Below are 126,221 nucleotides of genomic sequence, written 5' to 3'. Positions count from 1 at the left end.
CTTCGATACTATTGTCATTCATTCTATTGGAAAAACTTAGAGCCTATGGTGTTGACGATTTCGCGCTAGCTTGGTTTCGATCTTATTTAACTGATCGAAAGCAAAAGTGCTTCGTCAACGGCAAATACTCGTCTAGATCTTCCGTATCCAAGGGGGTCCCCCAAGGCTCTATCATAGGGCCTCTCTTGTTCTTGTGTATATCAATGACCTACCAAATTGCTTGAACGAGGGTTTTTCCTAGAATGTGTGATGACACCATATAAGTTTCAAGAGTAATATATCTTTTGAGCTCGAAAACCTCATGAATTTTGATCTCTTAAACCTAAAACGGTGGTTAATAGCAAATAAGTTAAGTTTAAATATTGCTAAAACAGAATTCATGGTCATCGGTTCTCGACAACGGTTAGCAACCTTTGATGATCATGACTTTTGTATAACTGTGGATAATGAACCAATCGAACAAGTTAAGTCGGCAAAAACTTTAGGTTTGACCGTGGATGAACATCTTACATGGACTAACCATGTTGACGTGATTACTAAAAAAGTTTCGTCTGCAATTAGTGCACTCAAACGTACTAGAGGGCTAATGAATCAGGAAACCGCAATTAAGATCTACCAAGGTTTTATTGAACCTTATTTTTCCTATTGTGCCCCAATATGGGACGGACTCGGAGTTACTCTAAGTGATCGAGTTCAGAGACTACAAAATAGAGCAGCACGCGTCATAACATGTTCTTCATATGATGTATCATCCAATGTCCTTCTTCATAAGCTAAAGTGGAATAATTTATCACTCAACCGTCAAAAACAGAAGGCCATACTCATGTTCAAAATTCTTAATGGTCAAACACCTCAGTACCTACAAGAGATGTTCGTCTCTAGAAGGGGGCAGTATTCTCTTAGGAATTTCTATGGCAAGTTGCTTATTCCTAAACCTAACACTGATTACTTAAAGCGCTCCTTCTCTTATAGCGGAGCATTTCTTTGGAACAGCTTGCCTGAATCCTCTAGATTATCGCTATCACTACCCTCTCTTAAAAGTAGACTGGAATCATTATATTCTAGTTCAACCGACTCCCACACGGCAACCAGGTAGAACAGTACTCTCACGATACTTTTTATATATATATAAACTTTTTATATATATATATAAATTAGACTGTAAATATTTAATAATCAAATGTACTGATGGTTTTCCTTCCGTGTTTAAATAAAGTGTATGTATGTATGTATGTATGTATGTATGTAACTACCTCTAACCCAAACTGGCTATACCGAAATATGGGACGTATCTATAGTGTTTAACTACTTTCGCACCCTTCATCCTGAGGAAGCCTTAAGCCTAAAAGACACTCTGAAAACCGTTATGTTGCTTGCCCTACTATTGGGCCAACGCTGTCAAACACTTCATGCTTTAAGTATAACTAGCATGGAACGTAAAAAAAATAAATATACCTTCAATGCGGATCAACTTTAAAAACCTCTAAACCTGGCAAACACTGCGGACGTCAGGAGGTTCTGGCTTATCCCAGCGACCCAAACCTGTGTATTGTTAAATGCTTAAACCACCATTCTCCATAACTTCTGTTAAGTTACCAAAAGCCTCACCAATTAACCTGTTTCCTGTGATACTATTCAAGGATACTATGTCCTTACTCACTTTTCCCAGGTTATTTTTGTTGGGTTTGTTAAGTATGTTTTTATTTCTATATGCGCGAGGTAGGAGATCTTTACAAGCTTTTACTAAAGTTCACTAATGTTCTCTTCTTTCTCCGTTCTTCTCTTCTCTTCTGATTATTCGTCCTTTCGGACCTCGTTGTTTTCTGTTCTCGTCTTGGCTGTCTGTTCTGTCAGGTTGAGCTTCTCCAACGTTTCATATACTTTTTTACTCCGCTAGTCCACTGACTGTTCTGTTGCTGAGCGCCTCCTTTTATAATAAAATTTGAGGGGATCTTGAAGACGCCCTGTGCAAGGTGATGTGATTCACACAATCCAATCAGCGTTGTAGGTTGTAAGTGTGGGTTGGCGTTAGAAGCTCGGTCCAGCTCTCATACTTTGTTTACTTAAGGCCGGTGACGCACTAGTCAAGTTGGTCTTTTACTTAATCGATCACTGTTAAAACTTGTTCACAACTTAAAATATTTATCATCAACTTAAAGTATAATTATCAACTTATTACTCTGTGAACCGTATCTCAACTTATAAACTATTTTACTAATAATTTCATCGAATTAAGCTTTTAGTGACGTAAGGCTTCAAGTGCTTAACCGAGCAAAATATAACAAAGAAATGATTGACATAAACTAGTATCCGCCTAGAACTTATGTTGTACTTGTCGGAACACATACTATTGTTTCGGAGGAAATCCCATGGGCTGTCACCTCATGACAGGAAAAGTAATTTTGTGATTCCGAAGGGTCATAATAATATTTACTTTACACTTCATTTTATGTGACATGTTCCCCAAGTAATTTCCTCATCTATATTGACCTTCTATTTCTTAACAATACCAAATACATTATTTATGCGCATTTCGTAACAGGTTAATCAAACGGCACTGTGGGTGGTTAATGAAATTGTCCTTGTGATCTTTTAACGAAACAAATGTCTGTGTCTGGGCCATTAGTTCTAGTCGGTTGCTTATCTTCAATTCGTTGGCTATCTGTTTGAGTTGGTTGTTTATATCGTTGATGCATGGCATGATTGTGCGCTCATCTTCTAGATGTTTCTCGTCTTGTCAGCCGGGATAAAAACGTTGGGGAGTGTTTTATTTCTTCGCTTGTCGTTCTCCAGAGTTTCTATGAATTCTTCATTGTTGCCGCAGGACTTAGTGCTGCTAATCATCTTGATGACATCCGCTTCAAAGTGTTTCACCTCGGGCAGGGATGGTGGGCTGCGCTTTGATTTCAATCCGCATGTGTTGGTTTCGTTCACGTTCGTGTTGTCTCCATGTAGAAAGAAATGTGCTTTCCAGCACATGCGATGGATAACACTTTCCGGTTTGTCTATGATATTGCGCCTGTAATCATCTTGCGTAGGTAGTCCAATGTTTTTGAGAGAATGATTAAATCGGATCTGCTACATCTTCACTGCGTTGGTACCAAGCCAGTTAGAGCGCGCAACCAAGTTTAGGAGGGAATGTGTACAAAAAGACACATGTAACAATGTTACACAAATAGCAATTTACCACCATTTCTGATGACGACATAAAAACCATCAGACATTGAAAGAAGAACTCGGACAGCTCATTTGATGGGAAGTTTCAATGGCGCTGAGATATGAGAGCTGCTTGGGCTATTCTTCCTTAGTACGCTCGAAGATCGCTTTGGAAACCAGATTGGCCAATTATTTTTGAGTGAATTGCTTCAGCATAACGTTCTAGGTGATCTTGGCTTAATTGCATTTATGCATTTTTTTCTGCTTTTATACAGATGAATATACATGACGGCTATATTACATAATTATACATCAAGGCGATGAATTTTTATTGTCAATCTAGCGCGGTGCTTTTATGAATTTATCGCCTATATCAGTACATGGTTTTTATGACTTAATTCATAGTAAACAAATAAGTATATGGGAATGAATATATGCAAGCGAACGAATATTGTAGGTACTAGACAAATGGGATATGCAGCAGAGATATATTTTTTTCTGCTTTTAGCCTTTTATACAGATATACATATACATGAAGGCGATGCATAAACGTTCATTGTTCAATCTTAGAGGAGTCCTTCATTTGTTTATCGGCTACATGGTTCTCAAAGCAATATTCTCATCTCAATATAGAGCGGTGCTTTCATTAGTTTATCGGCTATAGCCTAATAGCTATATGGTTCTTATATGACAAATATTGAATATAAGCGAATGGATATTGTAATGTCCAGACACACAGAACGCGATTTGACAACGCGACGCGATTTTACGATTTTCGCTGACCGATAACTTTGATCCTGGTTTAAATTCTGCATATATTTAAACGTGCTATAACATTTTAAATTCATTTTAAATTATTTGCTTAAAATATTTTTTAAAATCTTCTCTCATTGAGTGTTTTATCAGCTTTTGAAAACTAAAAATTCGCGTCGCGTTGTCGATTCGCGTCCGGTGTGTCTCGCCTTTATTAATCACGTAATTATATACGCAGTAACGCAGGATCGGAACAGAAGATAGACATTTTCAGAACAAGGATATATTTTTGCCGCTCTTATATAGATACATATACATCAAGGCGATGAATTTCTAGCGCGGTGCTTTTATGAATTCATGCCCTATATAAGTATATGGTTCTTATAAAGTATGACCTAATTCATGTAAACAAATAAGTATATATGCCATATGGTTTTGAACATATGCAAGCGAACGAATATTGTAAATGTTATTGAATATTGGACACACAAAATGTTGATCTCGTTAGTCTATTATTGTTCAGCTCATCTGACTTTTACGGTAAACAAATAAAGTATGGACTGTGGGTATTCAATACTACAGGGTGTCCCAAAAGACGCAAACAATAGCCTTGACGATTGTTAGAATTTGAATACCAATTACGCAATTACATTTCAGTTCAAGAAATTAATGCAATTACATTTCAGTTCAAGAAATATCATTGCACGTAATGAATTCGCATCAGCAATAATCTAACACGTTCCCAATGGATGGAAAATAGCACAATATTCAATACGAATTTCTTAAGTTATTTTTAATTGCATGTAATGCTATCCTGTCCATGATCTTGGGGAACTGTCAACTAGTTCCATTTGCGACAAGCTTAATAAACTAAAATCGTTATCAGGAAATGAGATCACAACAGTTTAGTTAAAATACATTTCAAAATGTCGATCTTGTTAGTCGAAATGACAATTTTTTTGTATTTTTGAGCGTATATATAGCGCTTTTGAAGCATTAGAGCATTTCAAACATCCAGTTCTACAAATTAAATAACGATCTTTTAAAAATGAATACTGTAAGAAAATACAAGATAAGTTTAAACTAAAATCAATATCAGAAAATGAGATCATAATAGAAAAATGAGCTATAATAGTTTAGTCGAAATAGATTTCAAAATGTCGATCTCGCTAGTCGATTGTTGAGCTCATATGACTTTTGCCAAGCCATGACTCATCGAAATATTAAATATCTAATTTGTCAGGTATCTAATATTTCTATGCCGCCATTGTACGTCACTACATTTAACAATGAAGTATACCCACATTCCCAAACCCATGAGAACTCAGATTACTTTGCAATTTTACATGACGTTTTTGCGTCTTTCAGGGATCAATACATAAGAATAATCTTGAAAAAAAACTTGAAAAACTTGAAATTTTTTCGCGTACATACGCAAGGAAAATAGCCCATCTGTACTGGGCTTAAGAGTATATTCCGGGTGGTTTTTGAAAAAACGTTTATGAGAGTATGTTACTGAAATTGATGAGATCCATTCACACATTTTTTTAAATATTTGTCGTTTCAGAAACCTTGCATATCTATGACGGGTTTATCTATCCTGGAGCATCTATTCTCAGCAAATTTTTGCCATCTGGGTGGCAGACAAGTGTAACTAATAATAGAAGAGCTTTCTTCAAATATTTTTTGGAAAAATGGAGCAGTTTTAACTTAGAGTCTTTTACTACCACCTTTGAGCTATTGGAATTACTGGAGACACTTGAATGTCTGTATGAAGGAACTATTGCTACTTGGACATCTGATACGTCTCCATTAGCTCGTCGTCGTTCTGTTGATTATAACAAAATGAAAATTTGGAAGGTAAGCCTCGCCAAAATTCATCAAGTTTGAGGATGTATAAAACCCGTTAATCTGACACGATAACCTCCATATGATCTATTGGCTGTCATCCTAAAAACTTCATGCACCTTTTTGGTTTATATATTTCGAGAACTATAAAAGCTATACATAAATTATTGGGAGTATGTTAACCGAGAGGTTAAAGGCCCATTTTCACTATGCGATTTGTTCTATGGACCCTTTGCACATGACGTCACATTAGGCATCTCTAGAGGACAAATTAATGTAGCATAAATTTTGCAAAAACTTAACTTTTGGGCAAAATACAGAAATATTTTCTAGTGTGAGAAACGTTGCTTTGTTCACTGCTTTTGACCGCTATATAAACCTTCACCGCTCGCATAACGATTATTTTTAGTGAAGCAAGGAAACATCTGGAGGACAAATTTTAATGATTATGACGTCAGTGCATTGGGTCTATACCATTTTTACCCTGGCGTTAAGTGACGTTAAAAAACAAATACAAACGTGACATTTCTAATTCCGTCCGGACCAAAATGAGAAAGATTGCAACATTGCCCTCTTTTGCATTCTTCAGAATAATATAATTGCATAGAACTAATCATATAGCCTAAATAGGCCATAACAAGGATTTCATTTTGCAGTCGTCTTTTAAAACAAGACGCCTGTTCTGGCGTAAACTCCGGCGCACGTGCCAGTCTTCAATATAGACCTTCTGAACATAATTACATAAACAATACAGTTCATATTCGCATTTAGATGCCTTGCGAACCTAAATCTTCGATCGCGAAATTCAGAAGCACATCGTACTTTAAAAAGTATAGAAGTTCAATTGTTCAAAAATGTAAATAAACCGCATGATACATTCGCTTTGTCTTACACTTTGCCTTTGGAATTCGCGCTTATATATTTATATTAAATCTTCAATCCTGTGCAAACTAAGACGTGTCAACGCGCCCATACACGACCACATCATCTTGTTGAACGGCGAAATAACAGCGATATTATTAAAATAGGACCAGAATCTACATGTATTAGATATAATCTTACCTAAACTTAATCGAACAGCATGAAAAGAATGGTTTATTTGTTCCTCTTTATAATAGAGGAATTGCCGTATCATGCGAGCGAAATCGAATCGCGCATCGGAAAATTAGCCAAAGCTGTGCACCACAACTCTTTGGAGATAAGACTGGGACGTAGATAAATACGGTCACATACACATTTCTGATACAGTATATTTCGCGCCATTATAGACTTACGACGACGAAAAATAATAAAAAAAACAAAAACAAAACAATACGGGGCGAATTTTCAATTCCGTCGCTGGCGCCGGAGTAATTAAGTGACACTTCCTTGGAAGATTTTTAATTTCAGTGATTTTAAGCTTGTACACTCTTCCATTGCAAACTTGCTCTTAGATATGAAAAATACACTTAAAATTATTCCTAAGATAAATTCATAGGATAAAAATAAAATATAATGATTATAGAAACTCGATCCGTTATTTTAGTGAGAATGCAAACAATCAATTAAATTTGAATTTACGGATTTACGATTTTTAATCTGTATTCTAACGATCTTCCCCAGTCAATACCCTCCGCGTCTACCCTCACTTTATTTATATGGTATAACTCTTTGAGGTAACGCTTTAAATGAGCTGCTCCATCCGTTATTAAAGTTGCAAAAACGGGCAGCGCGTCTAATTTTAAATATAAATGTGTCCACGCCCTCTGTTGTTAATTTTCGTAAATTAAAATGGATTCCAATTCATAATCTCATAAAACTTCGTAAGATTCTACTTGTTGTTGAAAGTTTGCTTGGAGAATGACCTACTGAACTTCGTAATTTTTTTTAATTTGCACGGGAGTCACACCATGCAAACATTCTCGAACAGCTAGTACTGATTTAAGAATTCCAATAGTTGGTATGGAATTTGCAAAGACTAAACTGTCTTACAGCGGTGGTTTGCTTTTCAATTTCTTGCCAACCGAGCTAAAACTATTCAAAAATGATTCTTTAAACTGTTACAAAAAGAAATTGAAACAATTTTTCTTGATCTCAATAATGAGGTTGAGAAACTCGAACAATTCTCTTGTGATACATGTAAAAATAGATCTAGATTCTCACATTTCTCTATTTTCATTCCGTTCGGAAGCGAACGGCAACCGCGATCTTATATTTTTGCATACTTATTTAAAAGAGTATGTCGAGTTTTCCAAAATCTTTTCACAAATATATGAGGCTATGCTTCCTATAGTAATATTAATAATGTACCGATGTTTTGTTTAAACAGAGTGGAATGACTGGAGTTTTGGGTATGATTTGGTATAAAATATGGCAATTAAAAGTAATAATATCTGCCTTTTCTAATAGATTTTCGAGGAAGTTTTGATGCCGACAGTCCAAAAAAGCTTGAACATTTTGGAAAGTGAAACGAAAGATGCGAAAACCCAAGTTCATGCAGTGATGTCATCAGTAATATTAGTTTACGTGTTTACAGAGTATAACGTTTTTTTGAAGAAAGAACGAAATGAAGTTTTATTGAAATGTCTAAGACTACCACCAGATAAAGCAGTGTGTCGCGAATTTGTAAAAAGTATTAGTATTTTTGACGAGAATGTTTTAAGGTAAGTTTCATTATTGCATGTTTGTTATTTTTTGGCTCTTCATTAAATCTATCCACCCAACGTCTTGCGTGGACTACATCCACTACCCGGAACATTAAAAATGGCGGGACTTTGGTGATGAGGAGATGATTTATATTTTGAAAAATCAAATTTTCGGTGATTCCGTTAAGAAGGTTCGGGGGCTTCGCCCTAGGAAGATATGTAAAATTTTTCTTTTATCACACATATTTTGATTGCGATAGTTCATAAATTGACCTGTAAAACAGACGGAAGTGTTATTCAAAGCCTACCATTACCCTATAAAATCAAGTGTTAGTCATATGCTATTTCAAAGTAATTGAAGTCCATTTTGGTATATATCTTTAATTGTATTTTTTGTCAGTGGTTCTTAAAAAGTAATTACCATTGTGTTTAAGAAAATCAATTGTTATAATGAAAGTATTATGCAACTAAAATAATTATACAACTTCGAACGTAGTTCAAATTCTATTATTGATTTTCCAATAACAATTTTTATGCTGGGAATATTTAGCATCATGCAATGATCCCTTTCCTTTCTAATATAGTTTCTTTACTAAGACAATTCTCAAGTTTTACGAAAAACAATCTTCCTTTGGATTGAATTGGTTGTCTGCTTTGCCATTGTTGCATTTCGTTCGACAGCAAGCCAAGCCATACGAGAACGTAATTTGCTCCAAACCTGTTGAAGTCCAAAACTGGAAGTGGTGGGGATTAGATCAGTTACCCTACAGAGATATTCAAGGACTTGTGACTGAAAGGTGTGCTTATTTTTTGTAGTCAATTGTATTCTAAATAATAAAATTCATTTACGTATGAATTTTCGGCATTATGTAAATAAACCATTTTTATGCGAAAGTAAAATGGATTAGATTTCATCGAATCCCATTTGATTCAGCTTTCTAAACATTACCATTAAGGAAATGTTTTATTAATATTCATTATGGTACAGCACAATGAAACAAAAAAAATCTAAAAAAAATATATTGATAAGTGCCCTGAAAGCAGAAGAAGCACGAGAATGAAAAGGTGGACGAACTAAGAAATAGAAATGAGAAGTAGCATAAAAGAAGCTCAACCAAGTTCAGTTCCAAAACGTCAGGAACTATTGTTATAAATAATATTAATAGAAATTATTCAAATGTCAATCTTACTAAAACCGTCTTGTTACCATGTAATTTAGTCTCAATTCTCGAGTATATAAATCGAGATATCACAAACTCATCTTTGTCTTGTGTTAACCTATATTTTGGGTTTCAAGATGTTAATCTTCGGATTTTTCTTTGTCTTGTAAGTCAATATTTGCTGTGAAAATCGAACAAAAAACTCAGACAAATATATGCATGGTTTCTATTCGGTTAAAGCATTCGGAGCATTTTACTTGTTTACATTGATAGATGGATGCTATATAATGTATGTTGTTACTTTTGTATTACGCAGGAAAGCCATCGAAATGCTACCAGAACTAAAGGACTTTTTTGCTATGGATCATTTGCTGAGGCGAACTTTTCTTTTACTATGTCCTGTTGAAATCTATGGAGAGCTTTTAAAGACCGGATGGTTTTCTTGCTTGGAGTTGTGTGTCACATTGAGGAAAATACTTCCTGATATGAAAAAGAGCATCAATTACACGCAAAAGTTTGTGAGTAATTATATATTTTCAATTGGATGCTGATTAAAAAACTAAACGATTACGAGATTGCTATTACTATTACGAAGTTCCCAGAAAAACAATTTTATTCTAGCTTATTTAACCTCTACTGCAGGGTTCATAGGTCCAGAAGTTATATTATATAACTGAAATTGCTCTTCGGTCGTTAATCTACTTTGTTAAGTTTAACTAACTATAGTTCGCTAATAGTTTAAAAATGCTCAACTCTGTTCTCATTTTTTGTTCGTTCTCACCGGCGAACGTAACAACCTCAAATGAATGGAATTTTATCTCAAAAGAATGGAATCGCTTCTAGTTTCGGCGCTGAGCTCTTGCAAAATTATATTTGCTGGTTTTTGATAGACTTTATGGCAGTGATGACATGCGGTTTATTGTAAATGTGCATGTCAAAAAAAAGATTCTGTTCGATGTAGCTTATAATTTTCTTTGTATACCTTTATAGGTAGAATATCTGGAATTGTTATTCAAAGAGATCAACCAACTTCTATTTAACCAGAGGTATTATTCCTTTTTATGTCATCTAGGTTACTGAATGTTTTGTTTTTTGGAAACTGGTCCCCACAATTTGCTTATCTTCTTGTTGTTATTGTTATTGTTATTGTTGTCGTTGTTGTTGTTGTTGTTGTTGTTGTTGTTGTTGCTGTTGTTGTTGTTGTTGTTGTTGTTGTTGTTGTTGTTGTTGTTGTTGTTGTTGTTGTTGTTGTTGTTAGGCGGTGACGCTCTTTGAAAAAGCCCTCAGGCTTTGGCATTACTTGACCGATTGGAAGGTAACTTGAGACAGTGATTCCAAACAGTATTCCGCATCGATTGACGGTGTTTCTTTTGTCCGGTGACATTTGTTTCTTTTTAGAAACAGATTTACATTTTCTGAAGTTAAAACTTTGCAATGTTGTAATAGCTCTTCGTAATCGGTTATATCTTTGCAAAACGACTGATACATAATGATACATAAGTAAACTGTCTCTTTTAATGACAGCAAATAATGACAATAAAGCACTTGGAAGCTTATCGATTATATACCGTTCCGATTTCATCGCTTATCCGTATGTGTATACGCGTTGTTTATCGATTTGCTTGCCCATTTAACAAAACCACACAGGATAACTATTATCCCAAGTACAGGACCTGAAAAATGCACGCTTTGTGTTTGTCCTGGTCCAAAAGTACCGGCATCGTACATGTTTAGTCACTCGGCGAGTGTATCTTTAGGCAAACGAGCGTGCACGTTTAGCGATCCCTTACAAGTTGGAAATAAAATATTCATACAAACGAACTTATTTATTTCCTCGCTGAGGCTCAGCAGCAATAATTATTATTTGCTCGAATAATCAAAATTACATAAATATAATTTTTTGCTCTTTTAGCCCCCAGAAGTTTCCGAAAGAAAGACTACCCGAGACTTTGGTTTTACTTGATAACTTGGTATTACTTATCCGGTATCTGAAGCCGATTCTCTATCTTGATGGGGTGGTTGTCCTCTGTCGCTTGGTTGAATGTTCAATCACTGCTATTGTACTTCAAAAGAATGGAATTGATTTTCAAGACGAATCTGCTGCTGGAAATACCCAAAAGAACAATTCCACTTCTTTTGAACTGAAAGAGATTCCAAAAGAACTGTTATCTTCCTTAAATGATCAGCGTCGATATGTTAAAGAATTTTTAGTAAACAAAGTTGTTAGTAATGCCGAATACCTGAGGTCTTCCGAATGGGGTTATGAATTGCAGGTCAGTGATATCAAATTGTTTACCGCCTGTAAGCAGCTAAGATATAGTGGCGGCCAAGAGCACTTTGATCAAACGAACCAGATACTAACATTTCAGATACTAAGATAATATAAGAGCGTCTTAATATTTGATACGTAATTGTCTAGGAAAAATCCTTCTGCATGTATGTGATCCAGGGATCCTTGCGGGTAACATTACGAAAATAAACTATGTCTAACGTTCGACATACCGAATGATCGAAACCAAGTCAGTCCTCGTTTTTCCATCCAAAATTTTCTTTCTGGTGCTCGCACTAGTTTCTAGAGAATTTCTTTTCAAACTTTTCCCTTTTCATGTTTTTCGACAATGCCTTTGCTGTAAATAAAACTCTCAGTATCATCTAACAACTCGAGAACCGAGGTTGAAAACATTGCTTTGTTTTTCGTCTCGATTAGCCGAAAATTAATTAATGCCGGGTGTAAATGGCGATTACTTGGTTTGATCAATCAAAGCGCGCCCAGTGAACTCTATATATATGGAAGGCTCGCTCTAGTACATTGCGTAATCTAAAAGTGAAGCCAAACATGGCGGATCATGAAGGCTGCTTGGGTACCGAACCAGACCTCCGCGCACGAACGGTTAAACTGCAATATGGCGGCAACGTGTATGAGTGGAACTCGGTCAGTTTTGTAAACACAACAAATATACGGCATAAGTTACCTCTCTAGAAAGAATAATATTGCCAGGTAAGGTTGTAACAAATTGTATGTATTCAATTTTAAAAACTTTGTATCAAAGAATGCAATAAAAAATATATTGCATGGCTATATTTATAAATACATTATTTGAAGATCGATTAGTTATTAATTAAACTAAATCATTCGTTTCGAAACAAAGTATATTTGTTCAGTTGGTGCCTTTTACTTGGTTTCCCTGCTCTCAAAACATTTTCATTGTACCTTTTTGCATAGGTGAACAATCTCAATCTGAAAAATTTATCTGCAATGCATTTAACAAGCCCCGCCACACTGTGGTTGTCAAACAGTGCATGTTTCACTCAAGCAATATCCATGGCTTTCCTGTTCTATACCGTTTTCAGCAAACTTGTAGCTGACTTCTTGTAACATTTTTTCTTTCAGCTTCTTCGTATTGGAGATTTTGTTATGGTTACCTGATGACACATAACACTTGAATACTTGCTCTGCACTTGCCACAACTTTAAGAGTAAACGGTGAGGGAATGTGAAGACCACCTTTGTTGATAAAGGAAGCGAATGATGAGGTTTTGTTATACATGTCATCACATGGTTTGTAGGTTTGCACTTGATTGTGACTGGCTGAGGCTGTAATGTCACCAATACACTGTGGACAGTGTATTTTCTTGAGCAATTTTGAAACTATGAAACCAGAGATGTAGTGTAAGACATACATGGTGAACTCTGATAGAGGCTGCTGTAAGTGCGTAATCAATGATTCCATCTCCACGTTTTGATCTTCTTCAACAACATTGGTTGTAGGTTTCTCTTTCAGAGGAGATGCATGCTTCCTGCTATGTAGGACTGGGATGACGGAATGCTGATCTAGGATCTGGCAGTTGGCATGTGTTGAAGCTGTGATTGAATTCTTCAATACATATGTATTGTTGACTTTTTGTTGTTCCATCCTCCTCTGGAACGAATACAACTCAATATGATCTTGGGAATACTTGTAGGTCAAAAGATATTTGAATGGATTAGTTGGTTGAGTTAGCATCATTGTTGCCATTTCAATTGTGGACTTGATGGTTATAACGAGCCCCAGAATAAAGGTTTTCCTTTTATGTTTCACTAGCAACTTGCCATCAGCTGACTTCAATGAAAGCAGATAGTTTGCAATCATAAAAAGTTCTGCTTCCCAGTGATTCTTACTGATTAGCTTCAAAGGCTGCTTAGTGCCTTTCCCGAATGGACTTCTGCTATTAAGAATATCAAAGACTTTGTCCACATTGCGAATGAATTTCACCGTTGCTTCACTCCCTTGAAATCTTGCATCTTTTGTTACGATGTTGAGGAGGTTGGTGGCATCAGCAACACATGGCCAGAAAATTCGGACATAGTTAACATTCTACTTCCGCCTAAATTTGCATATGGTGTCAAAATAAAGCTTCGTGAGTTTATAGTAAACTGTAATGTGCACAGTACTAAACGCTAAAAATACACCTTTAGGTAGGTCGATTATAATTTGCCTTAATTGCTCGTTGCAGAGCAAGTTAATCTTAATATTTTTATATAGTATTTCAAAATGTTTTATCAATATTCGTTCTGCATTTTCAAAACAAAGTTTTGGTCATTTATCACGTTGAATACCATATAAAACGAAAACCGTAATAGCGTAGAAATAAAATAAAAATGCAGAGCCGACATAAACCTTTGCCAGCAAAATATTACATCAGGATCTTCAATATGACACGAGTTACAAGAAACAACCAGGGCAAATAGCAAAGATGCAATGATTTTCTTAAATTTTGCAAAATTTAAGAATGCGCAATATAATTTATAGTTCTGCAAACGAATAATATTTCAACAGATATGCAAATTTGCTACGGCAATCTGCATATTCCATGTCCGCAATTTCTGGCCATGGATGAACTCAAGGTCTGTGCAGCAAGGTTTACTTTCATCCTGTGGGTCTCATATTTGATGTGGTTATTTGTCAGCATATTTCCCAGCTTCAAGCCATGATCTTGCTGTATTTCATTCAAATTCTCCAAGAACTTCCAGTGAATGCTTTCTTTTTCCACAAATATTGATCCAAAGCATGCAAAAGAATTTTTTGCTAGCTTGAGCATACGACATGGATCCAGAATTACAAATACATCATAGCCAAGTGAAGAGTGTTTGAATTTAGTTACCATGGACATGTATGTAACTCCAAAAATGCAGCCAAGGTGTTTAAAGGTAGCAATGTTGGGTGATGTTCCATCAGATGTGATGCACCAAACTCGAAGACCAATATCTCCTGAATGGATTAAGGCTTTCTTCATAAGTTGCGCTTGAGTAATCGAGTTAAGTTTGTCCGTTAGAAAATATGCAATTGGACACTTCCAGTGGCTGCGTAACCCAACCACAATAAAGACCAAGGCTTCAGATGCAATATTATTGGAAGGAATTTTTATGTCAGTTGGGCCATAATTTACAAAACCAACATATTCGTCATTCTTGGGATCCCATATGGTTTGTTTTAGAATTGACATTGCGTCAAAGACTAAACAACAGTCCCTCTTTTCTGGATGGTCTTTTGTTTCGTTTCTTACAATGCTGAATGTCTCCTTGATGAAGCCAGGTTCACATTTCACAGAGCTTGCCCAAATCTTGATACGGGATGGAGAAGGCAAATTCTTTTACTTGCTCATTGTATCTTCTTCCACTTAAGGCTTTGGCCTTTCCATTCTTTAGCACATGTTGAACAGAGATAACTTGAGGCCATCAAAACGATTGTGCAGCAGTGGAGCTTCATCTTCTTTCACCAATAATTTTGTTTTCAGGGAGTTTATCAGCTGTTTCATATAATTAGCCTTTCTCTTCTGTCTTCTGAGCTTCTGCTGTAATACTTTGGTTCTTCTCCTTTGAATTTCTTTAGGTACTTTATATGCATGAGAGTTTTCTTTTCTTTTGGAGGCTCAACACATTGTACATATGGGACTTTTTTCTGATATTACATTGGTGATTTGGCATAGTTATGGTCAAGCATTACTTTTTGGATCAGAGACTTTTCTGGTTTTATGCACTTTCTCTTTAATTGCAGCCTATCTTCTTGGAATTCTGATATTTGGACCTGAGGTGTCAGGTACTGTGTTGGAAAACCATCTCTTTTCAACTGAGTTAAGCCATTTTTTGTTGCTATGTAGTCTGACTTTAGGAAATGATGACTGCAGATGCGGTTGCAAGATTTTGCATTCCATACGTTCTCTCCAGTTTTATCATTTGTAACTGCTCAGTAAAGCTTTATTTTTGAGTGGAAATCCCTAAATTTTTACCGAATACTATAAGTAAAAAAGTATTTGAAAATCAAAAGCTTGCAACAAAAATATTCCTACACATGTACTGTATGCCAAAATTTCTTAGACTTTGTTAACTTTTTCACTGATGTATATATGTCGTATTTTCCTGTGGCCACTGGCCGGTTGCACTAAATCTAGATCAGTTAACTCCATATATATAGAGCCTCTATATAGAGTTCACTGATCTAGATAGCCCTATCCACTGAATTTGGGTATTTTTAAGCACTCTCAAAATTGTTCCACTCAAAAACCTCAGTATTCGTAAATTATGGGTTCTCTTTAAAGATTGTTAGCTCAAAATTTGTATTTTTATCGCTTCAAGACATTTCACAATTTATATTTGAAAAAGCACTCTCTAGTGGATAGCATTGTCCGTAACCGGTCCCCTGAAATATATTTGTATGTCTTGTTTTGTACATCGTATAATAAATGAGTTTCCAATGACGTTTCGGAGTTTTGTAGATTATTTAATTTATTTTCTGAAGCAATTCCTGAGTTAAAAACATAATGTCAATGAAATAATACTTTGTTTGGGCGGTTAAACTAAATTTTTTGCCCTATTATTTACAAAACAAGGTATCAGCCGCCATTTTGCTTTCTTCCCTGTCAAAATTGGTGGTATTTTCAAATGATTTAATTAAAATTTAAAACCCATTTTTTTCAAAAATGTAAACAAATGCACGTGGTCACATAAGTTATATAAATTGCATTTGACATTGTAGTATTTGTAGTAAATTGTATTTAATTTGAGAAAGCTGATTTTGTCTTCACATACGTGAGCTATGTGCGTACAGCTTTTTATGGTTAACATTTTTTGTGCTTTAGAGTCAGTTTTAATAATTATTACCTGTGGAAAAAAGTGGGCCGGTTTTCCTTTTGTCCTTCTACATTCTTACAACCTCGAACCGCGCAACAACGCGGCATCCTTTTCCTTTATCTACATTTTTTTTTTATCTATCAGCCAAACTTGCAAACTTCCGAAATGTTAGCTTTTTTATTTTTCGTCATAGTTTTATAATTCGCACCTTTAATTCCCACGCGCGCTTCGCGCGTTTTACGCTTTGTGGAGGTCTGGTTCGGTACCCAAGCAGCCTTCATGATCCGCCATGTTTGGCTTCACCGAGCCTTCCATATATATATATATAGATTTCACTAAGCGCGCCAGGCTATATGGACATATGTGTTTGTAAAGCTGGATTGAGTGCAAAATGTCGCGTCAAATTTTTGTTCAAAGAAAATTTTTGCTTGATTAATTTGCTTTTTAATTCTGACCGATCAAGGGATTCTGCTTCAGTCCAAAAAGAAAATCAAGCCAGACGAAACATTTCGTTCGATCGAAAGAGTCCGCCCTGTGGAAAACTGCCTGAACGACGATTGTGGCTATTAGTTGCATATACTTAGTGGAAAAATTAATGTGATCATTCGCCAGTGTATGCATATCAGTGTATAGACGTCAGATTAAAATATATTTTAGCATGTTGCAATTTGCGTTTCGTTTTTTCAATTTAGTTGCGTTTGACCAGTCAACGTCTCGACAAGAAGATAATTGAAAGTATACATTAGGATACGATTTAATATAATTTTGTTTAGTTTAGTAATGAGCCAGAAAATCCTATGAGGAGGCGAAAAAAATACAATTTTTCTTTGTATATAGGCGTGGAACCAACTGCTATCATTATCTGCCCCAGAGATTTTCTACAAACAGTGGAAGGATGAATTTCTTGACAAATTCCAGAAAAGAATAAACAAGGTATGATTAGTATATATTTATTAAATAAAATTACTTCAATAATTATATATCTTCTTTAATCAATGGCAAATACTGTAATTTCATTGACTAAGAGGAGTGTGATTTGAGCATTAATTGCACCCTTTGAGAGTTGTAACAGCTGGCCAATTACCATTCAGGATGAATGATCACTATTACAACAGCCCCCTGTATTAGAACCCTCCACGGTCGGTAGCGGTAGGATGCCTGTTAAATGTAAATAATTTCTAAAAACCCTTTCAGGGAGAATTTATTAAATATCTACATCTACATCTACATGCCTAGCTCTTCAGCACTCCATGCCACTATTTTTAACATGGCTACCTCTACTGCCCCAAGACCGGATAATAAATCTTCTAGATTATATTTGCCAAGCCTATTGTTATCAAATGTTGGTTCCTTAGCTCTTAAAATTGATAAACTTGAAGAGGTTGGGAAACTGAATGAGGTTAACATTATTTGTATTACCGAAACGTGGTTGTCGTCTAATATAACCGATTCCGCTTTTTTATCGGCGATATTTGGTCCAACATGATGTGAAAATTGCGCGAGCCAAATATTATTCGAAATCAGTAGAACAAGTACGATCGTACTATAGTGGACCAGGAAATGCGTAACCGAGTTTAATTTCTGAACTGCATTGTATTTAGAACAATGGAGAGGACAGTGTATTTCTAATCGTTTCCGTTTACTTATACATAGGCTGAATATTAATGATATGTATACAGGGTGTATCAAAAAAAGTGTCCCAAATGTAAAATTTTTGTTTTTCAGGATATTTTGCAGAATTTGGCAAATTTTTTTGCTCCTAGGGATTAGTTAAGACTTATCTGGTATACCTAGGCTAAGTTTGGTTTTTCATTAACAAAATTATGTTACCGGGGGGGGTGTTCCTTTGCAGTGATATTGAGAGAGCTTGCGCGCGAAAATGTGAAGCTGAAATTGAGATATGATTTAGCTGTTTTAAAGTAGGAAAGCTTTTTAATAAACTGTCAAAGTTTCAGGAAAAATAATGCATACTGGGAGCAACGCGCGACCCCTAAAGTTGGCAAATATTTCATTGCGCGCAGTGGATTAAATGCATCGTTGATTTTAGCGTTGCAAGGCTGTATGAATAAATTAAAGCGAGAAACTGAACACAAAGACAAAGCGATTTATTCGTGATGTTAATCCTCAGCATGTCCACCATTTCATTCTAAGCAAACTGCGGCTCGCCGTTCAGTGTTTACCATGCTCAGACGAGCCGCAGTTTGCTTAGAAAGAAATGGTGGAAATATTGAGGATTAACATCACGAATAAAAATCTTGTTATTAAATCGCTTCGTCTTTTTGTTCAGTTTCTCGCTTTAATTTATTCATTTGCCCAACCTTGCATGAGATCGGTCACGCTAAAATCAACGACGCATTTAATCCACTGCGCGCAATGAAATATTTGTCAATTTAAGGGGTCGCGCGTTGCTCCCAGTATGCATTATTTTTCCTGAAACTTTGACAGTTTATTAAAAAGCTTTCCTACTTTAAAACAGCTAAATCATATCTCAATTTCAGCTTCACATTTTCGCGCGCAAGCTCTCTCAATGTCAGTGGAAAGGAACAACCCCCCCCCGGTAACATAATTTTGTTAATGAAAAACCAAACTTCGCCTAGGTAAACCAGATAAGTCTTAACTATCCCTAGGAACACAAAAATTGCCAAATTCTGCAAAATATCCTGAAGAACAAAAATTTTACATTTGGGACATTTTTTTGATACACCCTGTATATTATTTGCTGCAAATATATCAAGAATTGCTTGTAACTTGCTTCAAAGATCAAAAGTAAAAATTCGAACTCCGTCAATCGATGCAGAATATTGCTTAGAATAATTGTGCCAAGTTTCATTCCGATCAAGCAAGTAATGCTAGAGCCTTAGGGTTTTTTTAAAGAGCGTCGCCCCCTAACAACAACAACAGCAACAACAACAAAATGATTACCAGCGGTTAAGGACCAGTTCCTGGTCCAAAAACTCAAAGGACGGTAATCCATCCAAGTGGTGGGGAGAAGTAAAACCTTGGAAGGTTTGTGATCTACGAATACGTGGTACCATCGGTTACTAGATGATGACAACTCTTCTGTAACACATCTGGTCGAGTCATTTAATGATTTTTTTGTTAATCTTACCTCTCATTTTCCCCCACTTACACGTGATATCAATTCCACTCACCTTGACGTACCACACTTATTGCCTACGAAACTAAAACAATAGTCGATATGCTTATACGTACGTACGTTCCTTACTGTTGTATATAACTCAAGTAGACTAGTGATTATTTTTTTAAACTTATTTGATAATTAAGTATTTATAGTATATAATACTGTATGTTATGATAATTAATTGTGATATTCAGTTATACTGCGATTCGAGTTTAATGGCAGAGTCTGTAAAAATGAACAACTTCTACATTTCGCTGGCCAGGCTCTGCAAAGTGTCATTCATTATTCGTGATGCGTATTTCAATGCTTTAATTCTAGGTTTCCGAACTTCGTCAGATTGAGCTATATTGTCAGGCTGGTGACAAGAATTGTAATCCAGAGATCGTAAACTGTTTGAGCAAAACCGCTTTCGAAGCTGTAGAAAAAATAGTGGAAGTGAGTAGGCAAACGCAAATAAATAATAAAATTCCCCCTGAAGAGTGCTGAATGTTTGATTGTTTTTCTGCTGGTCAGCCTCTGTTCTTTATTTACCATTAATTCTGTATTTTGGCGAATATCAACCAATTAAAACCTAAATAAATAAGGTTTTAATTAAATTCGGCTTTTTTCGAAGTCGAAATGTTATAACTGCAATGCTTTTTTAGAATCGTAAAGGAGAACAGAACGCTTTTACTATATTAAGTAAGAAAGACTCAGCTAATGGTATAAAACTGCTAAGGTCAATGCTGGAAAAATCTTGGCCGCGTGAACTAAAGGGTAATTGTCATATGAATGAAAAAGAGAGGGGTGAAGTCTTGCTGAGACATCTTCTCACATGGTCAATATGGCCTGGATTTCTCAAATTTTTTGGTGAGAACTATATTCCTTTAACCTTTTTTTAAGTATGCATGCATATGAATTTCTGTTCCTGCAGGCTAGCTCTTGCAGAACAGATGCTTTTTCCTTTTTTTCTTTCTATCTCTTGTAAAATATTGAGCGAAGTGCATTCGATGTAAAGCATTTTGCGCACTAGTGACCTCAGACAAAGAAAATCCCAGATTCGTACGACAAGTCTGAACAAGGCTTTAAGCTCCGTATACAGACGAACTACAGGGTGTCCCAAAAAAAACGAAAACTATTGAAATCACTCATTGTTAAAATTTGAATGCCGTGTTCACGAGTTTCGGCCCGTGAGGATTTAGTGCAACTTACAAAATGCTAAATGCTTTGTGTTGCTAGAAAAAGGGGACATGTCGAAGGTCATGGTCCTTGAGATGCACATTTAAATATTGTTATCCATATTTGTAAATTCTAAATATTGTTAATAAATATCATTTTTGCGAACAAGCAAATTTTACTGCATTATATGCATGCATGAAAATGAGTATGGCGGTAAACATTTACACACCTGTGAGTGCTTAGGCATTCAAACTATAACAATTGCATTGTTATGGGTGATTTCAATAGTTTTCGTTTTTTTTGGGACACCCTGTAGTTTTATATGACAAGTATTGGCAATTTCAGTGTGTATGTACAACAAATTTTCTATGACAATTTTTTTCTTTGACAAGATTTATTTGCTCGTGTTAACGTGCCAACAAATTTACTTTGACAATTTATTTTACAGTTAGCGGTGTAATCGTACAGCAGAAAACGTAAGCCCGCTAACAGGCGCCATTTTAAAATTTCATTTCTGAATAATGTAATAGCGTAAGGATTGTAATGTAATAATAACGTAATTCAGTCTTTTTTCCTATTTCTATCTCTATATGATTCCGAGTTAATAATCTACTAGAAATACATTGCATGCAAAGTCCCCTCGCCTGAAGCAATAAATAGAGATTTCTTAATGGGAAGTGCTGACGTATGGTATTTTCGCACGCGTTAATTTGTTTTCACAAAGCGAACGAGCGAGTGAGCTTTGTGAAAACAAATTAACAAGTACGAAAATACCATACGTCAGCACTTCCCATTACTAAATTTGTTTATTTTATAGATATCGAGGTTTTTTATAAACACTACAAAATTTTTTTAATTTATTCTTGGTAATTGTAAATCGTTCAGTCTGAGTACATCTGAGTAGTCTGAGTAAAACTGCAACTTTTAGCAATTAATACAACAGCCTTATAATTCCAATCTTCCGTGAATTATAGGTATTAAATAACACGAATAACGAGCTCAAGATTGTTTCAAAAACGGAGGAAAATAATACATAAACATAAGCGTAATTTCAATCTAAATAAACAGGGGGACTGTCTTCATCTGACGAGTCTAAAAGTTTTATTCGCTTAAAAGAACGTTTCGTTGTCGATACTGTTGTGGGTGATTTGTTTACAGTATTTATGTTAATACTAAATTGTCCACCGTGAATTACTGCTCCAGCAAAGAGGCCTTTAGCCGCTGTCATTGGGTCATTAAGTGTGGATTCCGCGTGAGTACTGCTAAACGCCATTGTTTCACGTTGCCTTTGGGCCGTTAACATGCGTTGGTCATTTTGGTTCTGACTCACATGTTCAAAGGCATTTCTCTCCGAGCTCGAGCTCAAGATGTTGGACATAGTTTTCTGTTGTTGTTCTGAAATGTGACTGTAATTGTTGATACTTTGAATGTTTTTGTGACCAGAAAGCTGCATAATGTGAGTAGGAGGAACTTCGTTGTCGTTTAACTTTTGCACCATTCTCTTGCGGGCGCTGTGATTTGTCAATCGCTGGCAGTCGAACCCGGCTTTTGTTGCCATATTCTTCATCAAACTATTGAGTTTGTTAACCCCCATAGCATTTGTTTTGAACCAGCTTTTACCGGATGAAGGATTTTTAATATGATTAATTCCAAGGTAGAAAGGCGCTTCGGGTTTATTCATAGGGTCTGGTCTTTTATGGCAATACGTTTTGTAAATTTCCACTGGATCTCTGTCACGCGAACCGTTCGGAACTGCGAATGCTTTTGGTTTGACAGCTCTTATGTTACGAGGTTCTGCACCAGTTCTTGTTTTTGTCTGGCGCTCCGAGTATTCCAAATACTCAGTTCCATCGGCTGCTGTGATAAGCTTAACGTCTCCCCAACACATTTGTCGGTGCTCGTCGCAACCTCGAAGACCAAAATGCAGCGAGTTGAATAACCAAAGTGTATTTAGAAGCGCTTCGTTATTTGACAGTCCAAGAAGATTCTTTTCATAAAGAATGTTTATCTGGTCATCCGTCAAGGCTTCAGCTGCATTTGGCTTGTTGCCTTTGCCTTTTTTCTTGAGTTGTTTACTTCTAGCTTGAAGACATTTTCGTGTCTTCTCAAATGCAAGATCTTCGACAATATTCGCAGTATATTTATGCTCTTTCAAATAGCGATGAAAACTCGATAGGAAGCCCCGAAGGCTCGACGGTTCGTGTTCTTCACCGTCTTTTCTTTTGACACTCAAAATGAACTCAGAGAGATAGTCATTTAGTTCTTCGACTTGCAGTTCTTCGGGATTTCGCAGTTCGTCTTTCTGTCTCAAAAACTCAACAAGCAAATTTACGTCTTTTTTTGTTTTAGCACGAGTGTTTTTGTTTTCTTGATCAATAATATATTCATCAATTGTTTTTTCTAGTGTTGAGAATCATTACCAGAAATTTGCGACATGATAATTTGCATGTATACTAATTTGCATTTAACTTTCAGTATAATGGCCTTCAACTTTTACTATAAAATACATATAGTAAATATACAAAACTTAAAAATGCCCTTGCCCTAGACCTTGCCCACTGTTTGCCGACCTCTAGATCGGTAGAGCAGCTGTTTAGAAACGTTTTGGTGACAGGATTTTTTAGCTTGGGCATTTCTGCATTCGGCCAAATTTAAAAATATATTGCTCAAAGTTTTGTCCGTGTGCTGTCCACGAACTTATAAAATCGCTCACATTGATTCGAATATTTCGATTCAGGTAGTTGATGAATTGACGTATAATGTACCCAAAAAATTGTTTAAGATATTCTCTTTCGTATTTGTGTATAAACTTTTCTATACGGCTCGGATTTTTACTGCAATCACTTTAAAAAATATTATCAGTCTTGTCTGGAACTTGAACAATACGAAGGCTATATACACATTTGTTCACAATCATTTGGCCGAACGTAGAAATACCTAAGGAAAGTAATTCGATCATTAAAACGTTGGGAAACGGCTGTTCTATTGATCCAAAGGTCGGCAAACAGTGGGCAAGATCTAGGTCAACGGCATTTTTAGGTTTTGTATATTTACTATATGTATTTTATAGTGAAAGTTGAAGGCCATTATGCTGAAAGTTAAATGCAAATTAGTATACATGCAAATTATCATGTCGCAAATTTCTGGTAATGCTTTCCCCAGCTATAGACATTGTCAAACTTAACTTGCAATCTAAACTTAAGTAAACTTATAACGCCAAGAAAATTCAAAATAACAAACCGGCAAACTCCTTGCCGTTCTGAATTTGCTCGTACAAAAATATAGGGTCACTCTGATTGGTTGAAACGTTTTTCGCACGTGTGGAAAATTCGTTTCACGTTTCTGATTCGCTAGTGTTCGTTTAGAACAAATCTTGAAATAATTCTTCACTCCGGTAAATTTATTCGAAAATCTCGGCATCTATATAATAAACTTATATTTCTATCACTGAAATTCTATATTACTCGCAGTTTCTGCTGATTGATCGAAGCCGTGTAAGTAAAATCCTATATCTTGATACAATTATAAAGTTGACTCTCGAGCTATCACATTCAACTATAATCGTAATTCATTTTAAATTGTGCTACGAATAGTTTTAAATACTACAATTTTTAGCGAAATTTCAATTCCTTTTTAAAAAGATTGACCTTTAAAAATAAATGCTTTCCCAATCAAAATCATTTTAACGAAATTGACGAATAAATTCAAAGAGGTGTCGTACGTTTGTTGATAAATCTACAAGTTAAACTTACGAAATACTTGCATGCTCTAAAATACAAAATCTATTTGAATCAAAGTTTTTCTATCCGAAAGCATCATCTACTTTACATTTTAATCACTTTTACGAGTGAATTTTTCCGTATATTTTCAAAACCATCCAAATGAAAAATATTTTTTAAAAAGTATAATTCAAATTATCAGTTATGCTGACGCGAACCAAAATTTTAATTTAGCCAATCGCACGCTTGCAAGCGTTTGCTGGTTACCAGTTTTAACTCATCTTAAACTCATGCATGGGCATAACTTACAAAAACGCCCAACGTCCATGACATAATGGCGGACAACTTTAATTTCGCATTTGCATTCCCGGGCGTAATCAAAATCTCCGGGCGGAATTAGTACCCTCGCCCGGTGCTTCGCACCGGCTCGGGGATAATAATCTCGTTTTCGGAGCCTATGGTTCTATGACTGCGAAGTTTCAATTGATGGGTTGCTTAGTCCTACTTATCTTAATGCTAAATTGAAAATAACTAGGAAAAGTTAGCCAGTTAATATCTGACTTTTATTTCAATAATTTTTATCCCGACCGCGGGGTCCATGAATAAGACGGCATGCAAGAATAATTTTCAGTTGTCTCTACCATGCACAATGAATTGGCTAATCCTTTGTGTCCCCCTAGTATAATTATGTCGAACCTCGTGGGCTTTGAGTTTTAACAAAGGAGCAGATCAGTTATCTGTAGTTGTCATGATAAAACACAGCCGATATAGCGAGTTATATAATAACATTAGAATTTCAAGCAATTTTATTGGTCGAGAGCCATGATCTATAAGAACGTACGAACGGAATGACGTCACAGAAAATATTAACAAATTTGATCAGTAATGGCTTGTTTATTTTGTCACCTCGCCCCGGCGGCTCGTGGCCCCTTTTTTAGTTCTTATCACAAATAAAGTCACACTGTGTTAGATTATTGAACATAATTGCACTGGTATAGTCAAGAACTAAGTGTCCGTTCAGAGCTTTTACATACATACATACATTACATATATTAACATATTACTCACCTCCAGGTTTAGCAGTTCATCGTCCCGTTTAGTAAAAGCATGCAGTGAATTAAACCAATAAATTACTAATATAATCGCAAAATGTTCTTCGTTAAAAACCAAAACAGCGTAAACCAGGTTGTGTTCTAATGTCGAAAAAACTACAGGGTGTATCAAAAAAAATGTCCCAAATGTAAAATTTCCGTTTTTCAGGATATTTTGCAGAATTTGGCAAATTTTTGTGTTCCTAGAGATAGTTAAGACTTATCTGGTATACCTAGGCCAAGTTTGGATTTTCATTAACAAAATTACGTTACCGGGGGCGTGGTTCCTTTCCGCTGATATTGAGAGGGCTTGCGCGCGAAAATGTGAAGCTGAAATTGAGATATTACCTAGCTGTCTAAAAGTAAGAAAGCTTTTTAATAAACTGCCAAAGTTTCAGGAAAAATAATGCAAACTGGGAGCAACGCGCGACCCCTGAAAGTGACAAATATTTCATTGCGCGCAGTGGATTAAATGCATGGTTGATTTTAGCGTGACCGATCTCATGCAAGCCTGGGCAAATGAATAAATTAAAGCGAGAAACTGAACAAGAAGACGAAGCGATTTAATAACAAGATTTTTATTCTTGAGGTTAATCCTCAACATTTCCACCATTTCTTTCTAAGCAAACTGCGGCTCGTCTGAGCATGGTAAACACTGAACGGCGAACCACATTTGTCTGTCCTGCTTCCTATTATCCATTTCGTTCGAAATTCTTTCTTGCAAATCGCCTACTCTACCACCGGCAAATCTAGGCGAATGGACAGACAAATGGTTCGCTGTTCAGTGTTTAGTATGCTCAGACAAGCCGCAGTTTGCTTAGAATGAAATGGTGGACATGCTGAGGATTAACATCACGAATAAATCGCTTTGTTTTTGTGTTCAGTTTCTCACTTTAATTTATTCATTTGCCCAGCCTTACATGAGATCGGTCACGCTAAAATCAACGATGCATTTAATCCACTGCGCGCAATGAAATATTCGGCACCTTTAGGGGTCGCGCGTTGCTCCCAGTTTGCATTATTTTTCCTGAAACTTTGGCAGTTTATTAAAAAGCTTTCCTACTTTTAGACAGCTAAATAATATCTCAATTTCTAGGAACTATCTCTAGGAACACAAAAATTTGCCAAATTCTGCAAAATATCCTGAAAACGGAAATTTTACATTTGGGACATTTTTTTTGATACACCCTGTAGTGTCGTTCACTCCCCCTCGTTTGAAGAATATTCTAAAATGTGACGTCATGTCCCGGAAAATGATGTTATAACTAATCAAACACGCACAATATTAAGATGTTGACAAGATATAGCTCGCGTGAAAAGAATGGATCATGTTAAGTCTGAAGAAGTCGCCAGTCAAGTATAGTATTACGAGATAATTATAACAGTAATGATTGCTTTAGAAGGTTTAAAAACGAACTTTCTCTGAGCCTCATTTTTACAATTGATTTCTGCGTTATTTAATATAGACCAGAATAAGGCTTTAAAATTTTATTTACAAACGACGTTTCGGAGTTTACTCCATCATCAGGTTAAGATACTCAGATTATGTACAATTTTGAATAAATCGCGTGTAAAAACCGTTAAAGCTTGCGTCCGTTACATTTTCGTGCGCATGCGATTTTTTTTTTTTTTTTTTTTTTTTTTGTAAGCATAAAATGACGTGTCCGAGAAATTCTAATAAAATTAGAAATTAATTATAGTATTATTTATACTGCATGCTGTCTAAACTATAAAATCTAAAATGTTTAATTGTTCGTATTTCCCATTCAAGTCCGGCTTCAACTTTTGAATGAATAAAGCTTCGGTAATCTTGCGTTCTACGGATCCTTTCGTTTTTTTTAGAATCTTGATCGAAAGCTTAGATTTTTGTCCACGATGTAGTTCACTACAATGCTTTGCGAAAGCCATGTTCTTGTAGGATTTCGCCGTAGGATTTGCTGCAGATCGATAATGTTCTTGGAATCTGACGGCTAATGGTCTACTTGTTTCTCCTACATATGTTGCTCCGCACAGGTCACAGTTTATTTGGTAGACAACGTCTTTCTGCGAGCATCGAATGGGAAGCAATGACCTACTGCACACTGGGCATTTCGAGGGATTTGTGCATGTGTTGTCGTAGGGTCGCAACTCTGCCAGAATGTTCTTCAATGAGCTTTGAGATCGTTCAACTATTCGGACAATGAGGTCTGAACGTTGGACTGCTCTTCTGATGTCGTTGGTGAATTGGCTTGAGATAAATGGTATTGTAAATGTACTTGGCGCTTCGGTTTTTGATGCTCGTTTCTTGCTTTTTGTCGCTTTAACTTTGTTGACATACTTGCTGTCATAACCGTTTCGTCTCGCTCTTCTTTCAAATTTCCGTTCAGCTTCTTGTAGTAATGTATCGTTTGAACATATCGAAGTGTAGGTTTTGATCGTGTTACCAATGGCAGCTCGCTTGATGTGTTCTGGATGATGAGATTTTGCGTTCAACATCAATCCTTTGTTTGCTGATTTTGTATGCCACCCCGTCTCGATTGTTCCAGAGGTATTCACTTTGATTTTTGTATTGAGGAAAGGAAGGAATCCGTCTTCGCCAGGTAACTCGATTTCAAATTGAATTGATGGATCTTGCCCATTCAGCTGATTTTGAATCTTCACGGCTTCGTTTGGATTGTCAGCGGGTGTAGAACATTATCGATCTGCAGCAAATCCTACGGCGAAATCCTACAAGAACATGGCTTTCGCAAAGCATTATAGTGAACTACATCGTGGACAAAAACCTAAGCTTTCGATCAAGATTCTAAAAAAAACGAAAGGATCCGTAGAACGCAAGATTACCGAAGCTTTATTCATTCAAAAGTTGAAACCGGACTTGAATGGGAAATACGAACAATTAAACATTTTAGATTTTATAGTTTAGACAGCATGCAGTATAAATAATACTATAATTAATTTCTAATTTTATTAGAATTTCTCGGACACGTCATTTTATGCTTACAAAAAAAAAATAAATAAATAAAAAAAAAAAAAGAAAATCGCATGCGCACGAAAATGTAACGGACGCAAGCTTTAACGGTTTTTATACGCGATTTATTCAAAATTGTACATAATCTGAGTATCTTAACCTGATGATGGAGTAAACTCCGAAACGTCGTTTGTAAATAAAATTTTAAAGCCTTATTCTGGTCTATATTAAATAACGCAGAAATCAATAGTAATGATTGCATGCGCCGAACATGTGAACAGTCTATTTTTGAGTAGTGACGAAGAGACGATATAGTGTTGGGAAAAGTACGGACAAAAAGGAGAATCTGCTTTTGAGGCTACGAAGAAATGTGATTGACGTATTGACGAATAGAGTATTTAAACGAACATTTATGATAATAAACAGATCAAAGCCAGAACGTGTGACAGTGTAATTTAATATCGTGAAATAGGCAGTAACCATAGCTGAGTCCCACTTTAAGCCCTAATTCCACGGGCTAAATTTTCAAGCGAAATGCGAAATATATCGCCTGCTTTTTTTTAATTGTTAGCAATGAGGCAGAGTCACTTTATTCAAGTGGTCGAAATTCTAAAGAAACAGGCGAAATATTTCGCATTTCGCCGAGAGAAAGTGCCCGTACGTGGCATTAGGCCTTTATATATTTTACTACTAAAGCGCCTGGGTACGAGGCTGCTATAATTATGATCTACGCCGACCTCTTTAATTCTACTTTTAAACTAAACCTTCGGAATAAAACGGATAGCAAAAACTATTCATTGGTAAAATAATTATCGTTTTACAGGAAATAGCACCTGGGGTGAAACAGAAGTGACAGAGAGTGACAGCGGAACAATTTTGGTGAGTGCTGTGTCGTGCGTCGAAAATGTTGTAAACTCGGTCAACGATGGGACAGTTACAGCTGCAACATTGAAGGTTTTACGAGAACATTCCAAACAATTTTTGGAACTGTGTGAGGTGCATCAGACAAATCAGAGTGGCTCTCAACACGTTCCAATGAGGACCACTTTTGAGACACGACTTTCCGAACTCAGGGAGTTTCATAATTTGAATGGCCAGCTGAAATGTTTTCTTGATCTCTGCAGCTTCAAACGAGGTATACTTTAAATTTCACTATTTTCGTCGCAACGAAAACTGCATTATGCAGAGTGTCCCAAAAAAACTCCAAAACCATTGAAATCACCCATAATGTAATAGCTAGAATTTGAATGCCTCAGCACCCTGTTGGGACCCACAAGTGCAGGTTGTCCCAAAAAAAACTATTGAAATTACCTATTGTTAAGATTTGAATGACTTGTTCGCGAATTTTTGCTCGTGGGGATTCAACGCAACTTATAAAATGCTAAATAGGCCTACAAAAAGTTAAAATTTGCTAGAGAATTAAGGACATGTCGAAGGTCATGGTGCTTAAGTTGTAAATTTAAATATTGTTATCCATATTTGTAAAGCGTACAGGGTGAGTAAAAAAACTGACACCTTTGAAAGTCAAATTAGCCGCGAACTTATATGGCTGGAATTTGACCATTTCCATCTGTACAGTCAACAGGACGTGATTTATTAATGCGAAAGTGTTTAAACCAATTGAACTAATTCAATGTGGTGCGTGTGCTAGAAAAACAATTTGATAAAACTGTTATTTTTTATTTACAGAGCTTAGAATGCATATTTTAACTCCTAAAGGGAACAAACTTTATGTTTTAGGTTCACTTATTTAATATGCTTCGTATACCCATGAGATAATTTAGGCAACTTCTACCACATTACAGCCGCTATGCGGCTAATTACTCCGGCGTCAGCGACGGAGTTAAAAATTCGCCTCGGTTTTGTTTTGTTTTGTTTTGTTTTTTTAATTTTTTTTTATCGTCGTCACAAGTCTGTAATGGCGTGAAATATACTATTATTTAAAACGTGTATATGACCGTATTTATCTACGTCCCAGGCTTGTCTCCTAAGAGTTGAGGTGCACAGCTTTGGCTAATTTTCCGATGCGCGATTCGATTTCGCTCGCATGATACGGCAATTCCTCCAAGAGAAACAAATAAACCGTTCTTTTCATGATTGAATTGGGGTAAAAATATACTTAATACATGTAGATTCTGGTCCTATTTTAATAATATCGCTGCTATTTCGCCGTTTAACAAGATGATGTGGTCGTGTATTGGCGCGTTGACACGTCGTAGTTTGCACAGGATTGAAGATTTAATATAACTATATAAGCACGAATTCCAAAGGCAAAGTGTAAGACAAAGCGAATATATCATGCGGTTTATTTACATTTTTGAACAATTGAACTTCTATACTTTTTAAAGTACTGTCACGAGCGCGGTCCTATAAACTTTGATAATACACTACAGTGTGAATCAATTAGATTTATATAGTTATTTATTCCTTAACTTTCCAGTAACAATAATTAACGTCTCTATAAGATTATGACTTTAAGAAGATAATATATCTTTAAACTTTTGACTTATTTCTGTCTAAGCACAACTCCACAAAGCCTTGTTTTCAACTTTAACTCCTTTTAATTGTTTTCTACTTTTGCTTTTACAATATAATATTTAGGCACTGAGGCCTTACGAAGAATGCTGTACGCATTTCTCTCTCCGTGGTTGGTTGTGCTCAGACTTTATACGCTTGGCTACCCTAAAACTATAAGTCATTTCCCGTACGCAATACAGTGCATTGTAGCACATGCATGCTACCGTGGTTTGTGGTCGACATCTTGTTACGTGTTTGTGGGATAAGGTGTGGATAGCTATTAGCTTACTCATGCATGTAAGTCTGACTGAAGCGAATGCTATATGGTTATATGATTATATTATTATATAAATTGTTATAAGATGATATATAGTGATTATACGTAATAGTACGATGTGCTTCTGAATTTCGCGATCGAACATTTAGGTTCGCAAGGCATCTAAATGCGAATATGAACTGTATTGTTTATGTTCAGAAGCTCTATATTGAAGACTGGCACGTGTACCGGAGTTAACGCCAGAACAGGCGTCTTGTTTGAATTTAAAGGTGTCAGTTTTTTTTACTCACCCTGTGTAATAACAGTCAATTTTGGATATACAAACAAATTTTACTGTCATGCATCATGCATAAAATGATTATGTCAAACATTTATTTATACACTTGTGCATGGTGCATTAATTCTCTAGCTATTACATTGTTATGGCGATTTCAATGGTTTTTGTGTTTTTGGGACACCCTGTAGATTCTTTTGCTTGCCTCGTTTTTGGGCCATTTTTGTCCTCCCTCAATGCAGCAAGATATGAAACGTGTCTATTCATATAATTTGAGCAAAAAGACCTTCAACAAGAATCTGGGTGTTAGAGATGTACGGGAAGAATTATCCCTTGCCTGCCATTATTTTGGCCAGCACCTTTCTCGTATGCACCGTTTGCGCAGTGAATATTAATTTCTGCAGTCCTTCACAGCAGCGGCATTACGTATTCACCGCTAGCGCGAGAGAGGTAAATATTAATCATGGAAGCTGCCACGCAACTCGTGAGATTTGTGGGTAAAGAGAAGAGGGGAATTTTTTTACCGTACGTTTTACGTGTTCCCAGTCGAGAAATTTTCGGTATAATATATAATTTACAGTCCCTCTTCTCGGGGGATTCGTCGAAATATTTTCCTCATTAAGAGGAGATTTTTTACAAACTCGCGTATTGAGCGCTCAAAACCAATCAGATTGCTGGAAGTTGATAGAAGCAATTCCATGTAAACATGGCGGCCGGATTTCAAATAGTATGAGTGTTTCAGTGCCGTTTTCACAACCATAACTCTCGGAAAGTTATGCAATTTAACAGAAAATGAAAAGCATGTGATCATCTAAAGATATGAAACTCCTAGACAAAATGGATTCACTGTTTGCCAAATAATTAAGGACGGTGGAATGTTATACAAGAGTTCGCTATGATTGCAGTTCATAGAAGTTAGGATTGTATGATGATCATTTTACTGTTTTTTTAGCTAGGTAACTGCCTGTGATCACAATGAATAAAATATAATGTAATCCTTTGACATATCAGTGTTCCAAAATTGCAGTTTCGTGGAACTTTTAGTGCCTGATCTTATTAATATACCATCTTATTTTACAAACAATTCAATATTGGAATTGCTATCGGGAAAATGTATTACAATCAGCACTTTTGACCGTATATCTTAAATATTAGACGGAAATACTGTATTGTACGTGATTTTCTTTTGCAATAGATGTATTTTATGTAAAAGCATGCATTAGTTTTAAAATCCAAACATTAGATGTACCTAAAATAATTGCTGAGGTTTTGCTTGATTTGACATGAACTTAAAACATTAGTCTATTGCTAAAACCTATGTTCAACACTGGTAAATTACACCAAAACTGTTTCCGATCAAACTAATTCATATTTTGCAATACACCCTGGGTATTGTAGTTTACAAAAAGTATAATTTGATTTAAATTTGGGTGGTAGGTCCATGGTCGTTTTTTGACATTTTCAAAATCAAGTAATTTTCCAATTATCACAGCACATATTTACTGACATCTCAGAATAGCTATCTACTTCTTGAGTAGAATTTGAATAGAGATACTTTGAGCCATATAGACACCTTCCTTAGTTCATATTACAAAATCCATAGCAATTAATTTACTGAATAAACAATTTTCATCTAAAAAATCCATAGGTTTTTATTTAGGTCATTTTTGTCAAAAAGGGACTTTATGCGAACCTTAAGTTTAGCCATTAAAATTCAGTGCAGAATTGTTTCCGATCAAACTAATTTATATTTTATGATAAGCCCCAGTTATTGTAGTGTGCAAAAAATACAATTTTGCTCAAATTTGGGTGGTAGGTCCGTGGTCGTTTTTTGGCATTTTTAAAATCAACCATATGTTGTATATTTACTTTAGGCATTAGTATACCAAATGAAGTGGCACCTGTATTAACAATATTATTGATACAATGGAAATACCTAGGCAAATTTATAAGGGGTTGCTTTGAAAACAATAACTAGTGGCACAATAACTTTGGTAATTGCCAATGTAGTTAAGGTGGCTTTGTTAGGTTTTTTTCACTTGAAAGAAATGTGCTAGAATTATGTATTACATCACATTTCTTTGTGTTTAACCATAAAAAAACAATGCAAATGTTTCCAATCAAATTTTCTCTGTATTCACAAAGATGAATATCATAATTTGAAAGCACTTGTAAGTATTTGACTTCCTCCTAATTATTACAGTATAAGTGTAGACTGAGTGTAGTACACTATTTATTGAAATTATTTATATGATATTTTAACAACAAAGTCACATTATAATGTTCAGCTATATGTACACATATATCACACTATATGAACAGCTGCATAATTTGGAATGAATGTCCCATGATTGTCCCACCAATTGTCCTACATGTCCCATATTATGTACCCACCACACAAGGAATTCATTGTTAAAATAGAGAGGGCAGTTGTTTTTGAAATAGATTATTTAGAGGGCAGTTGTTTTCTTTCTTGTGTTGTTTCTTCAAATAGATTATTTAGGGTCTTTTTTATTATTGTATCTTCGAGCTACTACACATAAGTGACATAACCATCCACTATGCGAGTTTAGTAGTTTACTGGTATCTGAAACTATTGTTCATATTTTCCAATATGTGTTGGAGACCTAGGAATAAATACGTTAACATTTGAGAATTTTATTCTATCACAAGGTTAATTCTAAATCACTAAAATCAAACTTAATCAGTATATTTCAATATGTTTATACTTTAGTGTGTGACTGTGTGTCACTCCTTCGCACGAATAAAAATGTACGCATGGAAAATTATATCATTCAAAATACTAAAAAAATTGAACGAACACTCACCTGTTGTTCTTCTTTATTTCAAGAAGCTTTTCGCCTTTTGAAATTCTCCAAAAGTTAGTAAAACAGCTGTCTCTCGACACGAAAACGTTACCAAACTTGTAAATTCAAAATGGCTGCGAAGCATATTTTAGCGAAGGCCTGGTTGCTAAGTTTTGAGCGATTTTGGGCAAAAATACGCGACTTTCTAAAAAATCTCCTCTTAATGATATTAACATAATCACTTGGGAAATATTTCGCCGAATCCCTTTTATTTGGGTCTTTAAATGATGTTATTATACACCACTTATCAAACTTTGGTGTTCGTAGCGTTTCATTGGTCGAGAGCGACTCACGCGGGAGTGAGGATTTTGACGTTGCCCACACAACCCCCTGCAGAGTGAGATAACGTGTTATTCCATGGGAAATAACAAAACGTGCGGCGCACCTGGACGTGCGACCTTTAGACTGTTTATTCATTTGAAATTATGTCTTTTATGAATAGATACTTCGTTGTTTACCTTGTAGTTTGGCTTTTCTTTGACAAGTGGTATATAACTAATAAAAAACGTATTTACCGAGAACTCAGAAAACATTATGTTTTGAGGACCCCCGACCATCGATATTTTACTCGCTTCCTCCTACAAACCTCCTCGCCTCGTACACATATGAAGAGTCATCGAAGATGGTCACAACTGTATTTTAGACTTTTTAAACTTAAACTTAAAGGTCGTCTTGAAATTTACCGTGTGGTATGTAACTAAAATTAATCCCGAGGATTTTTCTAGCTCGGTTGATTCTTGGTAATTTTAATTTTTTAGTCGATGAAGTGCTTCGTGCCTTGAGCGAAAAAATTGTGCAAGACTTTAGTGAGTTATCAATACGGGATATATGCGTTCAAAGATCTGGTAGATTTGACGTAATATTCTTTAACCTCGATGACAAGTATCTTGATATGGTGTCTAGGATTAATGAGATAGAAAGCAGTCGAATTTTCGTTAAGCTATGGCGTAAATACAGCGAGAAATTACAAAATGAACAAGTCACAATGGAAAATATTTTGCAAATTTGGATCAAAGTATGTGAACAACTCGAAGAAATAAGTGAACAGTTTGGAAACGGCGAAATGCTACTCAAGGACATTGATAAATATTTAGATTTGTTTCAGACGAATTACACCGATTTAGAAGGCGAATTCAAACTGCTTTTCTCGTTTTTGAGTCATCCAAAGAAACATTTGGATGAAACAGAGAGAAACCTCGCTGCCAGAATCACGCAAGTAAAGAGATATAAGAAGATTTCTGATGCTCGTCAAGCTGGGAAGGCAATTCTCCAATTAAAAGAAACGTTGCGTCTCACTGGCGATTTCTCAGTGGTTGAAAAGATAGAAGAGGTCAGATAGTATGGTTAATCTTCTACAAACGTAGATGTTTAGGACCCATTACTACTGCAAACATATTTATGCACGTAAACTGCATGGGGCCTTTTACAAAGTATTAGCAGGAAGGAAAACGTTCCTTTACACATACAGTAAAGGATGCAAAAATACAGGGACGCGGGGATTTTAACTTATCTTGATTAGATAGCTAAGATTTAAACGTTTTCATGAGAAAATTCGTATTTGATTCTTTTGCGTAAAAAATCATACTTGATTAATCCATATTAAAGACTAGTACAGTTCAAGTATATATACTGTTAACTAGCTCGCTTGGTGTGTTTTTTCTTTTACCAACCTTCGCACAAACAGTCTCTCGAAAATGGTGGTAAAATAGAGTGATTCATTGTGTATCTTCAAAGCTATATTTCTAGCATTATTAACATTGCATTCCAAAATCTGAGAATGAAAACGGCTAGTAACTTCAACAATTAAGAACTACAAGAACTTGAGCCACCCGTTAAAACTAGAAAGTTCACACGAATTCCATTTCGTTCCAAACTTTCCAATACTAGAGAGCTTTTAACGATTTTTTGATATATCGGTTTCGCATATTTTAATAAATGAACATATTTTGTTTCAAAAGTTGATCGATAGTTTTCCCGCCAAAGTTTCATAATTTGGCGCGTGCACAGTCGTTTTTCCGCAGTGTTAGTCAAAACTAGGAAATTGTGAATGGAAAACTAAATGTCAATCCAATCGGAACTTTTGAAAGTTGATTCGCGTAAACGCTGTCTTCCACAATTGACACGAATTTTGCCCGCCTAACAGAATTTTCGCCAATTAGAAAACAGGAAGTTCCTCAGTAAGTTTGTTGTAGTTTTTTCCCTATAGCTAAATTAACGACCAGGTTTTGATGCCTCCTCGTATAATTGCAGTACATTATTGTATTACAATATGATATAATTAAATGCAATAACATTTATATTCAATAATGCAGATTATTAGTGGGAACCTAAAAGATGTAGCCATCAAAGACGTGGATGGCAATCTACTTAAAGCTGGAGAACTGTTAGATGAAATAGACGAGAAAAGAAGAGGATGTTTAACGACTTTTACGGAATGTTTTGATTTAGTTGCCTGGCTAAAAAAGAGTATAAATGGTAAGGACATTTCTATATTTTCGTCGTCCTGAGATAGATATCTGACTATAAATTCCCGAGAAAAATTTCTTAATTTATGTTACCACGGGCTATAGTGAAAATTTGTTTTTATAGGCAAAGTAAAGTATGGCTATTCTTGCCTCTTCAACGAAGTTCACTCATTTTGATGCTTCTAATTTTGTAAAAACTCTATCATTTTCAAGTTTATGTTCTCAAAAAACTAATTTATTACTTTTTGAAATTCAGATGAACAAGAGCTCAAAGTATTTGTTGATTTGGCGTTGATTTCAGCCGGGGAAGATGACATGGAAATTGACCGGATTTCGTGTATGCATACAAGTTGTCTTGGGTTTGGATCGTTAATTTTCGGTTACAAAACAAGTCATGGATTTGATGAACTAATGCGACTTTGTCAACCTGTGTGGCACGCTGTTGACGCTAATCCAGGCATTGGAGAAAAATTGGTGAGTTAAAATAGCATGTAGATATATCACCTTCACAAACATCGCCTTCAACATATATATTTAAAGTGCCTATATCACTTGTGGGATCTTTACGGATTTGAATAGAGCTTGAAAAATTAGTTTATAAGTTCTACAACCCTTTTTGATATAATTATATAGTTTCGAAAATACGTCGGTTGGCGGGACTGGGACTCAGGAATGATTTGCAAACACGCCGTCTTTTATAATGTAAACATGAAGATTTTCACTGGCGATATAGTTTGCGCTTTTCAAAAAAAAATGCGGGAACGGTGCGTTGTGTATGGCTATAGGAACTGGGCGAGTTTTTCTCAAAATATTTTACGTCGTTGGAAGATCGAAGTAAAATTACAATTGATGAAATTATGTTTGACGAGAACTCGGTTCCTGAGTCCCAGGCCCCCGAGCACGACGGAAATTTAGGCAAATCGTCATGTTTAGATGTAAATATTTCCGAAACTACTTAATTATTTCAAAAAAGGGTTGTATAACTAATTTTTCAAGCTCTATCTAAGCAAAATCCGTAAAGATCCCACAAGTGATATAGGCACTTTAAAGTTTAACTATTATTACGTTGCTGTTATCATATATCATATTTATTTCTATCGAATTTAGGTATCCACTAAGAAAAGCCTGTCATGGTTGAAGCAAATAAAAGAGTCTCATGGTTCAGTTGCACTTACAACTATGGTTCAAGTTGAAGCTATCAATTCCTGTGGTACTTATTACATTGCAGACACCGAGATGGCTAAAGAAGTTAAGTACGCGAACGCTGCAGGTGGATTAAATTTTGAAAATTTAGTGTGTCTCAATGTTCCTGAAGATCCTCAAAAAAATCGAGAAAGAAAAGTTTATAGTCTGGAAGAAATAAAGGACGTACAGAGTAAACTTATGTTGATTGCCGGTAAAGCAGAAAGTGGAAAGGAGGAAGTTGACAAATTTAATGAGGTTGGTACCGTATTATTCTTTCATTTATTATATATCCCAGCATTTTAATTTCCAAGAATTTGCCTACACAACTACCAAGTACACTAAAAATAGGCAACCTTTTATTCTACAAGAACCCGCATTGTGAATTTAAAAAACGTCTAATAATATTCCTCGGAATAATGCAAACAATATTGTTAATCTTATTTCAATGTGCATAATTTACATTCAATTTCGCTTTATACACCCGACAGCGTTGCGTAATTGCTATTATTCCAATTAAAAATGTCTGCGTCAAACGTGAGCGGGGAAAAATCTCGAAGAATACAAAAGGGTATTGTTTAAATTTAGCAAATGTGGTATAAGAAAGGTAGTAAGACAGTGTATATTAGGCTTGGAAAAAGATTAAAACAGCTTGTTCCCCCAACGAGCGTGAAACATAAGATTGAGCGAGTAAAGCATGATGGGTAATTTCCAATCTATATGTATTCCCATCATCCTTCATGCTTGCCTTTTTTATTCGAACTACTAGGACCACTGATAGGCCAGAAATGGGCTGTTTTCAACTTTAATCTTATACATGTGAAGAATGCCGTAGTTTTGAAATGATTTGATGGTTGGACTATCAGCTGTGGTTATAGACATAGTTGTTATATGTCTAAATCTCGCTCATTTCAATAATTCAAAAAGTTTTAATTTTAATGGGGCAACTGTGGTGGCTCCCCTGGTCATTTGATGGGATTTTTCCACGTTATTTCGAGTTCTTCCAAACTCCAAGAAGTGTTTCTATAACTATATATAAACACAGGGAAAAATTGTTTTCTATTTGCTTCATAATTTTATATTTTTGTTTGATTTTCCTGCATTCTGATTGGTCAACATTCACTGTCTCTGAAGCGATAGTCGGTCTGGTCGGTGACTATAGCTTTTTGTTGTGGTTTTTCAAGTAAGAAATTTGAAGTAATTATAAATTTTTATGAAATTATGTTGATTAGCTACTATTTGTAAACACCTCGAAATTTATATTAAAACAAGTAGTCGCCTCAGCGACTAATTGTTAAATAGAAACACGCCTCTCGACCAATTAGCACGCGCGTACTTTATCAAATTTTATATATTATAATGTTGATATAATTTTTTTTTTAGATTTTTGATGGAATACTCAGAATAAGCCATTTGTACTTGCAACTTTGTGAGGTTGGTCAGATCAACTACTTAACATGGAAAAGTAAATACCAATGCAGTAAAGCGGACGACGAGAGGAATAGGCTTTTAGAGAACATTGAAGAAACCTGTGAAACAATGGAACGTGATTTAAAGAAATGGAAGGAATATTTTCATGATGCAAGAAACAGCTGTTATTCTTTGAATCATTTTACTATGAAACAGATTTTACACCTAAGGCTAGAGTTAGCAAAAGTTTGTGTTGGGCATGTGGCCATCGATGAACTGCGATTGCAGACTTTTATGCTCCTCGAGTCTGTTAACAAGAATGTAGAGCCTTTGCTTCTTGCAAATGTCTTAAAAACAATGGTTCCTGAAAACGTGGTGTTCTTTACAGAAAAAAATTCTAAAGACGGAGAAAAATATTTTGAGAGTGATATGGAATGTGAAGGCATTTCGTCAGAAAATATCGAAGAAGATGTGACTTTTCCAAGCCAACAGAGACGAAAGATCTCGCTTGAAACTTTTATGAGTGCAAAAGAGAAACTCGAGGGAATGGGAGAGCGTTTTAAAGAAAAATATCTTGTTGCTGCTTTACAAATTTGCGGTCGTTATGCAACTGAAGAAGATCTTATAGCACATGTTGTTTTTGGAGAAGAAGATAAAGAAACTGTTATGAAGTATTATGAAGATGCGAAGCGAAATCCACAACTGTCAGATCTAATTGCAGATCTATTAAATTCAGAGTGCCAGTCCGGAGATGCTGAAGAAAGCAAAAGGTATGTGCGCATTCAGGGGCGTCGGAACGCCGCCAGAAGTGAGGGGGCCCACAAAGTGCCTGCCAATTGCCAAATGTGGGCAACTTTCTAAGAGGTTACACTGTTACAGGGGCATGCCTTCCCTCTGGGAAATTTTTAAAACCAGAGTCTGAACACTGAAACGCCATATCCGGCACTTTGGGAGAAGATTTACCAGAATTCTAACAATTTACCAATTAACAACTTACCTTTGTCAAAAAGTGGGGGGGCCCAATGATACTTAGGCCCCCCCAAATAAAAAAGTGAGGGGGCCTGAGCCCCCCCGGCCCCCCCGCTTCCGACGCCCCTGTGCGCATTTTTAAAACAACGTTTCTGTTCTGTTGCAACGTTGTGCTGAGCGGCATAAATTGACATCAGTCAGTCAGACACTAATATATATTCATATTATTCAACCTTCAGCCACGATGTGTTTATTTTGTATTGTTTTTGATAGGGAAATTATAGGGCAAAAAATTGACCGAAAGCCTGTCACACCATACGTAAAAAACAAGGAGGATACTTACCTCAGTTTGGAAATTCTAACTGACATTTTAGACGAACTTTCAGAATCAGGTAAGTTAGCGAAAGTTGGCCCACTGATTGCTGATGTGGCATTAAATTATTAGACGATTTAAAGGTATTTAAGCGTGAAATGTCTAAACAGTCAACCATTGTCATCAACTATTGTCGGTATCAGTATCGGAGGGGCGTGTTTTAAAATTAATAAAAGGCCTGTTTTAACGTTTAATCCTACTTTTATACAAAGAGTATACTGTTTTATGAAACACCCTTCATCTATATAATCCGAGTTGTAACACTGCTAATTCGATTCCATAGCCATAGGTGCTGAATCCCAACGTATGCGGAGAAAGATGCCGTCAGGCCTAATGGAGGGTGAACCCAACTTACTACTTGTTCCAAAAGGTATGCGCAGTCTGCACGGTAGCAGAATATATTTTATTTAGTCAACCGGAGTAAAATCAAAATACAATTGTGCTCGTTTTAAAACTTTGAGGGAGGGATGAAAAAATGACCGAGATACTTTCTTGCAAATAATTTCATAAAAGTTCAACCTTGACGCTACATAATCTATTAGAAATGATTCATCATCGAGTAAAGTGCCATATTGTAATTGATTTATCCCTTCAGTATTCCCTATGCGTTCCATATTATTTCGCATAAGTATTCAAAGTTTCCTCATGGTTACTCGAAAAGTATTATAGAGTAAAATAGGAAGTTCCTTAATTCCTGCAAGCAGGCCGGCAGAGAAATATACGAAATTAAATTCTAATACTAGAAATTACAATATGGCACTTTACTCGATGATGAATCATTTCTAATAGATTATGTATATGGAATCTAAGTCTTCCAAAAAATATTTGAACGCTTAATTTCCCTGTTAAAAATATGCGTTCAACTATCTCTAGAAACTGTTGGAGCTACCTTGATTCGTGGAATGAATGCCAAAATCTCCTGTTAAGCAGTCGGCTGATTTTGTAACCACTCCAATGATTTTGGCATTACTTGCAATCCTATTCATTCTATTATTTTTTGGAGGAAGTTGCTTTTTACAGACCATTGTAATGAACTTTGTCCTCCGCATATTGATGGTTATTTAGCATAGATGACAAATAACTCCCGGGTAGTTTTCAGAGTCCATTCCTAAATCGAAATTTTTCAAATCACAAGAATCAATATTATAAATGGATACGTTTGTTTACTCCATCCAGTCAAATGAGTCAATGCAAATGAAAATTATTCATTTTAAGCGGAAGTGTTCGGTTGTCTCCTGTCGCTCTTCATGGGAAATGAAGCCCGTCAACCCTTACCAACTGATGAAGAAGTGATTGTCTGCAATGAAAATACAACAGCTGAAGAGGTACTCAATAGATTGTTGTTGGTTGAAACTCTTCCCTACTGTTTTCTTCAGTAACACCCGGAGCTCTTACTTATGCAAAGAGCCGCTATACAATTTTCAGTAATACACCCATGACCAGTCTGCATACTGTTTGAGGTGCACTGCACTCAGTGCTGTAAGCAACTTTGCTAGAAATAACTAGTTACAAATAATCGTTATAATTTTCAGCAATTGTAACGGTAACTCGTTTTTATTTATAAACATGTAACGGTAACAGTAAAGGTAACTAGTTAAAAAAACACATTCAAAACTAAAACGATTACAAGTTACAATACGTTCGGTACAAGTTACATTTTTTAATAAAAAAATAAGAAATCATTATGTAATGATATGTTCATCATACAAGCTTGCGGCCTTGAATCAAGCAAGCATGCTATTTTTTCGAAGCACGACCGGAATCAGCATGCCGCGCTTGATCATCTCAGGAAGCGTGACTTCCGCTTTTATGTTTCTGTTGGTAGCCTGCGCATACGCGGCTAACGTCTATGTTATCGAAAAACTATCCGGATGTGGCCGTGTGGCACATCTTCGGCAATCGTCGGATATACGAAAGATGACGAATGGTGTGTTCGACACTACTTCCGGGAGGCTGTTTTGCCAAGATAAATATACAGAAATTCGAAGGCCGAAGCATAAGGATCGAGGTAAGTACTTTAAAGTTTGTGTATTTTTGGTGACATTTGTTATTTCAATCACTCGTTTTTCTTCACAGTCACCTCGAATATCAACCTGGTACTCTTGGTCGAATATTTTACAGCTATTGTGTTGTACAGACGTCACAACAGGCTGTGCAGTCTTAACTGGCAAGCTTAGGAATCAAATACTATTAAGGTTTTCCTTCAATGTACTCTAATGCCTTTTGACAAGTCAATTAAATAAAAGTCCAGAGAACAGTGCCTCGTATTGTGGTATGTTCAAATGATGTGACGATTGTGTCGTAATGTGTATGTGCGATTGCTGACTAAGACCGTCAAATAACATGGAGGACTATATAGGCACTAGGTCTATAAATGATACAGTTGATTCGGCCTGTACAGTACAGGCTAATTTTTATCAGGGTAATGATTTAATATTTTATATAAATGCTGGTAAACACTGTGTAGCTATGTCATTGTATTCAATTTTTTACGAAGAAATTAAATCAGTTAATATTTGGAATCAGTCTATTCTAAACACAATTTTAATAAGTAGAAACCGTTTGTATGGTATTTTTGCAAAAGTTTAAATAAAAGTGATTTATTGTTAACTGATGCCCTCAAGTTTGTGAGTAGATTGGTTACACTGATCTCAGATCAGTGCTTGGTTTCAAAGGCTCAAGGGGCCCGAATGAAAACATCTACGTGGCTCATCCATTGGCGTATCTCTCTGAAATGTTCGCTATAAAGTCAATAAGCAATATTATTATATGGCACGCGGTCTCGCAACTAAAATAGCGTGCGCTGATTGGTTCTTGGCTGGTCTGGAATCCCCAGTATTGGACCGTTGCCGTAGTAACGGTCCAACTCTCATATGTTTGAACAAAAACAAGCTTGCGCTTTTTTTTGAAAAATATCGATGCAGAATGGAGCAATGTAGCGAAATAGCGAATAGTACGACCAACAGTCAAGAAAAAATTGAAGTCTTCATTGCTAATCAGAGAAGTGCAAACACCAGAAACAAGATTGTTTCGGATATGAATACTTTGGACCGATACTTGAAAAGCATTGGCAAGGAAGACGTTAAAATCGAGAATTTGCCTGCAGAGCAGTTGGACCATATCTTGTCAAAGTTCTTTATGAATGCTACGAAAAAAGATGGCAAACCAGAGACACCTGAACGAGAACAATTCTACATATAACCTATTTAAAGATGAAGCATTTAAAAAGTAGAGGGAAACTCTTGCTGCTAAACGCCGGTTGCTTGTTAAAAGTGGAAAAGGGAATTAGCCGAACGCCTCAAGAGTACCAACTGACGAAGAAGAAAACGCTTTATTCCAATCAAGCGAGTTTGGCGATTCATCACCGAAAGCTCTTCAAAGAACTGTATGGTGGTTATTGTCGATGCATTTCGGTTTCAGGGCCAAAGACGAATCCAGAAGACTTCAATGGGGAGAGATTAAACTTCAAAAAGATCCAACAAGCGAAGACAAAGTACTTGTGTTTCTGACTGAAAGAGGAACAAAAACCCGAACAGGCAAAGAACGTGGCCATGAACGAGCATTTCAACCCAAAGCATTCGCTACAAACACCGACAGGTGTCCTGTCAGATACTATAATTGTTCAAAAACCATCGTCCGGCAGAAATGAACTCTCCAGACTCGCCGTTTTATTTGGCTGTGAGAAACCTTCGGCAGACGAGTGATCCCGTTTGGTACATGAGAGCACCCTTGGGAAAAAATGAAATAGGGAAATTCCTCTCCCTTGCCGCTTCAAAAACCAGACTACATCAAATAGGAAAGAAACTGACAAATCACTCGGTAAGAAAAACATGCATCTCAAAGGTTCTAGATGCGAACGTACCAAAAACATTTGTGGCCCAATTAAGCGGTCACATGCAAAAGCATTAACAGTTTGCAGTGCTACAAAACCGCCAGTACGAGTCAACAACAACAAATGTCATCAACTCTTAGCAGACAAGCTACTTCCTTCGAAGCCGATCGAAGCGCTAACTAAACAACAAAAGTCCAGCAGTCTTTCACTTCTAATTTGACATTCACAATCACCAGACCTAACTCAGATCCACTGCTATCTTTTACGAATGCCACGACCAAGGAAATGTTCTCTGGTGCAAACATACGAAACTGTTCTTTTCAAATCTACAATGGCCCTGTGATGATGGATCGCGATTGAAAGCGACGAGGACGAAGATTGACTGTATGTTGACAGTTTATTTGATATTTGTTAGAACTTTAAGGCGTTAGACTGATTATTAAACCCGTTAGTTGTTGATTCGATTTGTGCTAGCGAATTGTTATTTGTTTATGCTAGATTGTTGCTTCATTTACATTGCGAATTTTCGTTAAAAATCGTTCCGTGTAACATCAGCTTTATGTTCTTATACAACTGTGGACATAATATTTTGTTATTTGGTACACAGTTGATATTATATTTTATATTCATCTTTGATTTTTGTTTATATTACTGTATCATTCTTATTTAACGTGTAAAAGCAAAGTTTTGGAAGCCGCTTCAGTGCTTGCTTGGCGACTGGCTGGCGAAAGAGCCGGCAAGAATGCTGCAGCGCATTGTATAAATAAATAAACTAGCTACTGTCTGTATGCCATATAATAAATCCCTTATTAACCGAATACGTTCGGTCCGTACTGGAAAAATATCAGACCTCGGTCTTTTATGTACGAACCTCGCTGTCGCTCGGTCCGTACTGTCAAGACCTCGGTCTGATATTTTTCTAGTACGTACCTCAAATTCGGTTAATAAGTGGTATATAATGCAAAACTAATTTGCTTACTCTGTGCTCCAAGGCTCTGTGACTCTTTGTCCTCGTTGTCGAATGGATTGATCCAGAAACTCTGGAGAGTTTCCTTGCTAACCAGTTGGAAGATATTCCTAACGAATTTTGATCCAATTTTGTGAAGGACTTCTCTGTTTTTGTTGTCACCCTCGGAGATGTGTTGAACATTTCCTTCGCGAAATGTTCAGCACCCTGGAATTAATAAGACCTTCCGCACTGTATAAGTTTCGGAAATGGTTAAAGAAATGTGTGGATCAAATTTATCTGATCAACGAAACGCGACGCAATGGAATTTTTATGGCTGTCCAACGCCTCAACAGGATCATCAATGAAAAAGGAGAAATGTCATTCATAGTATCTGCACCCTGGCAGATTCACCTAAGTATATACATCTTCTAATATTGAATAGAAGAATAAGAATATGCTACTGTAATTATCAGTACAAAACAAATGGATTACAAATGATGGATTACAAATACCTATACCTGCAGAAATTGTACTCCTTAAAGATTATGCTCAAGTGATGAAACCGGTCGCCCAAGCCTTTAACATTCTACAGGGAGAAACAAACTACTCCAATGCTTACATGGTTAAGTATACTGAGAGATAAGCTTACCAAGAAGTTAGATATACCGGCCATGAAACCAGTCAAACTACTGGTCAAAGAACTGTTAAATGGGATTGATAATCGATTTGAATCAATGCTGAGCGATGAAAAGATCATTGCTGCTGCTATTCTTCACCCCAAATTTATAGAAACATGGACAACTGATCGTAACCTTAATGAGAAGGGTTAGAATATCTTCGATTTGCGATACATATTCTCATTATAATGGGCATACGTGTTTATTTATACTTTTTATGAATTTTAGGCATTTCTTTCATTAATGAGAGGTTTGAGAGTTTGGTACAGCTATTGGTTGATGAACCTAGCTGGCCAGTCCTCTGCAGAGGATAAAGATGAGACAGACTTTTTTCAAACTAAAAACAGGAAATTAAGATCATTTCTTGATAGCCCTGCTGATAGCCTTTGTGATTATACAAGATGGCCACTCCTTCGAAAACTGTTCATTGAGCTCAACACGCCCTGTGAGAGGCTTTTTATTGCCGGTGAACTTATTTTTCGGCCGCATCGCTCACGTATGACAAATACAAATTTTGAGAATTGCCTTGAGAAAAGATATTCAAGACTGTATGTACGTTATAATAGGTAATTAGTTGTCCGTAAATATTGTGTTTAGTTTTAATAGAACAAAATTGTGTTTCTTTGTTGTTTTTCGTTACCATTCAATACTCAAAAGTCAAAAGTAACTTGTAACTAAGTTACAACACAGTTATTAGAATATACATGGTTTGGAGACTTGATGGAAGTACAATACAACTCATTATCAATGTTATTGTCCAGGTTTATGCAAAAAATGGTTCCTTATCCGTCACATGTCTATTGTATTTTTGCCCAACTAACCAATAGCAATGGCTTGGCCGTGACTTGAACAAAATGTTAATTCAGAGCTTACTATTGGTTTATTTGTTCAAAATACAATAGACACGTGACGAATAAGGAACAATTTTTTGCATAAATGTTCCCCGACATAGTTAATGAGTTCTATTGTACTTCTATGTAGTCTCTAAACCATGTATATTCTATTAACTGTGGTTACAAAAAATACATTGTAACTTTCTAACTAAAACTAGTTAGAATTTCGAACTTGTAACTTGTTCTGGTAACTTGCTATGATTCTAGCAGAGTTACTGTAGCTAACTTTAATTCGTTTTAACCAAATAGATGCACTAAGTATAAGGTATGCGAATTATATCATATTTGAATGGATTTGCATCACCCAGTTAACGCGAGGCAACGATTTTATTCCAAATAATCATTAATTTTAATATGTAGATTGAGTTACTCTGGCGACGCGCAGTCGTTGACGACAAAGGACAGTTGTTTTGTCTTGCTAATGCGGATCTTTTGGATTATGATGTCAGCCAACAGGTTGTTCGTTCTTTGGAATTGTTAACACAAGGACAATCCAGTAAGTATATTATGTGTATCGGACATAACTTCCATTGCAAGAGGCAGTTGTTGCTGAATTTTTCTCAACTGATTCCAGTTAGGCCTCGCAAGTATATATATTAAGACTTATTATATAATAATAAATGTTGAATCATATATTATCCATCACCATGAACCCTCGGATACGCAGAGTGTATGAAACCCAAACCTTTTCAAATTAAAATTAACCTTAACGTTCTTTGAGACTTTGCAGTGCCCTTTTTTATATGTTATAAGGTTATACGGTTTTATAAACCTTAATGAATACGAAAGCTGCATGAAACTACTTCTATACAGGGTGTATCAAAAAAATTCAAATCGAAATTTTGCGTGTAATAATGCAAAATATATTTGACAAATTTGGTTGATTTTTACACCATTGTTAAGTTCATTTATTTCTCTTTCAAATGACACGTTGTACGTGTAATTTAGTTGAAAAATGAAGAAGTACTGGTTCGACAAAAAAGTTCATAAAAATCACCATTTTCCGCCGATGGGAACTGGACGTTTGTTTGATTGAAAATTAGTCCCAAAGGGGTTTAAAATCTAATCATTACTGAAAACTAAAACGCAAATTTATCGCAAAAATTCTGCTTACTCAATGTTCAACGATGGACGTTTGAAGAACACAATGCCCCATTAATTAAATTTGCATTTTCTTTTGTCTGGAGGTCTCATTTCGAATTCCCATCGGCGGAAAAATTTGATTTCGAGCAACAATTTTTAAGAGACGATAACCCGGCCAGTTTTGGTCGTGTCGATATAAGAACGGTATAATCGTAAACTAAATAAGCTAATCTTTGTTGCCGTATAAAAATTATATCGTTTACTTTAGTATTTTATACACAGCAGCTTGTCAAAGTTGGATTCGAATTTTTTTTTATACATGCACACTGTACAATCTCCCAACGTCACATATATAGCTATTGCTACAGGCCAGGTACCAAATGAACTTGAAACATTATTCCTTCCCCTTTTCTGCTTTTAGAATACCACTTGGTCGTGATTTGCAGCATTGAGAACGAGGACAGATCGAATATGGTTACATCCTTGGATCAGAATCGTCGCCATTTCCCGCCAATCCCATCTACGAAAGCTATTCAAAATTATTTGAAAGAACAACTTATGGTTTCAGGCACAGAAACAGTCGGCAATGTTCATTTGGCACCAGCAGCCACGGTTGACGTGGAAAAGTGAGTATTTTACGCAACACATTACCAGAAATTTGGGACAAGATGGCGTCTTGCATTGGGATAAAAACAAACATGGCGGCCAAATTTCATGCGAAACAATATGGCTTAATCACAAAACTTTAAATTACGCTTCCTATGTGTGTTTTTTTCTTGGTTCGGAGTTCGAATTCTGTAAATCGCTCAGAAAGGAAGAGTTATAACAAAAAATATTCACTCACTAGCAAATCCTCTAGGTTCCTGAGTGCGATTTATATACAAGTCCAATTTGAATGATTCGGCTATATAAACCATAGTAATATCGGTAAACATGCTCTACAATCTGGTCAAATACACCACTTTCCTTTTGGACGATGCAAAGTTCGGAGTTGGAAATGTCTTTGGTTGTGATATAGCTACCGATATAACTCATAAATATCTTCGTATTTTTTACCGCCACGGTTCCCACAGCGTTTGAAATTTCATGATTTTTCAGTGTGTTAAGCATCCGGCCATATACATTTGAAGCATGATTATAATTGCATAATTATACCATCGAGCCATTTTATGAAATTTTCACCAATTCCTTGGGTCAAGAAGCGGACGCTGCCCACGAACGCGGACGCAAAATGTCTCAAATTTCTGGTAATGACATACAATCGTTGCGGAAATTAAGTTAGGACACTTGATAAAATATATTCTGAACAAGCGACTGGGTTGAAAAATAGCATTTTAAGCCCACTTAGTTATGTCCCCCCTCGTCCTGGCCGTTTTTAATGTTGTTACCCAATCCACTTATTTCACCGTAGTTCATCACACTTCATCGGGCTTATTTATGATAAAGCAGCATTGAAACGGGGGAGGGGCATGTATTATTTCTTTTTAAACAAGGGTCCCAACACTTCTGCAAAGAATGTAGTTTAGACTTTGATCGAAGTTTACTGCTTTAAATGACCGTTCATGATTGGGGAGTCTAACAGAAAATAAGACATATTCATAATACATGAATATGGATCCCTCCGCCAAATTATCTAGCCAGCTACACCACTGTGTACGTATTCCAACTGCTGTGTGCCGCAGCCTCTTACTTTTTATCAGATGAGGTTTCAAGAGAAATTTTGGGATAGGAAACTTATCACTCCCATCACCCACCCTCACTAAGAGGTCCAGTATTACATTACATGTTTCCAATCCATTGGCTTGCAGTTTAGGCAAATTGATAATATCGATCACAGTAATGCATGCTCGCATTTATATTTTAAAAGGTTATCTGTTCGTGTGATTCAGTCGTCTAGAGCAGGCATGGGAAAGAGCTTGTTTATCAAACATCTCGCAGAACAATTGGAAAACCTTCCAAGCAACAAAAAGCTTCGTAAGGGCCTAGTTCCGTCGCTATGTGCTACAATTCCTGTGCATGGAATCTCTGTGGACAGTGATTGTGTCACCCGCGAATTTCTCTCCCATGCCGTAAAAAGGGATATTCCTGTTTCAAGGATATTTCATTTGGACATGTCTCAATCGGTTAGTATAAAGGTCATCGGAAATAGAAATATTCTTATATGCATGATGAAGTTAAAAAGTTAATGAACAAAAATTGAACTGTTTTGAGTAACCTAAAATTTAGGCAAATAACCTTTGTTGCATAATTGTTTAAAAAAAATCCTCTTTAAATACGACATTTAATTTGGTATATAGGAATTTAGTTCTGGCTCATTCACTTTTGAATCACAAATACTTTCTGAAAACTTGCTTCAGGTTGTGAAAGGACTTGACAATATCCTGTTTCAACTTCTCATTTTGAGAGTTGTAAAAGATAAGAGTGGGAATGTCTGGAGAAGAAAGTCGACTGATATGTATGTAGTTGAAATTACAACTGACAAATCATTTGAAGCCTTAACAACTGACGCGTCCTTAACAAACTCCAACTACAGCCAGGTACAGTCTCTTCCTCTCCTTCCTTATCAGCAATTAATATTGTTCAATTTTTGTAAACTTGTGTTTCTGTTTGTTTGGTTGTATGAATTTTATAAAGCATCCAACGACACGAACGCAAATGACACAGAATTTAGCGCGTATAGTATAAAAATATTGAAATGTTTAAAGTACTCTTTGTTCATGCATGCAGCAAAATTATTCTGATGCTTTCAAAGTAACCCAGATTTTTTTGTATTTTTGTTTTTTACCCACAATATGAAAAAATTTCAAAAAATATCAAAGCAAAATTCATTGTGAGAAGTTAAAAAAAAGAATATGATTAGAAAAATTATTTTAAAAAGCCTTGCATTTGCATATGTAGTTTCATTTTCTTTAATCTAACCCAGACTATGCGAAAACGACTGGCAACAGAAAAGTACTCATTTGTGAAATACCTACCTCGAACACATTGCTCGACACCCAGGGAAACGTTGGACAACATAAGACACAATAGAGGGGGTAAGTTTGTCTCAATTCTTAATATATATTTCATGATATTTTAGAAATTAAATAACACAATATAATTGTGGTGCATGTGCATGTATCTTATAGTAAGTGTTAACATTTCTGGAAATACTAATCCCCGAGCCGGTGCGGAGCACCGTGCGAGGGTACTAATTCCGCCCGGAGATTAGGAACTACACCCGGGTATTCTGACAGAACACAGGCGAATCCAAAGTTGCCCAAATGTCATGGACGTTCAATGGTCATAATAGTTGTGCGCATGCGCGAAATTTGAACGAAGAAAGAACGGTGGTCTACAACTTGCTGATTAGCTAAAACAAAAAGAGAGCATGCATGAGAGCGTCAGCATTTTATATTTTTTTAACCGTCATTTTGCAAACTATTTTTTAAAAATATAAAATGAAATCATGGAGTCAAATATTAAAACAATAATAAAAAGATTTAAAGATCATCACAGCACAGAAACAGTTGGTGAAATAGGAACGACTCGTAGTTTATAATCTTTGAAGTGGTAGGTGTCTACATTTTACTTATTCAGTGTTTGCTGTAAGAATGCGTTGTTATTTTGACAAGTGCGAGCTTGATATGTCGTTTTACAAGGTCAAGGAGCTAACCGACCGTTTAAGGCTTTACATCATCGCTTAAACTTTAAAAAGAGTTCTCAAAAGTGTACTGCAGAGTTTTGATAAAACAAATATTACTTTGCAGCTCATATATTTGCTAAAATCATTGAATAAAATAGATAATCGAAAAACAACATTCGACGTTTAGTGCTTGTATGTTTATTATAATTATTTGTGCTGTTTTGATGTTTTGAAGGTTTAGCTATAGAAAAGTTTAACACTCACTTAAACTGCAACGTATAATGCAGCAGGCAAACAGGTTACGACTGTCTTTGTTTCCGAAAAATTGCACGAGTTATTTCATAATATTAGCGTAGAAAGTTAGGTCAGGGTAGCGCACGAAATATTTTCCTACGTTTAAAATGGCGAGGGGTTGCTGCATGCATGTATTTCCATAGGCGGCCCCGAGAACTGATCTCGCTGACCTCGCGCGACGCTCATGTTGTCTGAACAGTCTTATAATATGACAAGGTAGGCAACTCTCACGCCAAATAAGCTAAAAACGCACGACGGTTGACTCAAACACCTTCACAAAACCGCAAATATTTCGTAAAAATATGACGAATAAGAAAAAAAGTACAACACATTAAACTTGAATAATTTTACTACATTTATACTATATTTTTAGCATTCAAATGTATTCCTATGCATGTATAAAACGTGAATGTTTTTTGGGTTTCTGGCAAATATATTTCAAAACCTATGCTGGGGACACCTTGCCTATACCTTCGTCATATTTTTAAATTGAAAATAGAAAGCTGATTGGCTCTTTTTAAACGACAGCCAATCAGCTTTCTATTTTCAATTTAAAAATATGACGAAGGTATAGGCAAGGTGTCCCCAGCATAGGTTTTGAAATATATTTGCCAGAAACCCAAAAAACATTCACGTTTTATACATGCATAGGAATACATTTGAATGCTAAGAATATAGTATAAATGTAGTAAAATTATTCAAGTTTAATGTGTTGTACTTTTTTTCTTATTCGTCGTATTTTTACGAAATATGTGCGGTTTTGTGAAGGTGTTTGAGTCAACCGTCGTGCGTTTTTAGTTTATTTGGCGTGAGAGTTGCCAACCTTGTCATAATATAAGACTGTTCAGACAACATGAGCGTCGCGCGAGGTCAGCGAGATCAGTTCTGGGCCGCCTATGGTATTTCTAGTATATGCCTTTGAACCATATCTGCAAAGAGAAACCCAAAATTACGTTTTGGGACTGGCAATATGGTGCAGTATTTTGTTGATGCGGTACGACAATGACACATTTAAATTCCTAGCACCCGGTCATGCATGCCTATTTTTAATGAGTCCAGTTTTAATGGGTAATTGTTATTTTCAAGGTGTTATTTTAATACCCTATGAAAGGGTTTTTAAGGGTATCAAAAATTTTGAACTACTTTAACCCCAATATTGGGATTAAAAAACACCTCGTTGGGATTAAATTAGCACTATTTGAGGGGTTAAAACTTTCATTTTTGGGGTGTTAAATTTTGGTGCTATTTTGACACCAATTTTAAAGTTATATTAACTCCTCAGTGGAGTAACGAGGTCTAACGCATTATATATTCATAATGGAGATTTGAAAACAAGGAGTGAAGATTGGTGATGCGCATCGCGTTAATGATAATTTTTATTGAAATTGAACAAAATTTTGTATTGAAATCATTTACTACATCAGAATACGTGACGAAAAGAATGCCTCGGATAGTTGTGGTAAGTTTATAACGATAAATGTCATAGAATCAACCGTTAAATAGCGAAATACATGGTCGATTGGCTGGAATAAAGCATCGACTACCGATCATTATATATCGAATTCTAATAACCAAAACGTCAATTTTTATAACGATAAAGGAGTATATAGCTACGTTGCCTAAACATTATCTCACACTACTCTAACATCCAAATCACAAAAAATTTCGAAATCACATTTTCAACAGACTATACCTAAAATAGCCCACTTGATATATTATCATGGAAATGTGAATTTCCCATGTTTACATTTTATTTGGTACTTTAAAACATGATTTATTCATGAATTATTCAGTAAAAACTATGTTTAAAAAGTACCAGGAATGGGTTTTATAATATTACAAGGTCCCATATTACATGGTTATTTTTGGGTGATCCTGGATATAAAAATAAAGAAGATTCATTACAAAATAATTAACAAAAAAACAGGAAAATCTTTGGTATTTGATTTATTATAAACTGAAATGAACAAGCATGCTTGGATTTCTTGCACATTAATTGTCTGAAAGTTGGTTAATATTTGAGTGTAATACTCAAATGCATTAGCTATATTTAAGTGCTATAAAAATTTGATTGCTCCATTTTTGGATAAGTTTAAACATATATGAGAGTTAAGTTGCATTTAAAACCTTGATGATATCTTTTATGCTACAATTTTTTAAGTAATACATCTCTCAAAACTGACCCTTAAACTTGTTATATATATAATTAACAAGCTATATTCTCATCAGGCTATAAATACAATTTTTTGAAAAAACTATTTTGTGTTCATATTATTTCTCAAAGAACCATGCATTGAACAGTGCAGATCATGTGAATCAAGCATGGAACAGTGCAGATAATTTAGAACCATAATTATACATGATATGTATTGCAAGGGTATAATTAATCTATGATTTGATGTTGCTGGTTATTTTGCATAAATGTTGTTGAGGTCTATAAGTGGGACATTCGAAAAGACAAGTAAATTAATTGTCTTTCATATATGAAAATTTAACTTTCATGAGCCATCAAGAATGTTAATTCAAAAGTTCAAATATTTTAAAATTGATTTCTGATTAAACTGAAGAAGTAAGTGTTTTGTTAGGTACAACAGAGTATGTTCATAAATTAATAAAGTACAAAACATTAGTGATAGTATCTTAACATTAACTTTCCTTTCAAATTTTGGCAGTTGATTTTAAAATCAAGACAAACTGACTCAACTAATTAAGAAAAAGAAAACCTCATGATGTGAGTTGAATTGCCAGGGATCCTATGCTAAGACTTCAGATCTTTATATAGCTCAGTCACAGAATACCTAACAGAAGTAGAACTCCTGTACTTTTTTCGTAAGTGTGTTTCGTCATGATTCGTCACTTAGCAAGTGCATTTTTTTGAGGCATTCACCCCCCTGCCAATACTAAATATGGGTGGATTTTAGACATTGGCAGGGGGGTGACTACCTCAAAAAAATGCAAGTGACGAATCATGACGAATCACACTTACAAAAAAATAGTATAGAGTTCTACTTCTGTTAGGTATTCTGTGGCTCAGTAGCCGGGTCTTTCTCCTTGTCGAAATATTTGCAAAGTACACACGAAGCCCTCGCTCGCTCCGTGAAAAGTGCTCATTCTCGGTACTTTTCATTCGAAAATGGTAAACTCAGTAGAGGACTCCCAACTGTGGATGCGTAAAGCTGGATTTGGCGACTACTGCGAGCTATTTCAAGGTAAATATTTAAAGTTATTCCTGCATTTAGTTTTCCCGCCTTTTTATTGTGTTAACTTGGCCTGCAAAAACCGACAAATTTATTGCAAGATTCTGATAGTTTGATTCTAAAATGTTTTTCAAATAGTTGTTTCTATAATTTTTGAGGCTGATCGATTTATTTTTTCTGTGGGGCTGTTCGGAAAATAGTTTTTCAGTCGCAAAACTGACAGGGAAGTATTTTTGTGTTTCTGATCAGCATGAATACATGATATGGCGAGCCTCCGATATTTACCTTAAAAGTTTCTGGGATATTTAAATAGTCTATAACAATTAGCATTCGTATCTTTAGAAGCAGTAGAAGGACAGAGGTCCACAATGCCCGGTAGAGGGTAGAAGAAGCACTGCCAATGGGAAACTCAAAGACAAAGTGGGGTGATTGTGAAGGATTATTTAAATTTCTGAAGATTTAGGATGCATTTCAATTCCAGAAAGCCCTAGCCTAGCGAAACGATGTTGAAAACGACTCTAAAATAAACTGTTTCATTTTCAATGGACGAAGCAACTTATCCTGATAACACTGCAGGCAGCAAATCTAGGTATGTGGAATATTTTTTCCTATTTTTTTATATTAGCTAAGTTACTTGAAATGATTCCTTCCTTATACTCACATGTTTCTGCTTATTTGCTTGAGTATGTTTGCATTTTGGATCACGTAGAACATATAGAGTTTGCAGGTCTGTTGAACAATGTGCTCTGGTGTATGCATACTAAGCACACTACTCAAATTTACACTCATATACATGCAATTTTTCTATTTGTTCCTAGAATGAAGACTCATTTCGTGGAATTGGCACAACAGCAAACCTCCGCAAATTTTACTACGAGGCAAATTGTAAAAGAAGAAACGTGGATCAGTATTGCTTACAGCCAGATCATCATCTTGGTTGAGTGAGTCTTAGCTTAGTAGAACTGAACAGCAAGTGCCTTAATGACTATACCATTGTGTTTCATGCATGCATGCATGCTACTCCACCTAAAAACGTTTTCTTGATTTTTTTGCAAATGTGCATGTGTATTAAAATGTAAATAGAAAGTATTAAAGAGCTATACTATAGAAGCAATTCCTTTAATGCGTAGTTAGCTAGCTGTACTCGAACGGAAACGTAATTGATCTCATGTGTTCAATATTATCATAAAAATATAATAACGATATTTGTGCTGCTTGTTTGTTGATTCGGTATTATTAAGGCGGTTTTTGATAATAAAATAAAATAAATTTTTGATACCCAACCGGTTTCATTTTAACACCCAAACAGGTGTCATTTTAATCCCAAAATCAGGGTTAAATTTTAATAACCATAGGGGGATCACTTTAACCCCAAAAAAGGGCTTATTTTAGACTTTTTTTTTTGTAACCCCTATTTTGGGGGTTAAAATATCACCTAAAAAAAACAGCGTGCGCTTGATATATTAAATAACACAATATAATTGTGGTGCATGTGCATGTATCTTATAGTAAGTGTTAACATTTCTGGAAATACTAATATGTGCCTTTGAACCAGATCTGCAAAGAGAAACCCAAAATTAACGTTTTGGGACTAGCAATATGGTGCAGTATTTTGTTGATGCAGTACGACAATGACACATTAGGCTCAGACTCTGGTATGGGCATACCAGTCTTAAAATAAGATTTAAATTCTACAATAATATACTTTTTTTCCATTGTGTTTAAATTCCTAGCACCCGGTCATGCATGTCCATTTTTAACATACGCCTATTTGTTTTGACGGATGCATATCGGAACTTGAATTTTTTGCAAAATCTTAAGATATCCTGGGGATTGCAGTGAATCACTGCTGGAATTAAACGACTCATATTATTGTTTGCAGGTAATACTGGATTTGACATGGAAAAGTTCCGTAGTGAAGAATATCAACGCACATTTCAATACCTTACACAGTTTGCAGCGGGGCAAAATTTAGACAAATTCTTGTTCATATATGATCCTCGTGTTACCATTGGCGACCCCGTTGATGCCTTAACGTTCATAATTAAGTAAGTATATCCGGCTCTTGGGAAATTTTATGAAATTTAATAATATTATAGTGTCATGCAGTTCTTTCAAACGAAGAAATCCTTTAAGAAAATCTTTTCCATCCTCTCGACCGAATTTAAAAAGATCGCTATATTATCAAACTGATAGCAGGAGTCGTCGGGGAGGTAGTTATCAAAATTAATAATGACGAATTGGTAGCAATAGTATCATTCAAGCTGGTAACATTTTTTTTTAGATATTGTGGGATTCGTGATCCATCTTGGGCAGAGCTACATCATTTTGTAAATTTCTTGAATGTCCAGCTTCGCGACTGTGAAGAAAGCGTTTTCTGTAACGCTAAGTTAGCGGGTGATCTCTTACAAGGTTTTAAGACTTTTGTGGTTCGTTTCATGATTGAAATGTCTCGAGTAAGTATTTTATTAATGTTCGTTCTCTGCGATTGGTTATCCAATAATTAGTGCTGTATTTAGTGTATTAGAAGTACCAAGTAAAGTAATATTTTATGGTTATATTTTATGGCAACAATGGAAAAAATACATTGATTTACTTATCCCAGTTGATCCTAATATTTAATAATTATTCGTCGAAGGCGAGTTGAATAACGATAAATAATAACGCCGCCATTTTGAAAAATCGCTTAGGTGATTATGGCGCAATAATTCAAATCACTCGACCAATCAAAGGCGAGAATTTTCAATAATTACTCTTGTAATTATAATAAAATGTCTTATTGTGCGTGTAACATCCAAATAATCTGAGTACAATAATCAACCAATCAGAAGCCAAATCCTGGACAAAATGCAGCCATCATTCCATTTTTGTTATATAATTTCAGCAATTGAAAAATCGTTAGTTTCTACTTCGGAATGATAATTATTTATTTAACCAAAAATTCGCAATGCAAGGAATGCAAGATGTACATGGTATTCCTATCAAGTTGTAAATTTTAATAAATTAATTGCGTCCTTTCCAAACTGTTCATACGTACCACTTCCAATATTGTATAAAAATTTCCTTCGAAAGTACCGAATGGGCATTTCGGTCACACTAAATTTCGCTAATTTATTTAAAACAATCATTAATCATTATCATATTTGGCATTCTGCCCCTGTAGGATTTTGCCACACGATCACTAAGTGACAGTAACTTGGGCGTAGATGATACACAAACAGCGGATGAAGATGATGATTTAGCCCCATTTGAAATACGGAAGCGTTGGGAATTGAGGTTCGAAACTTTAGGATAAAGTCATCGTTTGCTGTAATATACTATGACGGCCATGTTCCACATGTAGTTCAGTTTTGTATATGTAACGAAATCTGAAACCTAATAAGTGTTTTGAACGGCATTTAATAACTTGTAGGATCTTATATGCCAGAAATTATAGGGGCCTGACACAAGTTACTAATTCGTCTTCAATGAACATATGTTGTTTTTTTAAATTTTTCAACTATTATAGGCGGCGTTTTGTCAAAACCCTTTTCTTTTTATTTGTTTTATTTTTAACTTATGAACAATGTTTCGTGCCAAAAACCTTTTCTCCAAAAACTCACACTGATCTCTTACTGATTATTGTATCAAGGTCTATGTAGAAAACCGTACGCAGTTTATATGCCCATAAATACCCACAACAACCAGTGGCGTAGCCAGCCTGATGATTTTGTCCCGCTATTTAAATTTCGAGTTATTATAATTATTCATATCTTTAAAAAATCATTGTTTTCGCAGTCAATGAACACCAAAATATTAACATAGCGGGACAAATTGTTAGGCTGGCTACGCTACTGACAACAACCAAATTCGAATACATTGAATATAATATCCAACAATGATATGCATGCGTGGTCTCTAAGATTTCTGCAAGTACTCATTAATTCTATCTCTTTCTTTTTTTGTTACAGTCCTCATCCTTATATATTTTTTAACCATGACCGCGTCAGCATGACTTTCCTTGGATTTCGTCTGAGCGATAATGGTGATTTGCTTGATCCCGCTACCAATAAAGTTTTAGAGCAAAAAATGATGGAGCCAACTTTGAGAGGACAACTTAAGCATCAAGGAGTTAATTTTGACACCAACTACGAGAAACGTGACAAGTTAGTTGTAATAATGGCATACATTATTAACTTACTACCACTGTTGCTGCAGCACCAGGCAGACTAACCGTTTCCTATATAAACCTTTCTTAATGTTGTTGTATGAAAAGGCTACAACTATTTCTGATTTCTTGTTAAATTACGGATGTTTTCCTGTTAAATTACGGATTCATTCGTTCAAAAATTAATTTGTTACTTAAAAATGGCTTGCATAAACAACTGCATGAAAACGCGTTTCCAAAATTGATAATTGTTTGTGCCGAAGAGACAATAATGGTGTTTAGTAGGTTTATGGTTTATGTGAGATATTTGACTATTGATGAATATTACTGGTGCATTGGCTGAAAGAATTTCAAATAAAAACAATTAGCCAATTAAAATTTACCACTTTGAATTATTCATTAACACATTTGTTTCGATTTTGCGCCCGATTTGTAAAGTCGTTTCTGTTAGTCACGTCACTGCAGGGCAACTAATTTTTTCCTAACAGGAAAGTTTAACGTCTTTTTTTTATAAAAGAATGGCGCGTATCGAGAAATTGTGCAGCGTCATGGGAATCGAATTTTTATATGACCCTGATCCTACATACGAATTGACAACCGACAACGTCAAAAAAATCCTGGCAATTCACATGCGATTCAGGTCAGTAACCACTAAGTTGACATTCGACTGCCGACGGATAGCTGTCACCATAACCGTAAAGGGTCTCACGTAAAGCAATAAACATTTTAAAACACCTTAACATGCAATAGCGTTTAACCGCTTCTATATATGTTGCCTGCATGTAGCTAAGTTTACAACCGGCCCGATACAGAAATTAGCGATATTTGTTGCACGAGTTTATATTATGTTTCAAAAATTTGTTGCACGAGTTTATATTATGTTTAAAAAATACACGTGACAATGACCAGTCCTTTTTGTTTATTGTGAAGGTGTGGCATACCAGTAATTATCATGGGAGAGACTGGATGTGGCAAAACTCGGCTTATTAGATTTATGTGTGAACTTCAAGCTGGACCCGATGGACCAAAAAATTTGTTACTCATGAAGGTTTTTATACTTGAATTTATCAATTATTCCAATAGACCCAAGGCAAAGTATAGTAGACATTGATGCGAGAAGATCGTGGCGGCAACAAACTGGGAAACTTCTTCTGAAATGCAACTTCTGTTTTTGGAGAAAATATCGCGAAACACATATCTTTCCTGATTTGCTCAGAGCTTTTCAATTAATAGAGATCTGAATATATTTAACTGGATTTTTTAATGCATACTGCATGCATTCATGTTATTTCAAAGCTCAATGTGTTTATCGTGCAAAAGCAATTTGAGTAAAACAATGGATGTCAAAACCGTGTTTTTAAGTAAGTTAAGGGAAATTGACGAAATTAGCGAATTATAGCAAGACCGTTTAAGAGAAAGAGAAAAATATATTCGTAGACATTTTTGACCCTCCCAGCTTAATTGTGCTAAAATTGCTTGTGCAAAATTAAATATGCTAAAAACTGCTAAGGTTTCAACTTTTGATGCTTTAAAAAAACATCAAAACAGTAAAAAATCCTTAAGTACTAAATATCATTTGTTTTTTGTTTAAAAATTTACGCATTTGAATTCATTTATGCAGTTTGGAAGTGGTATTTTTGCAATAAAATTTATACTTTCAAAAATAATTTATACTTTCAAAATAAAAAACCTTTTTCCATGTTAAATTTTGAATTAAGTTGCAGTTCTTCATTGTCAATTATATCTTTGGACATATAACAAGCTCATATACGTGTTACGCAAAGCTTTATTGTGTTTAGAGATATGCATATAAAAATAGCTGCAAAAATAGAAATATCAAGAGCATGACAGGGATTAGTGAATGATTTTTGCCACAAGACGCCTGAGTAAATATATTTTTCGGCCATTAGCAAATATTAATCGCCTTTCCCTTTCATGTATGACATATCGTGGGATTAAATAAGTAATAAGAGGAAAAAAATATTTATAATCCTCTCAGAACTAATACCTGGATAAACAGTCTTAAGTCTTCACTTATCTTAATGGTCGCATTCTTTAAAAAAGTGTGCGTGCTGTAGGCCATTCAAGTTCTTATGTCAATCAATTGTGTTAAAAATGTTGCTCGGTCAAGCATGTAATAGATTACGTCATCAAAAGTTCAATTCGATAAAATAAGAGTGAAAATAGTTTAAGTTGAAAGATATTGTTCACAGATGTATTGTTTGTAAATTTTACTAGTTGTTGATGATAAACATTTTAAGTTGTGAACATTTTTAAGTAATGATCGATTGAGCAGAAGACCAACTCGACTAGTGCGACAACGCCTTAAACAAACAAGATATGAGAGCTGGAACGAGCTTCTAAGACCAACCCACATTTCTAACTTACAACGCTGATTGGTTGGATAAGGATCAGCCCACTCTGGTTGATGACGTCTGCAAGTTTCCCTCAACCGTTACTATAAAAGGGCGTGCACAACACCCCAACCTTCAGTAGACTAGCGGAGTGAACTAGCGGAGTGAACTAGCGGAGTGGACTACCGGAGAAAATAAAAAAAAGTATATGAAACGTTAGAAAAGTTACTTAACATTTGGTGCAGGATCGGCCTTACAAAACGTTCGGAAACTCAATCAGTCTACTATATACTCAGAAGAAGTCAGAACAATCAATATTACAAACATTGCTTAGAAACGGGTGCTGAAGCGACCTGATGACTGGTTCGAAGGAAACGCACGTTCTGTATTCATCCATACTTCTACTTATGGCAACGCTAGACCTTGTTTCACGTTTTGGATGTCTCTTCAGACAGCTGTCCACAACTTCTACACTTCCCTCGAACTACAATCGAAACTACAGTCGTTTTGCCCTCAGTCTGCAGTCCAATACGACATGTACTCTCTCTATCCGAACGTGTTGGCTATGTCGAAGATCCAGCCAAAGAGGCACCAATGGAAGCCTCCGTGGTCGTGTACATTCATGGTTTAGAACGTTGAAATATCAGAGTTTTCCGGATCCTTCCTGATGGTCAGAATGCTTGTATTATGGACATGAAACTGGACGCATTTTGAGATTTGTATAATATAAGTTTTTGTCATTCTCATGTTACACGTATATGTTTATGATTTGTTTGTTTATGTGCTATAATATTAAACACGAAAGTATAGCTGTTCAACTAAAATTCCTTAGGTACACTCAACATGCTGATTAAACATGTTGCCGTAGGATAGCGCATGCATGTTTTTAATTGTGTCAGTATATAAATTTAATTCTGATGCTTTTAGTTATGCGTCATTCGTGGATAATATATTTTCCTCTTCCCCCGGGACAGTCAAGGGTCTCCCAAACTTGTTGTAATGTATTACAATTCTTTTTCAAGCCAAAAGCTTAAATATTAGACACATTCTTGTTTTCTCTATGTAGACTCAGTATTTATATTGTCGATGAAAACCTACATTTTGGAGTTTGGTTTGCCGTGCATGACGTTTAAAAAAGTAAATTAGTTTCAGTTATATTAAGAAGTATACGTATAAAATTTGTTTGCATAAGTTGAAATATTTTGAAGAATTATTAAGACGTATATATATAGGTTTAGGTTATTATTATGGAGAGATGTTTTGTCGGAAGAGCTTTATAATAATTTCCTGTTATGTGAGTTGATCAACCAAGAATCTGAATACAATTTTCGCTGTTGCAATGATAAGATATTTTATGAAATTTGAATAATTTTTGGTACACTTTCTGACTGCATTTACAAAATTTATAATTTCGCTTAAGTCCCTGGTACATACATTCAGGAGAACAGGAAATTTTTACCCCTTGTTTTCACACTAATTTTGGTTTAATATTGCTATATTCTGACGTGTTTTTTATATAATTATATGACATTATCATAGCTAGATTACCCCTGAGGTACATATAGGCATAAGTAAATTATATTCAGATCAGTTGTATCTAGTATAATCGATTATGTAGTGTTGTCGTAGAATAACAACACGTACTATGTGTATAGTTTCAGTTATTAGGCATTTGGTAATATGCCCGTGATAGCCACGCCGAGCTCAAAAATAGTGCGAATTTGTAGACATGTGTAAGTTCATTATAGCTCACTCGAAGCTGGGGACAGCTTATTCTAGGTGAGGAGGATTGTTACGCAAAGCTTTATTGTGTTTAGAGATATGCATATAAAAATAGCTGCAAAAATAGAAATATCAAGAGCATGACAGGGATTAGTGAATGATTTTTGCCACAAGACGCCTGAGTAAATATATTTTTCGGCCATTAGCAAATATTAATCTCCTTTCCCTTTCATGTATGACATATCGTGGGATTAAATAAGTAATAAGAGGAAAAAAATATTTATAATCCTCTCAGAACTAATACCTGGATAAACAGTCTTAAGTCTTCACTTATCTTAATGGTCGCATTCTTTAAAAAAGTGTGCGTGCTGTAGGCCATTCAAGTTCTTATGTCAATCAATTGTGTTAAAAATGTTGCTCGGTCAAGCATGTAATAGATTACGTCATCAAAAGTTCAATTCGATAAAATAAGAGTGAAAATAGTTTAAGTTGAAAGATATTGTTCACAGATGTATTGTTTGTAAATTTTACTAGTTGTTGATGATAAACATTTTAAGTTGTGAACATTTTTAAGTAATGATCGATTGAGCAGAAGACCAACTCGACTAGTGCGACAACGCCTTAAACAAACAAGATATGAGAGCTGGAACGAGCTTCTAAGACCAACCCACATTTCTAACTTACAACGCTGATTGGTTGGATAAGGATCAGCCCACTCTGGTTGATGACGTCTGCAAGTTTCCCTCAACCGTTACTATAAAAGGGCGTGCACAACACCCCAACCTTCAGTGGACTAGCGGAGTAAAAAGCATGTGAAACATTAAAAAGCTCAACCTGACGGAACAGACGACCAAAGACAAGAACGCAAAACGACGAAGATCGAGAAGTAGAGAAGAGAAGAACGGAGAAAGAAGAGAACATTATTGAACTTTAGTAAACCCTTGTAAAGATCTCCTACCTCGCGTAAATAGAGAATTAAAAACTTATAACATACGAATAAACTGTATCCTTGAGCAAAATACCAAAAGACACCTAAGCGTTTAAAGCAGCTAGCTTGAAGATTATATAGATATTCCTATCCTAATTATTTTTATTCGATTTCTTTTCAAATTTCATTTTGTATAGAGTTTATAAAAGTTCATTTCAAATTTCAGTTTGTATAAAGCTTATGAAAAGTTTGAGAATTGACCGTTAAATTGCAAACGCTATTACTTGAAATTTTCGTCATAGCCATGCAGGGTCAGGAGGTTATTGATCACCAGTCTTCACGCGAACAAATTTGACGCGGGTGCATAACTAACATAACCGTCCAACGTCCACCCTAAATGCCCAACGTACCAGTGTGTAATTCCTAATCTTCGAGCGGAATTATTACCCTGGCACAACACTCCGCGCCGGCTATAAGTTTGAATCTTAGGTGAATACGCCGAAGGTCGAAAACTTATTGATTGATTGATTATTTTAATGAATATTTTTGCCTGTATTTAGGTACATGGTGGAACTAGTTATGCAGAAATTGAAAAGAAAGTGGTAGAAGCAGAGAAAAGAGCTTTTTACAATCAGAAGAATGAGGAGATCAATGTTGATACTGTCCTTTTCTTTGATGAAGCCAATACAACAGATGCAATTGACCTGATCAAAGAAATAATGGTCGATCGAAGGGTGAATGGACGTGCTATAAATCCTGCACTGACGAAACTGCATTTCATCGCTGCTTGTAACCCATATCGAAAGTAAGTCGAAACAGTGTGGAGAACGTTTCTTTCTCTTCTGTAAAAGTCGTTGTTCCAATTCCTCTTACGAACTTTCCTACTTCACAAGGGTGTCATAAATGGAAATTATTTTATATTGCCTTACCTATTTTTGCGCAGTATTAGAAATTTCAAGAAATACAATTCAACCCCGGCAAAATAACTTCCTAAGCTAGCCAGACCTAAGGCTAAGCATTATGAAATGACTGAAACACAGAGTAACCAATGTGACTAAAATAAGGCGGTAGCGGATGTGTCTATTTTTCGGAAACAAATATGTACAGTGAAAAAAGCAAACATCACCTGTTTTCCTACTGCATTAAGCAGGCAGTTTATAGACTTGACAGCTTGAGTAAAAGTTCAAACTTCACGATAAGTCGGTAACTTCAATACATCAAAACAGTACTAATCAAGTCTCCAATGACTGAACGTCGAATGTTGTTTTTTTCGAATATTTATGCAGCGATTTTAGTCGACTCAAAAGCTTTGAAGTGATGCTTGTTCAAAACTCTAAATTACACTTTCAATTAAAGCGATGTCTGTAACGCGATGGTATTATGCTCGGTAATAGCCTTTACTAGTAGTACCAAAATCATAATTATGCAAGTAGAGAAGAATATATTAAGCAAAAAGAGCACCTACCTGTTTGAGAAGAAGCAATAAACTATGAACACTTCTAAGCTTATAAACTTTAGAATTTAGGGTTTATGCCAGAATTACACGGCCTATAATCTCCAAATGAAAATACTTTAATAAGAATACCTTTACATAAAAATCTTTCAATATGATGTTAGAGCTGAAGTAATTTATTCTGACTTACCCAGGACCATCCACTTGCTAGTCTTCAAATCAATGGGGGATTTAGGGTAGGTCAGAATAAGTTACATAGCCTAATTTCCAATTCAAAATATTTTAATAACAACGCTATTACGATTGCAAGTTAGAGTTGTGGTAATTTATTCTGACCTACCCTGGATCCGCCACTGCCTCAAATATATCTGTATTTTTCTGGTAAGCTTTCTCAGTGTTTGTATCATGTTCTTTTGATTCCACATATTATTTTGATTTTATGTTTACCAAAAATTTTTACAAAATAGTTTGCAAAATGGCAGTTAACTAAGTTTTGACGTTCCCATTGAAATACAAGCTTTTGTCTTAGCTAATCAACTTATATATGCGCTATATTTTTCGTATTTTTCAAAATTTTGCAATTGAACTTAGGAATTGTTCCAATTCTTGAAACTGAACCGCATAAGCCCACACACCTCACCGCTTACAGGCCTGCATTTGTGGCCATGTCTTAATTGATATTAATAGGAATAATGATAATGAACTTGTTTTAGGCACACGAAGAAAATGATCCAGAAACTAGAATCTGCAGGGTTGGGGTATCATGTATCAGCTGATGAAACTGATGATAAATTAGGTATCACCACAATTAGTAGAAAATAGAATTAAAATGGAAGTTAGATTCTTTTTAGCAAAACTTGCATACCCTTTAATTTTTGTAAAAAATAAACACTTGCACAACGCTCTTCCACAGGTTCAATTCCACTCCGTCAACTTGTGTATCGAGTCCACCCCTTGCCAGAGAGCATGAGACCACTAGTTTGGGACTTTGGTCGACTTACAGATCACACAGAAGAACTTTATGCTGCGCAGATCGTGCGGAGGTCTATGGTAGCGACAACGCCAGATGTAAGTAGGACGGCCAGTATTATACTACGAACAAAAGAATTGGAAAGAAATTTTACTTATTCACTGCAAGCACGGCATTTTGAAATTGAACACGACAAAAATATATGATGTTTCAAATTAAGATCAATGATACAAAAAGTTCATATGAAAAACCGAATATATATTATTTTTCAAGAAGCATACTTCTCATACGTCTTATTGTTTTATTGATCACCTCTTCCTTCCTATTGTATATATTATGTAGATCAAATTTGATGGAACCGAAGCCCAAGCATCTTGTATTGCTACAGTGCTGTCAGCTTCACAGAAATATATGCGTGAACAAAAGGTGCATATTCCGTGTATTGCTACTTATTCCTCAGTTGAACAACATTTCATCCCGGCCGAGCCGGTGCGGAGCACCGTGCGAGGGTACTAATTCCGCTCGGATATTTACACCCACGATGTGCAAAGGCGAAATCAAAGTTATCCGCCATTATGCAATGGACCTCGCGCACTGAGCTATATTAAATTCCTGGAGGACCGGCTCGGGGCCAAAAGTTGAAGCCACTAAGATGGCGGATTTTGAACTTTGCTGACGCCACTTGGTTCCTTTTGCTCATGGTAGTTACCACTGACATACCGCGATACAAGGTGAAAAACTGTGTCCGTCACCCTCCCGATTTTTATGAAAATATTTTCAGCTTTCCGTATATTTTTTTGTTTTTCATATAAAATGGATAAAAGTGTTTCTCTTTTTCCCTGTTCAACAAATGGAAAGCACACGTAACTTCGTGCCCTGCGTCTGACGTTGCGAATGGCTTAATTCACTTATCGATAACATCCAGGTAAGCCGTTTTCCAACTTTTTTTACTATAAACAATTTCGTTTTTTGCCTTTCGAGTTTGGACTGTAGTATAAACTGATTACCAAAGCCTCTGAGACAAAAAATCCATCAAAACGCGTGGTACAAACAGCAAAGATACTATTTTCGCCTTTTGGTACATTACAGTGCTGTCAGTGCAATGTTATATACCCAAATTTTATCATTTTTTCTTAACTTGTGTGGAGAAAAAATTAAATTCCTGGCAGTGTCAATCTTTTGAGTTTGGTCTATGTTGTTTTTATGATAGCAAACATCAATGTTAATAGGTAAACCATAACCCCAGTGAGTCTACTATAGTCACTCTTCTATTGATCCCACCCAACATCAATTAACATGATTTGAGGGTGCTGATACAAAATAATAAGTTGCTGTAAAAAGTGTAAAATTCCAACCTCTGATAGTGAGCCCTGTTAAAGCCTAGTTAATATATTATCTTGTTTACCTTGTCAAATTCGAAGTGAAATTATCAATTATCATAGCTTTTAATTTATTTTTTTAGCTTCTTGCACCTTGTGAATAAATCTTGATCCATTTTTATTTTTCAGGATGAAGTTCATGCATTTTATGACTGTGCATTGTTATTCTTCATTACTATGTTATCTGATTTTTATACCAATTGTCATATTTATTAATTAATGAAATAACAGGGGGTAGAATACTGCTGTAGCGGGCTCAGAATTGAGCCTGGTCAGTGGTAAATACCATGGCTAAAAGGAACCAAGTGGCGTCAGCAGAGCTTCTGCGCACTGCGCAGAAGGCGAAATTCACCATATTGGTGGCTTCAAAAAGATGGCGGCGAAGTTACCGAAAAATGACGAGCCGGTCCTACAGGAATTTATTATCAGTGAACTCTATATAACTGGAACGATAACTCCTGACAAACATCCTTATTTAGCTTGAAGCCAAAATAGTTTTTCTGAGTTTTGAGACGAAATACTTGACGAAATACTTGAAATACTATTGAAAAGTTACATTTTATATGGAAATTTCAAGACTTGAACTGCAAAGGAAATATTTAAAAAAAAACAAAAACAATTACAAATCGGCAAAAAAGCAGGAAATTTTCAAATATTTTTTAGATATTTCCCTTTACGCTAAAGTCTCGAAATTTCTACACGAAATATAACTTTTTAATCGCTTTAATTTCATATGCGGCTCAACATTAGGCGTTAACAGTGGCGTAGCCAGCCTGACGATTTTATCCCGCTATGTAAATTTAGAGTTATTACTAGAAATACATGCATGCAGCAACCCCTCGCTATTTCAAACCAAGTACACAATTTCCTAAGTTAACCTGACCTAAACTTATATTATGAAATGACACAAAACTCAAATCAGTCCTATTATATTTTACCGAGTATATTATAGCTAATGTTTCCATCATTCAATACAAAAATAATCATAAAGCTAGTGTAAACATTGCCCGTTCAATTTTGCTGCATTCAGTATACCATGCCAGCAATTAAGTAACGGTTTAAAATCGAAGTTTCAAACGATTAAAACAGTACAAAATCTTCACAGACAAAGAAAAAACTTCAAATGTTATTTTATTCTGTATTTTGCAGTCGATGCCGGCGGCTAGAAGTTTCATACTTTATAAATATAGTGTGTATTTTTGATAGCAAAATTCAAATTACACTTTCAAAAACACTTTTTGAAGTTAAAGCAAAGGTGTAATAGCCTTTCACAGGTTTATGCGTTTGCATAAAAAGCTGAAAATTTAACAAATAAACGGCATAAAAAGCTGAAAAGTATACAAATACGGCTTTCTTATCGCGAAACAAATACGAAATAAACAAAGTAAACACGTACCCTTTGTCTTTGAAAACAAAGTTTGCAGATTATGAATTATTCCTCTTACACGGCTTTGTCTTGACCGTATCCACGTTCATCTTTGCTAACTGTCATGCTTCATATATCTTGTTTCTTCTCGTTTTACTTTCTTTGCACAAAGTTTATGAAACGCTTTTACAAATTACAAAAATGTTTACGAAATGACAGTTAATTTAAATTGCTGACGTTCTCATTGAAATACAAACTTTCTGTCTTAGCCAATCAGAACGTTCGTTGATTACCAGACGTTACTTGCGCATGCGCATAACTTACAAAACCACCCAACGTCGACCGTCCATGACAAAGAATTTGGACAACTTTGGATTCGGCTATGTTCTACCGGGTTCCGGGTGTAACTCCTAATCTCCGAGCGGAATTAGTACCCTCGCAGGCGCTCCGCGCCCGCTCGGGGATAATTATTCATTTCTTTAGAAATCTATTGTTTTCACAGTCAGTGAACACTAAAATATTAGCATTGCGGGACAAATCGACAGGCTGGCTACGCTACTGGGCGTTAAGTATTTCGGTCTTTTCACAGTTTAACAAATAACAAGACCAAATTTTCGAGTTTCGACCGAATTCACCGCGTGTATAATGAAGTCGGAAGATTTTACACTTGATAATATTTCACCCGGCACAGACCACATTTTAAAAGTAATTCTTTTGTGGTAAACACAACTTTAATATTCTCAAATGTATTTCACTATAAATCTGAATGTGTTATGTGATAAACGACATATAACTCCGTTTTCATAATGACAAAAACCGTGCAAAAACCGGTCGAGGCGTAACATAAAACTTCGGAAGTTGTATGAGACGTCTGATGTTATATTTCATGGTAATTAATAATTAAAACAATTTACCATAACACTGACTATAGATGAGTGACCTAACTTCCAGAAAAAAGGTAGGAATCTTGTCGTATTTTTGCCATTTTTTCACAAAAATATGAGGGTAAACTTTGATTCTTTAAAAATATACGGCCGTTGCGAGTTGCTATGACCAGTGAACTCAAATAAGACTGGAACGCTTACTCTGCCGGAAGTTTGAAGTCAAGATGGCGGACACTGAAGCCTTTCTTGTAGGTATGATCCAGGCCTCCAGCGCGGAAATTTAGGTAATATTATGGCGGCTGATTTAAAATACGGATTTAAAATTCTCGTCTAAGACTCAATTAGTCAATTTACGGACATTTTTTAAATAACAATAACACAAAAAATAGCATGTATTCTATACGAAGAACTATTGGATACACTTAATGAAACAAGAAATAATTTCTGTACAACATTGTTCGAGAAAACGTTGTAAACAGACTTCAAAATAAAAACAAAAAGTTTTGTTAATTAATAGCCATCACTCACCTGTCACCTCGTCACTCACAACATGAAAAACAACAAAAGCTCTACAGCCTCTAAGCGCATAAACCTTTTATTTACTGTGTTTTAATTACTTTTTCTGAAGTTTATATATATATATATTACATATTTCTGTTCAAAAACTGATCCTCCCCAGTACTCTATAACCTGACAGAGAGCAAAGTTTTTTAGTATTTTAACACGATAATTTTGAAAGGCAAAAATAAGGAGATATTTATAAAACAAAAAATGCCAATAAATTGCACAATTCATGAGTGCAAAAGTAATGGATATAACAATGGGGGGAAAGAAAACAACTATATTTCATTTCACAGGCAAGTTTATTCAGGCATTCATAACAACAGTGATATATGTCATGTCTGAAATGCAAGGCAATCGGTTTCAAAATATTTGATAACAGAAGTACAAGCCACTGAAAATAATTAATGTATAAATAAAAGAGCATTTCTATAAAATGAAGTATTAATTCACTTGTTTTACAATGGGAAAAGCACACACATTGATGTTATATTTAATTTTGCTGTATGTAATAAATATGTACACAGGCTATGTACGTACTATAAACTATAAACTATAAACACAAGTAGACAAAGCAATCAAGTATTCAATGGGAAAGAAACAATGAAACTTACAGTATTACAGAGTAATATACAGATTACAAGTATTTAAAAAATTAATATTATACTAAACCATAATTTGCATGTACAGGTTTCCTTTGAAGGATGTGGATATGCTCCAGAAATGGGAAAATGCTGTCATGGCAATAAATAAGAGCAACCAAGCATGGAAAGCCACTCGATTTAGTTTCATCTGTAGCAAGCATTTTGACCACCAAGACTACATCATTCCACCAACCTCTGATAAGCCCTGTAGATTAAAAAAATATGCAGTGCCATCATTGTTTTCAACATTGGAGCAACCTAGAGCATTGGGCCTTACCTACGCTGAAAGTGATAGACTAGGAATTCCCAGAAAACGCTCCCACCCCAGAGCTTTAAGTGGCATGTCACCCGCAGCTAAGGTGTTTCTAGACCATAACTACTCAAAACAAATGCCAGATGAGGAGGATATTAACGATGAAGAAGATATGAGCAATGGGAATGAGCAAGAAGAGAAGCCAGATTTGTCACAAAAACTAAAGCAAAAAATTAAAAATTTGCAACAGCGACTAAGAAGATCAAAAGCAAAATTAAATAACATAAGCAATTTAATTTTCCACCTACAAGAAAAACTGGTCATCAGTACAGAACAGGGAGGATTACTGCACGCAGCATTTGACAACCTTCAGCTATTACTTTTTAAAAACACCAAAACAAATGCCAAAAAGAAACCACAAGGAAGAAGATATGATGATCAGGTGAAGGAATTTGCTCTGACCCTTTATTTTTATTCACCTAAGGCCTACAAATACGTTCGATCCATAATTCCACTACCTAATCCTTCAAATCTACGAAAGTTGTCATCCTCCGTCAATTGTGAACCAGGCTTTTTTGAAGAAGCTTTTGATGCACTAGCAAGCGAGGCCAGTAGAGATGCAATAAAAAAAGACTGCTGCATGGTGATAGATGCAATGGCTATAAGAAAGCAAACAATATACGACCCAAAGAATGATTGCTATGTTGGTTTTGTAAACTATGGAGAGGGTGGTCCAATTTCTGACGATCCAGACACATTGGCTACAGAGGCACATGTTTTTCTTCTTGCTGGCACAAGAAGCAATTGGAAATGCCCTATTGGTTACTTCCTGACGAATAAAATCGCATCGAAGACCCAAACACAATTAATCAAGACAGCTCTGATAAAAGCCGCTGAAGCAGGACTCAAAGTGTGGTCAATTACTGCAGATGGAACATCTGTGAATATGAGTACCTTCGAGCAATTAGGATGCAAGTTTGGTTCCACATACGAGTCATTTCAAACAAAATTCCCCCACCCAACAACTGGAGAAGACGTATTCATAATTGCAGATCCTTGCCATATGCTCAAGTTGGCAAGGAATGCCCTAGCATTCCTTGGCACCATCAAAGATGACGAAGGCCAACCAATACGATGGGATTACTTCAAGGAACTAAACAAGCTTCAACAAGAAGAGGGGCTAAAGATGGGGAACAAAATTTCACTAAACCACATCAAGTTTGAAAAACACAAAATGAATGTGCGTCTCGCAGCACAAACACTGAGTTCTTCTGTTGCAGATGCCATTGAATTTTTAGATGTTGGCATGAAAAATCCAAAATTTCATGACAGTAAGGGCACTGTCAAATTTTTAAGAATGATCGATTGGCTTTTTGATGTCCTAAATTCAAGAAATCCTGTGGGGAAAGGATTCAAACAGCCTCTACGTGTCACAAACAAAGCAACTTATGAAGAAGTTCTGAAATCAACAGCAACCTAATTGTTATCATTATAAGTAGGTTCACCATCTCAACTCCTGGCAACTCACAGAAGGAAAACTTTCATCATCGGTTTTGTAACTGACATCATATCAACTATTAACATGGCCAACCAAATGTTCACACTGCCTATCAACCCCTTCAAGTACATTCTAACTTACAAGTATTCCCAAGACCACTTGGAACTTCTCTTCTCTTGCGTGCGATCAAGGGGAGGTTGGAATAATAATCCAAACACTTTGCAACTCAAATATGCTCTTCGACAAATGATGATGAAAAATGCCATCACTGCTTCTAAAAAATGTGTGTGGAATTTAAAACCAACACCATCATACCAATTTTTCACAGGAAAAAACACAGGGCACCACTTGGCGAGAGCATGGATGAAAATGGCACAACACAAGATGAAAGCGAAGAAGCAGAAGAAAACTTGATGTTCGAGCATTTAGATCAGAACATTCACTTTGAATTTATTTCCAACATTTTATTCTACATTGGGGGATTTATGGAGAAGAAATTAATCATGAAGGTTACCTGTGAAAGATGCCAGGAATATCTTGTTGGCAACATAATTCTGCAATCAGAATTATCAGATCATGACTACTGTGGAGCGTCCACGTATGACGAAGTGTCTTCAGCCTCTGCATTCACCCTGTTCGTCAATAACAGTGGATTGAAAATACCATCCAAATCCGTGTTTCGGACGATCGAACGATGCGAACACATTTTCAGGCAGTCAGTTATCGCGAACGGCATCAGCACTGTAAAAAAGCTAAAAAACAAAATGATTGTTAACGTTTGCCATCATTTGCTTTTTGAAGCCAGCCAATCAGTGTTTGAAGAGCACAAGGGGGAAAATGACCACCAGCTAAAGCTAATCAAATGGACTGCAGATAAATACTTCACGCTGCGATTGTTCACCTACGGCAAACATTTTAGTGAGACAGTTGGGCAAAATGGATTGCCTAGTTCCAGGCACCAGCTAAACAAATTGATTTTGTTTAATAATCAGTAGAATTATATATGTAAATATGTTTGAATACTTACCTTTCCAGCCATATTGATCCTCAGGAAAAATTCTTTTATATACGTTCGAATTTTGTCTAAATATTTTGACGACCCAAACATGATATGTAATATACGTTCAATATTCCATCGATTACATATTCTTCTTTAGAAATATACTCTCCCTTGAAAATTGTTTGAAAAAAGCGTAAAATGCCTGCATGATTTAAACAAAAAATACAAAATTTCTCCATTTCAACGAGTTTCCAAAAAATATAACCGGCCGCGTCGCCATGCTTCCACCCTTCGTGACTAATCCACGCAAAAAACACGCGTGTTTCCTTTGGAATTTCCACGCCAGAGGCCTGGATCATACCTACAAAAAAGACTTCATGATCCGCCATCTTGGCTTCACTCACTAATGAGGGAAAGTCAGAGAGTGAGCGTTCCAGTCTTATTTGAGTTCAATAGCTATGACTACAATGTTTCCACCTGCAGAAAAATATTTCCATACTTTTCTCAATTCCTTTTTCTCTCTATACCATGTACCTCCAAAACCCCCAACCCACATAAATTTTCTAACAATCATTTTACCATCCCTATGCTTAACTGATTTCGTTCAACCCAGGCGAGGGGTTGCTGCATGCATGTATTTCTAGTAGACGATTACAATGGTTCACCTAACAGTTTATCCCCCGCCCGTGCATGCAAGAAAAGGGAGATTGAAATATGGGACATGAAAAAACAAACAAGAGAAACGAAATGATTTCCAACTGATTATGACTAGAAGTAAATTCTTGTATGTTGTTAAACGGGCTTTTTTTCTTCAGAACGAGTGCAGCTTTGTCAGTTTGCGTGATGTTGAAAGAGCGATGAAGGTTATCACCTGGTTTTATTCGAACTCTGAATTGATCATCAAAATTATTGGTGATGTAGATGGAAATGGTGATAAAAATACTAGTTCTGAAGAATCTAGTGAAGAAGAAGATTATCAGTCTAAAGAAGAATTTGCGATAGGCGAACAAGTGCGTATATTACATATGCCGGAGTTTAGTGTAAAAGAAGGGGATGAACCAGGACCAAGAGGGGATTAGGATCTAATAATTAACTTGGCGCCTATAGGGTCAAATAACTAATAGATGTAATTTTGAAATCACTGTGTACATAAATATGATATTTTCATGTTTTTGTCAAGAAGAATAGTGTACAAAATTTAAATGTATTTCGATGTTTTCGCTTTTCAGCCCTTGAGTCAAATTGCCCGTGCACTAATCCTGGGGATTGGTGTTTGTTACTATGCCCGATTAAATACAAGAGAAGAATATTGTCAAGAAATCTCGAGATATTTTGACAATTCCTGTCCTCTTCCGGGAGGTGGACGCAGGATGCAAAGGGAAATCGAGAGGTAAGTGTCATCTTATTTTAGAGGTATAGCAACAAGCATTTCTAACTCGCTATATGCCGATTTGCTACACAGATGCTGGAGTAAAATACTAGTGTACTAAAAACAATTTAACATTTGCTTAACAGGCAAAAAGTCATTGGTATTTCTACCCTAGATCCTGGTATCCTAGGATATTTCTGCTCTACGTCGTATTTTGTATTCCCTAACAAGAAATGATTAAAATACCCCGCACAACTTACATGAATCTGGTTTTAGGTGTCAACGTGGATTTTTGAATGGCATACAAGTGGGTCAGAATATCGCCAAAAATATCGCTCTAAGTGAGAACGTCTTCATGATGGCAATTTGTACCGAGTTGCGCATCCCGTTGTTTGTGGTCGGCAAACCTGGCAGTTCGAAATCTTTAGCGAAAGACGTTATATCCACCAACATGAAAGCTGGAAACTCGCAAAGCGAATTGTTCAAAAACTTAAAACAGGTTGGTGCATGAATTAATATACGTGAATGGGTTTTCTGCATGATAAATATTCATCAGCATGGTAATTAGTCTTAATCCTTAGTTTTACGTGCCAGTTGGACCGATTACAGATACAGGTAACTTTTTGCACTGTTTTAATTTCCGTGGAATTGCTTTATTACCCCTAAGATTTTCAATTAATGTCATTGCTGTAAACGTTAGTCGTTTCTTTTTACTACCATACATGAATCGTTGCCTGTTGAATCTAAGGTCTCTCCAAAGGGGAGTGTATTTTTCCTGTTAATGGTAGCTATAATGAAAGTTTGAAATATTTTGTATTAGTATTTTAATCGTTTCCGAAATTGACGTTGACTGCTGTACTTTTCATAGATCCACATGCAATCGTACCAATGCAGTCCATTATCCACGCCCGAAGGCATCGTCTCTACCTTCAAACAATGTGCTAAACTACAAAAAGACAAAGACTTGAAAAAGTTCGTGTCTGTGGTAGTATTAGACGAAATTGGATTGGCCGAGGACTCTCCTCTGATGCCTTTGAAAACGCTCCACCCTTTATTAGAAGATGGCACAGCAACAACTGAAGAATCAGGGACAACATCCGATCATCACCGCGTTGGTTTTATCGGTTTATCCAATTGGTCATTGGACCCCGCCAAAATGAACCGTGGAATTATGTTGAGTAGAGGAGTACCAAATGAAAAGGAGCTGCAAGATAGCGCCAGGTTTGTGAGGGCCTTCTTGTCGATCAGATAAACCTTGAAATAGTATTTGTTTTATCAAAATTCAAAACCCTTACACGATATGTATATATGTGCGAGCTCATACTGTATATACATCTTCTTTACATATGTGTAAAAAGACTTCACATGCAACCCCAGTCATCCTTGCTTGTCCTTTTTTAGACTGTGTGATAATTATAGTACATGCATGCAAATAGTTAAAGAAGCTACCTTAAAAGTTAAAAATCTATATAGTTTGAAAATAAGTACCCGGATTAGCGTATATAAACATTTTTCTTGACCAATGAGGTTGCGTTTTCACATTTGTATCCTATTGTCTTAAACTAAAGTAAAGTAAAATGTTATCTGTTATCAAATATTTTTATACTTAGTGGAATTTGTTCATCTCGCCAAGAAATAAAACTACGTCTTGAGACAACTGTCTCGAAGTTATGCAAAGGGTATTTTAAACTCTACGAGGAACAAAGCAAATCAGACACACTCAAAAAAGCTCAAAAAGATGAATTTTTTGGACTTCGAGACTTTTACAGGTTGGAATATCAATAATTTTTTAGAATTTCAATATGAAAGTAGTTCGCTCATTAAACATTTTTGCTCGCATAAATGTCCAACTATATACCCTAGAATTATACCAAGCAGCAAGACTTTTTCCTTTGTTATGAGCTCAAATCATATATCAGATTTGTACGTATATATGCATTTTACGTACAAATCCGATACATCCATTTAAACATTCATCTTCATTTAATATAAAGTAATTCGGGAACTTATGAAGGTATGGAAAACCGGTACTTGTTATAAAAATTATATGCATGATTTTTTTACTCTGTTTTGCAGTTTAGTAAAAATGGTGTTTGGTTTTGCTGTACAAAAAGAAGAGCAGGGTGATCAAATCAGCGTTATAGAACTGGAAAAATCCATACGGAGGAATTTCAGTGGCTTAGATGACATTGATCCAGTAAAAACATTTTGTGAGAAGGAACTTTTTCCAAGACTTAAAGAGACTGTTGGGGTAAAAATGTAAAATGCTTGATAACACAGAGAATAATAATACATGGATGCGCGAAAAGTATGGTATATTTATGTGTTATTCATGTGTTATTATTATGAATAATCGCACATGTGATATTATCGCTGATATTAATGGCGGATTCGCTAATAAAACACTGCATATTATATATAATGAAATATGGTAATATTTTATAGAATTTTATTTAGCGTAAATATTTTATATTTCTTTTGAAAGCGTCCTTCCCCTGAATGCTTCCCGGTGAATCTTATTCAAGAAAGCCTTGTAAGAACCGAAAAAGAAGGGTGCGTTGAATTGCTAATATTTTTGTATTAAGTATAATTATCGTTTTACATTTTTAGCGAAAACAATTTTTTGCAATTAATTTTCTAATCGATGTTTTAAACCATGAGGCGATGTTAGTTTTGCTGGGAAAAACCTTTAGTTTTCATTTACAAACAATATATTTTGCACTTTTATACTTTAGGGAAAGTCGCTATTTACTTGTTCTAACTGAGAACTACGCAGCGCTAAGATTATTACAGGGGCAGTTTTACGAGCACGATCCAGTTATTATTTTTGGAAGCAGTTTCCCGAAAGATCAACGATACACACAGGTACAGTATTTTGACAATCTGTTTTATAAATATATGTTCTATAAATATATCCATGATTATTGTTAAGGTGTCTCCATACATTTTTTGAAATATAGCAAAACCATTATTTAGATTTTATTTTTGAAACGAGGGTTATTGTTAGAGGACAAAAATTGTAGCACATAAATTTAGCAATTTTCTAAGGGTCGACGTTTGCTCACAAGAATGACGTCATTACCGTTGTTATGGTAACAACGGCGTTTCAATATGGCCGCCATTTTCCCTTTTCCCGCATTTTACTCGAAAACAAGTTCGGCTCTATTTCATTAATCGCTTTCTTGTAAAAATATAGAAAATTTGAACAAGTATAAAAAAATTCTGTCTAGCCAGATTTTTGAAAAAATAGTAAATGTGATTTTTCTTGATAAATATTTTTTGGCTTGACAGAATTTTTTTTAACTAAGGTGAAATATCGGCCCTACTGAAACGCCATTGTTACCACAACAACGGTAACGACGTCATTTTTGTAAACAGTTTCAGACTTCTGGAATACTGAACAATATATACGGTACAATTTTTGTCCACTAACATGAAACCTCTTTTCAAAAAATTAAGTCTATATATAGATCATGATTTTTCAATATTTCAAAAATTGTAGGGAGCCACCTTAAAGAGAAGTGAAACGTGAATATATTTTTAATTATGATAATTGCCATTATTATATACACAAGCGCTGGATATTAGCTAATATATGCAATTTGATTGACTCTATCTCACAGATATTAGCTTATATATTTGTAGACAGTAGAGAAAGCAACGTCAGCAAAATGGCTGAAAGATTACTTTATAGAATATACCAAAATGTACTGAATTAAAGAGTGACAAACGTTGGATTGAAAGTATTCAACGGTATAGGTTTACGAAAAAAAACCGGTTTTGTTTCCTTTATTATGTTTTAAAATGTTCAAAAAAACGAGATACAGTATTTAATTATCCAATTTTTAAAAACGTGTATTCAGTAACTAATTGAATTAATTTATAATAAATTTGAAAGTTGTTTAATCCAGCGTTTGTGTATATAATAAAACAGTTATTCTGCTCAGCGTCTATATCAGCGCATACACGACTTGAGTTCGCAGAATAATTTGCATGTTGAAAATCTTTGAACATGGCGTTGAACGTACAAACTGTCGGGGTTTTTTCCTTTTTATAGATTTGTCGAAACATCAATCGAATTAAAGTATGCATGGAAACTGGAAAAATGGTGATTTTACTCAACCTAGAAAGCCTTTATGAAAGTTTATATGATGCATTAAATCAGGTATAGCTACAGATATAGCTACAAAGGTTTTCCATAATTATAATAAAAAAAGTTCTGGATTAACTGAAAACTGTGCAATCTCATCATTGATCGCAAAGCTGTGCGATTAATAAGATTACTCGCGATGCACGTTTCGCCCAGACGAGAATTCTGGGGGTTAAAAAAGGTGTAAATGAAGTTAAAATTTATCAATTGTACCGCAATGTGGGTATAATTTTATACAAAAATACGATGTTTTTACTTTTATACACTTAATTGTTCTCAAAAAATTAATTGACTAATGCATGAAAAATGTCACCAATGCAGGGTGTCAAAATATTTCTTATTTCTAATTTTATCATTTCTAAACCCAAAACTTATCGGATTGCAAAAAAAGCCTATTGCTAAAAAATATTCTACGTGCTTTATAGCTACATGTGCTTTTTAAAAAATATACTTCTTGAAATGTTCAAAATCCTATTCGAATTAAGTAATCTAATTTTTCCAATGAAAAATAAAACTGCTGTTCACCGGGTTTTTTTGGGTCAGACGAAAATGAACACCCTTTCTTTTAATTCATTTATGATTGTCTTTAATGTAGTATTATGTGTATCTTGCTAATCAAAAGTATGTTGACCTTGGTCTGGGGAACCACAGAGTGAAGTGTAGAGTGGCGAATGAATTTAAGTAAGTATTTCAAATTATACATTCATTACGTATTTACACTATGACTTTGTGACAGTAAATAGCTGCAATAAATTTGATGAAAGTAAGGCCTAGTTCATATACGTCGCATTTTGGTCGCGTCAAATGCATTCAAACGATAGATAATGAGATGGTAAACCTCGTTCAGCCTCATTATCATCTCATTATTGTTGTATGTATCATTCGACGCGACCAAAATGCGACGTATGAACTAGGCCTAATACGCCAAATATGCTGAACCAGATCTCCAAGATCGTACCATTTTTTTAGTAATGAAAAGAATCATAGCCAGCAGATTTTCCTTTGAATGCAGTTTATAGCACTTGGAATGAAGTAGAATTAAATGTCTTTCCTTGATGATGGTATTTCTCCCTTTTATTTGGGGCATGTTGAATTTCAAACGTAGCTAATTTCAAACAACGCTTCTAAATTGCTCAAATTGCTCAATGAATTGGATTGGATAGGTTGATTGTGGTTGCTGAAAAAGATGTTGTTTATCGGCGATTTCCAATTCCTCTTATCAATCGACTGGAAAAGCATTTACTTGTAATGTCAACTGGCCTAACAAAACACCAAGCTGTTTTGGTCGAAAAACTGCAAGAGTGGGTCGAAGGTTTCTCAGAAGCATCTCCCGAATTTTCATGTAATAAAAGGTGATTAATTGTTTTGTTCGATATAAAGTGTTTCAGGTACATGTTAAGTTTAGATTCTTTTAGACATAATATTTGATGTAATTGCGACGTGATTTATATCGCTGAATTAAAGGTGGAAGGTTTTTGGGGAGTTTTTACTTGAGGCAACCCTGTCCAGCTTCATTCCGTGGAAAATTTAAAACTGTATCGTTTTCCGGAAAATCGTTTAGCCGAAGACATTAGGTGATTCACGGAGGAACCTGTACTGTAATAGACTTTTTGTTACCATTCCATTGCATCCGCGCACTCTTTTTAAGCTCTACCTGGAGTGTATTTGCTGAAAAATGCGATAATTATTCTTAAACAATAATGTATGTACATCCATATAGCCTATTCAAGCCTGGCGATTGCTTTGTTGGATACCATAGCGACACTGCTGCTGCAGTGATCATCAAAATTGAAAAGGATTCGCCTGATGATCAGGTAAGAGTTTTTGAACACACCGAGTCGATCTACTTTTGGCCAATTTTTGTATTGCACGGCTGTTTGTGCCATTTCACATCACCGGCAAACCAGTGAAATGACACACGACAGGTTATTTAAGAATTAAAAAACGAGTCGCGTGCCTTTATGCCTAGGATGTAATAATGCACGATGCGGGAATGTTGGGAGAATACGAGAGAAGCTTGTAAAACACGAGGCGTAGCCGAGTGTTTTACAAGCTTCTCGAGTATTCTTCCAACATTTCCCCGAGTGCATTATTACACCATAAAGGCACGCGACGAGCTTTTTTAATTCTTTTATAATATAACAAAAATTATTTATTTGATCAATAATGAAATTCTCCTTACATGTTATTTAAGATGTTGCTTAGCAACAAAAACTTCAAAAGCCAGAAGCGTGCATTATGGCCTCACAATGCACGCGCGGTAGCCAATCAAATTGCTCGTTATATCATACTTATATTATAAACTATATCATCTCATCTTATTATTTCCTAGATTCTTCTGCAATCAAAACTCGCGCTGTTACAATGTGCATCTCCTGATGCTATCGCAAGACTACCAGCGACAAGAATGAAAGGTGATGCGGAGAAGCTTTGGAATGTATATTTCAAAACTCAAAGACATGGAAGTTTGAAAGACTATTTGGTTGCTTGCCTGGATAGAGTTACTCCTGAAAAACACGGATCTCTTATACAAGTTAGTTCTCTAAGTTGTCTATTTTCACTTTAAATTCTGTCATTGTGAAACGTCCGAGTCTAATGCATTTATGCTTTAATAATAAATTACCGCAGTAATTACTGCGGCTATATTCATGCAACGCACATGATGAAAAACTTTAACCAATCAAATCGAGCCCATGTCAAACAGAAATCCGTACCGAAGGGCTTCGCGCGCTTAGAAACAGAGATCGAAGGTAAAAGTTATTGCCGACGTTTCAAGTTTTCTGAAAAAGTTCAAGCACTGAAGTGCATTGTACTGTACTTGCCAGTTACTTTGTAATATTTCGACCATGTCTTTCTAAGCTGTTTTAAGCTAAGTTTCAAAAGAACTTGCATGGATTTTCTCAGGCACTCTTAAGCGATAAATTGGGTCCTTTCATATTGCAGCGCATTTACATTCGTATAGATAACCACACACTCAAGATTGTTATCGCCAGGAAATTCACGGTCCATAGCATCAGATGCTGGATTCAAAGGCTCAAATGCTCGTTGTATTAGCCTTCAGGAATTTCACACTGAACAACAATTCACCAAAACATTAGAGTAAGTATTGATTTTTTTAATAGCAACGCCAGTATAATTTCATGCATGTATTATGTGTAAAATTTACAATTATAGTTGCAGCGATAGAAGCATTCCGAAAACGTTAAGCAATTTTTTTCATCATACAAACTTATCGGTTGATTTAAGGACAATTTTGATGGAATGAAAATTTTTGAATGGAATGAAAAGATGTAATCCGTAATCAACTGATACATGCGAGCAAAGGAATTGGCCACAATATTCTTTTAAAGGCTTTCTATAGATTCGATTGCTGTAATTACTATTTATATATTTCAACCAATATTTCAACCGAGATACTCGCGTCTTTAATATGATAGTAATTTCCTAAATGCAAAAATTCCCAGCTGCAAAGCCTCCATTTGCTTAAAACAAACCACGGGTCGCCCCCTAGCGACTTTCATATGCACACTTAAGCAACAAAACAGTATCTAACGAACTCTCTTTTAACCAATCTACGTTATCCACTCGAACTTTTTCGACCATTCTACAGGTGATAACACCTGTATCCTCATTTACATTCATTGTGTATGAAAATTCTGTTATGGCTAATCCATGCGAGTACTTTCCTAATCGTCAGAAATGCTGTCATTTCGTATTTCTGTTATTATTTTATTACATTTTAAGCAGTTATTATCATAATTTTTTTAGAGAATTTTTTGTTTCACTTGGTGGTGCTGAAGGTCTCCTTCTTGTCCAATGTGATAATGGTGAAGCGAATTCTAACTTAATCGCCTGCTGTCGACATCTTGTTGATGATACCCGGCGTCGTAAAATTGAAAGTTTTGATGGGCCTGTTAAGCCTATCCACGTCGTATTTATTATTCAGTTACCAAAGATTGCTGGTGGTTGTCAACACTTTGTAGGGTTTCAAGGTGGAAAGTGGCAATCGATCCATATTGACGAACTTCTTGAATCGAGCGAACAGCTTCCACAAATTGAACAGCTTATGAACCGCTCTGTGAGTGATTTATTCAAGCCAGTAAACCTTGCAAGCAGTGATGATATTGAGAGTATGGATGTTGATGAACATTATGATGGGGATGTGCGTATGGAGGACATTAAATTAGAGGTATGTAGTATTAAAATTGCTTGGTCATCATATTGCGTTTTTTTTCATGTAAGTATACCATTAAGCCAACCATAAATGACCACGAAAGACCATCAGTAGCGTAGCCAGCCTGACGATTTGTCCGGCTATGCTAATATTTGTTGTCCATTGACTGTGAAAACACTAAATTTCTAAAGACGTGACCAATTATAATAACTCGAAATTTAAATAGTGGGACAAAATCGTCAGGCTACAAAGTAGCTACTGTAGCTACGCCAAAGAAGACAATTTTCATCATTTTATCATTCACCCAATGCAAGCATTTTATTTTCTTTATCATATAGCAATCAGATAAAAAACGAACTGCTCTGAGCGAAATAAAGGCAGCATTGCTACTGAAAAATTGTCTGCAGGCTGCCGCAGCAAGAATCTACGATGAGTCAGCGGAGATTGACAGAGCCACGAAACGCATAGAAATATTGCTTGAGTTTTTACCAGAAGATGATACACAAGAAACAGGTTTTTTGATGATTATTGTTTTTACTCCATCATTTAAATGTTAAATAAAAGGGAGGATTCTTCCTTATATCATTTAGTAAGATCCATGAGCATATAAATGCAATGGACACTGTCCTAATTTGGTTTTAAAAAGACTTAGGCAGCTCAGCAGCTTACTGTGCAATTATCTAAAGATTTATCAATGTTCTGAACAATAATACTACACGGATGTGGACTATATATAGCATATATAGCCTAGTTTTGTTTGTGAAAATTCCTAAAATTTCATACAGAAATGTCACGATGTCGTGGCTATAGTATTATCACGATTACATATAATCAAACCAATCGCGTGAGTAGATTTAGGCCAATGCACGAAGATTGTATATTAATCATGCATAAAGAATGTTTCAAAATAGTTTAAAATCATTCTTAAGGTGGCTCCCTACAGTTTCTCGAAATTTTAAGCAGGGATATTAAGCATCTAAATGTTTGAGTAGAAGACTAAAATTTTATGTACGTTTCTGGCAACATATCTAGAGCCGAATTCTCTTGGCAGCCGTTGCTATGGCAACAGAGATGTTTCAAAATGACCGCCAAATAGAGTTAAATTGAGTTTATATTGTAAACGAGTTTGATGACGTCAAAATTTTTTTCATTAAAATTTTAGACTGTAGATGATTTATTCTATTCCAAAAAACGTTATTTTAGCCCTTTAAAAAAATTGCACTTGAGAGAATTCTTTTAAAACTTTACTTTCGATTAATCAGCTATAGTGTAAAATTTTGAGGAAAAAAAATTTGGGAGTCACCGAATTCGTTAGCAATATAAACTCGATTTAACTCTATTTAGCGGCAATTTTGAAACCTCTCTGTGGTTATAGCAACGGTTGCCAAGCAGAAGTTCTGAATAGATTTTTGCTTTAGATATGTTGCCTGATATATAGGTATATAAAATTTTAGTCTTGTACTCAAACATTTAGATGCCTAATATCCCTGCTTAAAATGTGCATCTAAAAATTCCGTGAGTAATCTAGTATATAGAGCGAAATGGTTACCCTAAAGACTATTATCGATATGTATGATTACGTTGAAGGAAGCATTTCAAGTTGGGCAAGTTTTAAACGCTAAGCTACTGCAGATTTGAACTTCTTTACCCAAAAGCTACATTCCGTCTTACTAAAGTAACGCCCTTCTTATTGTCAATTGGGGAAAATGCTCTTCTAAACTTCATATATAGGTCTTGTGCATTGGTAGACATGTAGGTGTCGCTAAGATTTCAATAAAGTTAGAAAGCCATCGCAATTGTATTACTAAATTTATATTTTCAGATCTTTCCCAAATCCTAGCATCTCGTGTTTATGGACTACTCGTGGAACGGGACGAGAAATGTTTTCAGGATCAGAAACTCTGGCTACAACACGAGGCATTGTCTCAGGGGCATCTCCAGGAAACTGGGACATTCAGAAAAGCGTTATGGCAGAAACTTTCTTCGATTGTTTCCCCGATATTGTCTGAAGTGATAGCATTCTGTGATCGAAATTACAACCTCAATATACCGCATGAAGGAAAGGAATGGAAATCGCGATTGTGGTTTTGGATGCTTAGTGAAGTACAAATTACGCCTTTAACTTACGATTCGTTTATTTCCCCTGAATCACAAAGAATAAGAGAAAGAGCCTTTGTTCAAAATACAGGTGTTGGACATCCTTTTAACGGGAAGTTTCCGTTTTCATGGATCATTAAAGATATAGTCAGCGATCTTTTAATAAAAGTTGCAGGTACGATCTTTTAACAAAAATTGCATCTAACACGTAATTTCTCCTTCAAACAAACTTACTAAATTTTTTATTGCTCTTCAGTCGCGGTTCGAATGAACCATACATGCAAGCAGCACCTCGCCATTTCCAACCAAGGAAATAATCTCCTGGGCTAGTCACACCTAGCCTAGCTATAACAATAAGTTTACATTATGGAATAAGAATGCGTCGCTAGCTAATCATTTGGTACAAAATATAGTCATAACATTAAAGTGTATGTCACCAATTTTCTGCAGACGTTTTATAGACCCTACACGCTTGCGGAGCTGTTAAAATTTCAACTTTTGAGGTTTCAGAAGGACATCTAAACAGTATCAAGCTCATATACAAATAAACGGCATCCTCTATACCGCACCGGTTTAAAACATTTTAAAGCTTTATACAGATTATAAATCATTTCTTTTTCGCTGTTTAATTTTAAAGAGCAACCATTTTTGTTTTTGATTACAGTTTTCCGAATTGGCAGTTAAATTGCTGAGGTTATCATTGAGATACAAATTTCGGTCTCAGCCAATCAGTAGGTCCGCTTATTAACGTTTTTCTCTCGTTTAAATTTCGGGCATGCGCATAATTAACAAAACCACCCAGCGTCCATGACATAATATTTGGACAGCTTTAGATTCCGCTATGTTTTGTTACATTACCCGCGTGTAATTCCTAATCTTCCAGCGGAATTACTACCCTCGCCGGCTCGGGGGCATAACCCAGTTATGGCTTGCAACTAAAAATAGCATACTTGCATGCATTTTTGTACTGTAGGCGACCTTTCAAAGACACTGCTTCAACTAAGAGGGATCTTTTACCAATCACCACTGGGAAATTACCTGAAAGTTATTTTTGGAGACAAAGAGAATAAAAAGGAAGCAACAGAAAACTACCTTCATGATTTTCTTCACATGATGTACAAACCGATAGAGAATGGGGAATTGGAGGTAAATAGCGGATGTTTATCCCGCGTAAGGTCTTGTGAGAATTCATTCCTTTGCACTGTGTTGATAATTATAATTCATTTAATTGCATAAAAGGCCCACACACATTGGACGCGACTCGAAATTTCGACTTTTTAAAGCAAAAAAGAACAATTCTGGACGGAAATTTGGAGAGCAATGGGCCCTAGACATGTAAAATGTGCTAATCTTCAGTAATTATCAAGAACATCATAACATAATCAAACTTGGTTGCTTTTGAAAACTTTCTTGTTTTTACTAAGATTGGGGGTCATATACGCTATATCACTCTGTTTCTTGTTTTTATTATGATATAGCTATGTTCTACTATTGTAAAAGAAATTATTGAAATTCAGCTTGATTGCTCACAATTCAAAAGACGCAGCCGAAATATTCGCATTTCCCTTGAAAATTTCGCTCGTTGAATCAGGGCTTTGAAGCCCACACAGACAGGACACGATTTTGCCAACGCGACACGAATCCTCAGTTTTTTGAGGCAAAAAAATTAAATTCTGGAAGGAAACTTTGAGAGCTACGGGTCCCAGACATGTCCAAAGAACGTTTCGTTCAGTAATTATCAAGAATATCATAACATCTTCAAAATTATAGTTGGTTTTGAAAACTCAAAAATTCGTAAAAGTCGCGTTGGCCGATCGCGTCCGGTGTGTCCCGACCTCACATTTTACGATTAACGTTTTTAAAGTTTTATTTTGAACTTTGTTTTCCCTTTAGTTGATATACGATGCCTTTTTCGAAGCTTCTGGGCAAATACATCAATTGCTGCACGAAAATGAAGATTTTGACATTGACATTCCTTTTATTCATTTCACTTACTCCCTCATTGAAGCTCGTTTGGCAAACTTTTCTGAACTGGTTCATGCTTTTCCCGGTCTAGTGAAAGAACTAATAAAGCTAGGAGATCGGTTGAAAGTTGGAGAAATGGTATGGTAAATGGTAATTAAAACTCGCAGGGTGCGATTTATGCTGAAACGCACTTCTCTTAGCTAATGATATTGCAGATCAGATTATAAAGGAGATATAATTGATTATAAAAGATATATAATTAAATGAGCAATTATGATTTTAGATACTGGATACGGTAGCACTTGAGTATTGCTTGCAGAAGTTGGAACCAACACCCAAAGATCTGGAAAGCATTGGTAATAGATCATGTTGGTGCAACCGTGTTCAGCGTGTTGGCCCAGTTGTGAAAGTTTTAAAAAATCTGAAATATAGCTGGAATAAACAACAGAACAAAGATGGTGACCAAGCTGGATTTGTTACTCGCCTGTTTGGAGAAAAATCTATTGTAATTTTTGAAGAATGCAGGTGTGTATATCCTTATTAGTATAACAGAGTTTTGATAAGAAGCAGATAACATTAACAAACTGAAGTTTGAACAATATTTCTACTGAAGCTTCCAAGTCTATTCGAGCTCTCCAAGCTTAGGAGTCTCATTAAACTCGATAATTGGGAGCCAAAAATCTGGTATAATGTAACTTATTTTTATGTGAAATAAAATGCGAAAATGGTAATAGCAATGGTATACAATAATTTATGCTATATAATTATGCTATAAAAACAAATTCCTATATTTCCGTACAATCAATTTTCAAACTTTTTCTTGGTAGTATTCACATTTAATCATTACGAAACAAAAATTCCTAAAAATCTTTTGTTTTTATCTTTTAGAATGATGTGGATACGTTTAGATGTTGTGCGCATGTTTATCGAACATACATGCCCACCTGGCCAGCGAACCTATGCAGCTAATGCACAGAACGCTTTTATACTGTGGAAGGTAAACTGATAAAGCCCTTTGTTATTCCGAACCAATCCAGAAAAAAAACTTAGGCAATCTTCCATGCACTTTTATTAATTTGAAACATATGAGAGTCTATCAAAAAGTGGCTCACTACATGTGACTCCAACGCGCTTTTGAGCGTAAGTAAATGCACTCGGTGAGAATTGACCTCAGAGCGTATTACTATACTATATTTACCTTCATGTGGTCAGACGGCTGAACCCAGGGGCGTAACTAGAACAATAAAGCGTAAATATTCAAATATTCTCATGTATTCAGTTCTGCTCGATATCGCACAATAAGGTTACAAAATTGAAAAATTTATCTCGGGATAGTATTTACAACAATATGCATGGTTTTCAATGTTTTTAATTTTCAACCATTTATACAAGATTTTGATTGGTTATTGCATACTCGTATTTTACCATTTAGCTTGGGTAACAGAATTATTTTATCAGGAAGTATTCATGTATTGATTGAAGTTCATAAATTTTAGGTTTTAGGAGAAAACCTCGACTTTTCTACCGTCCGTACTATGACTGCAATAGAGAGATTCCTGAAGGATTGCTGTGAAAGAATTAGCAAACGATTCATCAGGTACGTAGAGAACCTGCATTACATACGTGTCTACATTGTGTGAGAAGTTCAGAGCGTTTGTTCAGCAGTGATTTAGGTTTGCGTTACATAATGTATAGCTTCTTTTCAAGGCAGAGGTTACATCTTCCTGAACCGGCTTTGTAGACTGGGACGGTTTTCAGGAGGGACCATGTTATAGAAAACGCTTTCTTAGCTTCCTTCAGCTTCCATATGTATTTTGACAGCTCCGTCTGCTTCGCGTATTTCTTGTTCGCGAAAGATTTTGCGTGGTTTCGGTAGCACGTTTTTAAATCGTCCGCAGTAACTCCGGTGTACTTGGCTGGTGGATCTTTGTTGCACATGGACACTTCGGCTTGGTAGACTACGTTGATGTGAGGCATTTAGCTGGGCATTTTTCCGGACGTCTGCAGTTGCATTGTCGTGAGTTGTTTGCGTCGTCTGTGTTTGCGTTTGTCTGCATGGTTTTGTGTGTTTACTTAGTATTTTTTTTATGTTTGTTTATGAATGAGTACATGTTGTCAAGGCAGCCATAGCTAATTCGTACGTTATGTCAGTTGAAGATTTTTTGGAGTTTTTTTTGGAAGATGGGAAGTGCTTGTCTAACAGTTGTAGAAATTGTTGTCTGATGTTCGTTTTTACGCTTTTCCAGTAAAGGCTGTTTTCCACTTACGCGTTTTTCATACGCACGTACACGCACGTAAAAGTCTAAATCCTTATACATGTTACCTTTGAAAAAACTAAGTGAATGAATCGAAGGGATTTAACTTTCTGAATATTTTGGCATGCATTAGTTGACTTAGAAGTTAAATAATAAAAATTTAAAAGCATTTAAAATTATCCGTACGTGTACGTGCGTATAAAAAACGCGTAAGTGGAAAGCAGCCTTAAGGGGGATTGTACCAGATTGTGTTGCGTTGCCGTTTACGTCTTTGCGTTGTTTTGCTTTTGTTGATGTTGTCATTGTTAGTTGGTTGCTCGTATACGTAAGTGTTGCGTCGTAGTTGCTTTGTCTCAATCCGTTGTTGTACAGTTGAGATGCAGCGTCAAAAGTTGTTTTGTCGCGTGATAGTTTGTTGATTCGTTTGTTGATGGATACTGGAAATTGTCGTGTGATGGCAGGTGGGTGATTGGAAACACGGTTGAGGTATATATTCAGTGGGTCGTTGTTTGGTTTTTTGTATAGGGTTGGCATGTTCCGTCAGTCAAGTCAAGTTCAACGTCAAGGAAATTTACCCGCTTCAAGTTAGCCGTGGCGGTGATTTTCAGCCCGAAATTTTTGAAAGTTTCGTAGTACGTATAGCGGCGAGGCCGTCATCGCGGTACTGTCCGACGTTACACATTATGAAACACAAAACTAAATCACTGCTGAACAAAAGCCCGAACTTTTTACACAATTTAGACACGTAACTCGTCCCGATGTAAATTATAGAGAATTACAACCTAACCTGTCATTAGCCTGATGATCGCTTCATAGCGTGAAACTCCGAGTAGCTTAGCTAGTCTTACAGTAAATAACCATGTTTAATAACTATATTTTGAAGATATTACCTCAGTTCACCAATAACGAAGAAAGATTAATGAAATGCTTGCCGCAGGATTCACCTGAACCTTAATCTCTTTCTGATGAATTTATCTATACAGGGTGTATCAAAAAAAAGTAGACAATTTTGAATTGTTTAGAAAACTATAAATTTATTAAAATATCTCATAGATTTGTGCTAGTATGTGTACTTTACCATCTTCAGGTCATTCTAACACTAAAAACAAACAGAAAAATTAACCTCGAAAAATGGAAGAGCGGTTTGTGGAAGCATCATTTTGAATGGCTTGTGCAAACATGAATGAGAGGTTTAAAATCCAATTTGAATTCAAAGGCTGAACGTTTGGGTATTTGTTTACAAAGAATCGAAATTTCAGAAATTTTGATGAAAATTAAGTCAGCTGCGCAACAGCGTAAAAGTGGGCTTTTTTCCGTTTAACTCGCAGCTTGAGTAACTTTTTTCACAACACCATTGTTAGTTTAATCACCCGAGCAATCACTCATGCATGAAATCATTCGTGCATGAAAAATGCCATAAAAAAGCAAACGGTATATACGCATTTACAAACACATAGTAATGATTCCAGGGAGGGTTCACCCATCACCTAGGGAATACTACATTACAATATCCAATATTATAATGAACGCAAAATTTTAGAAGCTTTTGAAATTAAAAATAGTAAACATAGTTTAATGAATGGTTGTATTGGCAGGTTTATTGATATATAGCATTTGTAATTAGATGGACTGCATTATAAAAGAGAACGGTGTATGGCTTGAACTTTTAATAAACTGATGAAGCTGTAAATAACGAAACGTTTTTAATTATTTTAATATAAAAAAATTTTTATGTCCGCAGAAGCTGAAATCTCTTTTGTAATAGTATTGTCATATAATACCGGACATGTCTACATCATATATTTCATATATATATATATATATATATATATATATAATATATATTATATATATATATATATATATATATATTATATATATAATATATATATAAATAAAAAAACGCATTTGGCTTGGTCCAACCCGTTCTTTTAACTCTCCGTTCTTTCTGGCTGCCATAGTAGGTCAAGATCTTGAATCCCGGGCACCATTTCTTAAATTCCATCTCATCTTATTTTCAGTTACAGATAAAAGTTATATCATTTTTTTTAGATATGATATCACTCAATGTGAGATTTGTAAACGTCCACTGCGAGATCCTATTTTGATGCCATGTGATCATACATGTTGTATGCCTTGTGCAAGAGGGTGGTTTAAAGATCATAACGCTTGTCCTATGTGCAGGAAAGAAGTTGGTAATGACTTCAAAGTTGTTGCCAATAAAAAATGCAGGTATGGTCAAAAATTATCTCGAATTGCAATTGTCGTGGTAGCAATATGATGTTTCAACGCATATAGCGAAACAATTAAACGTTTTTAATATTACGAGGAGCTAGAGAATTTTGAAATTATTCGTATGGAGGGCTTGTATGGCTAAATAAACCGAAACAAGATTTTTACTCTAGTGATATTTACCTATATACTTTGAAATTAACGAATAGTTGTTTTACACTTGATTACAAAGGTTGTTTTTTGGAAACAAATCTGGTATACCTAAAACACATTTTTTACAAACGTAAACAAATTCTGGGCCAACATCTGCATATATTTTTGTTCTTATATATAATTTAAATCTGTTTTTTTAGTTTTTAACTTCCAGGGCGCGTATAACTGCTTCCTCGCCTGATTGGTTGACCAAAAACGATAATCGCACATGTGTTAATAACATGAATAATCACACATGTGTTATTATCGCTTTTCACAATGGCGGTTAGCCACTGCATATTAATATAATAAACTACAATAAAATTTTTATAATACTCCTTTAAAGAGATGCCCTGGAGATGTACAACAATTTCCGTAATCGCTGCAAGTCATTCTTCGTGGAGCTTGTTTCGTTGTATTGCTTTCGAAAACAGCTGCCAGAACCAGATTTAGTACGAAAATTCATCAATTACGTGATTAATGATGAGAATAAAACTGAAGCTTTTACACCTTTTGGTGGACAAGGAATTGATGTCACACCTGTTATCAGATCGTATATTTTGCAGCAACTTCTGGCAATAAAGGAGAGGTACGGCTATATATATATATATGTCACTGCAACTATATATAGCTGTTAGGAAACTCACCCACTAAATTCATTTCCCCCCCAAAAACATTTGCTTTTATGCATGCTTTTTATGTAAGAAATTACTGTTTCAAAGCATGTACTGAAAGCATGTTATTAGCCTCTTGTTATTGTGTATATATCATTCACCGCGTTTTTTCGTTGAATGTAGCTGCGTATTTCATTGTAAATACTGCAGTTAGGACAAAAATCTTTGAACATTAATTGTTAATATTTGTTCAATTTGTAAAAACAGTAAAGTTTTTTAAACGTTAACATTTTCTACAAGGTTTTTCAAGTAATCGATCCTTTCTAGACGAAATGAGGTCCTGGAATATTTGGAAGAATACCTACGCCGTGCCAAGGGATTAGGTGAAAGAGAACATTTAATCGAAGTTTGTGTATTGTGTGTTCAGTGTATGGAGGTATGAGAATTTTTAGACGCGATGTAAGATTAATAAAATGTATTATTATAATTATATTTTATATTCCCGTTGGCTGGAAAGAACTTATAGCTGGGATAATTTTGATGTGTTAACCTTTCTTGCGATGACAATTAGCTATACCGCCATTTTGGGGGTATTTTAAAGACATACACATCCAAGATTGCGAATGTTGAATGTTTGTGTTCGGAAAGATAAAATATTCTTATTGCTATACTCCTATGTAATTGATGTGTATTTTTTATCAGGACGTGGAAACTGTGACGTTATTAAAGGCAAGAGAAGGGGGAGAAAATGTGCAACTCAATATTGCCAGCCGAATACTGGATAGATCGCTACGAAATATTTCATCTTCATCAAACACTCTTACTGTTTCTTGCCTTGAAGATATCGCTGGAATAAGATCCGCATTGGAGGTCGTTTCTAGCTATTTGAGCGATGACTTTGCTGATAATGTTAAACGGTTCCCAAAGCTTTCGAACTGCCTTGCATCAGCGAAACAACTTTGTAGTAGATTTGTGGTTAAGTTGTTCCTTTTGAAACAGTTAGTTCGCCATGATCCGAATGGAATTGATGCGGTAAAAGAAAGATGTAGAAAAGAGGAACTAAATTGGATCATGCCCCCGCAGTCGGAGGTATAATGCATATGATAATCATTACCTGACGTTATATGTTCTTGTTTGTCACATATGTGTATGGCGTCTGCGCACTTATATTGCTTCCGCGGTCACAATAGGTTTTGTAAATTACAATTTATCCTGTCTCGAAAACGTTAAGGGATGCAATCATTAGGGTTTTCTCTGATTGATCCTGGATACCTTTCTCTGCGACACAGTATAAAGAACTCAAAAATTAAACAAAAAAATATTTATTAGGCTTTTACTCGAGGCAAACAAAGGTTGTCGATTGGCGTATTCTATTGTTTCATTGTTCGTTTGTATTGTTTTGTATAATTTGATCCCTTTATCTCGTTCCCCTTACTTTCGTGCAAGATATAGTTCAAACACATTTGTCTTGGAAATGAACTATAGGAGAATCGTATTTTGCTTTTAAACATAAAAATACAAAGCTTAATTATCTAAGAACACTTTTCAGGCGTTGCAGTATATGCTACCCGAGAAATCAACAGAAATTCTTTTCATTTCAATTGTTTAGGAACAAGATAAGACTCCAGACCCATTTATTGTTCATCGTGATGAGTATCATACTGTGCGAGAAGCTCTTGGCAAAGCTTTCCTCACATCTAGTCTCGACAACTTACGCGACGTCCTACAGGCGAGTTCTTTCTTGTGTATTTTGTTTGTGGTCAATTGCGAAAGGCTTTTCTTCGGGAATGCATTTTTACGACTTGTTGTACTAGATCACGATTGTATTTTACAGAATTTACAGATTCAGCCACCAGCGCGTTGGTGTTATATTTTGCTTGCCCTTTTCCGTGAAGTAACAACAAGTTTTGGACATTCAAACAAAGATGATAGAATTCCCTCCAAGGTAGGTTTTTACAGAGGTTAACACATTTTTTGCATCAAAAAATTTCCTTCAAGGGCCAAGGTGTAGGTTATTTTGTAATGGATAAACCTGAATATATTTACTAATAAATTCATTTGTATTCGTTTAGTGTACAGTATAAATGATGTGAACTTCGCACTGGAAATATTAAGTGCTGTAAACCTAATAGACCTTTATATCATTCCCAGGTCTTGAAAACGCTGAAAAAATACATTACCGGGATCAAGGACTTACCAAACGAAGTAAGGACTTTATGAACTCATTTGAAAAACTGTTCCCAAACACTGATACGTGATGCTCTAAGGGATGGGAGATGTTTGAGATAAGGTCACTGGGAGTGAGGGGGTGTCACTGTAGTGACGTCATGCGACGCGATGTGAGAATTGATTGATGAAAAAGTTGCAAAATAATTACCGTTCGAATTTTAATATTCACTTTCGCGAAATAAACACGTACCGTATGAAGATAAGTAGCAAGGGAGGCATTATTTACTCTACATATAAGTACGACTTGCTGAAAACGAATTATTTAACAATTGTCGATGTTTTGATAACGCTCCTAAATATGGCCAATGCGGAATGGGGTTTTTTCGAAAATCCGCACCGCTCGCTTTCGCTTCGTTCCGATAGAAATAGCTGCGGAATAACGCGTTCATCGATATTTGATCGACCCGAACATGCACACGTGCATAGAACAGCGCCCTGATATAACCAAGATATAACCAAGATTGGTGCAAAAAATCGTCCGTCCAAATGAAATCCGTGAACGACAATTACTCGCTTGTTCTCAATCAGATTACCTGAATTACCAAGAATTAAAGAGCAATTTCTATCATTATAAGACTGTATAGTATATATATAATAAAGTATTCATCGTTGAACTGAATTTCTTAAATTAACCAATGAATTTATAACATTTTCTTTTTCAGGTGAAATCTCTGGCTGAAGGTTTTTTGGAAAATTTTGGAAACGCAAACACCCAAATTCTGCAGTCACGTCCTCATCAATCTGCGACTGATAGACGACTTATTGATTTATTAACTCATTTCCTTGTTGTCATTAAATGCTCGCCTCAAAATCAATTGCTTCAACCTTTTTCGAATTTGGCATTAAATCCAGCTATGATGGTGGTAAGAATAAACATTTTTCCAATTTATAATGTTGTATATATAGGCTAACGTTTAAGGGGTTGTTTTTATATACGAGCCCGGTTACCTGAGATTCAGCGAATCGTGAGGTGATGCTGTGGTATTAAAATTAGCCTTTATGAAACTAAATTGCCTCATGCTATTGTTGGGATTACTACAGGGGCGTAGGAATTTTCTGGTAGGGAATTTCCTTCTGAAGGATGTGAGCTTTATGAAAATGAATGTATAAAAAAGTCCCGTTTACACTACACTCAATTTATCGACACGGCTAAAATTGGTAACTGTGTCCAGTTTTAAGCCCTGTTTACACTAAAGTCAATTTATCGGCACGGCTAAAATGGGTACCCGCGCCCTTTTTATTCGTGCCCGGCCTTTGTATTGATAGCCTGAACACTAATAAAATTGGGTACGCGTACCCATTTTAGCCGTGCCGTGCCAATAAATTGACTGTAGTGTAAACTACAGTAGTGTAAACTACACTACAGTCAATTTTATTGGCACGGCACGGCTAAAATTGGTACCGTACCTAATTTTATTAGTGTTCATGCAGGCTACCAATACAAAGGCCGAGCACGGCTAAACTGGATACCCGTGCCCGTATATAGCTATCCCGGCAATCTAGGCTAGTAGAAACAGTGTATAGACACTTTGAAATAAGGTGTATGTTTCTGTTTGTCATATAGAACGCTTTTATTCCCACAATGCCTCATGATGATGGCCCTGAGGTCATGCAGGCAACCACTGGCAAGTGGTACGGTAAGACTACAGTTATTTTTCAATTATAATATGTTCTTGGTATTCATCACTGGTAAGCTTGACGAATCTTTAACATCTCGTCTGTCAATGCATAATAATTAAAGCATATGCTTAAAGCAGTGCATAATAAAGAAAAGAATCATTAAAAACACTAATTTTACATTATTAGAGTGCCCACAAGGACATCGCTATGTTATTACTGAAGTGAGTACCAAGCTATCTATGCACGTGCTATACACATGCATATATATTATGGCACTGCAACTTTTTAGTTAATGCTGTGAAGCACTAAACGTTTGAGGTCAAGTGTAGGCGAGGAGGAAAACTAATTTAATGTTTGGAGTATATTCTTGCTCTCTGATGAATCTGGTATTAATTTTCTATGTTGAAAAGAATTGATATAGCTAATCTCTGTTCTTATAAAAGTATATCCTGACCCGGTAATTTTATTCATTTTCCCTGGTTCTCGCGCGTTATCTATAAAGCGATTGGCTAGTTTACTCAAAAGGGAGAATTAGGAGAAAGATTTATTTACAACAATTTAGCCTGTTTCCATGCCAACGGAGGTGAAAGGTGACTTCAGCACAACTTAACCGATATTTTCAAGTTTCAGACCTGCGTTCAGGGCCGTAGCTAGAAGCTTAATTGGAGGGGTGTATATTCATATATTCGTCTTATGCCCGACTGATTTCTTTTGTACGCTATTGTTCCTATGGTATATAAACATAAATATATGAAAATACACCCCCCCCCAATTAAGCTTGTAGCTACGGCCCTGTCTGCGTTAGCCGCGAGGCGTCGAAAGTACTATCTTCTTGTGATGTGGAATATACTTCCATCTTGTGCTGTCGCGAGGAAAACAGCCTCAATTCTTTAAATAATACTAAAAAAATAGAAAAAATAAGTGTTGGTGGATAATTTAAAAATTAAACGAGACTTACCTTAAGTCGATGTTTGATTGTAATTCTTTCTTGTCATCAGTCAGGAACGAAGGAGTAACATGAGAAGCACGCGCGCATTTCGATAGCCATTTTTCAAAGACCTTGCTGGTGCTCACATGGAACGAAGGAGAACGGGTTGGGTATGCAATATAATTTGGGTGGGCATGTTACTCCTTCGTTCCTGACTGATGACAAGAAAGAATTACAATCAAACATCGACTTAAGGTAAGTCTCGTTTAATTTTTAAATTCTTTCCTGTCATCAGTCTACGTCACTACGGAGTAACATGAGATTTCAAAGTTGTGAGCACCTAGCAAAATTCAACAACATTATCTGGAGAGACACGAGTGTATCGTGCATTGTGTAATTGAAATATCCGTAGGCAGTAAGTGCAGAACTAGCGAGATAGTTAATTATTTACAAACTGATCTAGTAAAGCTTGGCCAAAGTTGGTATCAATTGTTTTGTTATAATGTCGGCCAAAGGTAGTGGCGTTCGTCCACCCTCCAGCTTTAAGGATGTCCTTCAACGGAATGCCGGACTTCAGCCCACAAGACGTCGATGCCGAGCGGCTACTATGAGCGGAGAATGTTCCCGTGTCTATCCCCGCGGTAGCTAGCGTGTTCTTTACCCAGCGTCCGATGGTGGCATTACTAACCGCCTTATGTGGTTTGTGGTAGCTTACAAGTAGCTGTTGGTCTTGGCGTAGATTTTGGGTGCGGGAGATGTACTCTCGGATGTGTGCGACTGGACATAATTTCCCCTCAGACGGGTATGGTAGGATCTCGATAGGCTCAATGTGCTTTCCTGGTCTAGTTGTCTTGATTTTTTCTCGTATATGAAACACGATTTTGTCAGGCAAATTTTGCATGTGATTGATATCAAGCTTTACGAGAGTTTGACACCTTTGTGCTGTAATTAGGGCGAGTAAAGTTGTGAGCTTTTTCGTAAGCTTTTCAAGGCTCATGGCTTGAGGGTTGGCTGTTGATTGAAAGTGTCTCAGAACAACGCCGACGTCCCAGACGTGTGTATATCGAGGCAGTGAGGGTTTCAATTCAAATATGCCTTTGAGAAACCGTGTTACCAATGGGTGCTCCCCAAATGTGCGGTGGTCGTGCAGCGTCAAGATAGATGAAAGGGCAGATCGTGCTGTGTTTATAGCGCTGTACCCAAGGTTTTGCTTGTGTAGGTGCGTTAGAAAAGCCAATCCTTCGATCACACCAGCGTCATCATTAGCAATATGTTGCTCATGGCAGAACTTTTGCCATTTTAAAAGATAAGAGTTATATTGTTTACTCGTGCTGTTTCGCCAAGACGCTAAGATTATGTCAACTGTATCTTGTTGGAGGCCCATACCTGCTAACTTGCCCCCGACACAAGACAGACTAGAGGACTGAGTGTTTTGTGCATAGGGTGGATTGTCTGGGGTTGATCTGCTAGGCTGAGGAGACAGCGTTCCGGTTTCAGGAGAACTGGGTCGCGAATGCACATTTTCATTGCTTTGGAGTACCACGACTGCGTCGGCCAATCTGGAAGGACACAAATCCCTGTCGCCGTCTCCTCTTGTATCTTTTGCAAGAATCGGCTTATTACACTAAATGGCGGAAAAGCATAGAACTTTACTTCGGATAGGTCAACAGAAAAAACGTCCACAGCCTTAGCTCCCGGGTCGGGACGGTACGAAATGTATGACGGGAACTGTGTGTTTAAGCGGGAAGCAAACACATCTACGTTGGCAACGAAGTCTAGTTTTAGTAGCGCTTCGTGTAGTCGTTTATGGTTCAACATCCATTCGGTGTTAGATTGTTTCTGGCGGGATTCGAAATCAGCCTCTGTATTTTCTATACCCGGTACATGGCCGCACTAAGCCAGATATTTCGCATGATACACCACTCCCATATTTCCTTGCCTAAAGCATTACACTGGGCGGAGTGGCTTGTACCCATATGATTAATTACGGCAACGGCTGTAGTATTATCTAGTCTTACCCTAACATGGGTATCATTCAGTGAAGAACAGTAGGTTTGTAACCCAAGATATAATGCTAATAATTCTAGGTAGTTAATGTGGTGGTGTTTCTCCCCTTCACCCCAGGTTCCCCCCGTTTTGCTTGTTTGAAAAACCGCTCCCCATCCGCTAAGGGAAGCATCAGTCGTCAACGTACAAGATGGTAATTTGTGTGAAATGACGTTGTGAACATGAGAGATATTTGCGAGCCACCACCTTAGCTCTAGGCGGGAGTTTTCAGACAACCCCATGGTATCATCGAAATTTCCTTTTGATATTCGAAGTGCTTTGGTTTTGTCTGCTTCGAGTGAACGGTAATATAGAGGGCCATGCATCACCCCAGGAAAAGAGGCTATTAATTTACCTATTAACTGGGCTAAATCACGAATTTTTATCTTGCGTGAGTTCAATACGGTGTCACACTAATTTGTAATATCCGTACGTTTTTCATCAGTTAACGTAACTGTCATGTCGACTGAGTTGATGATAAAGCCTAACACCATAATAATCTGAGACGGATTAAACGCAGATTTTTCCGGATGAACGACGAAACCTAATTCGTCAAATTGTTTCAACGCGGCAATTACACAGGTAGCGCATTCCTCATAAGTGTTACCCTGGAGGAACAGATCGTCTATGTAACTTGCAATTATATGCCCAAGTTGACGCAGTCGGGCTAAGGGTGGTTTGAGTAACTTAGTAAACATTCGTGGGCAGCTAGACAGTCCATTAGGCAAACAAGTAAATTGGTACAGAACGCCCTTCCAACGGAAACGAAGGAATTTGCGGTCTGACGGGTTAACCGACACGGAATAGTATGCGTCCTTAAGGTCTAGTGAGGCCATGTAACAGTTTCGTTCGATCAGGTTAGTGATAGACCGTAACGTTTCCATTTTGAAATGGCGATACGTCACAAACTCATTAAGCTCTTTTAAGTTTAGGATAAGCCTATGGCGCCCATCTTTCTTTGGTCGTGTGAAAATAGTCGAGAGAAATTCGCCTGGACAATGCGCAGTTGTTTCAACAATCCCTCGAGATAGCATAAGGGCTATTTCCTGATCAATTATCGTGAACTCTGCACCCGAAAAGCTTTGCTTAGGGCAAAAGGTTCGCAAAGGTGTTTCCGCAAATTCTATTTTCGCGCCATGAACAATTCGCAATATTTCAGGGTCTGAAGTAATTTTGGACCATTTTGTGGCACAATATTGAATGTTGCCTGCTTTAAACTCTTTAACTCTATTTGAGAGATATTGTTGAATAGAATTTATTCGTGCAGGAAAATTACTCACCGATAATTGAATTTCCGCCAAGGTTTTTATGACTTGTTCTGTTTGTGTTTGAATGGGGTTTTCTTTTGGCCTTTCTGAAAAAACTGACGGCTGCCTCCCTCATATCGGTTGTGGTTGCCATTATCTCTATTTGGCCTCTCGTACGGCGATCTTTCATTCCGGCCGTATGACGGGCGGTAAATTCTGGGATTACCACTTCTGGTTTTGTTGGAACCTAGGGAACGACTAAGCGTGTAGGTTTCCTTAGTGTCTCTTACTCTTTTAGCTAGGTCTTCCCCAAAGAGCAACGGGGAATGCGAGGAATCATCGGATTTTTTGCACAAACTATGGAATTCAGCTCGCAGAGCTGGGCGGATGTGCTCTCTACGTGTGTGCGATAATTCTCCAACGGCGTGCCCGATTAGGGCGATGGCATCAATGATATTGGCGATTAGCGGCTTATTTGCGTCAGCGTTTTGAGTGACTATATGATCACAAGTCTGCAATAAAGCGAAAGATGCCTTTTGGAGCACTGATTGTAGGTTGCTCAGTTTGAGGTCACTGCGTTTACGTGCGTGTAGCATTTGTTCCCAGACTTCTGGGTTTACTTTAGGCACAGACATACTGCTGCTGTTGGCAGGCTGGTGATGTTTAGACATGATTGTCTTGAGTTTATCGTTTGATAGAACTACACCCCATCGTTTATTCGCGATATTAGCCAAGTTTTCATGGATTTTTGGCCCGGCTGGGTCAGCCTCTGAGAGATCTAGTTCGAGCTCTTTAAGAAGGTCAACCTCGTGGCTCGTGCTATTGTCCGATGTAGACACGTCGATCTGTTGATCAGGAGCGCAGTCTTTTTCTAAAAACGCTCTTACGTCTGCATCTGACGCCGACACGCTTATATCGTCGCGATGATCAGGGTCTGACCATTCTGAGGCATCTGAGTGACGGTCGTCGCGCTCTTTAAGGAGTGGTGGCGGCGCAATGGGCAGTGCTATGTTACGTTCGAACATTTTTTGAAACAAGGCCGCCATTTTACTCATGTTCTCATTGATCTCGGCTAGATTCCGAGCCGTATCTGCGGTGAGTGTCTCATCAGTCTGGCCGGGTCGGCCTGCGTGATCGCCAGTTTGGCTGAGGCTAGTCGTTTGAGTAGGTTCAGTGGTTTCCCGATCGTGATCCATTATATTACTGGGAATGGTAAAGTTAAAGTTAATCTAAAACAAAAAGGTTATCACAAAGCAACGTTGGCAAAAGCAACTGCAGTACTCACCAACCAGCAAAGTCGTATTCAGCAACTAATGTAGATAATACCAACTATATAGGTCTTCGATGCTACAGCTATGAAAGGCTAACGTACAATGACTATCGAAATGCGCGCGTGCTTCTCATGTTACTCCGTAGTGACGTAGACTGATGACAGGAAAGAATAGTGCTGTATATGTTCATGTTTTACGGTTCTATGCATCAATTGTAAACCATACAGAGATATATACTCGAATTATCTTTAATTTATTATAGTGTGGGAGGCCAAACCAAAACTATAATTGTCCAACATGCCATAGCCCTATTGGAGGCATGAATTACGGTCTAGCAGCAAACAATAGAGATGCATCCAGGTAAGTTTGTCTTGCTAAAAATATAATGATTGATATGTGTTTTAACTGCATGCTTGGTGTATAAAATATGCATGAAATTATAATTTTTACCAATGGGGAACGCGACGATGGACGATTGTCCATAGGAAATCTCATTTATCTCGTAAAGCTGGTTTTCCACTAACGATATTTTTTGCGCAAAGCGAGTTTATTCTGTTGCATTTGCGCAATTTGTTCCAGTTGACAAATCTACATAAAAAAAATTATCACTAGTGAAAAACCGACCTAACTACACACCACGTCGATATTTCTGTCTGACTGAGTGCTTGATTGTGAGAACCTCAATGATCACAAGATCTGACAATTAATCCGATATCTTTCGGGCTTTCCAAGTATCGCTCTTTACACCTCCCATTCCCTTTGAGATTTTAGCCTCTCAATATGGTTGATTTGCCGTTGCCACTAGCATTGCCCCGGCATCGCATAGGGTTTATTTGAGTAGGAATTAAAAGTAAGGGTAGGGATTTGATATCTCTCCAGGGAAAAGTGAGATCGATAAATAGAATTGAATAAATTAAAAATTCAAGGTATCTAACTCCATAGTAACCTGTTTCAGAGGTCACTGTGCAGTTAATTATAGAGGTGTAACATTTGAAACATTTTAACTTTTCAAACAATTTAACGACACAAGAAGTCGTTTTGGGGCATCTGTAGAACGTACGATCACCTGCATGAAAAGTTCCAATTGGAAAGAATTGCTGATTGTATGGCTGTATTTGCAGAGAAATTAGAGTTCGTTGCATGTCGTGTAAAGCTATGCGTTCGTGATGATTGAAGAACGTCAGACTTCGCCAATTGCTCTTATTTCCCCAGTGTCAAAAATATACTTCATTTTTATGCACTTTTTTTAAAATTAGGGAAGATCGAACTAGCACAGGGCATATTCTTGGCCGTGCTCAACCACAACGGGGAACAGTAGAATCAGAGCGAAATATGAATCCTTTGTCTTGCGGTGTATTACGTTGCCTGACACATTTAGCCATGTTGTTGGGAACAGATCAGGATATTCAGGTATGTTTATTAAAAACACGGAATATTTCCTAAAATATTCTCCTCTTTCTGAGATAAAAATTAAGACCCTATATTTTCTGCAAACTTTTAAGTCTATGCCTACTAAGCAATAAATTTCATATTCTGTGCAGAGAATTGCTGCAACAGTAAAACCAGCAGTTGGCGATGTTGTCCAGTTCTTGAAGGAACATATCAAGAATGACATAAGATGTATTGCACGAAATACTGGCCATAACGATGTTGAGGCGGAACAAATAATCCACCTAGTTCTTGTTGGTATTATGAACAACACAGACCAGCAGAGAGGTAGGTTTGATGTATATGTAGGTATTGTCTTGTTGCGCTGTACCTTTGTTTTGCGTGTCCATTACATCTTCAAGTCATACATTCGTTTCATGTATAGGGTTAAATTTTGACATCAGACTAGCTACTAAGGAGTCAAGAGCAGCTTGGGAAGATGCATTTTTGAACACTTATTTGAATCCGGTTCTGTCTGTAAGTTGGCTGAAATGTAATTAGTGGCATGCGACAGTGATCTTGTCATCAATATCTGCATAGTAAATAAATCATATTTCAAATGCTGATTTTTTTGCAGAATATTTCCAACTTACTGCAAGAAAGCCTTGGTCGTATGGTCCGAGATGAAAGGCTTGGTAAGAATTAAATAGGACAAGTTATTCGATAGTTTGATATTATGTTGGATCCGATGTTAATATTTTATGTTTTGTCTTTTGATTCGCTTAATGATAATATAGTGTTAAATAAATAATTAGCTACGTTACTTAAATAATGAAGTCAAATTAAAAATTTGATAAATAAGGATTCACTGGGCATACTACAAGATACAGTCACTTCATAGATTGCATGTTTATTGCATGATTGCCATTAATTCATTGCCCAGAAACTATTCAGTGCCGTCGCTATCTCAATAAGTGCATGGAGCTAAAGGGGTGAAATAAAGTTATATACTTGGTTATACATTATTCATTTTAAAATCCATTGCAGCTAGAAAACATGAACATACAGTATATAAAAAATGTCTACCGCTTAATTAGGGGGTGTATATTCATGTTTACATATCATAGAACAATATCGTGGGAAAAAAACAGTCAGGCATAAGACGAGTATATGAATATATACCTTAACCCTAGAGATAAGATTTGGCTTCAACAATTTTGGTCATTTTAATCAGTATAGGTGACGTTCCAGTTGTTTTTAGTTTAATGGTCATGTTTCAGGCCCCTTGCCTTGAAATAGTTCGATTTGAATAAAAAATGTTCAATATCGTATACTGACCTGTGCCCAAGTGTAATTTAGCCCTTTTATAAATATTTCGAAATGCAAATTTGACTTTATGTTAATTACCTCGAAGATTTTCTAGGAATTATATGAACATGCACGCTTATAATTCTCATTGTTATATAGGTGCTGTGTATTTTAAATGTGATTGGTTCATTCGTAATCACATGACTTTAAATAAATACAATGTTTCCCGCCAGGGTAACAATTAAAAAATTGTTGCCCGTATATTGTCATAACAAAGTAAAGTATTTTTTTTGAATGAAACCCTATACAACAAAGCACTTAATGTACACTGCCTCGGGAAATAGTGAGTTTTGTTTTCCCTCGAGTCTCAATGTCTCCCTCGACGAACATCCAGAATCTTGGGAAAATAAAACTCGCCATTTCCATCGGGAGCATACATTAAGTGTATAATATTTATAGGCAACAATCGTCTGATGAAATTGATATATGAACACGATGATCCAAAAGAAACCGTCGCTACAGAGCTCACTCCGATGTGTCCAGCGCTATGGCGGCATCGTAAGAAGATCACCATAGAATATTTATCGTTCAAGTTTCAAGAGTATTCTCAAGATGGCAATAAACTAGAAAGATGTGAAGTTTTGGCGGAATTCTTGAAAAAAGTATGCATTGTAGGGCCTACCTGAAATCAAAATAACATCATACTTATGAAGAATATTCCTGTGGTATTTTTCCACCAAAGAATTAAAATCACAGAATTTGCCATTAATTTTGAATATTTTCACATCTCTTATGCAGGAGCAGCATCTTCGAGCGTTGCAGTACCTCCCAGATATTGTAAAGTTACAACGGCTTCTTTTTGAGAAATTTCATCGTCGCTTAGATCGAATTGAAGCGGAAACATATATTATTGGAAAGTTCCTAAAAAGCGGTAATAAATATGTTTATTTTTTAAAATATTATATTTATAAAATTGAAAATATCGAAATATCTTAACACACTTATAATATCTGTTTTTTAGGGTCTAGTTCACAACACAGACATCAGTGTGCCAAGTATGCTTTAGACGTTTGAGAGCTTAGTTTTACGGTAGAACAGAGGGAGAGTTTTTGCCGCAATATACTCAAATTAACTTCGGTACGGTTGCGCAAAAAATTTCTTTCTTTTCGGACGTGTATCTAAACTCTGAAACGACTGCTGAAGCGAACTTAGCACGTGAATATCTGTGCTTTGAACTAAAATTAGAACAATTATACATTTCCACTTTAACATATTTCATGAATTTCTAATATTATAAATATGCAAATGATCTTTTTGCGGTGTACCACCTTAAGGTTGAATTTCATCGTCGCTTAACTCCCCAAATCGTGCCGCCATTTTGTTACTAGACAGATATGAGCTAATATCTGTCTAGTACTCAGTAGTAGAAAACCAATCAGGTTGCACATTAGCTCATATCCTGCGCTTGTGTATATAGTAATACCTGTTACACAATCGTAACTGCATGTAGATCTAATTAAAATTGTTCCTCAAATTGTTTATCGAACAAGAAACCCTTTGTCTTTTAATTGAACAATAACAGTCTATGCATAGAAATTAGTTAATTGATTAATTAGAGTATAGCTATGTAACAACGTACAAAGATTGAACCACGTATTCGTGGTATTAAACATCCTGAAATTGTTACTTAAATTATCAGTCGCATTTGTTTGTTCAGAGCTTAATGAATGTAAAATAATTCGTTGAATCCTCATTTGTTGAGTTCTTGTTTGTTGAATGACGTAAAATACATGCATACAATTAGCTAAATAATTTAAAAAAAGAGTGTTTAGGTTTTTTTATTAAATTTCTTTAGTCCGTCCATAAAATCGTAGAAAAACAAAGTCTATTTTGTGACCAGGTTGATATGCAGATACGGATAATATAATTATTTTACCTTGCAGCATATCTCCTATATGTAGATACAGATAATATAATTATTTTACCTTGTAGCATATCTCCTATATGCTGCAAGGTAAAATAAATATATTATCCGTATCTACATGTCAACCTGGTCACAAAATAGACTTTGAGATATTTTACCAAGTGCTCTATGGGATAGATAAAAAATTAATCAAAGTAGTTTACCTTGAATAGTACGAAAGATTAAATTGATTAAACTAAAATAAATAAATAAATACATGACAAATCAATTTTTTTTTCTTGATTTGAAACGTTCGTAAAGTATAAGTTTTACCTGTTTTCATCTCTTGTGTTTTCTCTTTAGTTTCTCAAGTAAAAGAACAGTTTATTTCATTGATCGACAGCTTTAGAAAGGCATGGAAGATTGTCCGAACAGCTCTTGTGCAAGATGGCAAGTATACATTTCCAATTAAAATACATAGCTATATCTTATTTACCGACTGAGAGTTCCGTACTAAAAAAATAATTTCCTGAGCTCCCCAGTAAATAACGTTTTTATTTTTAATTTTTTACATAAAAATACCTTTAAAGTTAAAGCCATTGTGTAATAGTCTTTAATTGTCGGTTATGTCTTATGTAGAACGACATACATTTGTACATGTAAACTGGACATTGGGGGGGCCCATATTCATATATTCATGTTAACAGACTGTAAAGACAATTGATTTGAAAAGAAATTAATCCTGCGTATCACGAATATATGAATATTGGCCTCCCCAATTATCGTTCTGGCTACGCCACTGAATTTCCGCTATGTTTCCTCACAAAACACGAGTAATTATTTGTTTGTTCTATTCTTTATTTTTAGGACCATTTTCAATTTCACAAGAAATGTGTTCTTTTGAAGTGACAAACTCAACAGTAATTTCCATGTTTTTACCTGCCCGTTCAGGCGTGGGAAGATGCGCGTTAGCCCTGAATAATTTTCTAGTGACTTTGCACAATGATTTCATTGGCCGTTGTAAGAGCTTGCTGAAGGATGAGAGTAGGTGGGTGTGATAATGTAGAAAGATTCGGATATCGATTAATATACCTTCTCGCAACATATGTTTTTAAAATTTGCATGTTTATAAAATTGAAAATATCGAAATATCTTGACATATCTTGAAATATACTTAATATCTGTTTTTAGAGTCTAGTTCACAACAGAGACATCAGTGTGCCAAGTATGCTTTAGTCGTTTTAGAGCTTAGTTTTATGGTAGAACAGAGGGAGAGTTTTTGCCGCAATATACTCCAATTAACTTCGGTACGATTGCGCAAAAACTTCTTTCTTTTCGGACGTGTATCTAAACTCCGAAACGACTGCTGAAGCGAACTTAGCACGTGAATGTCTGTTCTGTGAATTAGAATTAGAACAATCATACATTTCTACTTCAACATATTTCAATATTTCTAATTTTATAATATGCAAATGATCTTTTTGTGGTGTACCACCTAAAGCGGATAACGTCTGTTTAAAAAATCGCAATGAACTTTATACAGTAGCAATAATAGATACATAGATAAATTCGTAGCTAATTTCATGTTGCAGTTGTGCATGATGTCAGTCATTTTTTTTGTTCATATATAGAAACATTTCTACTATCCACAATAATCCAGATGTGTGGTAAATAACACCTTAACGGTTTACTCTATATACTTTAGGTTACCTGACATGTCTCTGAAGAGTGTTACTAAAGCTCATCTTGTGGCGTATGATCCTGAAAAGGATTTCATACCAATCATCCTTGCACACTGTGATTATTCTTTAAATCTTGGCGAAGAAACAGTGCTTGAATTCAACTGGAAATCATTGGAGAGACAAATAGTGGACAGATTCATCAGAGGCAGGCCCAGACTAACGTCCTTGGTAAATAGTAGTTTTTAATATCTTCTTTATTATACATATCTTCTATCACAAGCCTTGATTGAGTGTCCGATAAAGTGATGTTGTTATGTTCATTCTCCAAGGTGAAAAGAATATCTTTGGAATCGCGGGTGATATTTAAGTTCAGATTCGATGTATATCATTGGATAATAATCTTGTTTTTGCTGCATATCAACAGTGTACTTATCTTCAGTTCAGTATTTCGATGATACGTGACTTTACTCACATATTTTCTTATGTGAGTAATTTATCATGGGGTTTTACAATATTTTATTGGTAGTATGTTTCCCATTTTCTCGTTTTGTGACGTCATTACAAGAATATCGATATAATGGGGGTCAAACCGAAGAGATTGATGGTGTGCGATCCAAAATTTTGACACATATGTCACAGATTAAAACTTCTGGTATCTTGATTAAACTTGATTGATACATAAAATGCCAGCAACAGCTGTCATATTTCATTTTTTCTATTACTTACGACAGTAGAGGAAGCTGATTGTCACCTCCGAGTTGTTTACTTTAACAACTAATTAATATTATAGTTTCTTTCCCTCGATATCATGCAATGCCACAGTTTTTGTAGTTTTTGTCGCGTCGTTTCTAACTTCATACAGCTTGGCATGCATGTTTTTTCCCTGGTTTTGCGTACTTTTGGTCGTCATTTTATTACAATTATAATTACGTCGTGAGAATCACAACCAACAAATCACGATGATATTTTAAATGTGTGGGCTGGCGTTGCTAGTTTTTTTTCTGTGTGAGACAAAATTAATTATTCACCATTAAGCATTGATGATTTTGTCATTTGACAAATTATATTAATTTGACCTCCTCTAATGCATAATTTTTCCCTAGGTTGAATTGTTTGTGTTCAGTAAAGACATTTGTGATGGAGAAGTATTTAAAGCTTTACAACAGAAAATACCTCAGGTAGGTTTAAGTTATAAATCAGACATGACAGTGTCCACTTCGCGGGATATAGGCGGAATCGTGGGGCATTCATATATTCTAATAATTGGTACTTTTGATTGTTTTTTTATTCTTGGAGGCACCAGGTAGATGAAAGACAAAATTACTCAATTTGCTTAGTGTACTGGTCGTCCATGCCAGCATTATTGATAATTTTAGAGTAAAGTAAATAAGTCGTGAGAACAAGCAAGTCGAAGGTGTCCATAATTTCACTTCCCATTACAGATCGGTCAAAAATGTTGCTATATTTATATTTAAACTGTTCTCAGGCAATCAATTTGCTATATTTACATATATATGCTATTTTTATATTGAAAAAAATATAAATTCCTATGCGACCTTGAAAGTAACATATTTGCCTATTTAGGTGGAGTTGACTCGTCCTGTTCAAGATCAAATACTCAATGAACTTAATCAGCTGACCGATGTTTGCGATGTTCTTAAATCACTCCATATTGCTATTGGATTTCTATCCTCTGCTGGGGGGGATCCATCAATGTCTGTTTTTGATTACCTTCATTCAGGACTAAAGATGGAAGTGAAAAACGGTCTGAAAAGTAGAAAGGTGATTATTTATACAGCCACGTTATGTTTAAAAAAGATATCTTAATAAGTTTAGTTCATATTAGTTCATAATTATTTAGAAGCATGGAGAAGCAAAACCAGTGTTTAATATTAATTTAGGCAGTTGTAAATTGTAAACAAAACGTTTGCTTACTTTGCGAACTTTTAATAACCTCTTTTATTCATGACTGGATTTTCTCGCAGGCTGAGCAGTTTTGTGAACTGCAGCACATCGTTTCTCTTTGGCTGTTATTGTCTCTAGAAAGGGCAAGGATATTGACAAAACATAAACAGGTTGGAACCACTAAGCTATATACATTAACTTGTTTGTTTCTACGTGGAAACCTAATTTTTTTTATGAAAATTTTGATCGCAAATGTATGTGTTACTACAAACTACATACAATTGAAGATACTCAGTCGATGTTTTGAAGTATCTCATAGTATATTATTAGCAAAAGTGCAATATTCACGTCAAAATCTATATTTATTTACGCTTGCCTAAAAGATTTTAGCGCTCTTTAATGATCTTAAATAGGCCAACCAATTAGATGTAGACGTAGACGTGACGCAGATTAGAGCCGGGTACCGCTATTAGCGATAGCAATCTAACTTTGACATACCGCTGTCTTTGTTTCGAAAATGGGGACTACAATTATTATCCAACTTCGGATTAAATTAAATCCCCATACAGACGAGCAAGTTTTACTTGTCAAGCTTTCCTTAAGTTCGATCGAAAAATTCAGCCTAGTGGAAAACTGCCATTAAGCCATGAGCAATTTTATGCAGAAATTTGCAGACAGGGCCGAAACTAGCGCGACAAATGGGGGTGGGGTGCATATTTATTCTGTTTTGCACGTACAGAAGAGATCCGTCGAATATATTAATATGCACCTTCGCCAATTATCGCATCTATTTCCGGTCCTGGTTGCAGTTGATTCCTCTTAAACGAAAGCAAAATGTCGCCTTGGGAAAAATTATCGCTAGTGGAAAACGGTCTCAATGTTGATCATGATCAATTACCACTAGCGATCATTTTAACAATGTTTGTTTCTCGTTTAGGATCCATTTGATGACGTAACGGATACGGTAAAGGTATCGCTCGAAACGAAGCAGAAATTTGCATTGAACGGCGGATTACAAAAGCTGAACGTTGATCGATTTGTTCTTGTGCTGTTGGAGTTCATTTTGCTCTACCTAAAAAATGTTCCTGATGATCAGTTACACTTTCCGTAAGTTCACCCAGTATATACGGTATACCAATTTATAAATTCTGTCCATATAAATAAAATCTGTAAATAGGAAAATTCCTGTAAATAGGGAAACATGGATCTGTCTGAAAATTCAAACTAACGATAATTTTGTTTATGACCTGGGGCGCTGCAAGAACGGTAATTGGGGGGAGAGCAATATTCATATATTCATGTTCTGCATTATTTTTTTCGTTCGAAACCAATTGTCCTCAAATATTTGAATCCCCTCGATCCCCACACCAATCATCGTTCTTGCGGCGCCTCTGTTTATGAGCTAACATTTAAAATCCTCGCACTTTGGGAATTGCAACAGTTAATTAACGCTGTTAATTTTATGATGATTGCAAGTCAGTTACAACTTGAATTGATGAGATTTACGTCCTCTGGAAAGCAAATTTGAAAGTCAAAACGTAATAATACCCAATCTTTAATCTGAAACTTTTATGACTTATTTGGTGACATATTCCTTTGTTAAACAGGGCTAATTCTAATGACTGACGAATGTCTCGTTATTTTAGCTTATCTCAGTACATGAATGCCAAACTTGACGAATTGAATCGTGAAGTTATCGATGCGCTAGAAGAATATATACCAGAAGACATCACGGTAGAACATGCTGTAGAAGCTTGGAAAATTGCATGTCGAAAAAGTGAGGACTATCATTTAAGATTGGAACAGTAACGCGCACACGGATATTTTAATTACATTTAAATTGGGTTAGCAACATTTCGGTTTTAACGTATAATTTATGCCTAAGTACATTTTGCATAGGTATACATATCCTCCATTATGAATAATTGCAAATTCTTTGTCACTTGCACTGTGCAATTTATAAAATATAGTGTATGTAGGAATGTTGCGTTCTTCTAGTCTTTCGAATGATACCAATGAATCAGTAGCGTAGGCAGCCTGTCAATGTTGTCAGGCTTTACCAATATTTCAGTGTCATTCACTGTGAAAACAGTCAATAATAACATTAAATTTGCATAGCATTTACATAGCCGGATTAAAATGACAAGCTGGCTACACCATTTACTGAAATTAAAGAGTCTTAATGTAATTTGATATTATAAGAGCTTTAAAATTAATTAAATTTGGATTTTCAAATATAATGGTCTTCATAAGCTATTTTGTAATAGATCTCAGAAATATCTTTGTTAAATCTTGGATCTTTGTTTCCAATATGGCCGCCATATCCTTTGGGGTGGTAACCAAATTTAAGCGTGCTACGTGCAGAAATTTCTTGATTAGCAAGCACAATTTTGTGATATTAAGATAGATCAGGCTTTTCGCTGTTGAATGATATGTTTTTTATAACAAATGGAGAAAAAATGGTGCGGCCACAAATAATGCCACAATAATAAGTGTTGAATTTCTTACGAATCCGCAGAGCTAGAAATATGGATTCTCGAGGTCATATTTGCTTATTTTTCTTTATATGGTACAAAAAGATGTCATTCGACAGCGAAGAGCCTGATCTATTATGATATCAAAACCTCACGCTTGCTTATCCCCGAGCCGGTGCGGAGCACTGTGTGAGGGTACTAATTCCGCTCGGATATTTAAACCCAATATGTGCAAATGCGAAATCAAAGTCGACCGCCATTATGCAATGGAGCCTCACGCCATGGACGGTCTTCTACGTTACGCGCATGCGCCAGTGTGAACTACTTAGCTCTTGATTGGTCGAGACAAATATTTGTATTTTCAAACCTGCATAACTGTCATTTCGCAAAATTTTGAAGAAAGTTATATATATATGTTATTTACCAGATTGGAGGTCCGCATAGTGAAATATTTTCCAAGGTCTGAAAAACAGCCCGAGGCCGAAGGCCGAGGGACGTTTTTGAGAACGAGGGGAATATTTCCCTATACGCACCGACTTAACTAGTAAATAATAGATTTATTTTTTTTATTTCGGTCCGAATTCATATTGTAGCGTTGGCTCTGTGCTTATAAATCTCGCGCGGTCCGTACGGCCTCATACGGACCGCTCGATTGCGTATAGCTAATCAGATTACAGGAAACGCTGAAATATGAATTCGGACCGCACGAAAAAGAATAGATATATTTTATTTACCAGATTGGAGGTCCGTTTTGGGAAATTTTTCCCAAGGTCTCCGAAACGGTTTTTAAACCGAGGGAAGTATTTTCCCATACGGACCGACTAAACTGATAAATAATAGATTTATTTTTTTCTTGCGGTCCGAATTCATAATTTAGCGTTGGCTCTGTGCTTTTAAATCTCGCGCGGTACGTACGGCCTCTTATGGACCGCTCGCGTAGCCAATCAGATTGCTGGAAACGTTAAAATATGAATTCGAACCGTTTCCTGCAGTCTGATTGGCTACACGAGCGGTCCGTATGAGGCCTTACGGACCGCGCGAGATTTAAAAGCACAGAAACAACGCTAAAATATGAATTCTGACCGGAAGAAAAAACAAATCTATTATTTACCAGTTTAGTCGGTCCGTATAGGGAAATATTTCCCTTGGTCTCAAAAATGTCCCTCGGCCTTTGGCCTTGGACTGTTTTTAAGACCTTGGAAAATATTTCGGTATACGGACCTCCAATCTGGTAAATAACATATATATATTTTCAAAAATATGAAACATATATATTTTTAATCACATTAAAGGGAAACTTGAATGTGGTCAGGACTTTTTACAGTTTAACCAAAAAAAATTTCGACCGAATTCACCGTGAATAATGAAGTCGGAAGATTTTACACTTGAAAATAAGACCGGGCACAGGTATAAAAAGTCATACCTTTGTGGTAACCACAACCGTTTAGTATTCTCTTTTGTATTTACGCAGTTTTTAAGAACTTGTTTATTTCATTTTTTCCAAGCCCTGCGAGTTTTCTATCTTCATGCTAACGAGTTTAAAATGCACCAAATCTACGACGCGGACGTCACATGAAAGCTGCTAGTAGCGTTAGAAAACCAGTATTAATTTATTTTACATACGGCTCTGACTTCGGGTCGTGGATTTGGTGAATCTTAAGCACCGTTTACACTAAACTCAATTTTTTGGCACGGCACGGCTAAAATTGGTACCCGTACCCAATTTCTATTAGTGTTCAGGCTACCAAAACAAAGGCCGAGCACAGATGAAATGGCATGCATTACAAATTTTAGTGACGTACCAAAAAATCGAGTGTAGTGTTATATAGACGTTTTTATTTTATATGCGAGGTAGGAGATCTTTTACAATGGTTAACTAATGTTCATTAATGTTAGTTTCTGGCATCGTTCTTCTCTTCGGATTCTTCGTCCTTTCGGAACCTCGTCGTTTTCTGTTCTTGTTTTTGGTCGTTGGTTCTGCAAATGTTGAGCTTCTTAGCGTTTCACATGCTTTTTACTCCGCTAGTCCACTCTATTGGTCTACTTCGTTTCGCTTTAGACAGCTGCGAAGCTCTTATGTCAATCAACTGTGTTTTTTATAATGCGCGGTCGAGCATTTTAAGGATTACCTCAGAGAAAGCTTAATTCGTTTAAAATAGAAGAACAAGTAGTTAAGTTATAAAATAAGGTTTACAGAAACAATGTTTGATAATTTTAATAGTTGTTGATGATAAATATTTTAAGTTGTGATCATTTTTAATTGATCGATTAAGCTAAAGACCAACTCGACTAGTGCGTCAACGCCTTATACAAACAAGATATGAGAGCTGGAACGAGCTTCTAACGCCAACCCACATTTCTAACTTACAACGCTGATTGGTTGGATAAGGATCCACCCACTCTGGTTGATGACGTGTGCAGATGTACCTCAACCGTTACTATAAAAGGGCGTGCACAACACCCGAACCTTCAGTGGGCACAAGAACTTCAGACTGAACCCCGGCAACGACATACGACTGTTGATCCAGATGCGCACGTTCTGATAGGATGATTGATATTCTCACCTTACTACTTTATTCAATCCCACGAAATGTCGTGCCTGAAAGGAAATGTGATTAATGATTGCGAATGGCCCGAAATTATATTTACTCAGGCGTCTTGTGGCAAAACTTAAACACTAATCTCTGTCATGCAATTGCTATTCCTATTTTTACAGCTATTTTTATCATGCGTATCTCTAAACTCAATAAAGCCTTGCGTAACAGTAGTGTAAACGCGGTTTTAAACTCACTGTTATATGATGATCCGATACAAAAACGCCAAGCATCGACTCGATACGTACTTGTTTTACATTTAGAATTACAACTGATATAAAAGCAGAAATTAGGTATATAGCTATATATATATATATATATATATATATATATATATATATATATATATATATATATATATATATATATATATATATATATATATATATATATATGTATATATATAAATATATATATATAATATTATATATATATATATATATATTTATTTATTCATTTACATAATTCTTAAAAAATTGGCATCGCTACTCAGAGTTTCATGCCACATGTACAGAGGCAATCATCAGGCGACTAAATTTCAGTTCGTTGCAAGTTTGATGACGTGCGACTTTCTTGTTTGCGCGTGCGTTTAAAATTTCCTGCCAAGAATTTTTCTCGGAGGCGGCACTTGGCGAAGATCTCTGATCTTTTGTTCTGGAGTTTGTTTGCGTCACCCTGCAAAAGACACAGTTTCTCTGCAATACAGAGGTTGCATCGTTTAGCACCCGGCGAGTATGCTGGCGCGCGTTTTGTGATGGACCAGGAAAGTGTTAACTTCTTATCAACTTCTTATCTTCGGGTGCTAAACGATGCAACCTCTGTATTGCAGAGAAACTGTGTCTTTTGCAGGGTGACGCAAACAAACTCCTGAACAAAAGATCAGAGATCTTCGCCAAGTGCCGCCACCGAGAAAAATTCTGGGCAGGAAATTTTAAACGCACGCGCAAACAAGAAAGTCGCACGTCATCAAACTTGTAACGAACTGAAATTTAGTCGCCTGATGATTGCCTCTGTGGCATGAAACTCAGAGTAGCGATCTACATGTATTAAATATATTCTTACCCCAATTCAATCTAAACTTAATCGAGAAGCATGAAAAGAACGGTTTATTTGTTCCTCTTGGAGGAATTGCCGTATCATGCGAGCGAAATCGAATCGCGCATCGGAAAATTAGCCAAAGCTGTGCACCACAACTCTTGGGAGACAAGACTGGGACATAGATAAATCCAATCATATTGTTACGTTCGCCGGTGAGAACGAACAAAAAATGAGAGCAGTGTTGAGCATTTTAAAACATTTAGTGAATTATAGTGAGCAATAAGCAATTTAAACTTTACAAAGCACATTAACAATATCCTATTTCTTAACATTAACTTATCTGGTAAGAGTAACAGTGAATAGCTCCATAGTTGAAAATCCATCATAAATCCATCTGTTATAATGTTCATTTGGTCAGCCGTCAGCTTAAATTAGCATCGTTAGTTATGGCATCTTGTAATGGCTGTAATCGCTTTTTTATATCTATTTGCGCTCGGACTTATATACGCTTGCTAAGAGAAACTGCAAAACAACAAGTAATTTCCCCTACGCAATTCAGAGCGTTGTAGCGCATGCTACCATGGCTTTGTGGTTGACCCCAAGTTACGCACTTGCGGTTAGGCGTGGACATAGCTATTGCCTGCTCATGCTTATACCTATTTTGCTTACTCATGCATGTAAGTCTTACGAGAATAAGGTTAATTAACTAAAAGGTATATATATTTATACTAGCTAAGTATATGACGCTATATTATTATACGATCTAATTACATGATATTATGTATCATGTAACACACATACTCATTTTAAATACTAGTATATTTCGCGCCATTTCAGACTTGCGACGACCAAAAATAATAAAACAAGACGCCAGTTCTGGCGTTAACTCCGGCGCACGTGCCAGTCTTTAATATAGAGCTTCTCAACATAAACAATACAGTTCATATTTATGGCGGGTGATGTGTGTCAAAATTAGGTGAAATATTTGACAATGATCTTGTGACTTTGGGCATGCATGTCAAACCATTCGGCAATAATTTCCCGTCCTTTGCCTATTGATTCTGACTATTTCATGTGACAAAGCAAAACATTTGCTCACAATATCAAAATATTCAGCGACAAAATCTCTTATGAGACAATTTTGTACTCGTTGCATTTGGCAACAACAATCCCATGCTGCGTTGCAAAATAACACGCGTGTAATCTCGCGTGGTGTAATCCACGTTTTTATTCTATGGATTTTAATTAATAAAGCGAAAATCAAGGATACGTTTTTGTGGTAGCCGCTGCGCATGCGCGGCTAACCACTATGTAGTCGAAAAAGTGTCCGGATCTGGCTGGCTGTGTGGTGCCACATCTTCGGCAATCGTCGGATATACGAAAGATGACGAACGGTACGTTCTACTTCCGGAAAATTTCGTTGTTTTCGAAGGAGTGACGGAAGCAAACGAAGTTACGTTTTAAAATACGTTTGTCAAATTTTAAAGCGAAGTTGAGTACTTTAAAGACGAAAAAGCGGTGATCGGTGAGCGTTGAATCTACAACTACAAAGTTACACTAATAGGAAATAAATAGTAACAAGTTGCCCTGTTTTATAACTTATAATGCAATAATTTCACCTGTCAATTTCTTGCTTTGGACATGCAGCTATTAAACCAAATACATTACCTTATTGCAAATGGTAGTCACAAGTTGCCCTGTTTTATAAATTATAATGCAATATTTCACCTGTCAATTTCTTGCTTGTGGACATGCAGCTATTAAACCAAATACATTACCTTATTGCAAATGGTAGTAACAAGTTGCCCTGTTTTATAAATTATAGTGCAATATTTCACCTGTCAATTTCTTGCTTGTGGACATATTTCTTGCTTGAGGACTTGCTTGTGTCAATCTTAATTTCGAAAGGAAGTTATTACGTTGGTTAGAGAAATGACATGGCATCACAAAGGCGTAGGTTCAATTGCTGCCGGAAGACATATATTTAATGATTTTTTCAACTATTTCTCGCTTTAACTTGAATTGAGTATGATTTTTCGCTCGAAATTGGGTCTGTGTAAGACATCAACCCTGTAGAAATTATCTTATACATCTATTAAGTGCCACAAGATCGAGATTAATATATGACATGTATATATATAATATGACATGTATATATATATATATATATATATATATATATATATATATATATATATATATATATATATATATATATATATATATATATATATATATATATATATATAATCAATTTCAACTACTGAGGAAACATTCTTAAATCGGTAAATATATCCAAAACTTACTTAATCAGTTTTAAGCCATTATGTATAAATAAATAATATAAGTGAGGCTTCTCGATTCTCGTCATAATTTACACAAAATTCTCGTCATAATCATTTACACAAAACCGTTTCTCAGGTGTGTTTGGTTTACCTTTTGTTACGTCAGCAAAATGTGCATGAGAAGTTTCTAGTCAGCAACTGTAATTTTTCATAAAAGGAAAAGCGGGAAATTTACATAGCTACAATGGAAGGGCTTTCTAGGGGAGCGTGTGAACTCAAAAATATAGTCAAAACAATAAATAAAACAGATAAAATCATTGAAACAGGTTGAAATTAAACCACACCGCATCAGCTTAGACTGATACGGTTAGTTGCGTCAGATTTTTACTTGGACTTTTGTGTCATCGAATGAACATGCGTACAAGCGCTAGATGAAAACTTCGGCGTAGGGAGATAAACATAGAATCAGCATCAACATTAGTTTTCACTTGTCAGAGTGATTATTGCAATCTATCACAGCGTGTGAATGGGGCTTATACATACAATAGGTTACCCGAAAATGTGTTTTTTTCATGGCATTAATTCACAATCAGCATGTTGATCCGTTAAAATTTGCAGTACATAAAGTAGCGCACGAAATCAGAAATAGAAAACTCGTCATTGAACTCTCATGTATAAAATATATATACAAGGTTCGCAACCACACAGCTAAAAGCTCTGAGCCTGCGGTTGGACAGGGTGGAACTATGTTGTGCTGCATGACAGTATATTCAGCTCCGGTTCGTGGCTCCAGATTCGAGCGAACCCGGAGCTGGAGTGGCCAGTTTTCATACAAACCGATGTGGGCGATTCGCTTTTAATGCAAATCAAAAAATTTAAAAAGGCTTTTTTTCTTTGTTATATTGTTAAGAACATGGCCGTAAATGAGAGTTTTATCTCATTTAGTTTGCTCGCAATAGCTCCGTAAAGTTGGCTATTTTTGGCACAAAGTTCGATTTACTAGCTTTACGACGAGTTTTTTTAAAAACTAAAAGATGGCCAATCGAGAGAAAGCTTATGAGAATATCCTTATACTATATTATAGATATAGAATATTCCTTATACTATATAATATCCTTATGATATCCTAATTTGAACCACAATTCTATTTTTTCGTTTAGACCACGTAGGAACGATAACTTTTAAAAAAAACAGTCAGGCGTAAGAATATATGAATATGCATCAGTCCCGAATTAAGTGTTTTAGCTATAGCCCTGCTGTAAACTATAGTCATCATCATGCATGATGTGAACGTTCTGTTTAATTCTCCTACTATTAAGTTTTTATTGTTCTATTTGATTTCATTTCGACAACACAGCCTCAGCACCACTTGCACGGCGTTTTAAACTATTGTGGGAGAGCAATAATTGTTTCTCTGTCAAATTTGCATTTCAATACTACACAAACCGAGACTATATGCGTCCGCGATGCATTAATTTGAAACAATCAATATTTTGTAGTTGCTGTGTACTGTTACTATGATGAAAAGACCTGTTTATCCACACTGTATGATGCACTGCTTTTTTGTCATTTTAAACATCCATCATGGGAAAAATTATTTTATATGTAAGTTGCATTATAAGACGGATGCTCATGTGCCAAGTTTGAAAATTAGAGAATTCTCGATTCTATCCCTCCGACGTGGGCAACCGAAAATCTTATCAAACATCCCAAAGGTATGTCTTGAAGAATCTCGGAATTATAGTTTAACCTGTGATCGTAGATAATTAGCTATATATAAAACCAGGCACTCAATAACAATAATTTGTAATGAAAACAACATTTGGCCAGGTTATTAGCCAGAAGTGAAGCTCGCATCAAATTAAAACAACAAAGAAATATTTTCATATCAGTATACATGAAGAATGAACGTATGTATTATTAGTCTAGTGACTTTAGAATCGATATATATATATATATATATATATATATATATATATATATATATATATATATATATATATATATATAATATGTGTTTTTTATATGTTCTTTCTACACAAGTATGACCAACCGGGCAAGCAGAAAATTCTACTTGACCGCGGTGGGAATCGAACCCGCGACCTTCGCATTTCTAGAACGATGCTCTACCGTCTGAGCTACAAGGCCAAGTTGAGAACGACTGTGATCTTAGGATGTTATTGACATTACGGAGTTTCGTCCTTACATGTCGTTATGCAGTTACTTCTGCAAATGTTGATATATATACAGTAGGAGGCAAAAGTTTGAGTCCAGTCGTTGTAGAATTCCAGTATTAAATCCTGGCAGCGTATTGGAGTTAAGACATGCGTGCTAGTGTTTCAGTACTGTAAACTATATTAATTGCACACTGTTTTGGTCCTAATGATCTAAATTATAACAAAATAAAGTTCTCATTCCTTTACACTGCCCAAGATGGGTAGGAAAAAGGGCAAAGTGATGGTGCACAAGGACAAATAGTTCCATTAAGTATTGAAGGATTCTTTCCTCGTAAGATCGCAGAAGAAGTGAGAATTTAAAAAGGTGGTATGCAACTAACCTTGGAGAGGTTCGAAGAAACTAAATCCTACTCAAGCAAACTTTTAGCTGCTTTGGTCATGCTCGGTTTGGCAATATTGAAAGATATAATAGGATCCTAATTAAAGAAAAGTATCATCCAATTCTTCAAGGACATGGAATTTCATCTGGTACAAAGATGATCGCACGTCTAACTACATGATAATCACCCTAAGCACATGCACATCTTCTATGTGCCAGAAATCGTTTAGAAGCAAACTCATTCTGGTGATCTCGTTGTCATGGCTTTCCACCTCATATTCCAGATCTAAAACCTATGGAGCACTTGTAGAACCGTTTTAACCGGAAGAGGGCGAGGCACAGACCCGCCAGCCAGGCTGACTTGAGGCAAGTGGTCAACGAATGCTGGCAAGGTATTGAACGTGTGACATTAAAAAACCTATGGAATCTATGCAAGCAAGAATAAAGGTCATTTCAAGAGCAAAAAAGAGGGAACTAAGCAATGACATGTAAATGCATGTTTGCACATTAAAATACGTAAAAATGAATATCATAACATCTCATAGTTGTTGTACAGCATGTATTTTTCTGTTTACTTGTTTACTTTTTTCTAGTTCACTTATCGGTAAGGTTTTCTGTAGAATATTAATATATGCTGCTGAAACAAAGAAATACAGTCACTGGACTCAAACTTTTGCCTCCTACTGTATATATATATATATTTGGATCTGATTTCTTAAAAAGGGTCGATGGCAAAGGAGTTCATTATTACTATTAAAATATAAGTTTATTCGTATTCTTTTTCTTGTCGGTATTAACTGCATAGGCTACATACATTAATAGGTCTCATGCGTGACTTTCATCTCTAAGCATTTGGACTTAAAAAGGCAATTACACGTTCAATATAGCTAGGCATTCAAAGAAAATTAATGATTTAAGCTGAGATTTGCTGCATTGTTAAAAACCTATATGCGAAGGATCGCCCACTTCTTTCTACTCTTTCACTTTCGTTTTTGGTCGCTCGACAGCACTTGAGGTATGAAGTTCTGTTTTGTATACAATTCATATAACGCAAAAGAAACGTTAACTAGCTATGTGCTTAGCTATATAGCGTGATTTCGGTGTAATTCTTTTGTAACTTCGGCAAAAAATGCTTCCATATGAGTATTTGGAAACCTTTGAATTGAAATTATCGATTTAAACTGGAAGTATCTTTTTATTGCTCTTGGCATCTGATGTTTAATAAGATTATATTCTAATTAGTTCTAGAAGGTTGAGACTGCTGCTTTTGAATTTATCAACTAATTTCGAAACAGTGATAAAGTAATCGACTGATTAGCGAAGATACTTATAAAACTGCATTTTATGATGAGATAAAAAAATTGAAGATAAAAAGTGATATAAACATTCACGTGAAAAGACGCTTGTTTTTATTTGCTGATACAGCTAGTTTATAAAGTTTGTTATCTCTGGCATGCAGTGCTTGAATGAAAAAATATAATATGGACAATATAAATTAAAATTTTTGGAATTAGCGCGTTGATACCAAAAGGCTATTATTATTATTGATATCATACTGCTGGAAACAGGGACCGCGGTTTTAACTCTCAATTTCAATTATAACGTTGGAAACATGCAGAGACCGTGGTTTTAACTCTCAATTTCAATTAAAGCGCTTACCTTCGTTATGTTCACCGAAATTTCATCATTGGCATGTAATTATTAATACGCTATTAGGAAAAAGTTATATTTTGAATATTATTATTTGCATAATAATAGTTCTCTGCTGGTAGCCCTTAAATGATAAAAAGTTAATGTCAACAGAATTCAAGATTCTATATCTGTAAGTATACTAACTTATATATTTTGATGTTAACATGACAAAGAGATTACTACAAGTAAAAGCTTTTGTAGTTGGAGGTTGAAGTGTAGTTTTGTAGAAAGTTTTATGTGGATCTTTTTATGAACTAAAATCTCCGATAACAATAGTTGCGTCATTGAATTACCTTGACTTGCTAGAATAACCAAAACTATAGATGAAAAGAAAACCAATGATATAAATAGTTTTCTTTTTTATCAATCCGTCATTATCAAAGAACGAAGACCTTGCCAAGACCACCAACACGGGATTTTTAAATCCCGTGTTGGTGGTCTTGGCAAGGTCTTTGTTCTTTGATAATGACGGATTGATAAAAAACACATTAGGAAGACAAGTTTCCAACAAATAATTATTTAAATGTCAAACTTTATCATAAATTTTAACTTCAAGATCCAATTATCTACCTAATCAGGTTTCCTCTGAACAACCAATCACTCCTCGAAACCTGGGAAAACAGTGTTCGTGAGCAAAACAAATGCCCACTATGGACGGCAACAAAATCCAGTCGGATTTGCAGTAACCATTTCCGTTCATCCGATTTCATCATCCAACCATCAGACAATGGTGCTTGCAGAATAAAGCATAATGCTATACCATCAATTTTTCCTATTCCATCCTCAGGTGCACATTGCATTCAATTAAATATCCGAAAAAAGCTGGAGAGTCCATGCGATCTGCAACCATTAACAACCATGTCGAATGAAGAAAAAATATCACATGACCATAATTATTGTAAGTCTGTCAATGATATTGATGAAACAATCCATACAATTCCTGAAAGGCCAGACCTAGAAAAAAAATTGAAGAGAAAAATTAGATCTTTGCAGCAACAATTAAGAAGAAAAAAATCAAGGCAACAGACATTATCAGATATAATAAATGTGCTAGAACAAAAGCTTTTTCTATCACAAGAAGATGCTAATTTCTTTCATGGTCAGTTTGATTCCCTACAACTATCACTATTCAAAGACACAAGAAATAACGTGGAAAGGGCCCCATGTGGAAGACGGTACTCTGACCTCGTAAAAGAATTTGCAACCACACTGAACTTTTATTCAGCAAAGGCCTATCAATATGTCCGATCAATTATTCCACTACCACAGCCTTCCTTGATTAGAAAATGGTCAAGTTCAATCGAATGCGAGCCAGGTTTTTTGCCTGAATCTTTTGAGGCACTAAAAAGAGAATGTTCCACAAAGCCAGATTATGCAGATTGCTTCCTCATCATTGATGCTTTATCAATAAGAAAACAGATGCTATGGGATAACAAACAAGATAAATATGTCGGATTTGTGGATTATGGACAAATTCCATCAACAAAACCAGCTACTTTGGCATCTGAATCAGTTGTCTTTCTATTAGTTGGAGCCAGATCTAATTGGAAGTGCCCTATTGGCTATTTTCTTGCTGATAAAATGTCAGCCACAGAGCAAGCAAACCTAGCAAAAACAGCTTTGGAGATGGCAGCAGATTCTGGTTTACGTGTTTGGTCAGTAACAGCCGATGGAACATCAGTGAACATCAGTATGTTCAAAGAGTTAGGATGCAATTTTACATCATGTTATGATTCATTTGTAACAAAGTTCAAACATCCCACTCGAAATTATTTTGTCTATGCAATACTTGACCCATCACAGTGATCACACATGCTAAAACTAGCAAGAAATGCTTTGGCAGACCTAAAATCCTTCAAAGATGGTGAAAATAATTTAATCAGTTGGAATTTCCTTTCCTCACTTCATACAATTCAACAAGCTGAAGGACTTAAACTGGGAAACAAGTTTAGTAGCAGGCATTTACAATTTCAAAAGAACAAAATGAATGTTTCACTAGCAGCACAGACATTAAGTTCCTCGGTAGCAGACGCCATAGACTTCCTTTGTTCATCAATGAAGCTTGAAGAATTTCAGGATGCAGAACCAACTGTGAAATTCATACGAACAATTGATAGACTGTTCGACTTATTGAACTCACGAAATCCAGTAGCAACAGGTTTTAAACAAGCACTGCGCCCAAAATCAAGACAAATGTGGGAACAAATCCTTACGGACTCAGCACTTTACCTGCTTAGCTTGAAGCAAAACAATCAAGCTCCATTGGTACATCACAAAAG

The 126,221-nt window shown here is 35.9% G+C and overlaps 2 protein-coding genes across 2 annotated transcripts; both read left to right on the top strand.

Moving 5' to 3' along the window:
* Positions 1 to 11,780: 11,780 nt before the first annotated feature.
* LOC114540661 (E3 ubiquitin-protein ligase rnf213-alpha-like) lies at positions 11,781 to 96,016 on the top strand. Its single transcript, XM_028560783.1, has 57 exons — positions 11,781 to 11,814; positions 17,486 to 17,581; positions 20,109 to 20,225; positions 20,435 to 20,639; positions 29,529 to 29,840; positions 35,399 to 35,970; positions 36,953 to 37,115; positions 37,362 to 37,579; positions 38,213 to 38,545; positions 39,671 to 40,467; positions 40,940 to 41,058; positions 41,323 to 41,409; positions 42,255 to 42,364; positions 47,751 to 47,886; positions 48,895 to 49,099; positions 50,341 to 50,596; positions 50,831 to 51,010; positions 51,397 to 51,508; positions 57,472 to 57,637; positions 57,874 to 58,045; positions 58,753 to 58,865; positions 59,540 to 59,734; positions 60,254 to 60,376; positions 60,667 to 60,784; positions 65,301 to 65,545; positions 66,907 to 66,989; positions 67,107 to 67,261; positions 67,506 to 67,589; positions 75,564 to 75,758; positions 75,978 to 76,138; positions 76,394 to 76,616; positions 76,986 to 77,338; positions 77,728 to 77,886; positions 78,194 to 78,368; positions 78,603 to 78,670; positions 78,853 to 78,982; positions 80,175 to 80,282; positions 80,863 to 80,948; positions 81,431 to 81,619; positions 81,988 to 82,081; positions 82,600 to 82,800; positions 83,230 to 83,366; positions 84,036 to 84,456; positions 84,780 to 84,954; positions 86,264 to 86,713; positions 87,512 to 87,684; positions 88,432 to 88,641; positions 88,787 to 89,028; positions 89,392 to 89,500; positions 90,000 to 90,100; positions 92,811 to 92,990; positions 93,529 to 93,771; positions 94,124 to 94,232; positions 94,499 to 94,885; positions 95,406 to 95,525; positions 95,631 to 95,741; positions 95,948 to 96,016. The coding sequence occupies exons 4-57, from the start codon at positions 20,513 to 20,515 to the stop codon at positions 96,014 to 96,016; spliced, it is 10,560 nt and encodes a 3,519-aa protein (XP_028416584.1). The 5' UTR covers positions 11,781 to 11,814; positions 17,486 to 17,581; positions 20,109 to 20,225; positions 20,435 to 20,512.
* On the top strand, positions 95,661 to 113,540 carry LOC114540658 (E3 ubiquitin-protein ligase RNF213-like). The gene is made up of 20 exons (XM_028560780.1): positions 95,661 to 95,741; positions 95,948 to 96,001; positions 96,688 to 96,888; positions 97,590 to 97,662; positions 97,832 to 97,866; positions 103,400 to 103,497; positions 104,394 to 104,547; positions 104,679 to 104,853; positions 104,951 to 105,042; positions 105,143 to 105,200; positions 106,273 to 106,475; positions 106,612 to 106,744; positions 108,080 to 108,166; positions 108,584 to 108,764; positions 109,422 to 109,626; positions 110,502 to 110,576; positions 110,983 to 111,180; positions 111,384 to 111,473; positions 112,241 to 112,410; positions 112,950 to 113,540. The coding sequence occupies exons 3-20, from the start codon at positions 96,880 to 96,882 to the stop codon at positions 113,110 to 113,112; spliced, it is 2,199 nt and encodes a 732-aa protein (XP_028416581.1). The 5' UTR covers positions 95,661 to 95,741; positions 95,948 to 96,001; positions 96,688 to 96,879; the 3' UTR covers positions 113,113 to 113,540.
* The last annotated feature ends 12,681 nt before the right edge of the window (positions 113,541 to 126,221 follow it).

This window comes from Dendronephthya gigantea, unplaced genomic scaffold (genome assembly GCF_004324835.1).
Source record: "Dendronephthya gigantea isolate DGI-Jeju-01 unplaced genomic scaffold, DenGig_1.0 000245F, whole genome shotgun sequence".
Lineage (NCBI taxonomy): Eukaryota > Metazoa > Cnidaria > Anthozoa > Malacalcyonacea > Nephtheidae > Dendronephthya > Dendronephthya gigantea.
The sequence above is the reverse complement of the archived record's forward strand: the minus strand, read 5'-3'. Positions and strand labels throughout refer to the sequence as shown.

Excerpts from the sequence above, each read along its gene's own strand:
- LOC114540661 (XM_028560783.1), top strand. The coding sequence starts at position 20,513 with ATGCTGGAAAAATCTTGGCCGCGTGAACTAAAGGGTAATTGTCATATG. Across the intron at positions 67,590-75,563 it reads AATATATGCGTGAACAAAAG|AACGAGTGCAGCTTTGTCAG; the intron begins GTGCATATTCCG and ends TTTTTTCTTCAG. Across the intron at positions 83,367-84,035 it reads CAATTCACCAAAACATTAGA|AGAATTTTTTGTTTCACTTG; the intron begins GTAAGTATTGAT and ends TAATTTTTTTAG.
- LOC114540658 (XM_028560780.1), top strand. Across the intron at positions 106,476-106,611 it reads TGGCGGAATTCTTGAAAAAA|GAGCAGCATCTTCGAGCGTT; the intron begins GTATGCATTGTA and ends TCTCTTATGCAG. Across the intron at positions 109,627-110,501 it reads GGCCCAGACTAACGTCCTTG|GTTGAATTGTTTGTGTTCAG; the intron begins GTAAATAGTAGT and ends ATTTTTCCCTAG.